Here is a 141,469-nt window from a genome sequence, read left to right as displayed (position 1 = left end):
CTTCGAGAAATTGGGACTTGTGCAGTTTCTAATTCTGCACCAGGAGGCGCATGTACAGAACTCGGCACATGGTGGCTGCAGATTGTCAGGTGTGCATACACACTCACTGTGCACACAGCACTGCATACTGTGAATAGCGATGCACTTTCCATGTGTCTTATGATAGAGATTGGAACGTGCTTCCTCGTCTTTTGCCTGAGGGTTTAGTACACGACTTTTACCCATGGGATCCTAGTAATGCATAACATTTTGCCCACCTATTCATCTGTCTTTGGAGTGAGGCCCATTAATCCTCCCTGTTCTGTGTATCTGGTACTTAAAGATATGTCAAATGAAGTTTGCTAATGCTCCAGTCTTGTGCACCTAGATTCACCTACTGGTAACTTATGTAAGCTTTCCCAGCCGTATCAATGGAGAATTCCAGCCTTCATTCATATTGTCTCTCCATTGAAGGCAGAGGGTCATAAAAAGGTAGCAGCAGATTTAATTTACTGGCACTCATAAATGTTTCCTCTGAGCCTGATTTTGTTTCTTTGTTTTTAGCCACTTAAGAGGCTGTGTTCAGAGGTAACTATAAGCTATGGTTTATCATTTGAGCAACATGCTTAGGAGAATCTCAGGCTCATGTGCTTCCTCCTCAAGGAGGAGATTGGAAGCTGTTGCTTCTCCTTTTGGATAACTGCAGTTTGGCCTTCGTTGGTTTGAACTATGGTTTAGTGAAACATGCCAACTTCACATCTTGGTTGATGCTTAACCATAGTTTAGGGTTTGGGCGTAAACACTAAACTGAGATTAATCAAAGGTAGCAGCCTGAGGCTTCCCTGGGCTTGTTCCTGTATCAAATAGCAGTAAACTTGAGGTTATTATTAGGTCCAAATGCTCACAGTCCCTGAGATCTTTTATTATCCAGTGCAGTTCATATCTCTGTATTACCTGTTCTTCCTCCAATGCATATATATTGATGCAAGTGTGGTTACTAATTCGTAGGAAGTGCATTGTTCTGTGAAAATAATGCATAACTGTATTTATACCTACCTGTTAATGCATCCTTCCCTGTAGTACTCTCCGGCTATTTTGGACTACAGGTCCCATCAGGCTCAGTGGTCAGGTATTTTGGGAGTTCTAGTCTGAAACATCTGGAGAGTACTAGGTTAATCCAGTATTTTAGATTATAGATTTAAGGCAAACAAATATATTTAAAATGGAGGATCCTGGCTAAACCAAACCTTAACGTGCCTTTTAAACAGGAAGATAAATTAAATCCCGTTCTATCTGAAACAGGAATTTTATAAACGAGAGGCATGGGAAGGCTGGTTACATAAGAAATAGCAGGGGTAGGGAAATTGCAGGGACTGAAATAGAATGTTTCTGTAGCTAAAGCTTTAGAGAAAAGAATGGCAGGATCTTAAGAGCTGCTGTCCACATTGCTTTTCTGTAAGTCACTCCTGTATCTGCATATGTGCACATGTACAAACATGTTATCCTGTGAAACTTGCGTCAGGATACACCTGTAAAATGGTGTCCATTAGTAATGTTTTTACTCATTCATTTAAGAGCTCTGCAAATGTATTCAGATACAGGTGTGATACGCGAGAATTGTCCCCTGCTTGAAATATGTAACCTGAGAAGCTACCCTAACATAAGAATGGGCGGGGGGCACATCTGAAAACAATATGTTGTTGTTGAAAGGAAAGGAAGGAAATAGCAACCATTTGTAGAAGGAAATAGCACACACCAGGTGAATTCTCGACTGTGCCACCGTCAACAGCTCCAAAGGCTCTAACCAAAGTGAATAGGCATGCATCACACCTCACACTGCCTATGGCTTGTTACTGATAGTAGTGGGTGGACTTTTATGCCGGAGGTGTCCTGTCCACATGGCAGAGAGCAGAATTTTGTTTCTTGTGTTTGAAGCACAATACTATGGGATGCCTCTTCTTTCCCTTGGAAGCTGGGAGCTGAGCAGCCGTCGCCACTGTCACATGGGTTGCAGTGGCAGAATAGAATAGGGCAGCGAGGAATGCTTGAGCACTTAATATAAAAAGGCACTTTGTTAGCAGGAACTTTCAGATTCTGTAGCCCTGTGTTTCCCAAGCCACAGACAGTTGCTCTTCTTTCTGGGTCTCTGCATGAGAAAGAGAAAGTGCCAAGTCGTGTTGAGTTTATTGAGTTTCAGTGTTGAGCCCCATTGACTTCCATGCTACAAGGGAAAGGAGTTATTTCAAATTATTGGTTTCCTTGAAATACATTCTAACAACCTTTAGGAAACATCTCTTCCTACTTTTTATGTAAACTTTTTCTTTCTTTCTTTCTTTCTTTCTTTTCTTTTCTTTTTACTTAGAGTAGCTGTGAGTCAATTTGAGACATGGGCAAATTATTGGCTCACAAAAAGGAGGGTAATTTTGAAGCCAGTGTCAACCCCTATGAATAACAAGGCAACATCTTTGGTAGCTTGAGCACAATGTTGAATCCTGCCCAGGGTATTTGAAATTAGCTGGTTACTCTTAAGAAAAGAATGGCATTAGATTGCATGGGTAGAAGCAGGATACCATGGATTAACAAAATATGTGTTTTTAAAAACAATCAGGTGAATATGACCATTTCTGTATGGATTTAATTATAAGCATATTTCATTATTATTTGAGTCAATTGAATTGCAGTAAATATCAACAAACATTTAAAGGTGTGCTGGTAACACTGCTAATTGAAATAGCAATGATTTCTAAAATAGTTGCGATGTACAAAAAATGTCGGTATCTAAATCAGGAGGGAGACACCCATGATTTTGGGTGATGTAGTCCAATAATATTTGTACGGTTGCTCTCCTCACTATCTAAAGCAGGAGTGAGCAACATTCATGTCATGTCTTGATTCACACTTATAAATGGTGACCAAATGTTAAAAGAAGAAGAAATCAATTGAATTGTCTCCCTTTTCCTGTCCTGCAAGTTGCTACTTGCCCCTCTGATGAATGCTCCCAATTCATCCAGCTTTTTGCTGATATTATTTATGAAGCTGTTAATTAGTTTATAGTTAGCTCAGCAGCCTTTTCACTAACACAATTCCCCACCCTACTCTATAACACGTTGGGTGTTTTTTTTGGGGGGGGGACACCTTAATTCCAAATGATCCACGTTACTATTCCACACAATAATCCACACAGTCAGTGAATTTCTCTGTGTCTTAGAATAATAAAGCTTTTTTTACTCTAGAGGCATTGCAGTTATAGATTGTTAGTATTATTAAACTTTATTTGATCTTGGTATGTTTGTGAATTATCCAGTTAAATGGGTTGTTGGCTAATCCAGCCCAAATAGCTAAATAATTTGGTCCGCTAGCAGCCAACGATTAACTGAATAGCCAATAAAAGCAGAGGGTCAGCAAATGGAATGGGTGTATCTAATTAACTTAACCTCACATGCTATAATAATTCATTGGTTGGTCAGATTGCCAGTCCAGAACTTCTCATAAAAGTGATTTCATTTGCTTTGGAAGAAATAAGCCGCTCTAAAATTGTGCCCTGTTAAAACAACCCAGTTCTAGTATGAGGAGAAGCTGTTCTGAAATGTACTTTTGTAGTGTTTCAGGGATCCAAGTCCACCCCCTGCCTCTAACCTTTACTTAACATTCAGCCATATTACCTACAAACTGCAAACTTTTTGCTCCCAAGTTTGAGTGAGGGAAATACAACCAAGCATTAATTTATAGCTGGTAATCTAAACCTGACAATTGCTTGTTTATTTCTGGAGATGGTTTGCTATTTTTAATTTTACTTCATTGTGTGTTAAACATGTTTTGTTTTTTGTTTTTTTAAACTGCAATGGAGCCAACACCTTTGTTGATTACATGTATTGTATTGTTTTGTACTGTATGTTTTAAATTATTTGCTATCATGTCAGTGTGCTTAATTTCTGAATAATACATGTTATATTATTAGTTCCACTCAAATGAGTTAGATTATGTTGATAATATATCTGGGTATGGATCTCTTACACTGCAGTCCTAACCTCCTCTACTCAGAGGCAGATCCCTTGAGTTCAAAGGCACTTGTTCCCAGGTAAGCCTAAGTGGTCCATAACACATTGCTGAGGGCGACTGACCCCTACTGTACAAAAGCCAACACTCAATAAACAGTTCAATATAAAATGGGTATCTTCACAACAGTCTTTATTGAAACCATTTAAAGTGCAACGTGCTTCTTAAACAGTGAGCATGAAGTTTAGCACTTTGAAGTCCTGTTGACTTTAATGAGTGAGATTATAGTGCCTGCTTAGCTTTCCCAATGAAGTCAGTGCGATTTCAACGTGCATACCATCACGGAGAGGGTGCCATTTTGACTTATCCTCAGGCTACAAAATGTCCTGGGCTGCCTCTGCTAATTGCTGGACTCATTTTTGCTTTCCCTCCTGTGGCCATCCCCCCCCCCCCGTGTGGAACGAATAAATGCATTGTCAACAATCTAGAAATTCAGCAGATTGCGATACAAATACACTGGCCTCACCCATCAGCCAGAGAAGAAGCAGATGCAGAGAACTTGCTTTTCACTCCCTTCTACCAGAAAAAAACCAAAACTTGGTCCCACAACTGCCAGTTGCTTGGGGTTTGAAGAGCAGGACGCTGGCTCCATCCAATAGCTAATGGAGGCTGCTCACAGCAAGAACATCCATTGTCGAGAGAACCAGAAGCTATTGCTTCCCCCCCTCCTTTTTCACTGTTAAGAAGACAGGTAGCTTATACCTGAAGGAGCGTTTCCACCCCCATTGTTCAGCCCAGACACTTAGGTCCTCCTTCAATGGCCTTCTGGTGGTTCCCTCACTGCGAGAAGTGAAGCTACAGGGAACCAGGCTGAGGGCCTTCTTGGTAGTGGTGCCCGCCTTGTGGAACGCCCTCCCATCAGATGTCACAGAAATAAACAACTACCGTATTTTTTGCTCCATAAGACGCACTTTTTTTCCTCCTGAAAAGTAAGGGGAAATGCCTGTGCGTCTTATGGAGCGAATGGCGGTCCCTGGAGCTGAATGGCCCGGGGGCCAAAAGAGGATCGTGCTTTTTATTTTACAAAGAGAAAAGGGGGTGTTGAAAGGACCCCGCTCAGCAGCTGATCAGCAAGAGATCGGGAGAGAGATAAGAGTCCCGGCTCCCTTTCAGCCCCGCCCTCCTTTGTTGAATGTGCTGCAGAGGGAGGTTGTTTGTTTCCCCAGGACATGTGACTGGCTGATTAGATTATCTGTCTGGAAACTGTAGAAATGGCTCCCTTTCCTTAAGATTTTTCAGAAATGTGAGTTAAACCTCATAAAAATGGGGCTTTTCCTCTTTGCTTTTCCCCCTTTGCAAAAGGAGCTTTGCTTTTCCCCCTTTGCAAAAAAAAACTGCAAAACCTTTAGCTGATCCTCGAAAAAAACCCCAACCAGGGCTTTTCCCTTTGCAAAAAAAGCTGCAAAACTTTTAGCTGATCCTAAAAAAAAAGCCTTTTGCCTTTGCAAAAACAGCTGCAAAACTTTTAGCTGATCCTCAAAAAAAAAAAACCAACCAGGGCTTTTCCCTTTGCAAAAAAAGCTGCAAAACTTTTAGCTGATCCTTAAAAAAGCCTTTTGCCTTTGCAAAAACAGCTGCAAAACTTTTAGCTGATCCTCAAAAAAAAAAAAAAAAACCCACAAAAAAGGGCTTTTAGGGGAGGAAAACCAGAAAAATATTTTTTCCCCCCCTTGTTTCCTCCTCTAAAAATGAGGTGCGCCCTATGGTCCGGTGCGTTCTATGGAGCGAAAAATACGGTATCTGACTTTTCGAAGACATCTGAAGGCAGCCCTGTTTGGGGAAGCTTTGAATGTTTGAGGTTTGATCGTGTTTTTAATATTCTGATGGGAGCCGCCCAGAGTGGCTGGGGAAACCCAACCAGATGGGCAGGGTATAAATAATAAATTATTATTAATATACTGAGGAAGACCATCAGTCCTTCATGTCTACATTGAATTAAAGCAGGTCTCCAGGGTTTCCTACAGAGTTCTCTCCCAGCTCCACCTGGAGATGCCAGGGAATGAACATGAGATCTTCTATGTGCAAAGCAGATGCTCTTTATGTATTTATCTGCCTTCCTACATGGTGTCTGTAAGGCAAATGTTAACTTTTTTCATTGCTGCACTTTATCAGTCTTTATTAATAACAAGCACTGGGGTTTCCTTTTCCTTTTCCAGGCATCTGGTTGATCCACCACTTGACCATGGAAGAGGTGGACTTATAGGCTTCTTAATGTCAGGTTTCATTTTGGGAATGCTTGGCAAGAGACCTGGTGAACGGCAGAGAAGAGGGGCAGCTGACACTGAAATGGTTGTTTTTGCAGTTTGTTCACAGGCAACCCAAGTTGGTACTCGGTACAGTTAAAAATTCCTACCACCTGATGAGTGTTGATTGAGCTTACTGTGAAAGGAAGTCCTGGTTTTGTTCTGGTTCCTAATAAAAATCCCATTACGGTTGGCATTAAACGAATCCATTGTTTGCAGCAGCTGAGGTTTTTCAGAGGCTTAAAGGATTTGCCAAATGCCCAGTTTTGCACTGATTGGGCTGGGAGGGAGGGAAGCACCTCTTCCTACAAAGACACAGTGCCACAGATGTGAGTTCTTGTCATGGATTATTCCACTGGCATCTAACCTGTCTCTCCCAAGCCTATTCACGGGGGAAGGTTTTCCATGGAAGTACAACAGACAGATGCTGTGCATTCAAACTATGTGGGCAAAACCCATTGCAAGAAACAAGGACCATGGCTCAAGGAACCTCTCCAATGCAAGCTTGAACACATGGGCAGAGCTCCATGTTGTTGCTCTCCATCCCCTGTGCTCCTGTAACTGAGAGGTGACTATCCTGGTACCCTCCCAGATCTGGCAGCTGGCATCCCACAACATCTGGAGAGGACCAGGTTAAGCCATCCTTTTGCTCTAACTACTTGTACAAAATTAACCCTTGGACAAAATTAAGGCACAAAGCAGAGCGGTGTGTGCAGCCAGAAAATAAAGAAACGGGGGGGGGGGGGGCTTGTTCTCCATAACATGGAGAAGAGACGTCGTGCCACTGTCAAGAAAAAACCAGACTTGTCCTGCAGAATGGCATGGATTGATTGTCTCTGCGCAACCTCTTGAGTGTAAGTGGACCAGAGAAACCCTGAACCACACTTTCACTGAAATCTTCTGCGGCAACCTTGCTTCAGAGACCTCCCAAAATGCTGATTTTGGAGGGGGGGATCTGTTGAGAGGCATAGTAGCAAGTGGAACTGATTCGAAACATATATGCTTGTGGACATATAGAAGCTTATGTAATTTGAAGAAGTTGTTTGCATCCCAAAAAGTTATGTTAAAAGAAGGGGGGGAAACACTGTTTGTTTTGCTGAATAGAATACGGTCAATTTTGCATGAATCATGTTGCTAAAAAAGAAAAAAGTTTCATGCAGAAGAACCAAATCTCAAAGCCAAATTAGTCACCTCATGAAGATGAATGCAACATTCCCTGAGTCAGAGAAAGCCACTTCCAGTGGGGCACATGGGGCAGGAGAAGTGGGGGGGGGCACCAATCACTTTCCCCACCTACCATTGTCACATTTCAAATTGCCTGCCAAACAGCTGCCCTGAATTCATGCTTTCCCAGAAAAATGGAGGTTATATTCTATTTATACACCACATTTTCTATAAGTAAACCTGGGCTCAAAGTGGTTCACGCAGAAATGGGTGTCTAAAGACAGTAATACAGTAACAATATGTAATAAAACATCGCGACAATACTAAAATAGTAGTAACAATCAACATTTAACCGATCATTTAGGATGCACGAACATTTAAGTGAGCATCGGGGGCGTAGGAAGGTAAATTAGTACCCGGGGGCAAAAAATTTTTTGTCACCCCCCCATTGATTCCCCCCCTTGCAAAAATGGTTATACATTATTTCATATTTTCTTACAAAGGAATAATAACAAGTAATAATTATAAAAAAAACTTTTATTTATACCCCGCCCTCCCCGGCCGAAGTCGGGTTCAGGGTGGCTAACATCAGATACATAACATTGGTATAAAATCTAACAATAATTAAATTACCTCCTAAAAACATCTCAAAATCAAATTAAAGTCTAATTAGATGGCTTTCCACAGGGTTAGGGTTGGGAACAGTAAGTGCTCCACTGAACTGAAATTTCAGCCTTCACGACATAAGAAAACAGGCATGTAAACAGCTTTTTTGGTGGAGGCTCAGGATATTAACCGATATACATGAAATTTCATATATAGCTATATAATCCCTAGTATAGTAAGATAAGACCTTCGGAGCAGGCATTTTAAAAACAAGTTTTTTTATGAACCGCACTAGTAGGGCAGTAATTGTTCCCTGATAATTTGTCACCCCCTCCATTATGGAACATGGGGCGGTCTGCCCCCTACGCCCCCCTTGCTACGCCCCTGGTGAGCATACAGCTTACCAACAGGTCAGGTTAAAATAGCCACCAAACCCTTATGAAGGCTCCTAGAACTGGAAGGCGGCACAAGGCAAATGGGGAAAAGCATTTAAGGAAGGAGAAGTTGTTGGAAAGCATCATAGTACAAGGTCCAAAATTTTACACAGGGGTATGGCAAAAAGAAGTGGATCACACAGCAGTCTTTTCACGGCTCGGTGACAGAAATAATGAGGCAACGTTGCCTATATTAATAATAATAATAATAATAATATTTATTATTTGTACCCCGCCCATCTGGCTGGATTTCCCCATATTGCTGTTTTTATGCATATTTCGAGTTTTACATCAAAACGTTTTTTATATGGCACTTACCAGATCTGTCTTCAGATTAGGTCCAAGCACATATCTCTGTAATTTCCCAGCTACAGACACGTTTGGCATAGCTACAGGTAGGTGGATTTCGTGTGCATGCACACTTCTTCAGATACACTGAAACAGAAGTCACCAGACCCTTATATATAGTGAGGGAGTGGGGAGGGGAGGGGTATGACTCAGAAGGGTGGTGGGAATGGGGGATTGACTGATAGGTGTGGAAAACCTGTTGACTCCTGTTAACGACTGCAATTGGTCTTACAGGAAAAAGCAAGGGGTGAGTTGGCCAAAAATAGCTTTGTCATGTATAATGAGATAAGAATCCAATGTCTCTATTCAGGCCAAGTCTCTCCATGGCTTTAAGTTTGGTAATAAGTTGTAATTCAGCAACTTCTCTTTCCAGTCTATTTCTGAAATTCTTTTGTAATAAGACAGCTACTTTGAGATCTTGTATAGAATGTCCTAGGAGATTGAAGTGTTCTCCTACTGGTTTCTCTGTCTTGTGATTCCTGATGTATCTGAAGAAGTGTGCATACACACGAAAGCTCATACCAAGAACAAACTTAGTTGGTCTCTAAGGTGCTACTGGAAGGAATTTTTTTTAATTTATTTTTTTGACGTTTGGCATAATTTGTGTGATCTGGTGATTACAGATTCTGCTGCAGCTGCTATGGGATCCAAGGACAAAGGACAACCTGGCAGGGGCGTAGCAAGGGGGGCAGGGGGCGGGCTGCCCCGGGTTCCATAATGGAGGGGGTGACAAATTATCAAGGACAATTTTTTTGAAAAAAAAAGTTGATTTTTTTTTTTTTGGAAAATGCCTGCTCCGAAGGTCTTATCTTACTATACTAGGGATTATAATGCTATATATGAAATTTCATGCATATCGGTTAATATCTTGACCCTCCTCCACCAAAATAGCTGTTCACTTGCCTGTTTTCCTATGTCATGAAGGCTGAAATTTCAGTTCAGAGAACACTTACTGTTCCCAACCCTAACCCTGTGGAAAGCCATCTAATTAGACTTTAATTTGATTTTGAGAGGTAATTAATTATTGTTTGATTTTATACCAATGTTATGTATCTGATGTTAGCCACCCTGAGCCCGACTTCGGCCGGGGAGGGTGGGATATAGAAAAAAAGTTTTTTTTAATTATTATTACTTGTTATTATTCCTTTGCAAGAAAAAATGAAATAACGTAAAACCATTTTTGCGGGGGGGGGGTCAATGGGGGGGTTGACAAGAAATTTTCCATACCGGGTACCACCTGACCTTCCTATGCCTCGGGGGGGGGGGGGGTGACAAAATTTTTTTTGCCCCCGGTTACCAATTTACCTTGCTATGCCCCTGCAACCTGGGAACTGGTCTTGTAAAGATGGGAATTGGGCAAAGTTTTCCATCAGTCCTGATACTTGGTGAAAATATGTTTCCCTGTACCAGATCATTATTTGCATACACAGAACCTTCAATGCTTTGCTCCCTGCAACTCTTGAACGAGGCCAGAGTCTTGGTAGATTAGATGTTCATAAAACATAATTGTCTGGGTATTGGGCTGAACTTATTTCCATTAACTTTCTCTTCCACTGAGAGTAGGGTGAGATCTTGCACAGGTAATATTATGCACCCCCTTTGCCTCTGAATTCCCATTGTGGAATATTTGGAATAGGACGACCTCTTATTGTTAGCATGCCTTAAAAAAATAATAATAAAGAGTCAGCACAGTAGAATTTCCAAGTGTTTCTGTGATACAGCCTTCAACAACCTGGTACCCTCCAGATGTTTTTGACTACGACTAAAGAGTTATAGCACAACACATCTGGAAGGCCTCAGGCAGGCAATGGCTGGTGTACTACAATGCATAATCATTTTGCGATGTGCTTTTCAACATGTTGTGAATAGGTCCTTTAAAAAAAAAAAGTAAATGCCACCAAGTTTTTGATACTTAAAGTCTTCGTAGAGGTCAGTGGAAGACCACGTGTTTGGCATGCATAATATCTCAAGTTCGGTTCCAAAATCATAGAGTTGGAAGAGACCACAAGGGCCATCCAGTCCAACCCCCTGCCAAGCAGGAAACACCATCAAAGCATTCCTGACAGATGGCTGTCAAGCCTCTGCTTAAAGACCTCCAAAGAAGGAGACTCCACCACACTCCTTGGTAGCAAATTCCACTGCCGAACAGCTCTCACTGTCTGGAAGTTCTTCCTAATGTTTAGGTGGAATCTTCTTTCTTGTAGTTTGAATCCATTGCCCCGTGTCCGCTTCTCTGGAGCAGCAGAAAACAACCTTTTACCCTCCAGTTCCAAGCACTGGTAGCAAGAGAAGCCCTGTCAGCCAGTGAAGGAGGGAGCGTTGGGTTAAACCTACCTGTGGCTCAAGGCAGCATCAACAATAAGGAATAAGCAGATATCAGCCATGACCTTTCATCATGCACAACAAGCCACACATAACAAGAAACGGCACCCAGCAAATTCACAATATGGATATGAACGCATATTCACTGCCCATCCAGAACTGCAGTCACTGTGTCCTCATAAGCCTTTGGGGTTCCAGAGTTGAGTGATATGTTTTGCTAAGAGGCAGAAAAAGAAGTGTATCGGCAACATGGGGGTGTTAATTGTACCGTTAGGCAGGCACTTGCATCTTTCTAATTAAAGCCACCAGGTGTGTTGGGGGAAGAGGGAAGATGCGCAAAAATCCACTTGAATTGCGCAACCAGAGCTCGCCGGTGCGCTATTGAATCCGACCCACGGTATCACAACCAGCTGGAAGCACCTCAAGCGAACGGAATGGGAATTGTTTCTCTGCGAGATAATGGTCCCGAGGTGTGGGGAACGCATTTACAGGTTACTTCTTCCCCAAAAGCGTTCCTGTAGGGAAAACAGATCTGTGCCAAAAGGTTTGTGTGGGAATCATTCGCGAATCTCCTTTTACACCTGCATGCGCCGCCACCTTCTCCTCATGTTTTCTCTGCAGAATAATGCCCCCATGCAGAAAAGAGAGAATGTCGATTTATGTGTCGTTACCCTTGCTCCACGTTACCCCCCCCACACACACACCAAAATGATTTTATTCTTTTTCTGCCTGACCCAAACAAAATAACCTCACGTCTTGCAAAGTGTTGCTCTCCCTTCAGCCCATACCTTTCTCTCCCTCTCTCTCTCCCCTTCCTTCCTTTCTGTATTTTATCTTATTTTTTTTATTATGATTTAGTGGGCTTGCTGATTAGAAAAGAACCAAGCCCCCCCCCCTTTACAATCCCTTCCTCCCCCAACAGCACGATTGTCACTGCCAATTAGTACATTGTTAGGGCGCATAATGGTGCTGTAGCTGGGGGAACGGGGCGCTTTTGTGCGTCTCCAGTCGGCCGTGGGGGCAGTCAAGATTCATTTAGGGCCTTACACAACATGGACAAAAAAAAGAGAGGAAAAGTAAAGAAGGTGGGGGGGGCGGAAAGAGGCATCTGAAGAAAATGTGGGGGGGGAGGAAAGAATGAGGGGAGGGGGGGACAACTAATATGGGAAAAGACGTGGGGGAGAAGTCTGCTATTCAAGGGGTAGGCCAGCCCCATGAAAGGCCCAAGAGGTAGCATCTCATTGAAGGCTCCCCATTGGAACACAAAAGGGAACTAGAGCTTAATAGTAATTAGTGGACTAACTGTGCAAAGAACATTGTGCCTCTTTAGCAGATTGTTCCAACTTTTCCTCCTCTCTCTTTGCTCTGCGAGAAAAAGGACGGCCTGCGGAGAGGAGAGTGAAAAGAAGCGAAACGGGGGGGGGGGCTTGGAGGCAGCCAGTGGCACTCCATTCCCCGGGGCCCATTTGGCCGCGACCTATTCAGACCTGCTTTTTTGACAGGTAAATTGGATTTTATTCCCCTCCGAAATCTCAGGGCCAATTACGCAAGTGGAGTTTTTGGCACGGTTGTGACGTCCGAGGGTCCGGTTTTGGGGAGCCAATGTTTTTGTTGTTTTGGGAATCTTTAAAAGGCACCCCCATCTCTCCCCCCACAATTATTATTATTATTAATAATAATAATAATATAGTCAATGTGTCAGCACGTTTTGCAAGGCTACACTGGCAACTCGGTGTTCAGCCAAAATTTCTGGACACTTTTAGGCCCCCCTTGATTTATGGGGGGGGCACGAGCGCAGCTCTCACCCGCTGAAGTCGGTGGGGCTCCGCACAGTGCTCTGCTTCAGCTTGCCCTAAAATGCTTCTTTCTCTGTGTCCATCCTCGGAGAGCGAGGCTCTGGAGTGAGATCTGAAATGATGGAAGCCACTGCCAAGGAGCGGCAAAGGAGCAGCACTCCTAGGAAGTGGCCCCCGCAGCCGCTGCCAGCCTTGATCTTGGATTAATGTTGAACTTGCCTCTCTCTGCCAGTGGCCAGTGCAGAGCTCCCTTCGGGTGCAAGAGAAAGTCATCCAGTCACCTTTTCATTTAGGAGACAGGTGGCAGCAGGTGGGCACTTGCTCCACCTGAAGCAAAGCGTTCGCCTTGGCCTCATGGTAGGGCCAGCCCTGCCCCCTTGGGGTAGCCATGTGCCTCCTCCCATTCTTGATAAGCCCAAGATAAGATTATCATTGCAAGCGTGTCTTTGCAGAACAAGCAGCCTTTCCAAGTGATGGCACTTTGGAGGTTGGATTGTTTGGGGCAGAGAGATTTCGTTGTTTCTTCCCCATCAGCCCGCCTTGTCAAAATTAAAGTTCAAGGCCAGTAGGAACTTTATATAATAATCGTCATTTAATGAAAATACAAACGGGCATTAGTCTTGATCATCCAGGAAAGCATAAAGCATGTTTTTACTCAGAGGAGGCCCATTTACATGAATGGACGTAGCTTAGCCATGTTCATTCATGTCAATGGAACTACTCTTAGTTAAACGTAGTTGGCTACTGCTATTAGTTTTTTAATGCTGCCCACGTCCCTGAGTGGTAGGAAGTTCTAGGGCAGCCTGTGCCCCTTGCAAAGAAAGTTTACTGGGGACATGGAGGCTGTTTTCTAATATTTTTATTTACAATAATGTAAATTGAATAGATGGAGTACCCTTACTGTGAGAAGTGAAGTTAACAGGGAACCAGGCAGAGGGCCTTCTCAGCAGTGGCTCCCTCCTTACAGAGATAAACAACTACACAACTTTTAGAAGACATCTGAAGGCAGCCCTGTACTGGGAAGGTTTTCATGTTTGGCATTTTATAATGTTTTTATATGTGCTGGAAGCCACTCATACTGGCTCGGGAGACCCAGCCAGGTGGGCAGGGTATAAATAATAACATTATTATTAATTAGGCAAACACACAGGGTTAGGGTTTCGGCCACATCAGCTCCTCTGTAAGCAAACAACAGACAGGCAGCCAATGCCCAAAATTCAGGACTCCTGTCTTCTTTACTGACTACCTTCCAGGCCAGATCCGATCTCCTTCACCCTTGCAAGGCCAAGTTAGACAGATGGGCAGAGCCTCACACTTGTCAGTCACCTGACATCCCAATAGTGTCAGGTGGCCTGCTTTTGCACAGGCAACCAGCTGATCACCGGGGCCTGCAAAATGTCACCCGCGGCACTTTGCAAGTCCCAGCAATTAGCTGACGGTCAAAGCACCTTGCACAGGGCTTGGCAGGCGATGAGGTCTGCAGGTCTCCTTTGGTCCAGTTGTGCTTTTGCACCGACATCCTATATGACCTCAGATATAGGGCTTGGTGGGTGTGGGCAAGTCAAAATGGCCTCGCAAGCCAACTAGGAAGGCATGGAGGACCTAACTAGGCAAGCCACTAGCCACCAAAAGGCATCGGTGCTAGTCTCCAGTCCAGTGCCTATGAAGAGAGTGCCTTAAGCAGCAAAAAAAGACTGCTTATGATTTGATGGTTACAACACAGTACATATGATTAAATAATACTCCCCGCTTCCTGGATCACTGCCTTGTCGTGGCGAAGGGGCTTGAATTACTCAGGGAAGCTATGGACAGGTCAAGATGGACAGGTCATAATATCAACAACCTCAGATATGCTGATGATACAACCTTGATGGCAGAAAGTGAGGAGGAATTAAAGAACCTTTTAATGAGGGTGAAAGAGGAGAGTGCAAAATATGGTCTGAAGCTCAACATCAAAAAAACTAAGATCATGGCCACTGGTCCCATCACCTCCTGGCAAATAGAAGGGGAAGAAATGGAGGCAGTGAGAGATTTCACTTTCTTGGGTTCCATGATCACTGCAGATGGTGACAGCAGTCACGAAATTAGAAGACGCCTGCTTCTTGGGAGAAAAGCAATGACAAACCTAGACAGTATCTTAAAAAGCAAAGACATCACCTTGCCGACAAAGGTCCGTATAGTTAAAGCTATGGTTTTCCCAGTAGTAATGTATGGAAGTGAGAGCTGGACCATAAAGAAGGCTGATCGCCGAAGAATTGAGGCTTTTGAATTATGGTGCTGGAGGAGACTCTTGAGAGTCCCATGGACGGCAAGTAGATCAAACCTATCCATTCTGAAGGAAATCAGGCCTGAGTGCTCACTGGAAGGACAGATCCTGAAGCTGAGGCTCCAGTACTTTGGCCACCTCATGAGAAGAGAACACTCCCTGGAAAAGACCCTGATGTTGGGAAAGATGGAGGGCACAAGGAGAAGGGGACGACAGAGGATGAGATGGCTGGACAGTGTTCTCGAAGCGACTAGCATGAGTTTGGCCAAACTGCGGGAGGCAGTGGAGGATAGGCATGCCTGGCGTGCTCTGGTCCATGGGGTCACGAAGAGTCGGACACGACTGAACGACTGAACAACAACAACAAATCATACTCCGAGGAGGCCCATTGAAGACAGCTAACTTAAAGCTATCTATTCCAACAGGTCTACTTGGAGTATCTCTTAGTTGGATGCAGCCTAATAGATTTCAGCCGTCTAGCCACAGTCCTAAAAGCCATCTGTGCTAACAGAACTCTTGAATATCAGCTTATTTTAAGTAAATAATGCATGTCCCCTTTTTAAGAAAATGTTTTTAAGTACACAATAGCTTCCAACACAAAGGGCCCTAATTGGTTTGAAGGACCCATTTATATTCTGTTGAATAAATGAGAGGGAAGGGAGAAAGTTATTTCACATGCGCTTGCATAATTCACAGACTCATAGTCCACAATAGATAGATATTTACACAACAAATACTAAATGACTTTCCTTGACCTAAAATCATTCATCATGGCTGTTTCTCAAACGGGACGTCACTTTACTGTTTTAGAAAAGCGGTGCTTAACCAAACACGCCTGTGCTCACATGTACAGCCCTGACATTTTGCAATATGTCACACCTGACAGTCCAAAAGTATATAAGGCAAGTTTCAGACTGCAAAGACTGAAGGTCGAAAACAAAGAACTTGCTTACCGTCTACAAAACACCACCGTAGTTTGGGAGTAAATCGGCGACTGCAGTTCAGGTGGAGAACCTCTTCCAGTCGGAGGGCCACATTTCTTTTTGGGAAGTTTTCCAGGAGCCACGTGCCTTGGGGGGGGGGGAGCGCCAGAGGGAAAAGTGGGGTGAGGCAACAAACGTGAACTTTGGACACTACGCTAGTTTGCGCACACATTCACACACCCCTCTCGACCCTCCATCCCGGAGAGTGAGAAGCACTATCAGAGTTCAGGAACACTTTCCTCCAAGAAAAGATGCTCAAGGAACCTCCAAGTGTCCCTATTTTCCTGGGACGTTCCTGATTTAGAGAAGCCGTCCCGGTTTCTGATTTGATCCCAGAATATCCCGCTTTTCCTTAGGGCGTCCCTATTTTCATTGGATAAATGTTGGAGGATATGGAGTTATCCGACCCCCGAGCCATCTGAAGGCAATCCTGTATAGGGAAGTTTTTTAAAAAAAATTATAATGTTTTTATATATGTTGGAAGCTGCTAGGGCAAGCCAGTAAGATATGTGGGGTATAAATAGTAAAATTATCATTATGGGATGGGACGTCCCTATTTTCATCGGGGAAATTTTGGAGGGTATGAAAGCAGGGGTGGTGAGGGTAATGAATCATAGAAGCTAGAAGGGACCCCCCAGGGTCATCTAGTCCAAACCCCTGCATTGCAGGAATCTCAATGCTCATTTTGGGGACAACCAGCAACAAGGTCTGGGTAAACTCTGTTATCTTCTTCAGTTGGGTTGCTCCATGGTGGATGTCCACTATTTAAAAAAAACTAAAAACTAAAAAAAAGCAACTACCACATCTCAGATTTTGTTTAAAATTGCTGCACTGAATTATCTCATATTACACGAAGAGCTATTTTTTCTGGTTTTTCTAGCAACATATTCGTGTTCAGTTTCATCATATGGAAATGTGAATAGTCCTGGAAATGCAGATATAAACTCAGTTCAATTGCTAGTGGAACAGGTTTACTGGAGGAAGGATTTTTGTTTCTTTGATGAATTGCTGAATAAATGTAAAGTAGTGTGTGCTTGCTTTAGATATAGCAACAGTTCGGGGGCATTAATTAGGCTCTGCACTTACCGTACTTTCTGGTCCCTGCAAAGGCTGCTGCTGTGGGACGGGTAGGTGGGTTACATCAGTTTAGGATAAAGTACAAAGGAAGATTATTAGGTCTGATTCACACATGCAGACAGCTGGGTGGGTATCTCTTCCTGGCGCAACCTGACGGGTGGTTCAAATTTAGGGTGGCAGCTTTCCAGGGAAAAGGGAAATGCATCACCTGGAAAAAAAATGGACAAAATTTGCAATTGAAGAAGAAGAGGAGTTTGGATTTGATATCCCGCTTTATCACTACCCTAAGGAGTCTCAAAGCGGCTAACATTCTCCTTTCCCTTCCTCCCCCACAACAAACACTCTGTGAGGTGAGTGGGGCTGAGAGACTTCAGAGAAGTGTGACTAGCCCAAGGTCACCCAGCAGCTGCACGTGGAGGAGCGGGGACGCGAACCCGGTTCACCAGATTACGAGTCTACCGCTCTTAACCACTACACCACACTGGCTCATTTAAATATATAGATGCCAACTTAGAAATAATTGTTGTTATTCAATACCATACACCTGTGCACAGGTGACCTGCCTGCTGTGGATGAGTCCTTGCATTCCCTTCTTGGGGGTCTTCATATAAGACAGACTTAGACCAGGCAGCCCTTCCAACAGAGGACTCCCTCAAATGGAGGACCATCCACTGTCTGTCCTCTGATGGCGTGCCAAAGAGATGACGATCCTGAAATAAAGCAAGAGACCTTATTCACATCTCAAGCTGTTCATGTGAAGAACAGCTACCACACACTTCCAGCAACGTCCATCCTTTTTATTAGTATTTTAAGGACAGCTCTTTCTTAAAGCTTAGCACAGTGACTAAGTATGTCGAACTTGTACTCCCTGTTTCTCCTTTCAGCTTTTCGTTTTACCTATCTGGCTTTCGTTTGGCATCTTCTTCTTTTTTTACGTCGCCTCGAGACATTTTTCTGAATAACGTGACAAACAAATGCAATTAATAATTGAAACCATACGAATAAAATTCTACAGAGGCATCATTGAAACTGTTCTCTGTAATTCTATAACAGCTTGGTACGGTACAGCCTCCAAGAGAGACAAGAAAAGGCTCCAATGAGCTGTAAGAATTGCAGAAAGGGTAACTGGTGCTAGCTTGCCTTCAATAGAGACAATTTATGCTACCCAAGTTAGGAAGAGAGCAGAGAGAATTGTAGCAGATCCTTTACATCCCGGTCATCATCTGCTTGATTTACTTCCATCTTGACGTCACTACATGACTTCATATACAAAATCGGCCAGGCACAAGAATAGTTTTTTCCCTTGTGCCATTAAATTGTTAAATTCGTAGTTGTATAGCTGAAGGGGAGGTAAATTATGGGCGGGGTTTCTTTGCTTCTTTGTATTGTGAGAGGAACAGTGTCTGTATGTTTACATTGCAATGTAGCCGAAACAAATTCCAAGTATGTTGGAAAATGTACTTGGCCAATAATAAATTATTCCTATCCTTATTCCTATTCCTATCCTAAAAACCAGATTTTTAGAGGCTGATTTTTTTTTATTTTTTTATTTTTTGCTGTTCCCATGAACTTACCAGGTGGCCTTAAGAAAGTCACAGTCTCTAAGCCTCGGTTCTTTGTCTCCAGCAGGGGAGCGATGACACCGATCTTTGTTACACAGGCATTGTAAGGATTACAGAAACAATATTTGTGTAGTGCTTGTACGTGCAGGGAGCAGTATACAAGTGCTTTGTTTTATTGTTTATGGTGGCAGGAGAACACCGATGGAAACACAGAGGACGCTCAGAGGGACATGCAGCTGAAGTTGTGCTCCAAAGAGCACTACCAGACAGCTATTTGAGGGTGTGGGTGCTGCTAATGGAACAATTCTAGCCTGAACTCCCTTGATGTTCCAGTGTAAGAATCTGCATCATCACAATTCCTTATAATTTCAGATTTGGGTAATCTGGTGCCTATCAATTTGGAAGTGAAAACAGTCGCATCACAAAATAAGGTTGTTGTTTCTGCGTACTAGGGGCTCCCTAGGTAAACCTTACTAACTTTGTAAAGAAAAATACATTTTTTGTGGGGGGGCGGACCTCAAATAAATGGTCCCAGAAGGGCCTGTGCTTAATGAATTCAAGGACCTATGGAATGTTGAGGGCGTCTTTCTCCCCCCCCCCCCCCAAGGAAAATGGAATCAGGGAATTGGCTTGCTTGAGGCTCAGACAGCTTATAGTAACCTAACAGAGGTGGGGATTAGGGGTGGGCAGGCAGATGTCTTTAAAAAGCCCCTCCTTGAAGCACACATGGATGTTTCAAGTGACAGCAAAGGAAGGGAAAAGGGCTTGATTCTAGGCACAGTGAGAGTCAATGCTGCTGATTAACTGGGTCAAAAAAATTGTTGCTGTTGTTCAGTCGTTCAGTCGTGTCCGACTCTTCGTGACCCCATGGGCCAGAGCACGCCAGGAACCCCTATCCACCACTGCCTCCCAGAGTTTGGCCAAACTCATGCTAGTCGCTTCGAGGACACTGTCCAACCATCTCATCCTCTGTCGTCCCCTTCTCCTTGTGCCCTCCATCTTTCCCAACACCAGGGTCTTTTCCAGGGAGTCTTCTCTTCTCATGAGGTGGCCAAAGTACTGGAGCCTCAACTTCAGGATCTGTCCTTCTAGTGAGCACTCAGGGCTGATTTCTTTGAGAATGGATACGTTTGATCTTCTTGCAGTCCATGGGACTCTCAAGAGTCTCCTCCAGCACCATAATTCAAAAGCATCAATTCTTCGGCAATCAGCCTTCTTTATGGTCCAGCTCTCACTTCCATACATTACTACTGGGAAAACCATAGCTTTAACTACCGTATACGGACCTTTGTCAGCAAGGTGATGCTTTTTAAGCTTTTTAAGATGCTGTCTAGGTTTTTCATTGCTTTTCTCCCAAGAAGCAGGCGTCTTTTAATTTCATGACTGCTGTCACCATCTGCAGTGATCATGGAGCCCAAGAAAGTCAAATCTCTCACTGTCTCCATTTCTTCCCCTTCTATTTCCCAGGAGGTGATGGTCAAAAAATATATGAGAATAAAAATCTGGTATACACACATACACACACCCCAACCATGCTACTATGTTTGGCTATGAAATACAAATCAGGCAGCCAAAAACGCAAGGAAATTAAGCAAAGGGAACTGCAATCCTCTCCTCATAATGAAGAGCAGTTTATAAATTTAATAAATAATAATTTAATAGATAAAAGAAGCAAAAGCCACTCATCTGTTTTGTGTATTAAATGTGAACATGCAAGAGAAACTGACTTCAATAAAGCTTCAAATGGAATTTGTCAATTTATAAAATGTTTGCAATTGCTTGGCCCATTAGAAAAACACACACCAAATAATCAAATCGATCATCCGATTGTTGATGCTTTCATAAAGCCTGGTGCTGCGCTTTGAAGGCCATACAATCAGCTGATTGTCTGGACTTCAAAATGCCCTGCACATCTCTTTTTTTAAAAAAAATAAAATTGTTTTCAGTTATATATATTTCAATAGTTTTACAATCATTCTAACATTTCAAAACTTCTTCCTTCCTTCTCTTTCTGCGTTTCCTTAAATTTGTTTTTTACATTTCCTGCATAGTCTAAATTAACCTTTTTTTCTAAATTCATCTACTTTAAATAGATGTTCTTATGAAACTGCAGGTTATTACAATAATCCTGCCAATGTCCTTATCTGTTTACCATTTGTCTGTAGATATTCAATATAAACCATTTCCATTCTTTTAGCCCTGCATATCTCTATGCAAGCCCAGGATCTAGCAGGGGCCACTGATCAGCTGGCCGGTAGTGCCTGCAAGCCTTTTGGTCCAGCAGCTGGGCATGGCTTGGCTAAAGTGACCTCATGAGGCCCACAGGTCAGAGATGCCCCACTCTGGCTACAGCAAAGGAAAACCAGAGCCAAGAGAGCCAGCTCTCCCTCACTGCTTTCATAGAAGACCACCAGCTTCTATGAGTGACAGACAAATCCTCTAAAAATGGCATTAGTCAAGGTGGGTATTTGAGGTACCAAATCCATCTCTCCAAGTGTCCAGCAGGAAAACTCTCCAGTAGGATTGGTTTGGTGCTGAATTGTCATCGTGGTTTCTTGGAATGCCAATTTCGTTAGCCACCTTGAGCTAGCTGCCAACACAAAGGCAAGGATCTAAGTCAGGGGTCCCCAAACTAAGGCCCGGGGGCCGGATGCAGCCCAATCGCCTTCTAAATGTGGCCTGCGGACGGTCCGGGAATCAGCGTGTTTTTACATGAGTAGAATGTGTGCTTTTATTTAAAATGCATCTCTAGGTTATTTGTGGGGCGCAGGAATTCGTTCATATTTTTTCCTTCAAAATATAGTCCGGCCTACCACATGGTCTGTGGGACGGTGGACCGGACCACAGCTGAAAAATGTTGCTGACCCCTGGCTTACTTGAATACTCAATTGTTGCCAGGGAATGGCATGCGAGTGGGCACCTCATGTGGGTGGCCACAGCCCTGTTATTTCTTTATCCTTTGCTTCTCCTTTCGAATTAAATCAGGGGTCAGCAAACTTTTTCAGCAAGGAGCTGGTCCACTGTCCCTCAGACCTTGTGGGGGCCCGGACTATATTTTGAAAAAAATATATGAATGAATTCCTATGCCCCACAAATAACCCAGAGATGCATTTTAAATAAAAGCACACATTCTACTCATGTAAAAACACCAGAAAGGCCCCACAAATAACCCAGAGATGCATTTTAAATAAAAGCACACATTCTACTCATGTAAAAACACCACAAAGGCCCCACAAATAACCCAGAGATGCATTTTAAATAAAAGGACACATTCTACTCATGTAAAAACATGCTGATTGCTGGACCGTCTGGGGCTGGATTTAGAAGGTGATTGGGCCGCATCCAGCCTATGGGCCTTAGGTTGCCTACCCCTGAAGTAAGCAGTTCCCATCATACATGAAATATGCAAAATAACTAAGCAAGTATTAGAAGTCACCCCAGAACTGGCCCTACTAAACATCTTCCAAGACAATAATGCCCACTCACAACACAAAGAGCTCATAACCCACCTACACTCAGCAGCCAGAAACATCCTAGCCAGACACTGGAGAGACCGATCAGGAGTAAGCCAATGACACCAAATAGTATGGGAAACAGCCCTACTAGAAAAATTAACCAATAAACTGAAACTGACACGGGGACAAATAGAAGAAGACGCCTTCACCCCGGTTTGGTTCCCCTTTATCACACATACACACAGCCCAACAAGAAGACGACAAGAACCTGCCAACAGCATTCGATTCAATGTGGCCAACCTGATCCAAAAACACACAAACACCCCACTCACACACGAAAACAAATTTCACTACAGCCAACCAAAGACAACCAACCACACCCTAGGCCACCCCCCAACCTCTCTCACCATCAAGGAAATACAATAGTAAAGAGAACCCACACAATCGATGCTGACACAAAACCCCACACATACACTAAGAAGAATTGAAGCATTGCCACTGGACCCCACCCCACTCACCATTCCCCCTTCCCTCTCGTTCCCCTTTTTCTTCCTAACCCAACATTGTTTGTAACACTAAGAAATCACACACACATACACACATAATAAAAAAGGTGAAGTGCCTTCTGAGGAACAGCATTTGCCACCCAGACTCTATGTTAAGAAAATCTGTTTAAGATTATAGAATAATAGAATTGTACGAGTTGGAAGGGACCCTGAAGCGCATCTAGTCTAACCCCCTGCAATGCAGGAATCTCAACTAAGCAATAACACTCTCTACATCTGATAAAACTAAGTTCCTGTTAAGAAGTACTATACACACCAAATACACAAACAAACAAACAGATTGTGGGTTTCACCTGGGATAAGCCCTTGCTCATTTAAGGCCTGCCCAACAATGGCTGTGTCCTTGCCTTAGGGTGTGTGTGTGTAAAATATTAACTGTGGCAGGAGTTAAGAAATGTCACCACACACACTTTCCCCTCACCCTCTTCTTTATTCCTTTGTCTTTCCTGAAGTGTGGCTTGGTTTTCTAAAATCTAAGGCAGCGGTGCACAGAAGGTAGAACTGGATCAACTGGGAGATTTGCTGTAGATCCGTGAGGATTTCTGACTCCTGGCTGTTTAACAATCGTAGCGACAATAATCTCCCTTTGACCCTCCCCTGATGAAGAATAGTAGCGTCCATGGATATAGAAGTGTTCTGCTTTATGAATGAATTATCATTTGCCAAGATTTCAAAGGGAGACTTCAGGGTGTATCAGGTGAATTAAAACTAGTACTGGTGTTTGATTCTATTCATTTGGTCTAAATAGAGACAACAGTTTCTTGTCCCACTTAGCATGCTAAGATGATTGTGTTATCACCAGTTACTGCTATTGTTAACAGGCAGGGGTCACCTGTGGGTGCCTGCAAAGGCTTTCACAGGTGCCCCAGATATTGAGCTTTAATTTTTTAATTTTTTTTTTTAAAGGAAGTCTCAAACCCTCCTAGGAAGAGAATTGTGGGGCAAAATGTGCAGGTACCTTCTCTGTGAAATTCAAGTGTGTGTGAGGTGACCATTTTTCCTAGGACTGTTGTCATTAGACAACATAATTGTGTATTCCTGTGTCTGTGTGTGTTTGTAATCAATATTGTGTTATCTCCACAATCAGGACCAGCAGGGCATACCTGATTTCTCATGGTAAGCATGGGGGCAGTTGTCTCTCTAATTTTATGTTATGCCCCATCCCCATGGCAGCTATTTTTTGACTGGTGCCTCCAACCCTGTCTCAAAATTTGAAATGTGACCCCTGGCGCTTATTGTGCATACATATAACTCTATTTGAACTGTGCTTTCTGCATGTCATTGCCATTTCAGTCACAACTCTTTCATCATACATTAAAGCACTGTTGTACCACTTGAACAGTCATGGCTTCCCCAGAGCATTCTGGGAAATGGGACTTGTTCCGAGGGCTGAGAGTTGTTTTGATACCCCTCCTAGAGTGGTTTAACAATAAATCCTCCTTCCAAGGGGACTTTGGGAATTGTAGCTCTGCGAGAGGAATAGGGGTCTCCTACCAACTCTCAGCAGGGACGCGGGTGGCGCTGTGGGTTAAACCACAGAGCCTAGGGCGTGCTGATCAGAAGGTTGGCTGTTCGAATCCCCACAATGGGGTGAGCTCCTGTTGCTCAGTCCCTGCTCCTACCAACCTAGCAGTTCGAAAGCATACCAGTGCTAGTAGATAAATAGGTACTGCTCAAGCAGGAAGGTAAACGGTGTTTCCATGCGCTGCTCTGGTTCGCCAGAAGCGGCTTAGTCATGCTGGCCACACGACCCGGAAGCTGTACGCCGGCTCCTTCGGCCAGTAACGCGAGATGAACGCCGCAACCCCAGAGTCGGACACGACTGGACCTAATGGTCAGGAGTCCCTTTACCAACTCTCAGCAACCTTAGCAAACTACAGCTCCCAGGATTCCTTGAGAGGAAACCATGACAATTACGAGCAGTAGAAATTCACATGCACAAAGGTCTCTGAATACCAAGTGGGGATGTAGCTGTCACCTTGGTGGTTTTTGCAAGGGCCTGGCGACAGGGTGCTGAAATAGTCATTTTGTGCAAATCCTCGCAGGGCTCCCCTTAAGTTCTTAGTTCAGGACACCAATTCTAGCTCATTTCTTCCTACCTGGATGTTGTACCATGGCTCCAAATACTGAGAGTTTGCTGTCTGCACCTCCATTGACTGACCAGCTTTCTTCTCCCTGTAACATTGATCACTAGTTGGGGTTGTTTTTCTTTTTTTTAATGGCTGGGCTCTTGTGTCTTTTAACACCTGAGTCAAAAAGCAGAAATTTAACAGGAGGAGCCTTCTTTACACACACCTTCCAGTGCCAGAGAAAGCTGCAGGTGCTGTTTTGTTTTGCCCTTCTTGTAAGCTCTTAAAGGAACAGAATACTTGTTTTCATCTGTTTTATTATTTTGGGGGTGGGTGTTGGAGAGGTGGGGAGTTACAAGGTTTTGGTGACCGGTAGGTAGCCGTGTTGGTCTGCCGTAGTCAAAACAAAATAAAATAAAAAAATCCTTCCAGTAGTACCTTAGAGACCAACTAAGTTTGTTCTTGGTACGAGCTTTCGTGTGCCTGCACACTTCTTCAGGTTTTGGTGGGTTTATCTCAGAAATAGCCAACATTGCTCCAGCCAGATGTTGTTGGACTACAACTCCCATCATCCTGAGCACTGGCCCTGCTAGCTGAGCCTGATGGGAGTCGGAGCCTGCCTGACAGCATCTGCAGGGCACCCTTGCCATTAACAGAAGTAAAATGAAATGTTATCTGTTCTGAGCTGGAGGAACAATGTGGGCTGTTAAACAAACGCATGTTGCTGCATGAAAGACAAATAAGTAGAGGAACACTCCTTCCTATTGGCAACTGGATTGGAGTAGCCCGGCTTGTGTGAGCAAACGAAAAACGGAACAATTTCTATCTAGGGCAAGTGGCAACTCAACTGTTGGATAGCGGAAGTGGTGAGCAAGAGTGAAAGAGTTAAGTTTCTCGGAGCAGACTGGGAAGGACAAAGGCACATGTTGAAAGGTTAATAGGTTATACAGTACCTTAACCTTTCCACTTCACTAACTCGATGTGTTCCTTCTCTCCCATTCAGGCTGCTTTAAGCCAGCCTCCCAGCATAATAGACAGCATGTTTATAAAAATCAGACTGATGCAGCATCAAGCCTTTCTCAAGCTGTTTACACTGGAGGTGAATTAGGAATGGCACTTTGTTTTGCTCTGTTTCGTGTGTGTTTTTTAATGTTTTTTTAAAAAACACATGTTAGTAACGCGGTTCTGTACAGATTATGGCAAGCAGGTCTGTCTTGGCAATTGTGCTTTTGCATCAGGGTGTGCCGTGTGTGGGGTTTTGTTAGGGACTTTTTTAAAAAATCTGTTTCGCAAACCGAGGAAGCCGGAGGATTCAGTGCTGAGCTGCTTTGCAGAAGGTGCAAATTAACAGGGGTGGCCAAATCCTGAGAGACTGCAATCTACTCACAGAGTTAAAAAACTGGCAGTGATCTACCCCCTTTTTTGGGGTTCAGGTCAAAGTTATTGAGCTTCTTTTAGGAAGGAGAAAGGCCCATTTTGGAGGGTTTGGGTCAAAGTTGTTGAGTTTTTTTTCAGAGAGGAGGTAAAATGTTGACCTTTTTTTAGGGGAGCCACAGTTGTTCAGCTTCTTTGGGGGCACCCAATGATCTACCGGTGATCTACCGCAGACGTCCAGTGATCTACTGGTAGATCACGATCTACCAGTTGGACATGCCTGCATTAGAAGGTGAACCAAAGAGCTCCATCTGTCCTAGAAGGAAGGCACGCAGAGTGGTTCTGAGCTTCTTTTTCTTTCTTCTTCTTCGGCGATCACTCTTAGCCGAGTAAGATCGTCTTCCATAAACACGGTCTTAACAGAGAGTCTGTAAGTGACTGTGGAGGCCAATTCTGGATCCACACGCCCTTCCACAGTGAGGACATTGGTTTCCGGGCGGGAGTTGATCATGGTGTGGATTTGCCAAGCGTGCCTTCCTCTTGGCACGTTTCTCCTTTTCGTCCTGAGTTCGAGCGTCTTCAAAGCCCATGACACCTTTGGTAAGGGCTGTTCTCCAATTGGAGCGCTCGCAGGCCAGTGTTTCCCAGTTATCAGTGCTCATACTACATTTTTTAACGGTTTGTCTTGGGAGCATCTTTAAATCTCTTTTGTTGTCCGCCGGTATTTCGCTTTCCATTCTTAAGTTGGGAATAGAGTAGTTGTTTTGGAAGATGATAATCCGGCATCTGCACAACATGACCAGTCCAACAAAGTTTATGTTGAAGAATGATCTTTGCTTCTCCCAGTACACTGGCATTAGTTCGCCTGTCTTCCCAAGTGATGTATAATTTTTTTTGGAGATTTGTGGTTCTGAGACCCTTGACAAGTGGCCTTCTGCAAGTCCACCTCAGTTATCCTTCTGTAAAATGGGAGTTGCTGCATGGATTAAGATAAGGAAACGTCATCCTTACCGACCCCAAGTGTTGGAGCAACCTACAAATCAAAGTCAATAAACAAGCCAGGCAGAGAGCAGGATCTGTCTGGGCATGATGCAGATAACTTGCTGGCAGTGATTCTTAAACTGAGCCTGTGTGATGAGAGAATTCCTAGAGTGCCGTGAGAAATACATTAATTAAATAGTTAAAGTCGACTTGTGGGCTCAAGGTAGCCACCCACAGACAAGGCCGCAGGATTAATTGCATGGGTCTTGCCACCTGTGAATCAGGTAGGGATAATTCTGTCGCGTCTGTGTTCAGTCATCCCTGGTATGTATGAGTTGCAAATCGGCACTTCACCTTCTCTTGAACAAGAGGCGTATCTCCCAGAGCAAGAATTACATGGAAACATGAGCAACACGGCATTACTCAGAGTAGACCCACTGCTTGTCATGTTCATAGAGCAGACCCACTCAAATTGCAGTAAAACATAGTGGGATGGTACTCAATAGGATGTCGGTCTTCAGTGAGCACGTCCCCCTTCCTCTTGCATATGCTAAAAGCAAAAAAATAGCCTAACGGGAACATTAATGGATAAAAATAAGCACATATTATCTCTAGCCTAATAGCTATTAACTTGGGCAAATGAAGAGAGCATCAGTAGTGGTAGTCATGGCAGCAAAAGGTAAAAGTAAAGGACCCCTGACAGTTGAGTCCAGTTGTGAACGACTCTGGGGTTGCGGCGCTCATCTCGCTTTACTGGCCGAGGGAGCCAACGTTTGTCCACAGACATTTTCTGGGTCATGTGGCCAGGATGACTAAGCTGCTTCTGGCGAAACCAGAGCAGCGCACGGAAACGCCGTTTACCTTCCCACTGGACCTTCTACTTGCACTTTGACTTGCTTTCGAACTGTTAGGTTCAAAGGAGCTGGGACCGAGCAAAGGGAGATCACCCCGTCGCGGGGATTCGAACCGTCAACCTTACGATCAGCAAGCCCAAGAGGCTCAGTGGTTTAGACCACAGTGCCACCCGCGTCCCAGTCTTGGCAGTAATAAGATCGAAATTCAGTTCAGATATGACCCAAACTTGGCCACAGGGTTAGCATCAGATCACTGTGGCCCTGGAGGAGCTCACATCTGATGTCTGATGTTTCTCTGGGGGCCCCTTACATTCCCCCCCCCCTCAGCCCCACAATCCCACAGTGCATTGTGCTGTGGCTCTATGGGAAATTCAATGTGTGACTAAAGCCAGCTGCCACCAAAACCAGGCTAGGTCACTAACAGAGGAGGGGGGGGGGTCCAGAGGACTGCCCGCCCCCCACAAAAGAGCCCTGGAACCTATTAGATCCAGATCCAGAGAGTTCTCTCCCATGGTCGGAACCTCAGAAACAAGTTCTGAATCAAAATCTGGACCTACGTGTGTACGGCGAGCACAGGAAGACGTCAGATGAAATGTAACGCCCCACAAAGCATGCGGGCTACAATCAGAGTATTATGGTAGCCGGAACCTTTGTCAATTAAATCTTGATTCCTCGCCTGAATATCCTCCCCTCCCCTGTTAGGAACTTGTTGCGTTCCTGTGCAATCTCACCTGTGTTTATTCAGAAGCAGACCCCACACAGTGTCTGATCTGGCCTCCATGTTGGATTGTGGCACAGCTCTAATGAAGAGGGGCTGGGATGTTCTCCATCCTTACAGGTATTTAGTATTTCTCTTCTCTTGTTAATGAGGTGAGAAATATGAAGAAGAAGAAAACGAGCAAAGCTATATAATGTATAGCACTAGATAACTGCCAAGCAGTATCCATCCACTTCCTCCTGTGTCTCCTATGTTGCTCCCTATGAGTAAGAGGATGGCAAACTAAGACCCACCCCCTCCATTCATAGCCTCTTGTTTGCAGAGGAAATCACTCTCCTCTCCAGAAAGGAGGAGGAGGAGGACCAGGGAAGATCAGTGTGTGGGGCGAACCAGAAGCCCTAGATTGTTTCTGTACATCTCAATGGACTCCACAGGTGATTCCATTTCCAAACAGCCCTTTAATTAGCAGCACTTAGCACCTACCCAAGGGGTGCTAAGTGCTGCAAGCTGAAGAGGATTATTAGCACCTCTTCATGGGGCTTGATTTCTCCGGACAATGCCAGGACAGCCCCCCCCCCACAGTTGCTAGGGGGAGCCACATGAGGAAAATTGCCCTAGATCTGCGTTGCTGGCAATTGCCCCAGTTCGCCACCTAGAGAATATGAAGTTTCAATACTTCATCCTCCAATTATCCTAGCAGGTTTCTCCTACCACTTCCAAAATACAGGCTGAGGCCAGGTGTGTGCAAAGCCTTGCAGACATTGCATGCTCTGAACTAACCAAAGGGCTAAAAAAAGGCTCCGTCAGTCTCAAAAAGTGGCACATATTTGAAAGACGCTGCTTCTTCCACCCCCACAAAATCACAACGACGGGAAAACCCCTCTATTTCTCCATCTTCCGTTTCTTATTAAATTCTACAGCTGCTATTAGTCGCTTCCTACAAACACAAAGGTCTCAGAGTGGCTCACAGAAACTGATAAGAGTATAAAGCAGAAAGAGAAGAAGTCATTAGAATATGTAATAGTTCATGCATTGATGTTACCTCAATAACTCTTGCCTTGTTTTTCGAAATCAATGGGCAGTAGCTTCCCCAGACCGGGAGGCACTGTGGAAAGGCTGTTGCTCAGTGCTAATGCTCCTGCTATCCAGGGGTGGCCTCTCTAGGTAGGGACTGGGAGGGACTTCTGCCTGAAATCACTAAGCGCCACTGCCAGTCAGTGTAGACATTGCTGAGTGAGATGGATCAATTTGTCTGACTCAGTATAAGGAGCTTCCTGTGTTCCTTCCTGTAACAAATAAATAAATAAATGAAAACTTGCTCACTAAGGGCAAAATTAACTTATGGAATTTGGTGGGTGGATTGAGCATTATTTATCTGTTAATCCACTTCCTCCATTCAGGATAGAGTGGAACAGTTCACACCTGCTTGTATTTGAATTTGGGTAAGAGGAGGAACTTCAGTCTTGTCTGTTTCTGCAGGTAAGGTAAAGGGACCCCTGAACATTAGGTCCAGTCGTGTCCGACTCTGGGGTTGTGGCGCTCATCTCACGTTACTGGCCAAGGGAGCCGGCGTACAGCTTCCGGGACATGTGGCCAGCATGACAAAGCCGCTTCTGGCGAACCAGAGCAGTGCACGGAAACGCCGTCAACCTTCCCGCCGGAGCGGTACCTGTTTATCTATTTGCACTTTGACTTGCTTTCGAACTGCTAGGTGGGCAGGAGCTAGGACTGAGCAATGGGAGCTCACCCCGTCATGGGGATTAGAACCGCCAACCTTCTGATCAGCAAGCCCTAGGCTCTGTGGTTTAACCCACAGCGCCACCCATGTCCCGTTTCTGCAGGTAGGCACCCCCTTTTCTGTTTGACCCTGCCTCATTTGTTGGTTCTATTGTGCAGACGAGGTCCCTGCAGGGCACACACACACAGAGATACCTGTGCGCACACATTTAGAAAGAAAACCCCCACCCAAGGAGAATGCAAAAGCTCAGTCAGGCAGCTGAAATTTTGCCTGTGTGGTTTTCTGTGTCTGTGCACACACAAAAAAGCAACTGTAAATTCACAGCATACACTTTTCAGATTGTTGCCCAATATATCTACTGTATCTGGTATAGTTTGCTTGTGCAGTTTTCTGGTTTTGTACACTTTGGTGCCTATGCTCTGCGTTCCTGCTGCCAGATTTCAAGTCAGCATCAAGGCAGTGTGCAGAGGCAGTTCTTGTCCTCCATTGGTGGGGGGATCATCATCATCATCATCATCATCATCTTAAATCCCTCTGCAAAGTGCTATGGGTGCCAGTTAACATCAAATACATAAATAGCAGCAATAACACAATTTGAAGGGAAAACAGCCAGAGCTTTGTGGCATGTTGGAAGACCAGCAAAAATTCTATGGCGGCAGTTCCCAAACTCCCCACCCTGACGGAGCACTTGAAAATTACTAATGGTCAATTGAATTACTAAAACCAATACTAAATTTACTAAAATCATCACCTGATAATTTTTTCCTGCCTTTCCTGGCATAATGCATTGTGCAGTTGGTTGTTCATCACATTGTTGTCGCTCCTTTTATTGCATTGCATTTTATAGTATTACGTCTATTTTGCAATTCGTTGGAAGTCCTCTGCTCTGGACCTGGAGGCTTCATTTAGCCACGTTGGCAAAGTGGGGGAGTTACTTCTCCTTCCTAATTCTCCCTTAAAGCCGGTGTATGTCCTTCACATCTCTGGCAGCAGCCAGCGCCCAAAGTTAGTGGCACTTTAAAGAGTAACCCCATTTACTATGGGGTGAAGTCTCCGCGTGGTTGGCATTCAACGAAGCTCCATGCTGAGTAGACCCATGGAAGTCCATGGACCAATAACTTTGTCATGGTCATTAATACTGACGGCTCTAGCCTACTCTGGGGCAAACTTCGTGGTGACTACTGCCCTCCGTGGTGTTGTTTTTGCAATAAAAACACCCCGGCCTCAAATAAAGCATCTTGCGAACTGGAATTCGCCAAGGGTGCTGGGAATTGCAGTTCAGTGCAGGGTCAAGAGGAGAGGGTCCCTTTGCGCCTAGACGTGCGTCTTTTGGCGTCTCGGCTCAGCCGCCCTCCCTCTCCCCGCTCCGTCTCCCTCCCCGGCCCGGACTGGCCCCGACGCGGCTTCTTTCTGGCGCGAGGAGGGGGCGGCTCTGGGGCCAGTACGTCGGCCGGCCTCCGGCGCGGGTGGGCGGGCCCCGTCGGGGCGGGTGGGCGGTCTTGGCGCGCAGGCACTAGAGCGCAGGTGGCTCCGGCTGGGCGCTTCATTCGCCGCCGGTGGCGCGTTTGGCGGGCTGCGCGCGTCCAGACATCCGCGACGAGCGGGGAGACCCGAGCTTGGGCCGGCGTGGCGCTTGGTGCCGGAGCCTCCGCCCGCAGCGTCCCCCGTCTGGAGACCCTGCCGGAAGGAGCCTCGAGCCGGCTGTCGGACGCGGCCGAAACAGCGAGGGCGGCATGGCAGGCGGCGGCGGCGGCGGCTCCTCGGCGACTCCACGCGGCCAGCCCAGCGCCCTCGCCGAGCCCCGCAGGCGAACGTTGCCCGTCGGAGAGTGACCGCCACCGGGCCGGGCCAGGACGCGCGTCCCGCTTGCATGGCTCGCGTGCGCTCCGCGCGGAGGGACTTTGGCACCGCGGCGCCCGTGGCCTCGCCAAAGAAACTTTTCTCCCTCGCGATCCCGTCAGGGGAACTGTGAAGCGGAGCCAGCGCCTCTGCCTGCCCGGGCGCGGAGTTTCCGAGCAGGGCGAGCGAGCGAGCATGAGCCGGGAGAGAGCCGCCGCCCCCGGGCCGCCTTGCTATGGAGTTTCGCCTCTTCGGTTGGTTGCGTCCCTCCGGTTTTTACCCCCCCTTAAGGCGCCCGGCCGCCCGGGGAACAGAAGCGCCCAGGTGCGTTTGCGCCTTTAGCCAGCGCTGAAGGACTTTGGGGGTGACTGGCTTTGCGGGGCTCGGACCGGACTGCGAGGGGCGCGCCTCGTATCATGTGCGCCTTGGGCGACGCTGCTGCTGCTGCTGCTACGTGGACCCACCGGCTCTCCTTCCCGGGACTCGATCCGAAGACCTAAACCCACCCGGGAGGCAGCGCCGCCTTCCCCCTTTGCGGCGCCGGTGCCATGGCTGGCCTCCGCGACGCGTGGCTGAGCCTCTTGCTGCTCTTGCTGAAGGCTCCCGCTCCGTCGGCGGCCGCCTCCAAGGCCATCGTGTGCCAGGAGATCACGGTGCCCATGTGCAAGGGCATCGGCTACAACCTGACCTACATGCCCAACCAGTTCAACCACGACACGCAGGACGAGGCCGGGCTGGAGGTGCACCAGTTCTGGCCCCTGGTGGAGATCCAGTGCTCTCCGGACCTCAAATTCTTCCTGTGCAGCATGTACACGCCCATCTGCCTGCTGGACTACGCTAAGCCTCTGCCTCCGTGCCGCTCGGTTTGCGAGAGAGCCAAGGCGGGCTGCTCTCCCCTGATGAGGCAGTACGGCTTCGCTTGGCCCGAGAGGATGAACTGCGACAAGCTGCCCGTCCTGGGGGACGCAGAGATGCTGTGCATGGATTACAACCGCACTGAGGCTGCCACCACCTTGCCACCGTTCCTCACCAAGCCTACCCGCCCCTCCAAAGGTGCCCACAGGAACCTGACCCCGCTAAGCGGGGCCGGCTGCAAGCGGGTGTGTGAGTGCCGGGAGCCCCTGGTCTTCATCTCCGAAGAGTCCCACCCGCTCTACAACAAGATTGAGACAGGCCACGTCCGCAACTGCGCCGTCCCTTGCTTCCAGCCCTACTTCACCCAGGACGAGAAGACCTTTGCTACCTTTTGGATAGGCCTGTGGTCTGTCCTCTGCTTTATCTCCACCTTCACCACAGTGGCTACCTTCCTGATCGACATGGAGAGATTCAAGTACCCCGAGCGTCCCATCATCTTCTTGTCCGCCTGCTATCTCTTCGTCTCCATCGGCTACATCATCCGGCTGGTGGTGGGCCACGCCAGCGTGGCTTGCAATAAAGATTACAACCACATACACTACGAGACCACGGGCCCTGCCCTCTGCACGGTGGTCTTCCTCCTGATCTACTTCTTTGGCATGGCCAGCTCCATCTGGTGGGTCATCTTGTCCCTCACCTGGTTCTTGGCCGCTGGGATGAAATGGGGCAACGAAGCCATCGCTAGCTACTCCCAGTATTTCCACATGGCCGCGTGGCTTGTCCCCAGCGTCAAGTCCATCGCAGTGCTGGCCCTGAGCTCGGTGGATGGCGACCCGGTCGCCGGCATCTGCTATGTGGGCAACCAGAACCTAGACAAGCTGCGGGGTTTCGTCCTGGCTCCGCTGGTGGTGTACCTTTTCACGGGGACCATGTTTCTGCTGGCCGGTTTTGTGTCCCTCTTCAGGATCCGGAGTGTGATTAAGCAAGGGGGCACCAAAACAGACAAGCTGGAGAAGCTGATGATCCGGATCGGCATCTTCACCGTGCTCTACACAGTCCCGGCCACCATAGTGGTGGCCTGCTACATTTATGAGCAGCACTACCGGGAGAGGTGGGAGACGGCGCAGAACTGCTCTTGCCCTGGGGAGAAGCCCAAGGTCAAGCCCGACTATGCTGTCTTCATGCTGAAGTACTTCATGTGCCTGGTGGTGGGAATCACCTCGGGGGTCTGGATTTGGTCGGGGAAGACCCTCGAGTCTTGGAGGCGCTTCACAAGCAGGTGCTGCCGGAGCGGGAAGCCTGGGAGCACAGGCATGTACAGCGAAGGGAGCGCAGCTCTGACGGCCAGGAGTGGGTTGCCCAACCCTGCTCCTTACCACAAACAAGTCCCACTGTCCCACGTCTGAAAAAAAGGGAGGGGGAAGCAACAAAAAAAACCCAAAGCACCTTACTTGGTCGTAGTTGGGAGCAGGTAAGCACGGGGTGACTTGAGCTCCCAACTGCAAAAAGGTTTTGAAATAACCCCTGGAGCTTTTTTTTTTTTAAAAAAAAAAAAAAACCTGTCATTTGGTCTGTCTGTTGTGAAACACTTTGCTCCGTCTCCTGATGGAGACACAAAAGAGGGGCGTGTTCATGGGGGGGGGGAGAATGGACACATTGCTTTGCCCATATTGCAAGATTGCAGGGTTTACGAAGAGCGCGCTACAGCCTTTGGGAATGCATTTTGTCCTTCCTGGGGAAGTGTGGAAGGAGCAGCAAGCTAAGATCTAACTCTTTTACTTTACGTGGGGCATGTGTGAATTAAGTTTCCGGGTATAATGAAAAACCAGTCTTGGAGGATGCAGTTCTGAAGGGCGGGGGCTGCTTTAGCCCTTCTCTTCCTGCTGTTTCTCCGCTCAGTATGAGTCCCTGCCCCCCCCATCCCAATCAATTTCCTCACACCATTGGGAAAGCAGTTGAGGATGAGCAAATGGCAGGAAAAGGAACATCCACGGTTCCTTGGCTTCTGCATTCCTATTCAGGATAGTGAAATCCTATACATGTTTACTTGGAAGCAAGTCCCATTGAGGTGGGGTGTGTGTGTGTGTGTGTGTGTGTGTGTGTGTTTAAGAGAACAAGAACAGCGCTGCTGAATCAGGTGCCCCTGCAAGCAGAACCCAAGTGCGCCCAGCCACATGCGATTCCCAGCAACTAGTTTTCAGAGACATCCTTTGAGGGCAGCTTACTCTCTGTCCAAGTGTCTCCTGTATTCTGTGTCTCCCACACAATCTAGTTTGGTCCTTAGGATACTTACTATTTAATTGGTGAAATGGTAATTTTAGAGTCCTTTCCACTAGGTTGGGGTGGGCAGCTGCAGTCAGGCAAATGTTAATTTTCCTGGTAGCGGAACTTTCTCAACAAAACGTGGTACTGAAGTTTTCAGATATAAAGGGGCATCAATTTGGAGGGAGGCTCTACTTTCAGAATGGGTGAGTTGTGGAGCCGAGATTGAGCAGAGAGTCTGGTTTCAGGTTTTATTTTTGGATGGCAAAAGTCCACCATCATCAGTTTTTGCGCATGCCTTTGCCAAACTGAATGCCAGGCGGCCTCATCAAGCCATTGCTGGGAGTATTAGTTTCTCTTCGGCATTCAAAATAAAAGTAGGAAGGGCTGCATGTATTCAGATGCAGACCAGAAGTCCTTGTTAAACGCTGAAATGGTACACACCATCTTCATAAACATGATTTCACCTCCCTTTTGCAAACGGGGACTCTGCATTTCTTACTGCGTTTTCACTTTAAGTGCATGGGGGCTGAAAGCCTGTGCATGTTTACTCAAGAACTAAGTCCCATTGAACTCAATGGGGCTTACTCCCAGGAAAGTAGAGCGTTTCAGCCCCATAGTCATTTTCAAAGGTGTTAGTCTCTCTGCCTCTCCTATTCCAGTTCCACCTGCCCTGGTGGGGTGATAGATAACAGCAACAAGTTTTTCTTTAGATTAATTTCACCACAAATTCTTTGACTCGAGGGACTGAGAAATCAGTCGACACAACCTATGAAGAATTACTCAAGAAGTAAATCTAGAAAGAATTGATTTATGGTTTGGCACACTAGCAGTCTGATCCTCTGCAAGTTTGTTCAGCAGCATGTCTTCCTGAGTGTAAGGGGACTTACCTGAAAAGGTACTGGGCATGTTTTGATACCCTTCTCTCTCTCTCTCTCTCTCTCCCTCCCCCCCCCCCATCTACTGAAACAATGGTTCTTGGATAACAGGTTTTCAACATATGGCTGCCCTGAGTAAGGAAGGGTATGTATTTGTTGTTGTTGTTCAGTCGTGTCCGACTCTTCGTGACCCCATGGACCAGAGCACGCCAGGCACACCTATCCTTCACTGCCTCTCGCAGTTTGGCCAAACTCATGTTAGTAGCTTCGAGAACACTGTCCAACCATCTCATCCTCTGTTGTCCCCTTCTCCTTGTGCCCTCCATCTTTCCCAACATCAGGGTCTTTTCTAGGGAGTCTTCCCTTCTCATGAGGTGGCCAAAGTATTGGAGCCTCAGCTTCAGGATCTGCCCTTCCAGTGAGCACTCAGGGCTGATTTCTTTAAGAATGGATAGGTTTGATCTTCTTGCAGTCCATGGGACTCTCAAGAGTCTCCTCCAGCACCATAATTCAAAAGCATCCATTCTTTGGCGACCAGTCTTCTTTATGGTCCAGCTCTCACTTCCATACATCACTACTGGGAAAACCATAGCTTGAACTATACGGACTTTTGTCGGCAAGGTGATGTCTCTACTTTTTAAGATGCTGTCTAGGTTTGTCATTGCTTTCCTCCCAAGAAGCAGGCGTCTTCTAATTTCGTGACTGCTGTCACCATCTGCAGTGATCATGGATTTGTAAGGAATTGTTAATGCTGATCCCCCTCAGCCCCCCTTTAGAAAGTAGAGCTCTACCCCTAGCGCAATCCCCTTAGGATTGAATGCGTTTTGTGTCCGTCCCCCCAAAACAACAACAGCCGCAACTGTAGAGAACTACAATCAATATCCCTCCCTCTCTTTGCAGAAGGGGCCACCTCCATTTCTAGCCTTTGAAGCCGTGGCAAAAGCCACCTTCTAAGGAAAGCTGTTCAGCTTTTAAACCTTAAAAGCAGATACTTCTGTATTAACCTGAAACAATATTAGATATGGCAGTGTTTGTTTCGAGGGACCCAGTCCTCTTTCAGTGAAAAGTGTTAGCACTTCAGTTCTATATGGGAAAAAACTTCATTCTGGTAATAAGGTATTTTGGGGGGGGGGGGGAGCTATTGCATTTTGATCTGCTTTACAAAGAGGTTGGCGAGTTTCTCCCGAACTCAGATTTACCCGACTGCTCAGTTTGTAAAAGGGCAGCTTCAGCAGAATCCAAAACTCTTTGGCCTCCATACAAGGGTCGCATTCATACCACACATTTAAAGCAGACAGATTTCCCCAACCACCCTGGGAACTGTAGTTTACACCCCAGAGAGCCACCATTTTCAGCACCCTTAGCAAACTACTGTTCCCCGGGTTCATTGGAGGCAGCCATGTGCTTTTAAAAGTGTGGTGTGGATATGACCACCTAGGTTTGTGGGGAAGCAAATCCACCGCCCACCCATTTAGCTAGGACTTTGGCACTGATCCTGCCCATGCTACCATCCCCAACCCAGAAAAAAAGGCCTTTTTCTAAGCGCTGGTTTCCATGTGCACAACCATTACTGGATAGCTGCAGGATTATGTGTGACCTGGGCCTGTGAGGGATATCCATGACAGCTTAAATGCTACTAGTAAAGTTTTCCACATCACTTCCCAAACCACCCCCCACCCCGGTTTTGGCTTTCCAATTTCAATTTAAAGAACTTAAGCGGGGCTGGCCCACACCTCTCAAAAAAAAACAGCATTGTTCTGTCCAGTTGCCAATGCATTTCTTTTACTAAGGTAGGCATGTGGGCCTTATCCATTGGCCGCCATCAGTCACTTTGAAAAAAAAAGCAACTCTTTCCGGGATCACTTTCCAACCTGTTTCTTCAAGCGCACCTGCCCAGCAGTGGCTGCTTTTAGTGGAGTATTTCTCCAGCGCCTTCCCTTAGGAGGGTTTCTTCTCATCTCACTTACTGGATAGGGAATAGTGTGAACAGGACTCTTTTACATTAGCCCAGCGGCACAGGAAACAGCTTTGCTGGTGGAGTTCTCTCCTCCCCGCCTGCTGCTGTGATAATGTGGGGAGGAGGGTTGGCAAGTTTCCTTCTCCCTCGGATGCTCAGCTCTCACATCTGCTGCTGCTGCTGGGGGTTAGCCGGAGGGAGTGTGCAACCTGGGAAAGGACACATGCAGTTCCTGGACCGGATGGCTGTGTCAATCGGTGGTGTCAAATGTTAAGCATACACATGGATGGAGCAGGCAGAGGCGAGAGAGGAGGGAAGGGCTGGTGGAAACTTTGCCAAAGAGGCTTTGGCCCTGGGCAGGAACTAGCAACGCTCCCCTTTTCCTCTGGAGCCCACAGAAGGCAGAGGGAAAGCGAAGGGGCAGAACTTTTTGAAGGAATTTGGCTATACTTCTACAGGTGGTCGGTTTTTAAATATTTGACAAGAGTAGCTCCAGCTTGCAGCCACCAGCCATTGAGTTAAAAGCGTTGCTGTTGTTCTTTTAAAAATTAACACTACCCAAAATATTACAGGCTTCACTTAACTTGGCTTCTTTTAACTTGTCAGAGAACTGACAAGGACCTGGCATCTTAAAATAGCCAGGATGCAGGTTGACGTAGACCGTAACTTCCTCTGGGGATTGGGGGGGGGGGGAGAGGAGGGGCTTTTTCCCCCTTGACAAGTTTAGTAACTCTTTTTTTAAAAGGGTTTGCGTCCTATCCTTCCCCGAAGTCCATGCTGTTGTTGTTCAGTCGTTCAGTCGTGTCCGACTCTTCGTGGCCCCATGGACCAGAGCACGCCAGGCAGCCCTATCCTCCACTGCCTCCCGCAGTTTGGTCAGACTCATTTTGGTAGCTTCGAGAACACTGTCCAACCATCTCATCCTCTGTCGTCCCCTTCTCCTTGTGCCCTCCATCTTTCCCAACATCCGGGTCTTTTCCAGGGAGTCTTCTCTTCTCATGAGGTGGCCAAAGCATTGGAGCTTCAACTTCAGGATCTGTCCTTCCAGTGAGCACTCAGGGCTGATTTCTTTAAGGGTGGATATGTTTGATCTTTTTGCAGTCCGTGGGACTCTCAAGAGTCTCCTCGAAGTCCATGACTTGGAGCAAATAGCATTTTGCCCTCAAAGCAACCCTGTGAGGGAGTTTGAGTGACTTGCCCACAGTCTCTGGGTGAGCCTCATTGTGGCGGATGCAGTGAGAAGAGAGCTGCTATCAGGACCTAACCACTGCCCCTCTGGCCATTTCTGCGGCATATACACCTTCTCCTTCCTTCCTTGCATCAGGTTGTGCTGTCTGTCAGTCTTATTTAGCACAGAGTTGGCTGGGTGGCATGGAGTTAAGTGGGAGACCCTACCTTGAAGGCAGTGGTCGAATGACCTTCTTGCAGAATCTATGGACCTGCCACTCCTAGTGTACTGCAGGAGGAAAAGGCTAGAGGGATGCTTGGCCTGAACTTCCGATACCGAATTGGAAGCTGCCAATCGGCCACAATGGCGATGCAGAGGTGCCACTCTACTGCTGTACCTCTGTGCTTGGCACTGGTCATTTTGGACGGCAGCCTTAACTCAATTTAATGCCCATGTCCATCCTTGGTATGTTTTTGTACTCTGCATTCTTCCTTTCCAAAGGACTTCGGTTGAAAATGCCTCACTCCTTCAAAACAACCATGTTCATATTCATTATTACTGAGCAATTTTTCTCCCGTCCCTTGCCCAGCTGCTTTAGGGAGCTTAAATGCTCTAACAGAGCAGCAGACCACTTGAAATGACTTGTTCACCTTGACAGGTGGCCTAAAACTTGACAGCATTAAACATTTTAGCTCACAATCTAACATGGCATTAGGGCACACTTAAATCCATTGAAATTAATGGCCTTAAGTGCAAACTGTGTTGGGATTACTCTCTTCAATTTGTAGACTAATAAATATTTTGAGTTACAGGTAGGTAGCCGTGTTGGTCTGCCATAGTCAAAACAAAATTAAAAATTAAAAAATTCCTTCCAGTAGCACCTTAGAGACCAACTAAGTTTGTTCTTGGTATGAGCTTTGGTGTGCATGCACACTTCTTCAGAAATGCACACAAAAGCTCATACCAAGAACAAACTTGGTCTCTAAGGTGCTACTGGAACCAATTTTTTTTATTTTATTTTGTTTTGAATAAATATTTTGGTTAACCTGAGTTGCGTCACCCCCCAAAAGGAGAAGTATATCATGTAATATTTCATGCTAATGGCACAATGGAAAATAAGTTCTTTGAAATATTAGCTTAAACGGCTGTTTGCTCTGCTACCTTCATCAGAGACACTGAGCCAACTGAGCAATGCATATGAGCAAATTTATTGCTTGTTTCGTCTCCCCTGCCCCAAACTGGTTTCACTACCTAGCCAAGCTACAACTGAAGTAGAAAATGCTGAATTTCATTTACATTTGTCATATGCTAACAAGATTCAGGATTTCTCCTTCCCACGATAATCTGTGCATTTTAGGTTTCAATTTTAGCATTGTCCCCAGGATTTGATCCTCACTGCAAAAATGAAAAGGGCATCCTACCAGATTTTGCTGTGCATGTTTCCATTCATTACCTGCACGATTTCCTGGACCACTGTACAGATATACCAAGTAGATCGGCAGTGGCTACGTAAACTGTCTCGCAGGAAGAAAGAGACCAGCTGTATATTTTTTACCTTCCTCACCAAACCATGCAAACATACAAGATAATTCTCTGTAGCAGATGCACGATTTTATATGTATGGGGGATAGCTTTGAAAATCCTGATCTCACCTATTGTGTCTACTATTCTCATTTCCACCCAATGCTGTACCTAATGGAATGGCGATACAGGGAAAATAAATCTGCTCACTGCAACTTTGCTAGAAGGTACAGGCACCTTCTGGTTGAAGTTTGAAACAGCTCACCTTGCACAATTTGAGAAACACCCAGCCAAAACACGGCCTTGACAATCAGCCTGTTTGTCATTGCAGGCAGGCAGCTAAAGGAGGTTTATCAAAAGCCCTGGTAGGCTGCAATCGATAGCTGGGGAAGGGGGCTGGCTGGAACATGGGCTGTTGAGAGGCCCAATTTTAACTTAAGTGGTTTCTGAAGTCACCCAACCTTACTGGTTTAATATGACGTTTGTAGTCTAATACAATTACAGCAATAATTTGATGAATCAAAAAGTTGTGCTTGCGGTAGTTTAGGAGCATGACTGCTTATGGTAAGGAAACGAGATTGAAAACTAAGAAGCAAGACGATATAATGTATTGCATAACACCTTTTGGAATGCAGAAAACATCCGTGTACAAGTTGTCGTTCATTTTGACACTTGCAGCGTTCTTTTTCATTGAGACATTTTGTACACCGGCATGTTCCAAGACAGAATTGCACCGTGTAGTTATAGCATGTAAATATTTGTATTAAAAGAATTAAGTTTGTATATATTCCGAATCTCTAGTGAACTTTTGATACGGGTTGGAAGCGGGTTGTAAATTCTCACTGACAAGAGAGGCAGCTTTGGATACAGATAAACAGGATGGAAGTCTGGGGCATTAAATGGCTGTTCTTGATACTGGATTCATGCTTGGGTCATGCTGCTTTTTTTCAGTTGTGCCTTGTGGAGAGATGAAGCTTTTACATACAACTTGCAATATGATTATGAAAATACCATGCCAAATGACGTTTAAAAAAAAATGAAAGGAAAATACATTGTTGATTCTGTAAAAAGCTTTAAGAGGAAATAAACCAACTTCAAACTGCCACCTTAATAAATGCCTAAACATGATTATTGCAAGCATGGTTAGGGAATAATTCTATATGAAAAGTGAACAGGCTGTGTGTGTGTGTGTGTGTGTGTGTGTGTCTGTGTGTCTGTAGTACGCAACCTTACCTTTTACAGGCCACTAGATGTTGTACTCTGATATACAGGGCTGTTTTAAAGAAAATGCAAATGATGAGCGAAGTTTTTTAAAAGCTCTGTACCAAACTTCCAGCTTTTGCATAGAAATTACACAGGGACAGATCGCGTAATAGAATCCCAATCCACAGCAACTCGATAAGAAGTGGCTTTCGAAAAGTTCTCCATCGTGTTCATTCCAGGGCCAACATTTTAAGGATCTTTTTAAAGTATAACAAACTGCAGCATACGTTTTATGCAAACAAAAAAAGAAACCCAAGAAAACAGAGCTGCAAGAAAACAAAGACAAACCATAGCTTTATTTCCCAGTTTGTGATTATGGTGAACTGAAAAAACAAAACAAAAATTATAGGAATGTATTCTCTGTCTGGGTAAAGAAGCATTATAGAAAACCATCAAGGAAGTTCTGCTAAGCAGTAACAGGCTTTTGGCTTGGAAGTGGGGGGAAAGCCTAGAACCTTTTCCACAGGACATGGATGGAGTTCCTTCCTCAGTGCAACATTTCTAGGAGGTTAATGCTTGCAGTGCCAAACAGTTAACCTAAAAGAGTTTTAAGCCAAACACAGCTTAATTAACAAATGACCACTTTATAAATAGACTTGACACTTTTTAAAAAAGCTCATCCCCACCCCCACTAGCTAAAACTGATCCAAGAAACCCCCCAGTTTACAGGATTTTCTCAAGACTTCAGCAGCAGTTTTGAGTCTGAAACTGCTATATATACATGAGCAGAGGAAAAGCTACTGAGACACTGGAGAGACTGAATACTAGAGCCCAAAGCAGCTGAGTGATGGACTGCCACTGAGCCCACAGTCCTTTAATTTGTCATCACACAATGACTGGTTTATGCAACCAACTAGGCTTGCATATTGAATTCACGTACTGTAGCAGGCAGTCTTTACTGAACAGCGGCACAACTAAAAATGGCTTGTGCCAGACAAACCACTCCAAATGCAGTGTGAAAATTAACAAGGCACTCCCAAGTTCTTTTCAGAGACAACCACGATTATATTTCCGAAACATGAAGTGTGACTAACCTCTTATTCTAGGTGGATGCAAGGCAGTCTCTGCTGCTGCGTACAAATACTGCTACTGTCACCATATATATGTATTCAAAATGGTTGCAAATTATATCATTGTATTCAGGCTTGTAAAGATGATTAATGTCGGTCTTACCACCTCCAAATTGCAGATGGGAAGTTGAGGCTTAAAGGTTTTGAGTTGCCCGGAGCCACTTAGTAAATTCACGGCGTGATTCGACCAGGAACTTGTGGAATCATGGTTCAGTAACTTCCAGGACTGTCATTTTCTTTAAGAATAAAAAGTATTCTCTCTGAAATTCTAAAGGAGCAACTCCCCAAATTGTTTTGTATCCTGCTTTTTAGAAGGTTGTGTCTCAAGTGAGCATCCTTTACGTCTTTACCAAGGGGACAGTGGCAGCAGGGAGTTTGAAATTGCACGAGAATTCAAATTTCCAAAGGCAAGCGTTTTCCCCAACCAGTTGTATCCTGGGGTGTGGTGTTCCATTTCAAGGAACCAAAGGCCACTAGCGAAAGGACAAAAGCAGAAAAACCTAATATGCCAACCATGTGCACCGCTTGCTCACATCCCAGAAAGGGAGAAACTAGAACTGTTGCCCATGTCCTTACCATTTATGCAGCTCCCAAAAGTACTGCAACCAGCTCAGAAGACTATTAGAGTAGGAAGGCAATGCCTTGAGATGGCCACATCGCAGCTACCAACATCCACTTCCCATCCAAGGATTAATGCCCATCTCCCCCCTCGCCTATGACACAGTGTCTTTAATATGTCGCCACAGCGTACGTCTTTCATTCATCCACACTGCCCTCAAGTCCAGTGAAGAGGCACAGAAACATTTGTTTCATTTGCAGTGACCCCTTGTTCTGCATTATCAGACGTCTTTTAACACACACAGGGGAAGACTGTCCCTTCTCGCCATAACACAGGTCAAGGGAAGAGAAGAAACCCAGCACGAGGCAGGATAAAAAGCACAGATATTCAAAACAAAGGTAGCTTTGCTGTCACTCAGATTTTGGGCATGTATTTTCAGGATTGTGCCAATAGGCTGTGGCGGCTAAAGCGTCTTACATTGTATGTTTGGGGGAAACCAAGGCTCAAACCAAGAGAGCCAGTGTGGTGTCGTGGTTAAGAGTGGTAGACTCGTAATCTGGTGAACCGGGTTCGCGTCTCCGCTCCTCCACATGCAGCTGCTGGGTGACCTTGGGCCAGTCACACTTCTCTGAAGTCTCTCAGCCCCACTCACCTCACAGAGTGTTTGTTGTGGGGGAGGAAGGGAAAGGAGAATGTGAGCCGCTTTGAGACTCCTTCGGGTAGTGAAAAGCGGGATATCAAATCCAAACTCTTCTTCAAACGTCAGATCCATTACAAAGCTGACTAGGTAAGGCTCAAGGAGCACTGATTAGTTATTACCCACGAACCTAGTTTATCACCCAGGGCTGCTGTGAGACACGAATGGTGCTGTAAGGAAAGGTCTCTCCACTACAACACAGAACCTAAGGCAAACTGGAAGTTTTCTTCCTTTGAAGGAAATCCCTCTTTCGGTCATAAATCTTTGGAAGAGCTCAGGAAGAGATTTAAAATACAAGGAAGGAAGGGGTTAGTACGCTCAATTATGATAATGGCTCAGCACTTGCGCACACAGAGATAACTGTGTGTGAGAGAGATCCAGACATGCCTTACAGTTTTTTAGAAGGAAGATTGCTGCTGTTATTGCTGCAGCATTGCCCACCTAGAGCTAGGCAAACACAGCACACTCCTCTCCCCTAAGCGTGTTTCAAGCGGCAAAAGCTTGAAGCTATCCCCGTATCTATGTTAGGAAGCGGAGAAGAATCTGGAGCTGGGCTTTTCTTTCCTAGGAAGAAAAAGTAAAACAAAAGGCAGTTATGTACTTACCCAGGAACCTGGCTCCCTACCAGAAGCAACCTAGTGAATGCTGCGAGCATCTCATTTTTTAGTCGCCATAGATGGCGGTCCATCCAGCTTGCTCATTATGCCTTTATGCACATATAAACAGAGACCTGCTCCATTCACCAGTTTAAGCCCATACTGAATTCTGCTGTTTGTTCGCTCCAGAAAACAAGCAGAGCTTTCAGAAGCTAACATTACATGAAGATTCTAGGAACGGGGGCACCAAGCTCTCAAGTTCGGCAAATGCCCAGAAACGCCTGATATGAACTGAAGTCAATGCTTTTGATTTTTTTTGGAGTGGGGGGGGGCAGGATTAGTGATTAACATCTAAAACACATCTATGTTCTAGTGTACCATATTCCATTATCTTGGTGGCAAAACTATCTTCTCACCAGCGTCGTTGCTGCCCCCCCTACCCCCATTTCAGACACAGGAAGCAATGAATCAGAAGGATGCAGGGCAAGTGAAAAAGGTCAAGAATGAGATGCTTGGGGCCCCCAAGTTCAAGATCTGTACTCAAGCCCTGCATCTTGCCAGATGACCTTGAATCAGTCCCACACAGAACATAACAATACCCATGTTAAATGGCTCCTAGCTCCCTTGAGAAATGTAATTCAAACACACGTATGCCCAAGTGCCTTAAGGTCATAGAAATGCAGACCCATTAACCATAAAACAGATTCCTGTTGTTGCTCAAGTGTCTGGTGGAGGCTCAGTCCAGCAAATTACAAATATCAAGAAGAGATTTACCATTTTCCCTATAGTTTGTCTACACGCAGGGGTGGCCAACTCCCAAGAGACTCCGATCTACTCACAGAGTTAATGACTGGCAGTGATCTACCCCCTTTTTTTGGGGGGGGGTGTTCAGGTCAAAGTTGTTGGTTTTTTTTAGGAAGGAAAGCCCTGTCTTTGGGGGGTGAATGGCGAAAATGTTGAGCTTTATTTTAGGGGAGCCAAACTTGTTGAGCTGCTTTGGGGGGAGCCAATGATCTACCGGTGATCTATCACAGACATCCAGTGATCTACTGGTAGATCACGATCTACCTGTTGGACGTGCCTGGTCTACAGCACCCAGGTGAGCACCACTCACAATTAGATCCAAGCTTTTGCCACTTTTGGTCACTAGAAGCAACCACACCAGCACAAGGAGCAAGTGTTTCATCACTTAAGAACAAAGCCTTTTTAGCAAGTACTTGTCCACCATTACCGGAACACTCCCCTTTCTCCTTTCCCTTGCTTGACACCTACCTGCTTGCTCAGAAACAAGCAGCAGCCCTTAACATTTATTCCACTGCTCAAGTACAGGTCCTTTACCTGGCAAACCTATTTGAAGAGGTTTCAATATGTAATTGCCTTGGAGACAAAAACAAACAGTTATACACAAGAGGCAATATGGCGGCAGCAATCAAGTGAGCTGAACACTGACGAGTCCCGGAACTTCCTATTAAGCACCTATGAATGAATGGGCAAACATATCTTCACGTGGCAAAGTGAGCATACGAGAAACACTATTGCGCTGAAACTAGCACGTACACTGCTGGTCCACCATTTGCTGTCAAGAGCTCTTGTCACATAGTAACTGAATCAGCAACTCAAATGGAATTTCACTGCAGCACTTTTGAGAACACAGATGAATTTGGCAGGGTGTGAGATGTTCCGTTGACTGTACTGTTTCTACTTTCTGAATATACCTTTTCATTGTAAACTGTGCAACATCTCACCCTCCTCTCCAAACAGTGGCAACCGTCCATTTGGTAAGTGAAAATGCACACTGTGTGCAGGGTGCTGTTGCAAAATGTTATGATAGATGCTAATGGGAGTCTACCCTTTTCCTTCGAGCCCTACATTCTCACTGAGCTTGTCCCTACTCACCCCCACCCGTTGAACAAGCACTTTTTGAATAAAGTGCAATTCAAGTCCGGCGCCTCTCTGGATGCCCACTGGACATGAATACCTGGTGTGCTCCCAATGGAAAGAACATTTTGCAGTTATATTACTTGAAGCTGCACTATGATCAGCTTGAAGAGTTCGTGGAAAGCTTGAATGTGTTCTGGTGGACGGAAAATAGTTTAATAATTTACTTTGTAGTTTTTTACTTAAAGGCTAGCTGGACAACATTATAGACATCTTGGAATGGCATTTCCAGCTTGCTTCACATTCCAGGAATGAATTTGGGAAGTTACTCCCAAGTAAGTACACACACAGTGGCAAAACTAGTAGACTCTCCATTGAGAATATGCTTTTGACAAAAAGATTTTTCCCTCTTATCTTCCTCGTGCCTAGTAGCAAGGTGGGAGACAACATTAAAAAAATCACAATGCTCAGAGGCCTTTCACCAAATCCCCCTTACTTTCAGAGGAGAGGAGAGCGGTAGCTGCTATTGCATCCTTTCAGTGGTGCTGCCCCCATGTATGGCATGCTCTCTGAAGGACACCTCTGAGGTTGAGAAGTGCTTTTGATGCCAGAAAATATAGCTTTATTTGTCCGGACCATGAATGGGGAACTTATGGCCCTCTAGATATAGCTAGGGACGCAGGTGGCGCTGTGGGTTAAACCACAGAGCCTAGGGCTTGCCGATCAGAAGGTCGGCGGTTCAAATCCCTGTGATGGGGTTAGCTCCCGTTGCTCAGTCCCTGCTCCTGCCAACCTAGCAGTTTGAAAGCACATCAAGTGCAAATAGTTAAATAGGTACTGCTCCGGCAGGAAGGTAAACGACGTTTCCGTGCATTGCTCTGGTTTGCCAGAAGCGGCTTAGTCATGCTGGCCACATGACCCGGAAGCTGTCTGCAGACAAACGCCTGCTCCCTCGGCCAGTAAAGCGAGATGAGCGCCGCAACCCCAGAGTCGTCTGCGACTGGACCTAATGGTCAGGGGTCCCTTTACCTTTAGATATAGCTGGATTATAACTCCCATTATTGCTGCTAACTGGGAATGCTGGCTGGAGCTGAAGCCCATCATCATTTTGAAGAGCCAAATTCCCCATCCTGATCCAGCCTTCTAGATCTTGTGAATGTTTATATCCAGCTGTTTTTATTGCTTTTCGCAGAGGCTGTTGTGTGTCGTTGATTTGGTACTACTGATTTCATTGATTAGCGTAAACTGCTCTGGATTGAGTCTTCTGGACTGAAAAATCAGGCAGAAAACTTTTGTAGTAATATTAAGACATTGGATACAATCAAGCAGGCACCAGTAAAGACAATTTCAGCGCACCTTGGTTCAGGGCTCCTCTACATTTCCTCCCAAGGAACATTTTTATCCAAGAAACTTGGGACCGAGACGTACAAAGCACAGTAACTCCACCTGATCTTAATTAAAATAGAGTTTATTATTAGCTTCTCTTTTAATACAAACATGAGAAAGGAAAGCCACCTGAAGATGTAGCATTTGTTTCAAAATTGAATTGTGATTAATACCTGAAATCACAGACTCTGTAAGAATGCCTGCCTAGAGCTGGTAGGTTAAAATACAGCAAGAGACTTTGGCTCCATCTGCACTTTGCATTTAAAGCCGTTTCCTACCACTTTAAACAGTCATGGCATCCCCCGAAGAATGATGAGAATGGTAGTTTCTTAAGGCGCTGAAAGTTGTTAGAAGACCCTTATTCCTTTCATGGAGCTAAAATTCCCAGAGGTCCCTGGAAAGAGGGATTGACTGCTGAACCACCCTGAGAATTGCAGCTCTGTAGGGAGAAAAGGGGTCTACTAATGAATCTCAGCACCCTTAACAAACCACACTTCCCAGAATTCTTTGGGGGGAAATTATGAGAGTTTATAAAGTGGTATGATACTGCTTTAAATGCAGATGGGGCCTAACAGTCCAAGTGCCACTGAAAATTCAAGAAGCGAGTTGGGCTTGATATTAAGTAATAGCAAAAGGTACCAGATTGCAACAGGGACTGCTTTCAATGTATAAACTGTTTAGATCATTTGACTTGGAGTGGTGAAGGTTTGAAATCCAGGTTGCTTCCTATTTTCAGGAGCAGAAAACTTGATTCACCCCAAATTCCCATTCTGGACAAGCAAACTTAATTTACACAAAAAGCCAATGTTTAGAAGTTCACTTCCAGAGCAAGGAACATTATATACTAGGTTTTAAAAGGGGAAAAAATGTGTTTTCAAAAGAGTAATAATAATATGAACTGAAGCTCATCATACCTCCCTCATCAACACGTCCAGCACCTTCAAAATAGTTCTCCATTGTGAATTTAAAGCTTTTTGGCAGCACGGGACAAAAGCAAACCTTGCTCCGTATCCGTTGTTTGTAGTGGAAGAGTTTAGCAGAGCAGCCTTATTGTCTGTTCATCGCCAAGTCAGTACATTTGTTCAGGCTAAGCTTTCAATGCAGCTCTATTCAGCGCTTCAGGCAAAAGAAAGTGTATTATGCAGACTTGTCTCTCTCCCAGGGCTCAACTAGAAGTATAAGAACGTGAGAAGCACCATAGTTGACAAGAAATGGACCCTGACCAACTGGCTTTCAAATCAGTGAACACGGAATACCATTTCTCTGCTCATGTCCCCAAAGGTTTCCAGTCCCTTGACCATCTCAAGTGTCGGGTTTTGTGTTTACACAGTTAGCACAGCTTTGCCGCTCAGCAGCTCCTTGGTCTTTTGACTGAACTCCAGTGTAGGAATCAAGAGTCTTGCTAGTAAATGTGTGGTGAGGGGAGGGGGGGAAGAACCCTTCACCGGTCAATGCCGCAGCATTAGTCCCAGACTGGGTTTTATACTGTGTTAACATTTAACACTGCACTGAAAGGCAACTGCAGTCTGGTCCTGGATGACTGAGAGGGGGGAAGAACGTCGCGACTACTGTCGTGTTAATGTTCAAATTCTAAAATGTAAAACTAGTCATTATTAAAAACTCACATAGTTCACAGCTATAGGCCTACACAGTAAGCAAACATCTGTGTGGGGGTTTTTTTTGGGGGGGGGGTTGAGGGACAGTGAGGAGAAAAGGGGGGAAGACTCAAAAAGTTTTTGAACCTCTTGATTTTTAATGGAGTGTGCCCATTTGAAAGAGGTTCCATCTCCCCCCCTCCACCTGGAATCATGCTCCTCTGGCTCTGGGCTTCCTTGGCTTGCTGTGCTCACCCCGTCCGCTGGCTGGAAGACGCCATCGCTGTTGACTTGTGAGCTTGGAGTGGAGGCGGTATCCCCGGCCGATAGGAATGCTGGCGCCACAAGATCGCAGCTTTCCATCTTGCTCAAGAGAGGATGGCGTTAGTACGGCGGATCCCAACTAAGTTATCAGCACTGAATGATCGTCTCATAGCAGCTTTTGACAAATCTTTGTATTTGTCCTCACACAGCCTGGAGATAGCCTAGAAAACATGTTCAAGCCAGAAATATGAGCTCAGTAGGATGAGAACCAGGAAGCTCAGGCACCCCATCTCAGCATCTGTTTAATTGTATTACCTCTCACTTTACTGATTCAGAAGTAGCAGACAAAAAAAAAAATCAACCACAAACCTAGGCTCATATTGATCTGAATGCTTCTTCTGCAGGTTCCAGGCCAATTTACTAACTAGGTTTCTAAATTCTCAAACGGAAACATTCTTCAAGCAGGGCACAGAAACGGCGTTTACCTTCCCGCTGGAGTGGTACCTATTTATCTACTTGCACTCTGAAGTGCTTTCGAACTGCTAGGTTGGCAGGACAGGTATCATTAGTGACACCTTAAAGACTATATAGTAATATAAAATTATGAACAGAATGTGTCTGTCAGCACACACAGAGTCATAATTGTCTTAATCAACACTGTCTGGTTTCTTGACCTTTCCATTCTTTCTTGCTCTTCTCCTAAGAAAGGATTACCTTTAAAAGGAGGATTCCTGCAACTAAGAGGTTAAACCCTCCAATGAAACAAAACCAAAAAAGCTTAGCAAGCCCCACTAATGTGATTAAGAAGGGACAGAAGCTGTTGTTACGCAAACCAAGTACCCAGCACACCAAGTCTCGGACCTTACCTCCAGTTTCTGCGCTCGCTCTTTACTAAGGGGCTCCAGCAGAAAGTTCAGGTTGTTGTCATCTGCTAAGGAGCGAAGGTCAAAGTAGTATTTGGCGTAAACACTGGCAGGAACATTGATATTGAACTGCAGTAGCTCCAAGAAATGTCTTTCCATTTCATTCCTAGGGTAAAAGGAAAGGGGTTGAGAGAAACAAGACAAAATAAGCATCTTAATATTATTCAGTGTCGCAAGCAACACACACATACACACCCCGAAAATGAATGTTGATTGCACCTGAAGCATTTTTTTTTAATGGGACAAAGTGAATGTGCTCATGTTAGATGCAATTTGAATTCTGGAACCTCCAGCTTGGGGGAGAAAAGGTTATGTTCTGTCATGCACTCACTTTGCTGACTTAGAAGCGCTGTCCTTTAGAGTTCCATTAGCACAGCTGTACACAATTCATACTCCATTCTCATTCTTACAAGACCCTGCACTATAGTTATCAGATGAAAAGAAGGATGTGTGCTGTTGATTAGCTCTGAAGAACTTGCAGACATTTTCACCAGGTTGATAACAGGAAGGGGGTTTGTTGAAGTAGAGGCGGACCAACAAAAGAAGTAGGCATATCACCACGGCAACAAATGGATCTCTGAAGAGCTGCTGCTGCTATTATCTGGGAGTAAAAAGCCTCTTGAGGCAACATGGATTCATCTCCAGCAATAAATAAATAAGCAAGCAAGCAGCATTAGGTAGGCGAAAGAGTTCTTTGCCCCGAGACTCCCGGGAGGATATATATCAGCGCAAGACAGGAGGAGGGATTCTTTATAAAGGCAGCCTTCCAGGCTATTTAACTGAAATCTTTCCTATGGATTCAGGCGTGGGGCAGCACCTCTTCAGAATGGTTAGAAGAGTACCTGCGAAAAACCAGAACCTGCAACGCGTCTCAAAAGTAACACTTGCTTCATATCCCAAACAGAATCTTACTATGAGTTGATACATAGCAACATCTCCACCAGTCCAAACATCAAAAGACATGGTTCCACTTTTGGTTGAATACAGATTTACAATGTGCGGTACATTGCATTTATTTGATTGTGCCTATTTTTTTTTTTTGCCAAACTGCAGGAGGCAGCGGAGGATAGGGGTGCCTGGCATGCTCTGGTCCATGGGGTCACGAAGAGTCGGACACGACTGAACGGCAACAATTTTTTTTTGCCACTTCAAAAGCAGTGGAATTGTGTGCATTTTCCACTATTATGTATTTACGTTTAAAATACAGTAGAGCGTTAAGACCCTATTAGCACACTAAACTCATTTGCTCATCTCCTAATGAAATATAAAATAATCCCCTAGCCCAAATTAGCATAGTCACAAGGATGGGAAGAAATGTCTTCAAACCCGAACGCATGAAATGCCCAACGTTAACAAGGGCTGCTTTGCATGTGACCGACAAAACGTTTTAAAAAGCTGTGCCCAAAGTGTTTGCTGTCGCATAAGAAACCAGGACGAAGCACGGGGCTTTCTAGTACTTCTGAGCATGCGGAGTACAATGAAATATGCTAGTACTCCCCACAGAGGTCCAAGAGATGATGGGAAGCACAAGGCACAGCAGTGAGAGCAAAGGTGTAGGTAGAAAGGAGAAGAGAGGCCAAACCTCAGGCCCATAGGCACATCCTAGTGACAACAGTTGCTGCCTTATGTCACTGCCGCCAGCCCATATTTATCACCCTATTTAAACCAGTTTCAAGCAAATCTGGTTAAAACAACAACAAAAAACCCACCCTACCTCCATTAACTCTGAGCTAATCAAAAGCTGCCTATCGATCCCAGACAACAGAGCTTTCCCCTTAAAAACGGGAGCTGCATAACTCACAATTGCATGTCAAATTTTCAATTTCTTGTTAACTCTTCCTCGCTCACAAAGATTTGCAGGGTGGGGGGGAGATGAGGAGGAGTATCGTTCTTTTTTTATATTGGCATTTTAGTTGAAGAGACAGAAAACAAAGAGGAATGTATCATCTAGATGGCAAGTCTCAACGAGAATAGGAGCTTTGTGTGCTCTGCTTCGAGCAGGATGGACAGGAGGACCATTAAGCCCCCTGCCAGAATTAATTTCCTGCTCATATGGTCATAAAGCTTATAGAAATGTAAATCAGATAATGTTTGGATGATCAGCTGATCGGGGCTTCATTTGCCCCTTTTGTACAGAGCTTGCTAATACATTTTAATTGTGTAAAAATTACAATACTTTGCTGGATTAACAAGTCTATTAATAAGGGTTTAGAAGCTAGGAAAGGCAAAAAGGCCCCATGTGTTTGTGTTGCTTTATTTACTATCACATGTAGCCCAAGAATGAACAGCATGTCCCCTCTTTTATGCACACTGTAATCTACAGGATTAGCAGCTGCATGGCTAGAGGTTTTTCCCACTCTTATTAAGACACTCCATTAAAGCAGCTATTTATATGGCAAAGGGTTTTAACAAACAACATTTTCCTTTTTCCTCATTTCAGATTTCTTGTTACAGAATCAGAAGTGCAGCGCAAGGAAAATTCTGATGCATTATTCTGTTGGCCAGCTTTATACATCTTTCCCCCCTCTCCAAACTAAGAGGCATATCTTTTAAGAAACCCAATTAACTCCCTCATCTGCCTATAACACTTCTCTTTTTCATTAAGCATCTTATCACAGCTTCAAAGTCATGCTTCTCAATGCACCCTCTGGAAAAAGGTCAACTTGCTGCGGCTGGACAGCTCCTTCCTACATTCTTCTCTCAAGATTCAGAAAGTTAACATTCACAAGCACAAGGGGAAAGATTTTTAAAAAGCAAAAATACATTTCGCTTTGGGGGTCACCTCTGAATATTTTGCGTTCTATTTTTACAAGTTTGAGAATTAATTTCAGACACAACACAATAACGCTAAACCATAGCTAAGTGAATATGGTGCTGTAGTCACAAAGGATGCAGAAGTTTCTACTTCCATTTTAGATCAACCAAAGTTTGAACCAGGATTGTTTTAAGAAGCCATAGTTAAGGCTGACCGCAATTTGCCCAGGTTTGGACAACACAACAAGCTGTGCTTAATCTATAATGGAAGCAAAATTCAGCTGCTGCACTGGAGGAGGAGATGGGTGACAGTCTTGAACACGAGGCTCTGTAAGACCCTAAGAGGAGCTTCTTGATCAAGCCAACAGCCCATCCAGTCTAACATTCTGTTCTCACAGATGCCTGTGGGAAACCTGCAAGCAGGATCTGAGCACATCAGCAGCACTCTCTTACAGGAATTTTCCTAATCCTCTTCTACAGCCATCCAGGCTGGTGGGCCATCACTGCCTCACTGTGGAAGTGAGTTTCACAGTTCAACTATGTGCTGCGTGAAGGACTTTTAAAATTTTTGTTCTGTATCTTCCAACATCCAGCGTCCTTGGATGTCCACAAGTTCTGGTGTTATGGGGGGACAGGGGAACTTTCTCCATGCCACGCATAATTTTATAAAGTTCTACCATGTCACCTATTACCAGGCCTTTCTCTAAACTAAAAAAAAACAAAAACTTATGCACTGCAACCTCTCTTCACAGGGGAGTTGCTCCATTCCCTTGATCATTTTGGAGGCCTTCATTTCAACCTTTTCCAACTATGCAATATCCTTTTTGAGATGAGGTGACAAGAACTGTACAAAGTATTCTAAATGCAGTCGCACCATAGATTTCTATACTGGCATTATGATATCCACAGCTTTATTTTCGATTCCTTTCCTAATGATCCCTAGCAGGGAATTTGCCTTTTTCATGGCTGCTGCAACATCTTCATTGAGCTATCTATTGTGAAGGTCTCATTCCTGGTCCGTCATGGCCAGTTCTGTTTAACAAGCAAGGGTCAAAGAAGCTATTGGAGGCAAGAAGGCTTCCTCCAAAAAACTGAGGTCTTGTCCAAATGAAGGAAACAAAATGGAACACTAACCCCCGCTCCCCCAAATGCAAGCAGACAGGAGTTTTAAAAAATAATTTGAGGAACACATGGCTGAAAACATTAAGACCAACAACAATAAATTCTTTAAATGTATCAATAGCAGGAAATGGTCCAGGGAGATGGTTGGACCCTTGGATGCCAAAGGAGGTCCAGACCATCAGCATCCAACCTAGCAACTTAAATTTAGCTTCCAGGATGTCATTTGCCCATGCCATTGGTGCCAACATGCACCATGAACACCGAATCCTCCCCAGCACTATGTACTAATGGCTCATCATTTGTGTCTCCCTCCCTCCCTCTCACACACCCTGCAAAAAGTGTTACAAGAACAAGCACCATATTACTGCTCAAACTGCTGGTTGCAACTTACAGGGTCTGATAAAAAATTGTGCTCACGAACTACTGTTACACAAAGAAAACCACAAGAAGTCACATGCACACCATTCAAAATCTGATTTGAATTAGTTGAAGGCATATTACGTACTAAATATATCATGGAGTAAAGGTGTGTTTTCAAACTATCTGGGTTAAGACACAGATGAGCAAATTCAACTAAATCTTGCAACTTACATGTCTTCAACTGTTATATCCTTCAGTATTTGGCAGTAATCCACATTCCACACGGCCTGATCATCCCACACCTTAGAAGCTAGCAGAATAGCACCTAGAACTATTCTCTTCCAGTTACTTGGGCAAATGTCAATCTCTGCATAGGTTAAGAGTCTTTCCAAGTAAACCTGCAGATGAAGAAAACCGTTCTTAAGATTGTAATGACCCAAGAGTCCTCTTTGGGTGTTCTTTGCTCCCATATTGAGCAACATGGAAATGAGAAGAGGGGCTGCTTAGATTAGCCCTTTGCCCTCAACATTGTGCATGTCTCCTCTGATGTCCATGCACACAGCATTGCCATCTGTAGCAAAGAGGTTTCACAACTATGCTTGAATGTGAGAAGTCTTCCCCAGAATCTATAACAGTTCAGGGTTATATGTGTGAGGTTCCCCGCTTGCTACTGATGTTTGCACTGAGAACAAAGCAGTCAAAGCAGAAACACACAAAACCCAGGGCAGGGCTACTTGGCGTGATCTTGATCCTTGCTTCCATGTTGTTCAACACGGGAGCAAAGGACACCAGAATAGGGCTGATAAGGCATGCACAGTAAATGTTTCAAGTGAAGAAAAATCTACCATGTAGTCAAACACTTGAAGGAGTAGTTTTAGTCTGATTTCCTGCAACTTCTTCAATCTACATAGCTAGAAATGTTTTTGTTTTCAAGCAGACCAAACATAATGCACTCACTATGAAGGGTGGGCCTTGTAAAGTGAAGATGAATAAAAAAGTATTGCGCGTTTTAAGAATTCGTATTTTTCATAACCAAGGCTAATCAAAACTACTCAACATCACTGCAAACTTCATTACCGATCAGCTCCTCATTCGTGTGTGTTTGAGAGTTCGCACTCACTGTACATTCAAAATACACATCTACATATACGTTTTATTCACCAATTTAAAATGAACTCCATCAGCTAAAATACAATAGAATCAAGCAGCCACACAGCACTGCCATATTTTCAGCTTCAAGATCATGTACGGAAGGGGGGGAAAGGTAACTCCCAACTGAGTGAAAACTTTTGCTCCTTTCTGTGGTGAAACAGTGCCAACTAGTGGCAGAAGTACTTTCTAACGTTTAAGAGACGTATTTTCTAAGGGTTGCTTTCTTACACCAGTGTTTTTCAACCACTGTTCCGCGGCACACTAGTGTGCCGCAAGATGTTGCCTGGTGTGCCGTGGGGAAAATTGAAAAATTCAAGAGAATTACTTTATATAGTCAATATAGGCACAGAGTTAAATTTTTTAACATTTTCTAATGGTGGTGTGCCTCATGATTTTTTTCATAAAACAAGTGTGCCTTTGCCCAAAAAAGGTTGAAAAACACTGTCTTACACGACAGAATGCTTTCAGAAGAATTCCTAGGGTCTTACACACACATAGTGCTGTCAGGAATTGTTTCAGTACAGAAAAGCACTGGAAGCAGAATATTCGATTTCTGACAGTTCTAGTTTATTGAAAGATTCCTGACGGTCGTGTGGAATTTTTCACCTGCAGGCCTTCATGGGAACCATTCCAAAAACACAGCAGAGGAGGCAAATCTTACACTGAAATAGGGCCTCAATTCCGAGTCATGACAGACTAACTGACTACAGGACAGCTACTTACCTGCACAAGTATTCCAAATTCAGAAGATGTAGCCCAATGCATTTACCCTCTATTTCTGCAGCACAAGAGAACTGAAGGGATTGGGGGAATCAAGTAGCCTCACATGTGGTTGGACTCCAGTTCCCACTGGCATGCCCAATGGACAGGGGTGAAGGGAGTCAAAGTTCAACAACACCTGGAAGGCAACAGGCCCCCCACCTCTGAAAAGAATTTGTCTAACAGTTACCAAACAGGCAGCTTAGGTGCAAGCTTATTGACACTGCTGCAATTGACCCAGTGCATTTCTTGTATCAAGTTCTGACTGCTGCAAGGTAAAAATGACAAGTAGTCATTACGTGGGACATACTTAATCCCATCTCTGATTCCTGCATTGCAAGGGGTTGGGTTCGACGACCCTTAACTCTACAGTCCTATGACTTTTATAAACCTCACTCACAAAAATTGATTTTAAAAAAATTAAAATGCAAGATGGTGGTAACTGAGCAAGGCTTACCAGTGTCACTATTGCACATTCGGCCGTCAGCTGCGCTGCACTAAACAGGGTACGTACAAAGCGATAGATGTGCTTGTGATCAGGGTCATGTTTAAAGTAGTCATCTGGAACCTCTTCACGCTGAAACAGGACACAGTACAGAAGTAATTTAAAAGTTACGTTGAACACAGTGGGACTTATTTCTGTGTAAACATGCACAGGATCATGCTGTTAGTACTGTGAAAATATCCTGCATGACTATGCCAGTGGGTTATATACAAAGGCTGGAATCCAAATGGCTGAGTGCTCATAGGAGTTCCTTAAAGGCCTCTTCCTACTGGAGCCCCCTGTCGTTGTTGTTCAGTCGTTCAGTCGTGCCCGACTCTTCGTGACCCCATGGACCAGAGCACGCCAGGCACGCCTATCCTTCACTGCCTCTCGCAGTTTGGCCAAACTCATGTTAGTCGCTTTAAGAACACTGTCCAACCATCTCATCCTCTGTCATCCCCTTCTCCTTGTGCCCTCCATCTTTCCCAACATCAGGGTCTTTTCCAGGGAGTCTTCCCTTCTCATGAGGTGGCCAAAGTACTGGAGCCTCAACTTCAGGATCTGTCCTTCTAGTGAGCACTCAGGGCTGATTTCTTTAAGAATGGATAGGTTTGATCTTCTTGCAGTCCATGGGAGCCCCCTAGCTTCTCTCAAAAATAGGGGACACAATCTAGAACTATATTCTATGGGACTCAAGAAGCTACCACTAGAAGGGAGAAACTGACTCATGAGCATGGGTAAATATTTTTCAAAAAGACCCCTCTTTGGATTCCAGCTCAAAGCTACAGAAGTCCAGCACTGCTTTTCCAACAAAGCAAAACCTGTATCAGCCAGAATGTAGAATGGGACGAAGGGATGACACTCTGCAGCATCACTTTTTAAAGTACAAGAAGCCAAATGGCAATCTAGTTTTGTATAGACTGACATGTTTTTTTGCACAGAAGCTAAGAGACAAGAAACCTCTCTTACTTTTCCTGCAAATCTGGCCTTCCTTATAAGCAAGCTGAAATAGATAGGCATCTGTTTCCTAGGTATCAGGAATAAACCCCAAATATTCATATGGGATGCAATCAAGTCAAACTAAGGTAACAATCAAATTTACCGTGAGTGGATGTGATTTCTCATCAAAAATATCCAGTGATCTATCTGAATCCCTGCAACATAGGAGAATGTATGTTACTGGTGTTAGTAAAGCTTTTCTCAAGTTACAGTAAGCATTTGCATTCCTTTAAGAAGCATTTTAATACATCATAGGATGAGGAGGACTACCCACGTAATTGGTAATGTCAATAACCTGTTCTTTATCTCCTTTGCCCATTCTCTCTCCCCCATGTTGTGCACTTCTAAATGCTAACACAAAAAATGCTATAAAACTATATAATAAACTTTTAACAGCAGCATTACAGTATGCTTTGCAGTTGTTGGAAATCTAAGAAATTGTCCTGGGGACCACAACATAGCCATTTCACAGAACAAAACTGGCAATCCCATCATACAAAACAAGGAAAACATCTACGCCCCCCAAAAAACCCCCACACCCCTCAAATCAATAACTTTTGCAGACCTGTTTTCAATGCCAAGATACTCAGCATGAGCCAAATTTGAAGTTTTTAGCAAGCACTTGCAGTAAGGTGAGACAAGAGGTCTGGGCAAGTGAGTAATAGTAAGCATATGGTCAGAAGGGTGTGCAGTGGCGGAGCAAGGCTCCGCGGCGGCAAAGGAAACGCCCCAGGGGCGTTTCCGGGAGTGCCGCCGCCGCTTCTGCAGCCCCCTTTTAAGCCGAAGAGCCCCGTTTAAGCTCTGTGGCTCAAAAGGAAGCTGTGGAAGCGGCAGTCCGACGACGGAGTGCGCCTGCGCGAAATGTTACAACCTGGGGTGCTAAAGTCACCATATGGAGCAACGACACATCCCTCCTGCAAACACATTTTGAGCCCATAGCCATAAATTGCAATATGCATATATTGCAAGGCATGCAAAACCTCAAAGAAGCCCATGCAAAACTTGTGTTATGACTGTTACTGTGGCTCCTGTCTTTAAAGAGACTCCCTTCATCCCCAGAGAGCTATATTTAACATTAATCTCCTGCAGTGAAGTAGCTCCTCATCAGCCATAGAAAGTGGGGAGACAAGGAGAACGCATTTGCAACCCAGCCCTACCTATGAAGTTATTATGGACAGAAAGTGGCATAAAAATTGAGCTACTGAATGCAAAACTCGCATCTGTTGCACTGTGATTTTTGCATCCAAGACCTTAATTTGGTAACTTTGTGTGTGTATTTGTTGCTCTCTCTCAATTCCCCAGGACTCTTTACAGCCACCAGCAATTTCTTAGGTATGAAAAATGTAGCTAACACCTGCCCATTTAAAGTCTTGCTATTTCATATTCATGCAACAAATGTTTGATTCTTAGCAGCACTGCCTCTCCAACATGAGAGCCCCAATTAATAAAACACACAAGCTACAGCTACTTCAGTAACCAATGGCCAAGCTGTAGTCAACATCACTGCAATGACTTGCAAAACAAGAGTTTTAAGTGGTGCTCACCTGTTCTTTATGTGATAGTATATTGCTAATGTAACACTGTGAGGAGAGAGAAAAGTCATTTCACTGTTAGTGGTTCTGCAAGTTTAATTTTGATACAAGATTGCTGTTAGATATAAAAACAGATTTTATGACACATTAGAAACTTTCGCTTCTTCTTCTTTCCCATTTTCAACTGAACTCATTTAAAGAACCTGAAAGATATATGTGTTGAAATTCAACGTGCTCTAATACAAGGTTGCCTGAACTAAGACTAAAAAATCTTTATAATGCCAGGAACTGGATCGTATAATGGAGCATCTGGATTAAACCTGTAATCTATTTAGTAAGAAAATGACCAACGAAATTATCTTGTGTAGATGACTTGGCCAAGAGACCCCAAGTGGTACACAAATATCACTAGAGGGGGGGACACTATTGAATAACACTGAATATTAAGGGGAATACAGGGTATCACCACACTGATGATGTAGGCTAAAAACACCTGGCCATTTATCTTTTTTTGCCGTGAGACAAGATAAGTGGGTTAGTGACTGTGCCTCCTCCTTTTCCAAGCAACTGGACGCTGCTCTCTCTAGGCAGACCTGTGAGCACATCTTGATGCTGCCACTGCAGAGATTCATATGTTGTCTTCGCTGCATTCAGCTGGTGGGAGGTAGGGGAAGGTTCATTTAGACAAAAGAGGAAAAGAGGCTGATGCTCTGACAGCTACAGAGGTGGAGGAAACTGTGTCGGGGTGGTGGTGGCTCCACTTCTAAGAGGCCACACCTATAAATGGGCTAAATCCATTTGCATGGAATCATCCCTTAAGCAGCTTGCCCTGTATTTTAAGCAGCTCACCCTACAATGCTGGTGAGTTTCAACAGTATACAGTTCTCTTTAATAAACCTCTTTTCCATTTACACTGTGCCCCCCCCCTTCTACCTTTCAGCTGTAGTATAATTTCATTATACTACATGGATAAAAATAAGTCAATGAGCCAAACTTGGAAATATAGGAAATAAATTCTTAAAAATTTTCAAGGGGAAAAGGAGGGGTACTTCCAACACTCTTCCCCTCGCTGCTGCTATTCTGGCAACCCTGAGTCAACTGATCCGATCTGAAATGATGCATGGTGTCGTACTTAAAATCTCCACTACTTCTCAGCTTCAGCTGCGAATCCAACTTCCTCCTGCAGGCCTCATCAGCTCTCTATGGCCTAAACACACTTATCTGAAGTTACTGTGTGATTTACACGAGCCAATCTATGGCAAATCAGGGCTTTGTGTTCCTAATTACTAATTACTGTATTGTCTCAAGCACTTCAATATTTTATCAGCTAAGCATTTTAAAGTTACAAGCCAATTTTATACCTAATTCTCTGAGAGGGCAAAAATAGAAACTGGAGTATGAGAGCTCTGGAGTCTAGATAAGAGAAACAAGACAGATGAAGATACAAAAAAAGTTTAACTATTAGGTTATTTTTCCCTGAATTTTGGAATCAAGTAGTTAAGGAATAATTTGATGCCACTAGATGGCAGGCCAACCCAAGAGGCTACAATTTACTCTGTGTTTTATACAGAATGTTACCAGAGCAAAGGTTTCGTAAAACTGCTGCATTTTACTGGTGTACTTTGGGGGCAAAGAAAACTTTCCTGCTCAACTTATAAAAATCAGAATCAATCACTTTCACTAGAACTCGTTCGACAGAATACTGACTCCTCTGATGTCTCCATCATCAGTATACCTTCTCCCCAAACACTCAATGGTACTTACCATTTTATTGTGCTCCTAAGATTAGGCTGGCTTACTGTGCTGTCATCAATAAATATTGTTGAACATGAACTATACTTTTTTGTAAGCTGACCTGGGGAAACCTGTAAGAAGGAGGGGAAAGCAACAGTGTTCTTAAAAATGGTTTCCAATACAACAATTTATGGGTTTACAGTAAGCACCCACATCCAATCCTACATATTTAAGAATTATGCATTAAAATGCTATTAAAGAAAGCAAAGATACATTAGAGAAAAATACTTAAATGGCATAGAAAAGAATGTCTCTCTCACACAAACACCACCCACCCATCGCAAGTCCTTATCCAGGTCTGGACTCCCTTGTGGCTACTATTGTAAAGAGCAGGAGAAAATACACAATAAATGACATGTTTAAAGTTGAGGAGAAGAACATGTGCTAGCAGTGTGTCATAGAGAAGCTAAACAACTCTGCTGAAGCTCAAGGAAGGTATTCTGGGTTACTTAAGACTACAGATGTTCCCCCATTTAAAGCCAATGATTAATTGTGTTTAGTTTTGGGGAAAAGAGCGTAGGGCTGCCATACACCCAGATTTTCCTGGATACATCCAGGCATTTTAGGGGCGCCAGGGCAATTTTTTGCGGAATCAGGGAAAAAACAACAACTAAAGCTCAACAACTCTGTCTGCATTTTCACTTTTGGGAATATGGCAACCCTACGTGAGTGAGTATGAGCACATTACATTACACAACTATGTGCCTTCAATATTATACTTAGACAGTTATAAGCTATGAGCATCAAAAGGCTCCTCATCCCACCAAACAATTCTAGGATTGTGTGTGAAAGTTGGTAGCAGGTATCTTAAGGCAGGGGTGAGCTTTGTTTTGCAGAACATTTTGTTATTAATGTACCAGAATCCCTGTGGGTTGTTTAAACAAACAAATAAATCACATCCTCAGGATCTTAACATTTAACATATAACTACCATATATACTTGAGTATAAGCCTAGTTTTTCAGCACACTTTTTGTGCTTTAAAAGCTTCCCTCGGCTTATACTCAAGTCAACCATTCCTTAAGAAGTGTACAAGAACGGTGGTTCTTTACTCTCCCCAGGCAGCTTGTTCCATTCCTGAACTGCTCACATAAATGCAAACTTTAGACCCCAGAAGGCAGAAAGCCTATAAGTTAAGGAAGTATTAAAACCCCACAGGTGCTCACTTTCCCTGGCTCCTGCTTAAACAGGACAGGATCCCAGCCTTCTCTGTATAACACAAGGGAACATTGCGCTGTGAGTTAAACCACAGAGCCCTAGGGCTTGCTGATCAGAAGAATGGCGGTTCGAAACCCTGCGACGGGGTGAGCTCCACAGCAGCAAAGGAGGAAGAGGAAGGAGCAGCCCAAAGGACTGCTTTGGGCTGCTCGTTCCTCCTCTACCACAGTGGCAAAGGTGAACCGGCTTATACTTGAGTCAATAAGCTTTCCCACATTTTTGTAGGGAAATTAGGTGCCTCGGCTTATATTTGGGTCGACATACTCGAGTATATACGGTAATCTGTTTTAAGTAATTCAGATAATTCCACTGTTCCTGAAGATGCAATGTTCAGACTTAGGCCCACCCAGTCCTGTACAGTCATACCTCATGTTACGTACGCTGCGGGATGCGTACATTTGGGATATGCACCGCGGTGACCCAGAAATAACAGAACGGGTTACTTCTGGGTTCGCCGCATTGCGCATGCGCAGAAGCACTGAATTGTGTCACGCACATGCGCAGCACTTCATGATATGGACGTCACAGGTTACGAACGGGACTCCGGAACAGATCCTGTTCGTAACCAGAGGTACCACTGTACTCTGCAGGAATTCCAGCAACTGGCAGTTAACAGGCTGTTGAACGGGAATTAAACATGGACTACCTTCTGCCGAACCGGAGCTTAAGAGTTTACTCCCATTCTACTTTGGCTGCAAAGTGTTTCTGAAACAGAAGGGAAACGGGAGCACAGAGCACTTGTTCTATCAAGTGTTGGCAGGCAAAAAGATATGGAAGTGACATGCTGAACAGATTAATCACCACTAATCCCATTAGTCACAGGTGACCCTCTTCTGCAGCTCCCACTGAAGTACACATTAATGCTCCTTCTCCATCACAGCATTAGCCATGTGGGAGACAAATTTCATGCTCACTTATTAAGTATGCTTTTGCACTTGAAACAATTATATCATGAGAGTGCTTAGGCTGAGATATTGTGCAGTCAACAACACCAGCTGGGACTGTGTTCTACTGTGCTACGGAAAAAGGAAACTTAAGAATCATAGAATTGCAGAGTTGGAAATGCCCCCAAGGGTCATCTAGTCCAACCCCCTGCAATGCAGGAACTTAAAAATGCAGTGAATGGTTTAAACATTTGAAGTAAGCTGTTGGAATAGTAAGAGTGAAACTCTTAAGCTCATTTTCATGCTGCCATTTTCTGCATATAACTAGCTGGGTTTTTGCTTACCCCTGTCTTCATTTACTAGATGTACTTACATGGTTGATGTGGTTGCTTTTCCTCTTCTCTCTCACTGAAAAGGGAGTGAACACTTTTATTAATGAATGCTTCAATTTCAAAATACATTCTGTATTTTAGAATGCAATCTGTTTAATTGCTAGGAGGATACATTCAAACCCAACAGTTTATCACTTGCACGGTGTGTCAACTTAACTTTATGCTGCTTTTTGGGAAACCTAACATTTACTCCCAATACAAGAAAGGTTTACACAGTTAGTGCCACTCAAAGCAAAAGAACCTTCTGCTCTGCAAAAACTAGGGAGTTACTGCAGCAGTTCATCCTATGGGGGGAAATGCATTCAAGACTCCTGGTATTTCATCACTAGAGAGCACTGCTTTAAGCATCTACTTGCTAAGTTTGAGCTAATCCAACTGCACTGAAATTTTATACCACAAACATGTGATTACAAAAATAAATGCTGTTACGAGTTGGTGTTATCTAAAGCTACTGAGCTTCAAGCTACAAGGCACACACTCTGCCAGGATAAACCTAAGTAGATTTTTTTTCAAGCATTGGTCATAGGACAACCATCTCCTACTGCCAAATTCCTAAATAAGAAATGCAATCATTCCTATTCGTTCTAATGAGTGGTGAGTGTTTCAAAAGAATGGATGAATTAAAAACATATTTTTAAATGCCTTAGAAAATGGCTATGAAGAGCACCAAAAAATGTTGATGTAAAGTCAATATTTTGACGGAAGTGGAAGGAGACAGAGGCATTTCTCAATCAAAATCTATCCACTCTGTCATGTCCTCCCCTCCTTTCTATTAAGAGAGCAAAAGATAGCTTACCATCTGTTTGGGATTTGCTCAAGAAAATTGTGCTTGCTCTAGGATGGTCAGATGGATTTGACTCCAATGCTAAATCTGAAATAAAGAAACAGAAGGGATGCTATTCCTAGGTTTGAATTTATTTTGGGAAACATATCTACATTCCAAGAAAAGTGAACTTACTCCTAGACATCCTACCTATCCCATACTTCCCAACAGTTACATAATTAGTATCTATATAGTACATTTTTATACATTCAAACATTAGAAGAACTGTATCTCAGAATAATAATAATAATAATAATAATAATAATAATAATAATAATAATAATAAAAAGCTTCATACAGTAGTTCATAATAATCAACAGGGTGCTACCACACTAATGTTGAGCATACTGAACTGGTATTTACCCCATTCAGTTGGATTTAAAGTCCGAGTCATCAGCCTGCTCTGAAGAGATTGGGGTGGGGAACTCTGGCCATTGGGCCAATCTGTGTCCGCCATTTCTCTAAACTACCTGCTGCGACGAACCCCCACCTCTCAATTACTAAAATTGTGTCCACAAGGGTACAGGGGTGAAACCAATCCCCCTCCACTTGGTTCGCCTCAAAACAAACCCCTCTTACTTCAAGGGCTTAATAGTAAGTAATGAGAGTCTTTTTCCAGCTTTCGTGGCCTGGTATCCTCACTACTCTGGGTTACTTAAATGGACAACCTCTTGCCTACAGTAAAGGGCCTCCCTCAGCTCGGATCCCCACTGTCTCGATTTGCCTCACCACTCTGGCAACTTCGTGGCACTCTAGGTTTTCACCATCTAACCCTTTTCTGTGCGACTCTAGGACACAAACTATCACCTCCCTTTCCTCAGGTAAATTTTGCCCTTTCTTGAGTCCACACCTCTGTGAGACTTGATACCCTGCTGGACCAGTAATGACAATTCCTCCTTGGCACCAAAAAGAACTGAACTTTATTTTCTTGAGAACATAGTTGTTTTAAAGATTCATGCATTCACAATCTTAGTTGCGGTAATACAGAAACATCTTTTGCTCTATAGTTTCATGTTAAACTAAACATAACCTAAACCACCACTATCCTGGCCCCACACCCTTCTTCTTCCCTGTCTCCACACCCCCCCTCCCTCTTCTCAACTGTCAAAACGCCTGTTCCCTCCTTTTAAAGGGGGGGGGGGAACTGTCCCGCCCCCAAAGGATGAGCTGTCAGTTAAGATGACGGTGGATTAACTCCTTCTGAGCCGGGAGGTAATAACTCCTCCACCCTAGGGCCAATCAGTCACACCTGCCCATCAGCTGATGTCACTGGTGACATCAACTAATGGACAGAATGTTCTTGGAAAGTCTGCTCCCTGCCAATTGTTTCAACCTTTGAAGAGCAACACATTTTGGGGAGGGGGTATAAAAAACAACAACCCAGCATGCAGTTTTCATTGCTGTGTGATGGAGCAGTCCCTGCTAGAACCAATGTCTGCTTTGGATACAGGCTCTGACAGAAACTGCTCTGTCACACAATGATGAAGAAGCAGGCACTTGCTTTGCAGCACTCTTTGAAAGAGCTCCCCCCACTTTAAAAAGCACCAGAGCAAACTTTAAAGGGGGTGGCAAGAGACTGCTGGAAAGCATGTACTGACTTAAAGCAAACACTCTTTGCAGTGGTCTCCCCCACACCTTTGAAGACTGCTGTAGCAAACTTTAAAAGGGATGGGAAGAGACTACTGCAAAGATCATTGTAAAATCCTTTGCAAGTGTTAAAAACTGGCAGTGATCTACCCCCTTTTTGGGGGTTCAGGTCTAAGTTGCTGAGCTTTTTTAAGGAAGGAGGAAGGCCCATTTTTGGTGGGTTCGGGTCAGAGTTTTTTCAGGGAGGAGGTAAAATGTTGTGGGTTTTTTAGGGGAGCCACAGTTGTTCAGCATCTTTGGGGGGAGCCCAATGATCTACCAGTGATCTACCGCAGACGTCCAGTGATCTACCGTTAGATCACGATCTACCTGTTGGACATGCCTGTGCAGGAGCAGCCCTCATTACATATATAACACATCTTGCCCAGTGTTAGAAATTAGCCAGGTGGATTTGTGACTGGTGCAGGTCCAAAAGCCACCATGTGGAGATCTCTGAATGCCAGGCTGGCGACTAGTTAAAGCAAATTGTCACTTAGAGAACGATCTGAAATATCTTCCTTGAAGCTTGAATTTGTTAATAAATCCCATTGCCAAAAAAAAGAGCACCAAAACATTCTGTTGTGGCAACTTCAACCTAGGTTTAAAGTGCCATTTGGCAATTGGATTATGTATCTGAGTTTCTAACACCGATATTGCCATACTAGATCGGCTATTTCAAGTACATAGTGTGGACAAGCTAAAACTAAATGGCTTCCTAAAGCATCCAGCTGTTCATCAGTAGTTTAGTTTTCCTCTCTGAGTAAACAAAGAAAGTAGCTTTAATTATGCCAAACTTTTAAAAATCTACAGGCAGTCCCCAAGAATTTCAAGAAGTTGGTTAAGAACACTTTCCAAGTATGAATGGGAAACATACATTAAAACACATTATTTTACACTTAGATCATTGAAGTTGGATTTACTTCTAAGAGACATGAGTCACCAGAAAGCTTGTAAATACTGAAACTGTTAAGAAACTCATATGAAGGATACTGAGTTGGGGGGAACCCAACTACAAGGCATTTTCGATGCTGTGAGGTCATCTCAGGTCAGGATTATTTTTTAAGTCTTAACTTTAAAAAATAATGAACACACTATTGTAGCTTTTTAATAAATATAAGTACCTTTCCTACACTACCTAGCTGCAGCCCAATTCACTAGAGGCAAAAACATACCACAAATGTGTAGCAGCTGTTTTATGTGTTATATAGTGTGTGCCAGAGTGACTCTCGCACTTGGGTCTTGATTTTTGGCACGCTTGCAAAGATAGTTGTCCACAAAATGACCTATGCTATATAGACACTGGATTCACTTATACTTCAGCAGTAATTTTACAGACGGACTTAAATACCAAGGAACCACATGTGCTGCAGATTAACAGAATACACTGCTGTTTACCAGAGGGGAATCTTCAGCAGCATGGCCCAAGTCTCTGCCAAGGAGGAACAGCTGCTCCAAGGGATTTAAATTGTAGACATACTGGTATGCCTTTGGACAGCTGACAGTGAAAGTTTGTGCTGCAATGAGACAATTTCCTCTCTAAGGCACTGCAGTTTCTCTCTTTGACATACTAATATGGATATAATCATAAATCATAGATTGGAAGGGACCCCGAGGGTCATCTAGGCCAACCCCTTGCAATGCAGGAATCACCCCTGCAATAATAATAATAATAGTAATTATTATTACATCAATGCAGGATATCCTTGCATAATTCTGAGCTGAAGTTGGATAGCAAATGCATGAATGACATTGTTACATTTCTGCCTTAGCATTGTAGAATTGGAACATTCCCTACACACCCTGTCATGTTTCCACACACGCAGCATGTGTGTTTGCCTATTTGCATATAGTGTTCGAACACAAACTGTGTGTCTGCCTTGGCCGCTAATCATTGACCTGCTAATGTAACACGTGAACAAGCCAGCGATCTGAAAATGACTGGGCGTATGCCACAACAGCAGCTAGAATTTTGTTAGCTAAAAACTGGAAGACAGAAGAAATACCAACGATTGAAGAATGGCAGATGAAAATGATGGACTATATGGAGCTCGCTGAGATGACTGGGAAACTTCGTGACCGGAGGGACGACGCGGTGGAAGAAGAGTGGAAGAAATTTAAATTATACTTAAAAAACTATTGTATGGTTGAAAATTAGATATAATTTGGAAGAAAAGCTAGACTGTAGATTTAGAGTTTGGTTATGAGTGTAGGAATTGTGAAGATATGAGTTAGATAAGATTAATGATTCTTTATAGTAAAGTAAGATATTTTAAGATGGTAAGAAATTACTGAAGATGATTCACAAGGAACGCAGGATGTGGAGATAGGAGGAAGTCAGGATACAATGTAAAGGATAGATGTTAGGGATAGTATAGGTTTTTTTGTTTTTATTGTAGTTCTGTTTTTGTTTTTTTATGGTTGTATTGTTTTGTATTGGTTTGTTTGTATTGATCGTTGTTTTTATAAAATTTAATAAATATATTTTAAAAAAGAAAAGAAAATGACTGGGCGTGATTGGAAACACTTAAGTGCTAAACCTATGTCCTGCATCTTGTGTAAGTTGGGCCTCAGTGAATGGTAGAGATAGGGGAGGCATTGAAATATGCAACTGCACCACCTGAAGTGGTATGTTTCAGGAAAAGCTCCATCTCTTTATTCTTCTGTCTCTGAACTGACCCCAAATGGTAAGTCCTTGAACATCAGGTTCCTGAACGTCTCATAACAAGCAAAGTCCTATTACAATAGGGAACTAAAGTATTGCTTTCACCATCCTGACGAACATTCTCATGCAGCACATAAGCAAGCTATTACATCATATAATCATATGCTTTGGATTGACTTAGATTTCCTCCCTGGCCATTCAGCAGGACACTGACGGATGACTCCATTGTTCATACAAAGTAAGGGCAAAAGCACTTATAAGTACCAGTAAAGGTGAAATACTTTCAGACAGTTTGCTCATCTACATAGTCCTTCAGGGAACAGATGAAATGGCACTGCTGCCCTACACCTGAATTAAAGAGAGGTCATGTGTAGAAACAGTCATTAAAATATTGCAAGCTCTACATCAAACCTCCCATCAGAATGGGGGTGAGGGTTAGGAAATTGATCAGGAACAGTTAAGTCACCAAAAGAGAGGAAACAATTATTGGTTTTAGTCAAGCTTTCCATTCACTCATTTGGTTAGTATACAATTACATCCAAGTAATTTTGATTTGCAATGAAGGAGAGCACTACCTAGAAGCAAAATCCAAAACCTCTACTGTACTGATACAGCCTGCATACCTCATGCACTTCACTATTTACAGGAAGTTGATTTTTTAAAAGTACTGTACAGAGAAAATCAGATTTGCACATGAAAATACACAGAATTATTATTATGAAACTTAAAGGAAGATCAGTTTGTAACACATGTAAGCTCAGAAGGTGGACTGCACATATGTAGAAGTTAATTTCCATTTCACTCCATGCAGATGTGCAAGGACACTAACAACGTAATGATATTGACTCAGAAGTCCTACTGAATTTAATGGGGTTTCTTCCAGGTAAGTGGGTCCTCATTAACCATGAGCTGCAGCTAAAGTTTGTTGCACAGCCACCTATCTGGCTTTCATGACTGAATCAGGTATTGCCTGTACTTCATAGCTTAGCATACCATGTGAACCAGCTCAGATTATAAAGGTTCTACATAACAAAGACTAATATTTCAAAGTTGGTCGGTTTTTAACGACTTTCCTGAATTACTTTTCTTAGTTCCAATGCAGCATCTGCTGTCATAAGCTGCTGCCAACTCTTATGACATTTTACAATAAAAAGCTTCTAAAAGGCTTGTCATAGGGTGATAAACCCGTTTATTTCACTGCATTTCTGTTTTAAGATGGATTTGTAATTTTTAATAATGTTGTTTCACTTCTGAAGATAGCTTGATTTGAAATAAAATCTGTAATGCAATAAAGCATGTTAAATTCTACGGTTCTTAAAGCCCAATTATGATGCACACTCACAAACACTTACAGAAACAGTGTGAAAATAAATATTGTCTGGAAAAAATCTGACACCTTATAAATACGATACAATGGAACACGTTTATTGTTGAAGAAATGATTGACATTTGTAACTATCAACTAAAATGAAAGACATCCACTTTCTATCTAATGTGCAAGAACACTGGTCCAGTTTCTTCTGGAAAATTCTGAAGACCTAGGCCACAATCTAATGCATTTAATTCTGTACTGAATTGTGGCTCTTGTCTTCAGGTGAGTGATGCTGCCATGTGAACACAGCCAGACAAAAATCCAGTAGCTTCGCAATCACTTCCCTTGTTTTTAAAAGAGATACAATTGTGGAGTGTACAAAGAATACATGATGCATGACCAAAGGTTTTGGATCATGCTTCTAGGTAGTATAAAGGCTTTATTTAATTGAAGAAGTGTTTTAACTGCCATAGCAACCAAGTAGTGGGTATGGCTGTTCAGGAAGTATGTTTTAGACAATGGGGAAATTGATTTAAATTAATCTTTACTTAAGCAAGTTAAAACCACAGATTTAAATCAAGCTACTAGATGAGTTCAAGCCCATTTTATAATCCTCTCCTAAGCACCCTAACTTTCTGGAAACTGGGGTAGTAGTTACACAACAAAAGCCATTTACTTTCGATCTCACTGAAGAAGCATCCAAAATGTTTGGTTCATAGAGTCGCAAGTATTCATGATTTGCCATAAAACAACACATGGCCTATTATGACATTTATAATGCTTAACCCAAACATGCATGCCTTTCCCCACTGTTTTCTAACCAAAATTTAAGACAAACCAGAGCACGCCAGGCACGCCTATCCTTCACTGCCTCTTGGCCAAACTACGAGAGGCAGTGAAGGATAGGCGTGCCTGGCGTGCTCTGGTCCATGGGGTCATGAAGAGTCGGACACGACTGAACGACTGAACAACAACAATGATTTTTATCCACCCTCTGGGTTACAGACACTTAAGGTTACAAACTCTGCTAACCAAGAAACAGTAACTCGGGTTAAGAACTTTGCTTCAGGATGAGAACAGAAATTGTGCAGCAGTGGCACGGCAGCAGCAGGAGGCCCCATTAGCTAAAGTGGTACCTCAGGTTAAGAACAGTTTCAGGCTAAGAACAGACCTCCCGAACAAATTAAGTTCTTAACCCGAGGTACCACTGTAATAGCTCCCAAATTCTAAAGACATTATAGAACTTCAGCCACATATTTCCTAGCCCTAAGGAAGAAAGCAAAACCGAATGGAAAAAAAGGTCCATGGAATAAAAAACCCAGCTGCACTTTCCAAAAACATTTAGATGGCTACAACTGTCTGACATATTTTTCAGAATTGGTTGTAGACTTTAAAAGCCGTCTTAAATGACTCGGATAGAACTCAAAAGACCAGCTGCTTTTCCTATTAGGTATTATAGACTCACTTTTACGGAATATGCAAAACTAGCTGCCCTTTGCTTTGGGCTAGCTTGAGCCCCATGACTTACAGGAAGACAGCAAAGTGAAATGGCAACCCGACCAAGATTAAATGCTTATACAGGCATACTGTACATAAGAGATATTGGGGGTTCGGTAGCAGACCACCATAATAAAGCAAGTACAGTGGTGCCCCGCTAGACGAATGCCTCGCAAGACGAAAAACTCACTAGACAAAGGCATTCGTCTAGCGGAAGGCTGCCCCGCAAGACGAATTTGTCTATGGGGCTGCCTTGCAAGATGAAAAATTGTTGTCTTTTTTTTTTTCGTCTAGCGAAAGCGCGGCTGTCATTGCCGCTTCGCTAGACGAAAAACCCACTAGACGAAAATTTTCGCAGAACGAATTATTTTCGTCTAGCGGGGCACCACTGTATTGCATTAAAGTCATACAATTTTTTGTTTGTTTCCCAGTACATATAAAAGTTATGTTTACACTATACTGTAGTAGTCTATTAAGCCAGGCCACCTTGGCTGCATGGGTGGGAGGGCAAAAACCCGGCTCCAGCCCAAGCCGATTCCACTCTCATAGCCAGAAGAGGGGTAGTGGTGGTAGGGGGCTTCCTTTCCCTGCCTGCAGCTGCACCTGTGTCCTCATAAGGTAACAATATCTACAACGCGCAATAAAGGGAGCTATGCCTGTATATTGTAAGTTTAGTTGGCCATCATTGGTGTTAGCTTGCCTTCAATCGAGACAATTTACGCTACCCAAGTTAGGAAGAGAGCAGAGAGAATGGTAGCAGATCCTTTACATCCCGGTCATCATCTGCTTGATTTACTTCCATCTGGACGTTGCTACAGGACTTCATATACAAAATCGGCCAGGCACAATAATAGTTTTTTTCCCTTGTGCCATTAAATTGTTAAATTCGTAGTTGTATAGCTGAAGGGGAGGTAAATTATGGGTGGGGTTTCTTTGCTTCTTTGTATTGTGAGAGGAACAGTGTCTGTATGTTTACATTGCAATGTAGCCGAAACAAATTCCAAGTATGTTGGAAAATGTACTTGGCCAATAATAAATTATTCCTATTCCTATTCCTATTCCTACTCTCATGAACAAGGAAAGTGTCTTGTATTCCATGCCATTTCCGATTTGTCTGTCTTTCCTTAGGTCTCTTACAGTTGGATTTTATGCATATTTCATCAGCAAGTCTCACTGGCTTCAGTAGGATTTACTTTAATGTGTGTAGGATTGTAGGAAGATCAGCTTCTTTAAATAATAGCCTCTGCCCAAATATTAATTAAAAACAAGCAACAAGTCAAAGACAAATAAGCACAGTAAAAGAAGTGATAAACCACCAGGAGAAAGCCGTAAAACTAGCATTAAAACACATTAAAAGATCTAATGAATTTTGTATAAAAATATAAACCCTGGCATCAAAAGGATGACTTGGGCACTTATGCAGGCAAGTCTCTCTGAGGTGGGCCAGAGGCATACCTAGGGTTGCACCTGCCGTCACCAGGGGGCAGGGGAATCACTTTACAATAGCCACATTAGAAATACAGTAACATTTTGCACAACCCAATTGCTACATGTTATACATCCCAAGTACTTGAAGTGTCCGGACTGAGGAGGATGGAAAGAATTGCACGCCTTTGTACCACAGTGTATTCCCACACAGTGTCGCCAAACACACATACATCATACGTTCCCTAGTTTTGATAGGTGATTTTGTGCCCCTCGAGGCCTGCACCCCCAGCAGGGGCCGGTGGTAAACCTCTGAGGAGGGCATTCCATAACCAGGGCACCAGTACCAAAAATATTCTCTCTCCATCTGACACACCCCGTGAAGTAGCGGAACTCAGAGAAGGATAGCAGTCAGTGCCGGTGGGAAAACACCACACTAATATGATCAGATTGCTGGGTCCCCGATACCCTTGCTGCCTTGTTTAGGATCAAGTTGTTTCCAGATGTTTGATATGGTTTCCAGATCTTTTTCAGAGGCAGCCTTGTGTATAATACAGTGTTCGAAACTCCCATTTTTCTAGGCGCAATTTGCGACAGAGAATTTCATTGGCGCGAACAGATCTGAGCTCTGGGCACAGTACTGTACCTAGGATTTCAATTTAAAACTGCAGAGTGGAAGGAAAGAGGAACTTCTCCTGCCTCCCCACTTCCAGCTACTCTCTGAAGACTAGAGAAGAGACCCTCTTCAGAATATTATGTGGGTGGGCAGGGGAAGGACTAGACCATGTGAAAAATGAATGTAATATTTTAGCTGCAGTCCATTCATTTTCAGCTCTGTTTTCTTGTTTTAAAAAGCGCACCTAGACATTCTGTTGTTGCGCCCATAGCCTAGGTTTAAGGTAACATTTAGCTCCTAGCTTTCGTATCTCAGTTTCTAACACTGGTATATCACATTACTCCAAACAGTAGGTTATAAGAAAGAACATAGGTAACTGTAGTAAGGTGATATCTGTCCTTAGAGGGATACAGTTGATATTATCAACCAAAGGTGATAAAGGGCACTTCATGCCATTGAGGCTATTTGCATTGACAGTGATAACACCAGACCTATGATCTACTGTGAATCTGATCCTTACAGTGGATGCAACGCCATCCAGAACAAGTTAAATTCCTCAACCAGTCAGGTGAACCACCACCTAACAGAACCATAATCTTATCTGGATTGGGGCATTACTGTACCTAGTCACTGATGACTAAAAGGAGAGATAGAGCTGGATGTCATCTGTGTCTACTGATGACACCAGTGTTAAATTTGTGGATGACTTCTGTAAGCAATTTCATGTAGATATTAAACAATATGGGAGATAATGTAAGAGCCCTGTGGTACTCCATAACATACTTGCCAAGGAGCAGAGCAATAACCCCCTCAATGCCACCAGGGCCTCAACCATCCAAGCAGGAGTGGAGCCCCTGCAATCCAATTCTTCAGACTCAAAATAGTCTAACCAGAAGGATGCCAATGTTGAAAGCTGCCTAGAGGTCCAAAGGAATCAACACAGTTATATGCCTCTTGCTCCTTACTGCTACCACATATTTCATCCCACAGGACAACCCTTCCAAAACTGGGCCTAAAGCCCACATGTAATTTTGTATTGAATTGTGCCTCGGGAAAGGTTGAATCAACCGAACACATTCTCCTGACCTGCCCATTTTATGTTGCTCTTAGACAGAAACTGATAGCTCCACTCTTAGGCCACCTTAGCCTGGTAGATGGAGAATGTCAGGTTTCGTTTTTGCTGAATAATTTTACTGGCACCACAACTTTTGAGGTGGCCAAATTTCTTTTTTTTGCCCTTAAACAGCGTAAGGTCAAAATCGATGGTATCGATATGGGTTTTTATGTATAATTTACTTTTACTGTATGTTTTAGTGTAAACCCCTCTGAGTTGTCTCAGGTTTTTAAAATTTGTATGGATGATTGTGTTCTGACTGACGGTCGAATAAATTGTTATTGAATTGTATTTTCGAGCTGGAACTGATAGTATTGCAGATCCTTTCCTCTGAGAGGTGCCTTGTGAGAAAGGCCTGGTGTTTGCTCACGTCTGCTGTTGCAAGAGCAAGCTGCAGCATGTTTCACTCCTAGACTTGCCACAGCTACTCCAGAAGAAAAAGCTGCTCAGCACTAAGCATTAACCCTTCTGAATACTTTGAAGGTAACTGTGAAGTGTTAGGTTTGCTTCCCCTTTCTTCACCCTAATACTGTTTTGCAGTACACTTTTTTTGTTGTACACTTGCAAATTTTAACAAGGAGTGTTTCCCCTTTTCTAACAATATTGTAATTTAATTTTATCTACCGTATATCGCGGCGTATAAGGCGACTCGGCGTATAAGACGACCCCCCAACTTTTAATGTGAAAAAACAGAGTTTGGGGTATACTCACCCAGCCCGGGATCCATGGCTGCTGAGGCGGCGGCAGCGGCGGGGAGAGCGTCCCCCGCGCCACACAGGAGATTTCCGCGCTTGCCGCCCAAGCGCACAGCGGCCCCCATGGCTGCTGAGGCGGCGGCAGCGACGCCTGGGGCAGCGGGGAGAAGCTCCCCGTCGCCGCAAAGGAGGCCTCCGCGCTTCCTGCTGAAGCGCAGGACGGCCTCCCCGGCTGCTGAGGCGTCGGTAGCGACGCCTGGGGCAGCGGGGAGAAGCTCCCCGTCACCCCAAAGGAGGCCTCCGCGCTTGCCGCCCAAGCGCACAGCGGCCCCCATGGCTGCTGAGGCGGCGGCAGCGACGCCTGGGGCAGCGGGGAGAAGCTCCCCGTCGCCCCAAAGGAGGCCTCCGCGCTTCCTGCTGAAGCGCAGGACGGCCTCCGCAGCTGCTGAGGCGTCGGTAGCGACGCCTGGGGCAGCGGGGAGAAGCTCCCCGTCGCCCCAAAGGAGGCCTCCGCGCTTCCTGCTGAAGCGCAGGACGGCCTCCACGGCTGCTGAGGCGTCGGTAGCGACGCCTGGGGCAGCGGGGAGAAGCTCCCCGTCGCCGCAAAGGAGGCCTCCGCGCTTCCTGCTGAAGCGCAGGACGGCCTCCACGGCTGCTGAGGCGTCGGTAGCGACGCCTGGGGCAGCGGGGAGAAGCTCCCCGTCGCCCCAAAGGAGGCCTCCGCGCTTCCTGCTGAAGCGCAGGACGGCCTCCACGGCTGCTGAGGCGTCGGTAGCGACGCCTGGGGCAGCGGGGAGAAGCTCCCCGTCGCCGCAAAGGAGGCCTCCGCGCTTCCTGCTGAAGCGCAGGACGGCCTCCACGGCTGCTGAGGCGTCGGCAGCGACGCCTGGGGCAGCGGGGAGAAGCTCCCCGTCGCCCCAAAGGAGGCCTCCGCGCTTGCCGCCCACGCCCAGCCCGGGCTCCATGGTGGCTGAAGCGCCGGGGAGAGGCTCCATGCAGCCAGTGGCGGGGCGGAACTCCGGGTCATGATGTTGCCGGCGTACAAGACGACCCCCGACTTCAGAGAAGATTTTTCGGGCTTAAAAAGTCGTCTTATACGCCGCGATATACGGTACTCCCACTGTTTTTATTGCTCCTTTTTATTGCTCCTGCTTTTCTCTGCTGCTATTATTACCGCATTTAGAAGTTTCTCAGCCTGTAATTTTTACTATCCAGGCATTTATGGAATTTTATGTTGCTAACTGTATATTATGTTTTTAATGTTATTATTTAGAGTGAAAATAAATTGACCTAAGTGTTGTTCATTGCCACAAGCACCTTGCAAAACATTATCTATAAAATTTACTGAAGCTCCCACTGCCCTTTTTCTTAAACAGAACGAAGAAAATTGTTGTTTGTGCCATTAAGACAGTCTAAAAACTCATACAGCAAGGCAACTACACAGATGGCTACCCATCATCTGAAGAATTTGGCCACACTTATTATTTGCTTACTATATTTCCAACCAGTCAATCAAGAAGATTAACCAATAAGATTGTTCACAAATAATGAGAGAGATTTGAAGAGCATAACTTCAACCTTTTTTTTTTGGTGGATGCATTTCTGTCTTCTCAATGAATGATGTCTTACTTCCACATTAATTTCAGTAGACAAGTACATCTACTGTGTCCTGTTCACGCTGCTAGTTCAAGGGGGGAATAAAATACTGCTTTTTATCTTCAGCAAGCCCCCATGGATACTTCCTGTTGTTGAGAAGCCTGGAAGATACACCATGGTTCCTTGCTGCCTACTTCTTGTCTGGTTGCTTGCAAGAAAAATAGCATTAAGCATTCTGGCACTATTCATCCAATGCTGCCAGCTTATTTTATTGCAGATGTGGAGGTATACTATAGTATTTCAAATTGAACATTAGAAAAAAATACCGTCAAACTGCACCACACACATGAGAAGAGGTTGGTTACATTACTGATGTGTATAATCAGAAAGCAGCTATAACTGAGTAAGACTGGTAAATATTTTCCCGTGTCAAAGTACTCTTTGATAGGTACAACTAATTTTAGTATTATTCCTTTGGTTCAGGAAGCAAACATAACTTAGTTTTTTTCCAGGAAACCTGCATGGAACAAGAGCTGGGTGGGAGTGGGTTGCTGATATCTGACTTTACTGCTGTAACTTAACTTCCTGTTGGTCTGGATATAGCTTGCCATTGTCCAGCTATATTATGTCATTTTTAAGTTAGCCTCCAGAATTCCATTGTTCCACCACCCTTTTCCTTCCTTCCAATAAACACATAGAAAATCCAGTGGTTAAGACACTCAACCTTGTCTTGACACTTGCACTCTGAACACAACTTTTGTATCACAATTCATAACTATATATTGGTTATTAGAAGCAGCATGTCTCGGTTTTAAAAAGGTATCAAGTGTCCCCATCAAGAAGTCAGTTCTGGGATTGGTATGCATTATACAAATTTAAGATGGAATGTATTTGCTTACATTGCATATTTTGCTTCCAAACATCATTACAGGAAGATGCCATCACAACTGCACTTCCAATCCTTAATACAAAGGCAGTTTCTTGTTAAAGTAAACAAGTCACGTTCAAAGGAATTGCCAGGGAAGTAGGGGAGAAAGGTTAGATTTCCCCAAGAGTTGCCCAGATCCTCTAGTTGAGATGTGAATCCCTTATTTCATACTGGAGTACAAGCTATTTCAATCTAGTCCAAAAATGCTTTGCCAGATTAGTAAAATATACACAAATGTTGATAAAGTCTACCCCCCAATATTATATGCCAAGAAGTGGAAGTGTATATATAACTCCACAAAATGGCCAGATCACTCTGGAAAAGTGTTGTGCTTGTTCCCATTATTAATGGAGAGCTGTTGCTCATCTGGGGCCAATTTATACTATATGGCTGTATACTGTATAAAAATTATCCAACTGCTCTCAATGCACCACTTACTAGAAGACCATGAGAGAAGTGAACACTAACTTTGAGGCTGGATTGCAGCTCTCTCTATAAGATAGCTTTTGGGAGAAAGAAGAACAGATGACCGTAAGCTGGACGTTTGAAAGACAAGCAGCAACACTATGCAGCTTGTGTGCAATGAGAGCTGCTGCCATTTAGCTTTTGTAAACAGCCCCAGTATTGGAAAAGGTACTGTTTCAACCTATCAGACGCAGCAAATAATCTCCATGAAGAAGACGAAAAACAATGACTGATACTAAGAAAGATAGCAAGAAAAGTTTTCACAACACAGCTATCTACTACCAGTTCTGGAATTATAGGGGAGAAGGCCAGGGATCCTACATACACCCACAATGGTTTTAATGAAGTAAACAAACATCATATATTTTTAAAATAAATAAATGGGGGTGGCACTCCTGTAACTGGGAACTGCTACCAGAAGGAAACACAACAGGAACAAGGACTTCAAGACCAACCCACCAGGTCATTTCTTCTTTTGCAGGCACTTTTATTATCAATCTTTTCCATTGTTCCGATTCAGCAACTACTGCCTATCTTCTAAGGCAGGGGTGGCCAACTCCCAAGTGACTGCGATCTACTCACAGAGTTAAAAACTGGCAGTGATCTACCCCCTTTTGGGGGGTTCAGGTCAAAGCTGTTGAAGTTATTTTTAGGAACAAAAGCCCTGTTTTTTGGGTTTCAGGTGAAAGAGTTGTTGAGCTCTTTTTTAGGGAGGAGGAAAGCCCTGTTGAGCTTTTTTTAGGCGAGCCAAAGTTGTTGAGCTTCTATGGGGGGAGCCAGTGATCTACCAGTGATCTACCACAGACGCCCAGTGATCTACCAGTAGATCACAATCTACCTGTTGTACGTGCCTGTTCTAAGGGCAACAGAAGGGTTATCCACACTCATTTCCCCCCAAGTAGCAACGAATACTTTCCCATTAAATTCAGCAGTGAAGTACTCCACTTCTGAGCTGTTCTGCATTCCTACTTCTCACTTAGAATTAAGCTACTCCTTCTCAGCTTTGCATTTAGACTCCAAGTCTACAATTAGGCACAAACAGTGTGCTCCTATCTGCACACCTTTAACCTGGATTCATCCTTCGGTGGCACTTAAGTGGAACAGAATGTTGGTAACTGACTTTCATATATCAGTTTTACCCATTAGCAGTGCACTGTCATCATTTTGATAGGTGCTTGATGGCGCATCATGGTCCTAGTTCATACTGATGATTATTAAAAGCAAAATGAAGACCTAGAGTTGCTGTCTCAATCTGGACAAGAGCATATGAGATGACTGGATTACAAGCCTGATGAGAAGTTAGTAGCCATTTTGGTTAATGTACGAATTGGAAAATAATAAACATAAATAATTTCTCTTTAATCTTCCTCAGCTCTAAGGTTCAAAGTACAGGCGGAAACTTTCACATCCTCCTTCAGTGATACACTACAAGCTAAAGGAGTGTTCATTACTCTTCTGACACACTGTTTCCAGACAGAGATTTCTCTGAATGCCAAACAGACCCATAAATCACAGACAGACAGCATCAGTTTCTGTGCTGATCACTGCCATTCCAGAAGGCGGGCCAGGGACTAGCAAGAGCAGCCAGTCCAGGAGGCAGCAGCATAGTCCAAAACTGGTATAATGCACCATATTTTGTGTTTGCGCTTTGAGGGTAAGAGAAAGAAATCCACTGGGAGTATAGAATGTTAAAAGGGAATGGGGAGGCTGAAAAGGCATAGGATGATAATTGGGTGGCAGGGGGAAATTTGGTCAGTTGACAGGAAAGGAGAGAGATTAGCCAGTTAGGAATAGGTTTGGGAGATGACTAGTTCTAATTACATTCACCCCAGATTTCAGTTTACTGTGAATTTGCTTTCATTGTTACTCAAATAAACATTGTGCAGTTAACCCTTTGTAACCAGTGTCAGAAACTCAGATGTATAAACTAGGCGCCAAATGGCTCCTTAATCCAAGGTTACAGTTGCCAAAACAAACTGTCTAGTTGCCATTTTGGAGCAAGATGGATCTAAAGCCTTATTTTTCAAAGGATGGACAGGCTGTGATTCTCAGTTAAACATCTCACTAGTTCAAATGACAACCTTGAGCTACCAGTAGGTTAAGAACTTTGAGAACTTAAAGAAGAAAAGTCACTTGATCCAGAGACAATCCACATATATATTGGTCTATTCCTACCTCTTTTTCTTAATAGTGACACAGACCATTCACAATGTAGGAATATTCTTCACAGCTGTGAGCAGGGCAGCGGGGTGGGGTAATTGGAGACAAGCTACAACAATTAACTACAACGTTGTTCACTGCTGCTACTCAGGCTGCACAGAAGAAGCATTTTGGTTCGTGATATTCATTCTGATTGTGCAGATAAAATATTAACGGTTAGTATTCTATAGGATGTGATTTTAATGTGTGAAAACAGTCCAGATCCAATGATCCCCTGGCATTTCAGGCGCCATGGCATCTTCACTTGGTTGCAAGAACTATGCTATCACAGGCATGTGACACCTTTGTGCCCCCTTCCTTGCGCGATGTGTTCATCTGGCTACTAACCTGAAGGCTGGTGATTAGATTGACCCTGAGGTCCCTTCCAACTTAAAATTTTGCCAGCCATCCTTTCTCAAACTCGGGTCCCCAGATGTGTTTGGGACTACAACTCCCACCACCTTAGCTACCAGGACCAGCGGTCAAGGCTGATGGGAGCTGTAGTCCCAAACACATCTGGGGACCGGAGTTTGAGAAAGGCACCCAGCGGGGATGTCGGGGATGTGAAAATAACAGCCCAGCTGATCAAAGCTGCACCTACTTCCGAGTAACGGTCATTTTGAAGGCTTCAGGGATAACACGGGAGAAGCCACGGAAAGAAAAGAGGCTTCACTCCGGAGGGGGCGGCACTTCCACGCCCCCCCAAACTTCCTCAGACCCCCCGGGGGTCCTCGTTCCCCCCCCCCCGCCACTCTCCCTCACTCACCATCCGGGAACTCGCGGTCGCTGATGTGCTGCAGGTGGGGGCCGCCCCCGCCGGGATCCGAGTCCCCCGACTCTGCCTCAGTGACCTCCCGGTAGGCGCCCGTCCTCCGCTCGAGCCCCACGGCCGCCGCACCGCTCCCGCCGCCACCGCCACCGCCCCCTCCGGCGGACGCCGCCCTCAGCGCCGACCCGCGGACCCGGCCGAGCTTGGGGCTGGCGCCGGGAGAGACGCAGCAGGTGACGGTGTTCCCCATGGCGGAGCGGGAGGGGAGCAGCAGCAGGAGAAGCCGCCGCCGCCGCCGCCGCCTGGGCTGGGCCCGAGCCCGGCTATAGAAGGCCTCGGCGACGGCAGCAGCAGCAGCAGCAGCGTCGCCTCATTGTCACGCCGGCGCCGCCGCCGCCGCCGCCGCTCTCGCCGCCTCGCCGCCCTGCGCCTGCGCCCGGCCCCGCTCGCCAACAAGCCGCTCCCGCCGCCGCCGCCCCCTCAGCAGCCGCAGCCGGAAGACCCGGGCAGAAGCCGCTTTCCCAACGGTCCCCGCGGCGGCGGAGGGAGCGGCGGCGGCGGCGCCCTGGCCAGCCAATCGCCGGCCGCTCCCTCCACCCCCACGTGACAAACCCCCACCAACACCTCGCCCCTCCCGCACGCCAGCGACGTATCATCTGAAGGCTAATGGGGGGGGGGGGGGGATGACGAGGAGGGACCGGGGGCGCCGCCCGAAGCCACGCGATGGGGGCGGGGTCGAGAAGCGGATATGCGCGGGCGCACATATATATATGCACACGCATATGCACATATATGTACACACACCTTGATGCATATGCACACACACATATAAATATATATATGTACGCACACACACACACACATATATATATATATATATATACACACACACACACACACACACGTGAAAATCAAAAAATTAGAATATTGTGGAAAAGTCCATTTATGTAAGCAATTGTTTTCATTAGCTACTAGAGTTTAATCTATGAGATAGGCATGCCCAACCTGCGGCCCTCCAGATGTTTTGGCCTACAACTCCTATGATCCCTAGCTAACATGACCAGTGGTAAGGGATGATGGGAATTGTAGTCCAAAACATCTGTTATAATTGTGATGATTAGGGCGTACAGCTGATGAAAACTGCAAAGTTGCAATTGTTAATTTGGGGTTCTCATCAGCTTTACGCCATAATCATCACAATTATAACAAATAGAGGCTTGACATATCTCACTTTGCATGTCATGAGTCTATCTCGTACATTAGTTTCACCTTTTAAGTTGAATTACTGAAAGAAGGCTGATCGCCGAAGAATTGATGCTTTTGAATTATGGTGCTGGAGGAGACTCTTGAGAGTCCAATGGACTGCAAAAAGATCAAACTTATCCATCCTTAAAGAAATCAGCCCTGAGTGCTCATTGGAAGGACAGATTCAAAAGTTGAGGCTCCAATACTTTGGCCACCTCATGAGAAGAGAAGACTCCCTGGGAAAGACCCTGATGTTGGGAAAGATGGAGGGTACAAGGAGAAGGGGACGACAGAGGATGAGATGGTTGGACAGTGTTCTCGAAGCGACTGGCATGAGTCTGGCCAAACTGGGAGGCAGTGAAGGATAGCCGTGCCTAGCATGCTCTGGTCCATGGGGTCACGAAGAGTCGGACACGACTGAACAACAACAACAACAACTGAAAGAAATGAACCTTTCCACAATATTCTAATTTTTTGAGTTTCACCTGTATGTTGCGTGTGCATATATATATATATATATACATATACACATAAAAAACCATATATATACACACACACACACACACACACACAAATACACGACTCCAACCACCTACCTACGGTTCTTCCCGTGCTCAGGGAGGCAGCTCCGTGTGCTCAGAACCCTCTTTCAGTTTCGTATCAAAGGGGAAAGCTAGTCTAAACTATTTAGAGTCAGAATTCAGGTGAGGGTTACACTGCTCTACACGTTTCTATCTCTGTGATCTTCTCCGGGGTTTTTTTAAATAAAAGAAACCCGCCTCTATTTGCATAGCCCCGCCCCGATGCCCAAGCCCCGCCCTCCCAGCTCTGATATTACTTCACTTGCAGCTTTGACTTCAGTCCCCGCCCGTCGGCGGAGGAGGCGGGTGGGCCTCGTGATCGTAGCCCGTGTTGTCCGTCTCAGGACTATTTGCTCTTTAATACTCGCCTGTGGAATGCGAAATTTCCCAGGCGATGATCGCAGGTCCTTCATAAGCATCAGCACCAACTAGAACTCCAGAAATGGAGGAGGGGAGGAATCCCATTGAGCTTTGAGAAAGTGAGCCCCTGATGGGCATGAATCATACTGTAGAGTTGGAAGGGACCCCAAGGGTCATCTAGTCCAACCCCCTACAACGCAGGAATCTCAGCTGCAGCATCCATGACAGGTTGCCATCCAACCTCCACTTCGAAACCCAAGGAAGGCGATTGTCCACCACCTGTCCACTGTCTAACGGTTCTTACCATCATAGATGTCTAGTCAGAATCTCCTTTCTGGTAACTTGAGGCCATTGGTTCGAGTGCTACCCTTCTCCGGAGCAGGAGAAAAGGGGAAGAAAAAAAAACACCCAGACTTGCACCATCCTCCATGAGGCAGCCCTTAGAATATTTGAAGATCTAAGTTGTGTGGAGGGAGGAACTGCAGCTTTGAGGAGAAAGGTGGAGAATATTTCGTGCAGAGAGAGAGTACTTGAGGCAAAGCACAAAATAATCTCTCTCTCTCTCTCCCCCCCCCCCCAGGGAAGGAAGAGGCGCATAATATAAAAAATAATAATAAGAAAAATAATAATAAAAATAATAATAATTTATCTGTACCCCGTCCATCTGGCTGGGTCTCCCCAGCCACCCTGGGCGGCTTCCAACAAATATTAAAATATCACAGATTAAAAACTTCCCTAAACAGGGCTGCCTTCAGGTATTTTCTGAATGTCAGGTAGTTGTTCATCTCCTTGACCTCTGATGGGAGGGCGTTCCACAGGGCGGGCGCCACTACATTGAAGATCTACATTGGGAACAAGGGTGGGAGGAGACCAGCAACACCCCCAATTCCCCAAGAGGCATTTGTAGAGGAAACATTGGGAGGGGGGTGTCACGTGTGTGGATCTGACCTCCAAGAACATTCAAGTAATGCTGTAATTAAGAGGCAGGAATCCTTGTGTGCCTTGTCTGACACGCCCTAGACACCCTTTCCCCATGTTGGACCTGAGTGCAACTGCAGGAGCATGCCACACACACACACACCCGGCCTGGCATCCTATGCTACTTGTGCACAGAGAAAACAAAATAAAAAATAAAAAAATCCAGTAACACCTTAGAGACCAAGTTTGTCAAAAAGTCACGTGATCCAAAGAGAGCCAATGCAGTTCTTTAAGCCCCCCCACCCGTTTATTATAATTGCAAAACTGACTATTAAAAAGAAAAGAAAAAATCAGTGCGCGATTGTTCCAGCTGCAAAGAGGCAACCAGTAAGTATAGTAAATAATCATAATTGGCGCCTTTGCTTTTTTTAAAAAAAAAAGGAGAGAAGACATTGTAACCGGTAGTTAAAGCTCTGTGTGTAACTCTTCCGGTTTTTTCTGTACGCCAATAGTCCATGCAGAATCATAGAATCAACGAATTGTAGAGCAGGAAGGGACAGAATTATGGCTTAATTGAAAAAAAGAAATGAAATAAATCGTAACCCGGAAGTTAAAGCTGAGTGTGTAGCTCTACACGTTTTTCCTTCTGTGCCTGCAGTCCGGGCCGTGCTGGCTGCTGTGCGCATGCCCGGTGTTCCCGCGCCGCCGAAAGTTGGTTCCCGGGACGAGTGGAAGGTCTCCGTAGACCCCGCGTCACGTGAGCAAAGGAGGGTCAGGCGGTGGGGAGGAGTGTTGGGTATCCTAGCAACAATGAGGGAGGGAGGCAGGCCAGGTACCCCTGTCCTGAAGGTTAACCAATACTATATTATTATTAATAATAGTTATAATTAATAATAAGCCAAGGGTAGGACGGGGAGGTCGAGCATAGAAAATGAACGTCTGCGCGAAAACGAGTTAGACGTTTTTGTCCTTCAATTCCAAATAATATAATTTTTATTCAGAACAACAGACGTGCTGTTAGCAAAGCAGAGACACAGTATGTCTAATGGCAAAGTTAAATCACCAAGCCAAAAAAAGATGCACGAGCTACAGAGGATCCATTATTTTTATTTTTATTAAACATGCCCGTTTCCTTGGCAGGGCAGCTTACAGGCAAAAATAAGAACAGCTAAAAACGTGTGGGTGAGCAGAAGCAATCAAGAAACAATGAAACATGGATAGAATTAAAACTCTCTCTCTCTCTCTCATATGTAAGATCTATTAAAACCGTGCAAATAATTGCAATGCAAACAGCACAGCACCAGCCCTTTCATTAAATAGGCTAAGGTTTCTCCGGGTGACAGTTAATAAGAGAAATACACAAATAGCCTTTTTCATTGGATCGCACACAACACACAGCTCAGTTGGTTAGAGCGTGGTGCTGATAATGCCAAGGTTGCAGCTTCGATCCCTGCATTGCAGGGGGTTTGGACTAGATCGGGGGTCAGCAAACCTTTTCAGCAGTGGGCCGGTTCACTGTCCCTCAGACCTTGTGGGAGGCCGGACTATATTTTGGAAAAAAAATATGAACGAATTCCTATGCCCCACAAATAACCCAGAGATGCATTTTAAATAAAAGGACACATTCTACTCATGTAAAAACACGCTGATTCCCGGACCGTCCGCGGGCCGGATTTAGAAGACGATTGGGCCGCATCCAGCCCTTGGGCCTTTGTTTGGGGACTTCTGGACTAGATGATCCTAAGGGTTCCTTCAAATTCTACAATTCTATATCTGTCTATAAGGGACGTGGGTGGCGCTGTGGGTTAAACCACAGAGCCTAGGCCTTGCTGATCAGAAGGTCGGCGGTTCGAATCCCCGCGACAGGGTGAGCTCCCGTTGCTTGGTCTCAGCTCCTGCCAACCTAGCAGTTCGAAAGCACGTCAAAGTGCAAGTAGATAAAAGGGTACTGCTCCGGCAGGAAGGTAAACAGTGTTTCCGTGCGCTGCTCTGGTTCGCCATAAGCGGCTTTGTCATGCTGGCCACATAACCTGGAGTGTGTGCTGAGGACATACCGCTCTCCCTTTCTTTCTTATCTTCTCATCCCTGTGAGGTGATGGAAACTCTAAACCAGTGCCCAGTGTCAGTTCAGGAATGGTTGGTGGCAAATAATCGCTTGAAGCTGATGTCCTTTTGGTCGGGAATTCTGCCAACCAGTAGTTAGATATACAGCCCTGTTCTGGATGGAGTTGCAGGATCAGGTATGTAGCTTAGGGTAGTGATCCTGGATATCCAGTGGCAGTGCTGGACAAGAGTCATTTTTACAAGTTAGGTTGCTAGCTGTAACCTTTCTTAAGGAAATTGGACCTGAGCGTCATCACTCAAGCAATCTTCCAGGTTGTATAACTTATTTCCGTGAAGGTCTGCCTTTAATCAAGGCTCATTCAATTGCAATTAGTCCACAATTCAACTGGCTGCAACACCAGAATATATAACTCTGATCTTAATGCCATCTCTACCAGTTTCCTTTTTTAAAAAGGCTGAATATCAAAATGTTGACCCAACTTTCTCCCATATGAAACTGATCAAGCCCTGAGCTCAGCCTCAGAGTCTTTTCTATGTCCCATCATTAATAGAAATTCAAAGCGTGGTTTCAGGGCCCTTTTTAGTGGTGGCACCAAAGCTTTGACATGACTTCTCTGGTGAGTTCCATCAGGCTCCATCTCTCCATGTGTTGTTCAGGCAGGCTTTCAAAATTCACTCATTCAAGCAGGCTTCCAATACTTAATGATCGGCTGTTTGGGGACAGGAATACTGTATCCATGTATGCCCAGTTTTGTAAATAATAATCCCTCAATTATTCAAAGGCATGAAATACGTTATATTTTTCTTTGATTTAATTTGGTTTTTACATGCACGGGAAAATGAAGATAAAATGAGAATGGTCCCGAATGCTAGCTAAGCATCAGGCAAGTGTAAGGAGATTGCCTATAGAGAAGAATTCTTGGCATCTTCCGGAAGCACTGGTAGTCGTGCTTTCCACAACTGAAGTAAAACCAAGAGATAAATTCCCAGTGTGAATATTTTACGTTTCAGTTACCAACATTTGGCATGAGTGTAAAACCAGAAGAAGTGAATTGTGGAGTCGGGCGAAACTTGAGTCAACCTTTGCTAATGGAATTTGAAGAAGTACGAAGAGCTTTTTGTACAAACCTCTTCCCTAATGCTATACTTCCATTTGGTTTGACAGACAAAAAGATGGCCTTGGTTCCTTACGATGACACAGCTGCTTGGGGGATGCAGAAGTTACACAAGTCTTCCTCTACATACTGTTTTGCCAACCACACCATCGAGATCCAGCAAAACTGGAAGCAGCTGGGAGTTGCAGCTGTTGTGTGGGATGCGGTCCGTATAATTTTGCACTTATTCCTTTTCTGACACATTGCTGTTTAACGGTGAACCTTTGCTGTTTAAAGGTGGGCATTAATAGTCACTTGTCCAGCCCCCCACCCCACCCCAATTCTTAAATCAGTAGTTCTTCAATTCTTTTGTAGCCTAATCCTGTGTGTGCTTACTAACAATGGATTTAGTAGGGTTTACCTCCAAATTATTGTATAGGTTTTCCTGTTATAGTAGTGATGGTCTAATCTACTTGTCCTAATAATCTTATCTGTAGTTGTGGTGTTGCTTAAACTATTATTTGGGTAGCAGAGAAACTGATAAAACCTGATATGGATGTTCTCTGCACACTGAACTGTTGATCTTCAAAGCCACACGTTTCAAAAGAGACCATGGAGGATGAAAGTCATACTGTAAATGTTTAAAGAAACACCTTACACATTTATCATGCACTGTATACTGTGTTCTTAATTACAGGTAGGTAGCCGTGTTGGTCTGCCATAGTCAAAACAAAATAAAATAAAAAATTCCTCCCAGTAGCACCTAAGAGACCAACTAAGTTTGTTCTTGGTATGAGCTTTCGTGTGCATGCACACTTCTTCAGATACATGCATGCACACGAAAGCTCATACCAAGAACAAACTTAGTTGGTCTCTTAGGTGCTACTGGAAGGATTTTTTTATTTTATTTTGTGTTCTTAATGTTTTGGCATAGTTTCAGATGACAGTATACTTCTCTGTAGTCATAGACCCTCTTATCTGAGAGTAAGTCATGTTGAACTCAACAGAACCTGTTTCTAAATAGACATGTATAGGATGCCACTGCCGTCTGTTTGGGTGCTGATGGCACAGCCTTTCTACAGAATGAGCCATTGGTGAGGCCACATTAAAAAATAAAAATAAAACCCTGATATTTCTCAGCTTTCTGTTGAGTGCTGGAAAAATGCTCTTGTTGTAAGCTGTCCTCATTTTATTGTACACAAAAGAAAGGACTTCTGTTTCAGTGTATCTGAAGAAGTGTGCATGCACACGAAAGCTCATACCAGGAACAAACTCAGTTGGTCTCTAAGGTGCTACTAGAAAGAATTTTCGATATTATTTCTTTCATCATCTCTTAACAAGGTGTGATCTGAAATCTCACTGGATTCAAAAAATCAGTTTAAACTTGGCAGCTAACTTCCTCTTTCCTACCTGAAGAAGATAAATTTACGAGTAGCCAAACAAATAGATCATTAGTACAGCCCTCTGGTACCAAGGAGACTGAATTATTCTCTTTAGTGTATATTTGTCAAAAAGTACAGTTTGAAATAGCTCACAATCCGCTGAGCAGAGTAACTTCACTAGAAATTAATAACTTGCAATTAAATCCTCATTTTAGGCAGGGACATCCAGACTTCCAGTTTTAACCTCCCCAGTCCCCCTGAGTATTTAGGTCCAAAGAATAATAATAATCTGGTCTGCCTGCACTTCACAGCGGTTTGTTGCCCTCAACATTTCTGCAAGCTTGTCACGTGACCCATATGAGCAACGCTGTGATTTGGTATTAACCAAAATAAGCATTCTTTTTAATTAGATTTTTCCCCCTTTCGGGTTACCAGGCTGTGGTCTTGTGTACTTTCTTGGAGATGGGAGGCATTGATCTACAAGGACGCTTGGTGATTGAGTTAGGAGCCGGAACAGGCTTGCTGGGAATTGTAGCTGCATTGCTTGGTAAGTTTCTTTTTGCAGAAACTGGGCCTGATGTGGCCTTTAATTAAGTTCATCTGACAGTGATTCTGAGTTACATTGTTTTCCTTGGGTGCTGTTCACTGCAGAGCACAAATCCCTTTTTATTGTGTCTTTTTGGGGTGTGTGTGTGTGTGTGTTGGGGGATCCTGTACCAGACATGTTTATTTTGCAGCCATCCCAAGATTTAGCCTTTTCAGACTGCAATCCTATATACACATATCTGGGTGCAAGTCCCATCCAACTCATCTCCAGTTGATAGACCATTTATGACTCTAAACCAAGATAACCATTCAGCTCTAGAATAGCAACCACTTGAATTACTGCTGCATGGCATTTGTGGGGCTGCCTTGAAAATGACCTAGAAACTTCAGCTGACCCAAAATGGGGCTGCAAGGTTATAAGCAGGAACTTGCTGATAATGGATTAGCATAGCAATGCAGTGATAGAAAGATGAAAGCATAGCATTCTTTTCATAGCTGTCAAGTTTCGGATTTGAAAGTAAGGGATCAGCATTCTCACCTATCCCGGGGACAGTCACATGTCAGTGGTGGGCAGAGCCAGAAGCAAAAGTGGGCGGAGCAGCAATGTAAACTCCAAGCGGGCTCGGAGGGCAGCCATGTGCTCCGCGCGATGGAGCCCCATCGTCTTCTTGTCTGATCCCATCAAAACAGGACAGGAAGTAGCAGCTGCTCAAAGGCAGCCAGGCTCCGCCCACCAGCTAACCCTATTGGCCGGCTGAGGGGCTCGGCACCAACGGATAGGGGCTGATGCAGCGGGAGGAATACACCCCCTGTTAGCACAGGAAACGGCTCCCAATCGCTTTGAGGGCTGAGGCTTTTCTCTCCAAGTAGGCGAGGTCTTCCCACCCAGTCCCTGGCCAGCAGGGGAGGAGCTGCTTCCATTAAAAATGGGAAATTTAAGGGAAATAAAAAATAAGGGAGAGCAGCGGGAAACTGCTTGAAATAAGGGAGAATCCCGGGGAAAACGGGATACTTGACAGCACTGATTCTTTTATTGAGCATTAGAACACTCTCTTGGTCTGGATAGCTTGGCTGAATGACATGACTGGTCCGTACTGACCATTCATAATAATAATTCCGAACACGAGTTTACATAGGAATTAACCCAAAAAATGGTTTTGTTGTTTGGGGGAATAAACCTGCGTTTTGAAACTTGTGCTGGACACCGGCAATTTGTCTTCACACATTTGATTTCTCCTTCTCCTTCTCCTTCTCCTTCTCCTTCTCCTTCTCCTTCTCCTTCTCCTTCTCCTTCTCCTTCTCCTTCTCCTTCTCCTTCTCCTCCTCCTCCTCCTCCTCCTCCTCCTTCTCCTCCTTCTCCTCCTCCTCCTCCTTTTTGGCACGTTAGGTGCTCAAGTGACAATCACAGACAGGAAGGCAGCCTTGGCTCTACTGGAGTCAAACGTCCAAGCTAATTTACCTGCTGACGTCCGGCCGAGGACAGCAGTAAAGGAACTGACTTGGGGCCGAGACTTGGAGAGCTTCTCTTCAGGAGGATATGACTTTATCTTGGGAGCAGACATCGTTTACCTGGAAGAAACGTTTGCCGATCTTCTTGAAACACTGGACCATCTCTGCTCTGAACAGACGGTGATCCTGCTATCATGTCGCCTCCGTTATGAGCGAGACCACAAGTTCCTGAAGATGTTGAATGAGCGGTTTTCAGTATACGAGGTGCACTATGACCCTAGTAATGATGTGCATATATTCAGAGCACAGAGGAAAGCCCAGAAAGCAGACCTGTGATTAGTTTGTGAACTCTTGTATAGTCATTCCCGCCACCCGCCACTTGCAATCATACATGGACAAAGCAACTTAATTTAGACTTTTCATCCAGCCATTCCTCCTGTTTTTTTTTCTCATCCCGATCATGGTAACTCAGGTAATCCAACCAAATTATAAATGGACCAATGAATGCAAGGGCCAAGCCTGCCATTGAGGAAACGTAGGACCTGCTGGCTTCAAGTAAATGGAAAAATCCAATTAGATTAATAATAGTGACTGTTCACCTCTGTTTCCCGCTGGTGTTACGCTATGCTGCTCAGAACTACATCTCAAGGCACTTCCCCCAATGGAACAGCAAATCTAAATTATGCAGTGCATTTGGTGGGGGGGGGATGTGATATCCACAAGAAAATATTTGGCTGTATTATGTAAAAACAAACCAGTTTTACTGTTTGTGTACTTGGAGAGAATGAATCAGTTAGCAATTTTCTATCATTGTTCTAACTGGAACAATGACCAATCATGCAATAGAGAAATAATATACCAAAACATAAAGGGAGTTATTCATTTGCATTCCTAATAGAATGTTTAAATTCTTCTAGATATTTTGCATGAGACTAATTAGTCTAACATCATTCATTCATTATTATTTAGAGTTGCCCAGTTCCTTAGAAATTCATTCTGTAATATGTTCACAAATATGTTTCATTATTGTTTTTCTATAATCAAGTTTGTAATTTATAATTCATCGGTGCGCATTCAAGCTGTCCAGTAATTTTATTTATCAAGACTAAAGGTGATACAAATCTGCATCAATTCTTTTAGGTGGATCCCTATTGTTTTACCGAAAAGTAAAATAGTAATACATTAGTTAAGTAAATCACTAATCTACATTTAATAAAGTTTCCCCTCTGCTAATTCAAATCTGCCAGTGAATCAGAACCACCCCAAATCAGTTATCAGAATTCAAGTCCAAATATAGTAAAAACTATGATATCATAAATAAGCCAGAAGTCCAACTAATACTGGTCTTTTTCAAACAGAATTTAAAGATCTAGCATCAAGTACGTATACAGTAAGATCTTCTTTGAAGTTTTTTTAATGTCTAGAATGTCTATGGGTGTCTATATCCCCCCCCCCCAAAAAAAAATATATGTTCCCAGTAAACTTATCTGTGTCCACAATTAGATTCACACACATATACCGGTATATAACATGTAAGTTTGTCTTATATTAAATTAAAGTTTGTCTCGAAATTTGGAATTAGTTAAGGTCTAATTTAAAGTTGCGATGCTTTCTGTTGCAATTCAAAAATAGATCCTTCCCTCAAAAGCTTTCCATGAGATTAGATTTACTCCTGAAATTATCAAAAAAGATGAATCCATTTCTTACCCAAACATCATGTGATGAAGAGAGCGGAAAGTGAGAGTGCCGTCCATTGTCTATCATTGCAATTGGGAAGTGATCTGATCAATAAAGTGCACTATCTGCTTAGTGACTTGTAAAATTCTGGTGCAAAGTTCCAGTATTCTTACTCTCATGTGGAAGAGGTTCTTACAAGTAAGTTGTTACTGCCTGATATAGTAATACTTGACAGTTGTAAATCATTTCACAGAAGTAGAAAGTCAATAAAAATGTTGGATGTTTTGCAAAGAAATGTCCCATGTTTGATTAGTTTTTCAACAGAAGGACACAACCAGGCAGGTGTACTCGAGAGGTAATTTCACTGACTTCTGAATCTGACCTCCTCCACTTAAACATGCCTGCAGAGTGAGTTGCCAAGTTCCATCCCGATCAGCAGAGTGCAACCAGAAATCCAGAATTTTCATGTGAACACATGGCCCAATTGCGCTGTGGTCCCTTGGGAGTGTATCCCAAGTACTGTGAGCAAACTGAAAAGAGCTACATGTGCAGTGGGAGGAGAAGAGCAATTCTCTAATTGGGAGGTTCTGCAGCAGTCCTCATGCTTCCACGTGCAGCAGTAGAAGAGAACATTTGGACCAAACCCATCCAAGAGGCACAAAAGTGTCCCTAGCTAAACACAAAACACCTCCCGTCCTGCATGCAACAGGATGCTTTTGGACTCCCCAAACTTCCTAAAGAGTGGAAAGCACATCTTGTAATGTAACAAGGGTGAACAAATCTTTAAAGATCTCATTTTTAAGCTGCACCATTCTTTGGGTTCTATGGTTCAGGCACTAGGTAAAGGAAAAAGGATCCCTGACCGTTAAGTCCAGTTGCGGACGACTCTGGGGTTGCGGCACTCATCTTGCTTTACTGGCCAAGGGAGCCGGCCTTTGTCCGTGGACAGCTTCTGGGTCATGTGGCCAGCATGATTAAGCCGCTTCTGGCGAAACCAGAGCAGCGCACGGAAAAGCCTGCCGGAGCGATACCTATTTATCTACTTACACTTTGAAGTGCTTACGAACTGCTAGGTTGGCAGGAGCACGGACCAAACAACTGGAGCTCACCCTGTTGCAGGGATTCAAACTGCTGACCTTCTGATCAGCAAGCCCTAGGCCCAGTGGTTTAGACCACAGCGCCACCCGCACCCTATTCGGTTCAGGCACTACCTAACAGCAATAAAAGCAGCTGTTTAAAGGAACTGAGGTTTTTGAAAGAGCTCTTTGTGGGATTTAGAACTGAATCAGCTCACAAATTCAGTCTTCAGCTTTTCCAGCCTAAGTAAATCCATTCCATCGCAACCTGCATCCTGTGGAGCACTTTTGTGCTGTAGGATTCGACAATCCATCCTAGGGCACATGCTCAATTTGAGCTGGATCTAAGGTTGAGCAGAGCACATGCCGGAAAACCCTAATGACCTGCCCTGCCCCACCCTGGCAGAGACAAGAGGCATCTACCCCTGGAAGCTTGTGGTGTAGAATTAGAAGGGACCTCCAGGATCGAGTCCAGCCGCCTGCAACGCAGGAATATGCAGCCGTCCCTTTATGCAGGGGGGGAAATCTGCAACCTTGGCATCAGCAGGAAAGTGGCAGAAGTGATCTGTGCTATTATTCTGGTGCAAAATGTGGAGTTAGGAGGGGCTGTTGCTATGGTTTCTACAAATATCTTCAGCCCAGCCTCCCCATTTCCTAGTCAAGGAAGCAGCTTTTTTCCATTTCTTCCCTCCCGTTAAGAATGAAAGGTAACATCATTTTTGTGGGTGTGCCAGGGACATGAATGGGAATTAAGATGTGGCACTTTTGTGCCCATCTCTAGCATTCCCCATGTTCCCTTGGGCCCCTGGTACATCTAGACTAGGGGAGCTTTCCGCAGGTGTTCTGAAGTACACCTGGTGGCATAAACTCTCCTGCTAGCATACCTGTCTCTGCCAGCAAAGCAGCCCTTGGGCTGCATCCTAGCATCCCTCACCAGCTTGACAAAAAGTATACATATGATTGGGTGCTCAGAGCATTTCTGTTTTAATGTTTTGCTCTTAAGTGGTCAAGTGGCAAGTATTGCCAAAGTCAACGGCATCAAGATAAATGACCCTCCTTCTCTGAAGAAAAGAGACTTCAAAATGATTTTAAAAGCATGTTTATGTGTCTGCACATAAATGTGTAAAAAGGGTGTTATGACAGTTTATACCACAAACTTTACAGTAAGAAAAAGCACTTTTATGACAATTCACAAATTCACAAGGATCACTTTAATATACAAAGCAATTACTAGCATTCTGAAACACAAAGCAGTTAGTATGTACACAATGTTAATAAAAAGCAGTGTAACTCAGTACATTGGAGGGGGGGGTGGGGATAAACGCACAAAAGGATAATTACAAAATTAAAACAGGGATGTTTTTCTAGGAAATAGAGGATTCTCAAATGAAATTAACCCATCCCCAGTTCATATTTCTTTGCTCAGCAATTTAATTTCAAGAGAAAACTTTTCAAAGTTCAATACCCTGTTTTGTGCTGATTGTTTTGGGTGAAGAATCAGAAATGGGGGTGAATTTTAGTTTCTCTTAAATAAAAATAGCATAGCCATCCCCATTCCAGAAACTTGAAATTTTGCATTGCGATTTCTTCATGTGCAAAGTGCCTTCCAAGCGTAACGAAGGAGCTTTGGAGGCGGCGCTTCACTTGCACAACTTTCTCTCTGTGTGTTCTTGCAAGCAGAATGGTCATACATAAAGTAGCAGGGTTGTAAATGGAAGTGAAGGTCTAGTAGCATTTAGTTTCTTCTTATTTCAAAACAGAAAGAATTATATTACACAGACATGGAGTGGTATCTGGCTCAAGTGCAACTGGTAGAAAACATTTTTAAAAACAATCTCCCAATCATTTATCATGACCTTATTGAATACAATCAAATTTGTTTTAGGTCTCCTCTCCTCTTTCTCCCTGCCTCAGATTGTCTCATCAAATCAATATGTAGCCAAGGCTCAAGTGACTGACTGATACAGTAGTATCTTTGCTTAGAATGATACAGCCAATGGCTGTTTTTGAATCCGCACCAATCTCTTAACTTGATTCCATTATCAACAGGTCAATCAGGAGGAGAAATTCAAGTGAGGAGGAGAACCTCCAGATAATTAGAGAGGTTTGATGTGCCTTGGGTTCAATGTGAGGCTAAGAGGCCACATGTAAACAATACAGCATAGTTATTGTGGTAGGTGGTGGTGACTGGGTCATATTCAGAAAGCACTGCAAGTGAATGGGAACCATAGGCCTTTGGTGCTTAATTTTTGCAGCCATGTATCCATAAATTAATGAGCTAAATCCCAGCGTAGTTGTTCTCAGTTGTCTCATTACACGGGGTTAAGCTACAGATCCCCTTGACACCTAGCATATTGGAAATAAATGCTCCATTGGTGAAAACCAACGTGTGCACACAAACCCTGAGAAAGTGAGTAAAAGGGTACAGTAAGATGCAGTGAGATTCCTCGCAGGTATAAGCAAGGAAGGGATTCAAAATAACAATCCTGAACAAACCCTCATCATTTCTGACTCTGTAAACATGAACTTTAAAACGTACGACCGCTTACTTCAAGCTAGCAGGGACCTGCATTTGCAGTACCAAAAATACAATTGTGCTACTAAAAAAAAAACCCTCTGTCCGTTCACCTAGGACTATGGTTTACATACATTTTGAGGTTGTAATGTTTCAGGATGCAAATATATCAGAATGAAATATTTGGAATTGTGTTCCGATATGCTGCCTACTGATTTCTCATCTTGCAGTGAAGCCATGCGGTAATTCTTAAGCTGTAGTCAGCATGGAAGATGAACGTATCACAAGACAGTGCACTGCCAAAATTTCAGCACCATATATTTAACAGTTCCAAGCTGGCTGTGCTTCTCAATGTGCTCAGAACAGAGGTCGGTGTACTTTTTATCTAGAAAATTTAGAAGACTTGATAAAATCTATCCATAGGCATAAAGTATGCAACCATGGGTTTATAGTGTATAAAAATAAACCCATTTTAAGAGTCTTTAACTTTACATCAACTCATCTTAATTGCCAGCAGGAAATATTCAGAGAATTGTGCTTTCTGATAAATCTGGGTGTGTTAAGTAGCTTCACTCTTTAAGGAAAACAAATCCATGCATCTTACATTTTTTTTCATCAGGATTCGATCCTTGAAATGTTCAGTTCTATTCACAAGCTACAAAATGAATTTAGTATCACCAAAATTTAGTTTCCCCTTTTCTCGTATGATTGTTCCAGTAATTAAATACGATCCTCTGCCACATTTCTAATGCCATTAAAAGGACTGTAATCTTCCTAACTTCCGCTGGCCTGTAGATTTTTGGTCCTGCCCTGCAGATCCCCCCGCAAGAATTGCCTCTTTAATCAAAGTTTATCCTGAGAGTCAGTGGATTAGCTAAAAGTAATGGGATGTATACAAATAGTAGGACCACAATAAATATGCTAGATGCTCTTCAGATTAAGAGGCAAGCTGCATGATCAATACCCTCAAAGGCATCTCAACTGTGACTGTTCTGCCACTTCGCACTGCAGATGGCAATTGAAATGTTTGCCTCATCACAACGACATGCCCAAACTAAGATGTCAGTGGAAGGCTGTAGTATGCCCTTCTCCATAACACTAGTTTTTTATGGGCAGGATTTGAAAAAATACACGTGGGAGCACAAACATTCAATCTCCACCTGTTGCATGAAGTTGTACATTCTAGCATTCAACCGCACTCAAGGCTGCAGGTCATGTATTTGAGCTTATAACCAAAACTGATTTTGGTCATACTGCAAGTTCTCACCTTACTGGGAATTATTTAGCTTCAGATAATTGTTTCTGAAATAAGAGACGGTATAGAACCACCAAACTTGTTTAGATGGGTGTGTGCTTTCACACTCAAGCAATGCTGCTGACAACAGCTGGAGTAAGATACTAGAAAACACACAAAAGCAAGAAAACTGGAAAAATGTTTTTCTCACCAAAAAAAGGGGGGGAGGGTCATTAGTTCCCTTTGTATAAAGCAAATCTTTTCCTCTTTTTTTTGCCTTAATGTATAGCTGCCGAAAAGACAAAGCACAAAGTGAAGAATCTGGGGGAAGAGAGGAGCTTAAAACGGCCGACATAATTCCATAATTCACTTTCTAAAAAAAATATACAAATTGCAGTGAAATAAAATCACTAAATATGGGTAAGTGAACAACAATACAACATATCAATAAGTGCCAGAAGAATGTAGCTCAAACAAGAGGCTGAAGCGTGTGTTTAACACGCATGCACATTCTCTCTCTCTCACACACACACACACAGAGTAAAACTTTTTTTCTGACCTCAATATACTATAATACTCAGCATTCCTGACTTAAAAGCTCTCAGAGCTATAGATTATATACTGTGTATATATATTTTATATATGTACATATTTTATACATACGCTTTTTCCAAGAATATCTGTTAGAAGAGCACCCTGGGCAATATTTTAATTGCCTACATGGTACCTTTTTATTTTGTAAAAGGTAGAAACTGTACTTGAAACCAGACCTATGTATGATGACTACAATGGAGCTAGCCCTTTCTACATCTCTCCCCCCCCCCCCAAATTAAGCCTGGCAACCAACTTAGTATTTTAGCAAAATTTCTGTTGAGCGGCAAAGGGGCCAAATGCAAAACAACCAGGCAAGACAACCTTGCTGTTTGTTCAATAAATTAGCAATATACAAAATAAGGGTTTGCTTGTTTTTTCGCATTGTCTTCAGTTCCTTTTGGCTGTTAGAACTACAAAGGACATACCAGTAAAGTCTGAACTTGGGTTACCGAAAACATAAGAAATAGGAAATTGTTGTATTTCATAAGAAATGCCAGATATCTCGGTATTGGGTAAGTAAAAACTGACAGGTGTTATTTTATTGCTGGTGAAAGATTCCAGAATGAAAACCCTGAATTGACCTATAGACGAGCCACACTAGATTCTGCAAGCAGTTCATGTTGAGCCTCCTTTGACCGAACACACAACCCATTAGTCTGCTGATCTCTCTTGCTGAAATGCAACTCTCTCCGCTAATTGCAAGAGATGCCAAGAACATAGCGAGCAGATTGTTATGGTGGTTGCTTTCCTGATGAACAAATTTTAGATTATTACATAATGTTTAAACAGATTACCTGACACATCAGCTTTGAAAGATGCTTTCTCAAACCAAGATCAACACATACAATGGTTTTCAATGAGGTTAGCAGTTCGAGAAAATCAGCAGAGATCATGATTCTACCCCCAAAATTTTTTTTGGGGGGGGGGATTGAGGGGAACAAAACTCACAAGGCAGGTAAAAATTGTGGATTTGAGTTCTCCATAATCTACCATCCCATTTCTTTGTAGGAGCCTGCTTTTGTTTTGTTTAAAAAATATTATGATGTGAGAATTAAAGGGTTTCTAAAATGGCAGGACTTATTTTTGTTCAAAATGTCTGTGTTATTTTATCCAATAGCAGGAGGAAAAGTTTGCCTTGCAAATAAAAATAAGCTGCTTAAAATATGAGGCTCGATAATTTTTTATATTCTTTAATTCTAAATATTTTGTGACATGCCGTACAAACAAATTTTTTGTCTTCATCTGATAAAAGGGTAAATTATCAAGATTTGCACTTATTTTCATAAAAAAACAAATGCACTATTAAGTAAAATTACTAGCTACAGATTATTGCTACACGTGTTAGATTTAACTGATAAAACATTGCAATATGCCATGTTGGTTTTATCACCTTTAAGATCATCTGTTAAGTAATATTCTCTTTCTGGAGCAGGCTTATTTTATGTGCAGGCTTTTATAGATGAGGATCAAAATAACTGCTGGGATTAGAGATTCAAAATAACTTCATGTTCTTTTAAATAATTCCATTCTGCCTCCTGAGAACTGATTCCACCTCCAAGTAGCCAAAGAACATAGATTGAACAAAGGAATTTATAATGTTGAAACAGCTGATTTGCTGCCTTAAATCATATAATATTGATTAATCACATTACTGATTCCTGCAACATACTTTAGGGGAAGTTTTTTTTTTCCTTTTTACTCTTTAGGGTTTGAATGTCTGCAGATGAGAAACTTTTACTCAGATCCAGCTTGATCCCTAAATGACACAGAATCCTACTGAAATCAGATAGCTTAACTGGGATGCAGGTCTGGCTGATGATTTAGGTTCAACAAGTCAGCAAAGTTCAATTTCACACCATCTGTGCACACAATAGGTACGGTAGATTTTTTAAAAAAAAATTCTCTACCAGGTCATCTGCACGAAAAAGTGTTAACATTCACTCCTTTCTTCACTAAAGTATGCACTGCTAGTGGTTGCCTTGTATAACATCGCCTCTGGATAATGCAAAACAAAAACGGTGTTTTAATGAATTATTCTTTATGATAATCTCATGGACTTCTAAGCTAAAGCAGAACGTTACTAGGAGTCCATGTCCCCTTAGGATATCATGAGCCTTAGATGATTTCTTTACGGGCAATCGAAAGACTGAACACATGAAATCTCTTTATATATATATATATATAAAACCAGGAAATCAATGGAATAATCTTTTATCATATAGAAAACTATCTAAAAAAACAGATGGAGGTTAGAGGTGACCATCCCACCTTCTCTCCAAGCCTTCTCTATATGCTCATTTAATTCCTACTGGGTACATACCTACATACCTGAAGTATGTGTCTTTTGGCATCATTCTACCACGAAGCTGCAACTGTAAAGTTTGATAATGGACATTTGAAACCATGCAATAATTTGGCAACCATAGCTTCCTCAGAGCATACCTTGGGTACACATCCAGCCCACATAATACTTCAGGGTAGAGCCTCGGGATAACCACCTCTGAGGGTTTCAGATGAGCTCAGGGTTTAATTCTTGAAGGCATTATGAAATGACCCCCTCTCTGCGCGCGCACACAAAAAACAAAACCCAACTTCAGAAGTGAACGTTATTATTCCTCGAAGAAGATGGGAGATGAGGAAGTCTGTTCTCTTTCTTCTCAACCAGGATGCACTGTGGTGAAAATAATTCGGGGGGAAGGGAGAGGGAAGGTGGGGGAGAAGTGGAGGCAGGTGTTTCAACATTCACAGTTTAATGCAAAGCACAGACGAATAAAATTCTGCAGTTGCTTTCAGGCAGTTTTGCGCGTAGAAAAAAAAAAAGAGAGAGAAATGTTTAGAAAATAAAAAGTCCACTTTGTCTTTCTGGCAGTCACCAAAGCAGTCTTTCTCTGACATTAACAAACCAAAAATGGGGATCTAAAATTAATCCGATTTGTGGCAATAAAGGTCCTTAAGTGCTTTTAGCTCTTCAATCAATGTCTTGTTTTGGTTTTCAAGCACAGCTACTCTGTTTTCTAGACATTTGACATATTCCTTTTTCTTCCTGCGGCACTCGCGTGCTGCTTCCCTGTAGGCAAAACAGAATATTAAAGCTCAAGTCAATATGTTCACTGATTTTAAACTGATAAAACTGAGGCAGAACTAACTGAATAGTAAAATATTTTTTGTTTGTTTGGGAGTAGAATAAACACAATTCTTCTTTATGGACAGGTTGTGGTTGTGGCAAATCACTATTGCTTGCCTAACCTATCAGGAACCTTCTGAAGCAAAGGGAGGTAATTTCACATATGCTATTCAACCGTACGGATCAACTGTATGGTATATATTTTGCATTTGGAGTTATTTCCCCTTTTTGCATGGACTCTGTCTTAAATTCAAATGATTGGTACATTGCAAGGAATGTTTGCATTTGGTGTTGTTTTCCTTTCTGGACTGCTCTTTTAGCTAGGTAATTTTGGGATGTGGTGAGAGGAGGAAGGTACTACACACCACAACTTTTCTTGCCCTTCATGCTGAGGGATACAGACTGGTGTGTATTGAAGCTACATTTAGGAGCCACTTTTTTGCTTATTTTATTTTTTCAGGCACAGCCAAATTTCTGCCACACCCTCAGCTCCACCTGGTAACAAATCCTTCTGCCATAGCTGTCAACATTCCCTTTTTTGCGGGAAATTCCCTTATTCCAGCGCCGTTTCCCGTTGCAAAAAAAAGGGAAAGTTGACAGCTATGGCCGTTTCCCAATGCAAAAAAAAAAAAGGAAGGAAGGTTGACGGCTCTGCAGGATTGTGGGGAGCCAGGTAGAGTGTGTGTGTGGGGGGGGGGGATGTCTGCTGGTCCACCTCAGGCAAAAAGATGTCTTGGGCCAGTCCTCCAGAGCACACAAACCTGTTCTTCATTAGGCGGACTTCTCTCTTCCGTGCTGCTTCCTCTGCTGGCTGGGTGGGAAGTGCTGGGGAGGATGCCATCACGACACCAGGTGCAATGGTGCTTGTAGGTGCTGTGCGAATTTGGTAGGTCTGGACATCTCCTGAGGCAGCTAAGAGGGGGGGAAAGCATCAGGGAATGCAGGGGTATTAGGTCTGGCAGCATTGGAAGCCTACCGGGGTTGGGGGGACCTGTCATTTCAGACTAAGAACCTCTCCCCACATTACCTGAAGCTGCACGGTTGATGACACTTTTGTGTTGCTTCCGTGCTGTGCTGCAAATGTGTAAAGCTTCTGCCTATGTGGCTGGGCTAAATGTACATGTTTACGTAACATGTCCATGATGCGCCTGCCTCTTTCTCCCCATCTTACTTGCCTCTGTTGCTTTGCTCATCCCTGCCCCTTCTTACTTTTTGGTCCCGCTTCATATGGCCTCCTCGCACCCTAGCTCTCTCTTCTACTTCTCTTGCCCAGACCGTTCTCCAGTTCAACAGATCACCCCACTTCCAGGCTGCTGGCATTGCTTCTTCCACTGGCCCCCTGAATTCTCGATCAACCCTTGCACAGTCTCCACCATCCCTTTCTGCAGCCATTGCTACTGCTCCTCCTACCCAGAACCTTTGTCAAATTATAGGCTTCTGCTGTACACAGCGGTTTCCTCCTGTGTTTCTCCTTATTTTCCACATATTACACTTCAAAGCCATTGCTTTTTTTCCCCATCAGGCTTGACCAGACAAATAATTGTTTTTGTGTGTGTTAGTGAACAGTCATGTTCAATTAAACTTAAAATTAACCCTAGGGACTTTCAAGGAGCAAGAAGAGTAAACTCTAGTTTGGGCACCCCCGCCTTTCAAATTAGCTTTTGTATAGCTCTTTGCTCCAAAAGTATATAATGTCCCCACCTTTGATAGATCACTGTTGCCAAAGATTACTTGGCAGCACCAGAAATGAAACCTTGAAGGAAGGACACTTTAAAAAAACCAAAAACAAAACTATGCTATTGCCTAGCTATTAGCATTCAGAAATCTGGCACATTACCGACTACTTTATTGCCCACTGTTGCTAGAACAGCAGAGTGTATTGCAGCTTCCTTAGACACAGGTATTTGCTTAAAAGTATTGTGCTTCACAAATATTACATGTGCACAGTGATTCCCTATGGGAAAAAATAATTTCACACACGGCGCGTATTGAGTGCGAAACTTGAGCAACTTGCTTAAAACTGCTCTTACTTTACCTTGTACAACAACTTGGTTGCTGGGCACGAGAATCTGCTGTCCATCCGTGGTCTGTGCGTACTGTAAAATGGTGGTACCCGGCTGGGTTGCGGCGGCATTGGTCATGGTGAGCGTCTGCAGGCCTTGGACGCCATCAGTGCCATTATTAGCCAGCTGGATTGCACCTCCCTGGGTGATGGCAACTGAAAGCAGGCAGATGCGAGTCAGCATATTGGAATATTGACCTCCTCAGTGCCATACACACAACTGTCCCCAGCCCTTTAGTCAAACCAACAATTTGAAAATTAAGTCCGTTTCACAGACTCTTCTTTTTTTTATGACTGTGGCAACAGGGCAGTTCTCCACAGAAATTTCATCCATTACTGTTGTCGGTCTGGGGAGATACTGCCCTGAGACTGAAACCCCAGCAGCTGGGACTGCGATCACCACACAGGCCAATGTTAAAAAACCGTCATCAACTTGCCAGTTATGTTTGTATTCCTTGCAACCATGTTTGTTTGTTTTTTAAACAGCCTAATTTAGATAATAATTTCCTCCTGCAGAACGGAAACATCTACTTTATGGGCAAAATAAATATTTACAAATTACATTTCAAGAGTAACAATGAGAGACCCTCTAAATATTGATTTTGGTGATCATCAGGTATTTACTATGTGAGATTTTCAGTAATGTGAAAAAATGCGTAGATCAACAGAATATTAGTTACAAATAACGAATGACATAAAGCTCATCAAAGTTATCAATCTACTTCTGACACGCTTTGCCCATTGTAATGATTAATGATTTTTTGTTTTTTTTGTTTTGTTCCCCCCTCTTCTCTACCCTGCATGGTTATGCTTTTATCTACACCCTTTTTATCAGATCTCCCTTCCAGCATTCCTCCGTCTCTTTATCTCAGTTCCTTTTCTTTCTTCACATACAGTTTCTCTTCTGGTTTTTATTTCATGAGTCTATTCTCTTTCAGGAAGTCCCTCGGTCTGCTCTACCTCATCCAGACGGCAGCACAAATACCGTTTCACACACGGCCCCCTCATTCAGCGCTTCTAGCACAAGACTCCTCAGCTCCTCCACAATTACACCAGTCCATTCATGCAGACAATACCTGCATGCAGAGCATTGCCATATTGATGGTTGATATCAGCAACACCAGTCCCTAAAAGAAAATCAGGACCACACTGGGGGCCAGGGCAAAAAAAAAAACAGTTGCAAGCACCATGCTCTTCATCTGCCCCCCCCACACACTCCAGCCCTGAAAGTTTACTGAGTAAGGCCAATCCACATGGCAATGCTTCTCGCATGAAAACTGCAACTGGAACATGGAAGCATGCTTGCATGCAATAGCTACTGCAAAGCAATGACCACAGAACCAGTGTCAACAGGAGTTAAACTGGAGTGCAATCACCTTATCACTTGATAAACTACCACCTCAACTGTCAGCTCGTCCTTCGTAGTCATAATGGCACAAAGCTGGCACGGTGTCCCGCACTGAGGAAGTAGGACAAAGCTGTCCTATGTACGGGCAACCCCCCCCACCTGCCAATAACATTCCTTCAGCTAGGACAAGTGAAGGGTGTTTGGGCTGAAAAAAGACCTTCAGAATTGTATATAAACGTGCTCACTTCTTCATGAGCTGCTCAAGAAACCCCCTGTTCTACCGATCCATTGCATCAAGGAAGGAAGTGTTGCTTATTTTGCCAGACCAGGAAGCTGGCCTTTGGTGAAAGTAGGAACCTTTGCACCCAAAGGGCACTTTTTCAGGGGGAACTCACAGGAACTCAGTCCCTGCACCTCTCAGGTGGGTTCCAGCACCTCTCAGGTAGGCGCCATTGCCATTTTAAGAGAACGAGGAAGGTGCTAATGGCGAGTTCTCTTTTTCTAGACAAATAGCACTGTGTCCTGTCTGGATTACCTTTTGGCCTCTTCCCATGTATTTCCTGTTTCTCTCCTTCCAGCATTTCTGACACCACAGTTACAAAACTTGGGAGTGGGAAACGTGGGGCTTCACGTTTTGAGCACTTAGGAAAAATTCATAATATAAGTACTAAGCATTCTTGCCATCTTTTAAAAACCAAATCTCTGAAGTATTCTTCCTCTCCACTTATCAGACGAGAAACACAAGCAACATACTGTATTGCCCACTGCTTGTCTGGTAAATTGGAGTTGGCACCGTGACAGTCGTGATGGCAGGAGCTGTTGCTTCCTCTTCAGACTTCTCTTCTTCAATCCTTGGCACTCCTGGAGCATCTGAGGACAAGTCGTTCAAGATTTTTCTGAAAAAGGAAGAATATTGTAGAAATCTTACCAGGTTCTATTACCTTCCGCAGGGACAGAATGCCCAAGCTGTCACACTGGCAGGGCATGAACCCAAGGAAAGCCTGTCTGGATCAGACAGATGGCCCACCCATTCCCAGTATCCTGTTCCCGATGGTGGTTAGCTGGGAGCATGAAGCCTCATCTGTCATTTGCTCCTATAGCAACAGGTATTGAGATGTGAAATGCCTCTGAATATGGCTCTTACTTCCTCAGCAGGACTTGACCTATGGATACCCAAGCAGGATTTGAACACAACACTTCAAGATTAACATCTCTTAGCACAAACTGTATGCTGAAGCCAAAAAGGATTTCTGCCCCTATTGTACAGTTTGGGATAATCTGACTGATTTAGGTGCACTGGGCCATATGGAACCAAATAATTGTGCTAGCCTAACAAGACTTCATTTCCTCTCCTCAAACTGGGTCAGGAGAAGCCCCATGCCTAACATCTGGAACACATTATAGTTATACACTATGACTATAACTTGTACCGGAGTTTGTAGAACAACAAAGAAACTGGTTGAAAGCTAAATGACTTCTGTCTGACGTGTCACTAGACAGTAATTATAAGAAGCCGATTTGCTGCATGTGGGTAAGAAAAATTAAATTCCTACCTGTAAGAAGGTCGCCTGGAAAGAATTTCCCTGCGTTTCTGGGAGTCTGTGACACTGTCCACGGATTCCTGTGAATCTTCACTTTCTGCAATAGTGGAGATCTAGGTATAAGAGCACAGTAATGTTACCATTTAAAACATATTTAAGTAAAAACAGATGTAAAGGTGAGAATATAGTCAGCAAACCCACACCATGAGGTCCTCTTCTATACGTGAAAATCTGAAGACCCAAGTAGTGTAAGAAACTGTGGTCTCCTATCTACTCTGAACAAACATGCTCAGAGGAACATGGAACTTTATAAAACCTGGCCTCTGCAAAAATGGGGTGTTATTGATGCTCTTGGTAGCAGAAGGCAGATATGGGATCCATAGGTGGTGTTCGGCCAGCACTTGCTAACCAGGTTGACTGGTGAATATGAAAACACAATAAAGAAAAAAACGAGTAAAAGTCTGTTTCCCCAAAAAAGAAAATAATGTTTTTAAATTAAAAAACAAACAAGCAAAAACCAAACATGTGTAGATATTGGCAAGGCTATCAGGTGCCTTCACTTGTGGAACATAAATTGCTCAAAGATCTATAGGTACGTTGTCAACATTCAGTATAACCACGAAGGATTGTGAAACACTTCTTAATATTTCAGCATTCCTACTGCATTCTTGCCTTTCATCTTCTCCTCCTAAATTCCAAGCACTTTTGTTATCAGTTTCTTATCTTATCTTCACTGTGGTTAGAAATTCCTGTGTGTCATCTGAACTCTGGAGGGTTTTACATGACAAACAGAATAAACCTAGCTTTAGTGACTGGAAGTATAGGCGGAAGAAACTACAGAACTTGTAAAGCAACAAACAGGAATCATTATCAAGATGATCTAAAAAAAACCAGTACTGCTTACACAACTGTATAAACAGACTTATGAAGTCTATCTGGTGATTATTGATTCTGAATAAGAAATCTCTAAAACTGCAATCCTGGGTGGATGCACAATGGCTGAAAGCAGCAGGAGTACAAGGAGGAGGAAAACCCTGGTATCCCTTTGACAGTTTCCAACTTTGTTTTTTTAAAAAAATATTTCCATACCACTGGAAACAATAGGAGGAAAAATTTAGTTCTGCTTAGGAGTGTGACTAAGTTTCTCCCTCGTTTGAGGGTATGTCACATGACCAAGATGCCTCTGGATCAAAGCTGCTATCTCCTTTTTCGCCCAGCTGACTTCAGAACTCCAATGTTTGCTGGGCTAGGGCTCACAGAGGTAGAGCCCACCTAGCCTATGGCCTATGGGATGCCACCTTGGTGACCTCAGAGCTACATCCTACATCTATCTCACATTTTTAAGAACGTAAGAAGGGCCCTTCTGGATCAGACCAAAGTTCCAACTAGTTCAGCATTCTGTTTCCAAGAATTGCCAGCTATATGCTTGTAGCAAGAACACATCAGGGAAATCTAAACTGTTCCTATTGTCATGCTTAAGAGCAAATGATTTTGAGAGTGCTTTGGAACCTGCTTAGGGAAAGAACCATATTAAACACCCCTAATTAAGCAGCATAATGAACTGCTTACTGGTAAGTCTTTTATTCTACATCAGGGGTGGCAAACTCCCAAGAGACTGTGATCTACTCACAGAGTTAAAAACTGGCAGTGATCGACTCATTTTTGAGGGCCCGTTTTTTAGGAGTTTAGGTAAAGGTTGTTGAGCTTTTTTTTTAGGAAGGAAAGCCCTGTTTTTTGTGGTTCAGGTCAAAGTCATTGAGCTTTTTTAGGGGAGCCAAAGTTGTTTAGCTGCTTTGTGGGGAGTCAGTGATCTACCACAGACGTCCAGTGATCTACCGGTAGATCCCGATCTACCTGTTGGACGTGCCTGTTCTAAACCAAGGGTGGGCAGCTGCTTTCTGCTGTAGAGGATACACTAGCTGTTCTAAATTGGTCTTCCGATCACCTAAACACACATCCCTTTTCAGCAGAAACTAAATAAAATGCTATTCTTCTCATATGGTGGACTGCTTGAGAATGCAAACTTCAGAGTGCCTGTTTTCCAGCTTCCCCCTTCCCCTTGGAAGGTTTCAGATATGAAAAGGAGGAGTTATGAAGCCAGGCCCCGTAACTGAACCTCAGGGAAATCCTCCTCAGCTGATGCCTCCCAGGTCTGAAATGCTGACCGTCTTGGCTGTACAATACATGCTCCCTACTCCCTTCCATGAAGGATGTGGGTCTTGCCAAGTCAGAAGACATCCTCATAGAGATGGGTCTGCAGTTCCCATCTCTGTTAAACCTGCAGTGCTGTTGCTGCAGCCGCTCCACCAAGGCCTTGCGTCCTTCACTGGCTAGGCTTTAGGGTTTTTCATAGTCATTCGGATGGGCTCCTTGGAACTAAGCTGGAGTCTATCCTTAACACTCTTTTCCCTCATACATAGATTTTCAACATCTCCTTTACAAGGCTAACCAAACAGCTTCCAGGTATCCTTCAGCAAGCAGCCTTCTCTCGCTAGAATATCTATCTCAAGAAATACTGTTGTGGCTCAGGCCAGACCATGCCTATGTCCAGCAGAAATCTAATTTCTGTTGCTAGACCAGTGGAGATGGAAAAGAACAAAAACAAGAGTGCGGTGACTTTAAACAGAAGAGATGGAAACGGAGAGAGAGGCTTTTTAAACTTTTTAGTCCTGTCCTGAACATGGCAGTTTTAAAGTCATTTTTTTCATCTTGCATAGCATGAATTACCTATAATCTATGAAAAGGAAAAGGCAAATTGGTATTGTTTAGAATTTCTTTTCAGAAACTTAAAACGGTGCGTGCTGATAATAAAGCTCAGGACACAACAGTTTAGGCAATGTTTCTATTTTCCAGGAAATAGAACATGGTTATTTGAAAGGCATTTTCACATACCTGAACTGTCTGGACTTGTGGGGACTGAATAACTGAGGGCTGGGCAGCCTGGATAACACCGTGGACTTGAACTGTTTGCCCATTAGGCAGCTGTACTAAGGTCACGGTGGGAGCAGAAGATGTTGCATGAGCTGCTGGCATAGATACCTAGGAAAGAAAGAAGGAATCATTATGGTAAAACCACAGAACTAATGTCTGAAATCCTTCATTCCCCCCTTTCATGTACTAAGAGAGTTAACAAACCTTTTCAACATAAGAATCAGGATGTCACAAGGGTTGACAGGCATTTTTTAAAATAACAATCATATCATATTTTCTTTTATTCGAAGGTGCTAATGAAGAATAAATGACCACACTTTCACTTTTTTCACCTTAAGTATTTGTGACAAATAATGAACTTACAGATTTCATATTAATACTTTTTTATTTATTTTCCATACAACCCTTCTTCCGAGAATCACAGGGCAGTTTACAATATAAAAATACATAACAAATTAACAAACAAAGCAACACCTATCTGGCACCTAAAGATACGTAATGAAGGCGCCAGGTGAGCCTCCTTGGGGAGAGCATTCCACAAATGGGGAGCCCTCTGCAGAAAAGGCCCATTCTTGTGTTGCCTCCCTGCAGACCTCTTGCGGAGGAGGAATACAAAGAAGGGCCTCTGATGATGATTGCAGGGTCTGGGTCAATTCATATGGGGAGAGATGGTACTTGGAAGTACTGCGGTCCTGAACCACTGAAGGTTTTATAGGTCAAAACCAGCACTTGGGCCTGGAAACTAATTGGCAGCCACTGCGGTTGGGACAGGATCAGTGTTATGTGCTCAGTGAGCAACCTGGCTGCTGAATTCTGCACCAGCTGAAGTTTCTGAACCTTCTTCAGAGGCACTCCCATGTATAACGGGAATTTATGTACTAACAAATAGTGCACTAAATTATTTTTCAGTAAACCATGGTTTGTTTTGAGTGTCTGAACCCTGTCCAATGACTTAACTATGATTTATTTACTGACAACAAACCACTATCTGGACTTATTGTTGACTTATGAGCCTTGACTTGTTTTAACTATGGCTTGCTGTTAGGTGCAAACCCAGGAACCTTCCTTAACCATGGGTTTTTTTTTGGCCACCTATCTCTAATGCTTACTAAGCTACAAAAGCACAATGAAAGAACTGATAGCAAAGAAACCAAACATTCATGAAACAAACCACTGTTAACAAAGCATGGCGTAACCAGACCTCTGTGTAGTAACAAATTCATAACTCTATTAATATGTTGAATTTGTTTTTTAAAAAAACTGATTTAGTTGATACTGGTGGTTTTTAATAGGATCTTTTTTGTTCTCCAACCAAAACATACCTTAATTAAAGGCTGCTTAAGATCAAGCTTTTTGCTCAAGCATGCAGCTCCTTCTTGTCTCCCTTTGTGTCATGCAGCAATTAAATCCAGAAGCTGCCAATGAATAATCGTTTCCTATTCTATCCAAAATGAGAAACTTGCAGTTGCCAGCTTTGGTACAAGCTGTGTTTAGCTTGTTCTGTAGTGAATAAACACAATTTTCTCTTTTGGATAAAGCAGGAGACTTCCAGGTTTAACTGCTGTCTACCACGAAGGGAAGAGAGATAGGGATGCATGTAGAGGTTAAAAAAAATAATGATTCTCTGCTGTGGCACCTCAGTGTTTCTTAGCTGTAATTGTTGTAACAATTCATAACAACCTTTAAACATTTTAGATTCCATAAGACAGAAGTCTCCAAACTAAGGCCCGAGGGCCGGATACGGCCCGCGGGACTCAATTATCCAGCCCGCAGTGGCCCCTGCCGCCCCCCGCTCTTACCAGCACAGCGTGGCTGCCCACTTCTGGGTCAGCGGAAATAGCTTGTGTGCATGTGCAAGCGTCATTTCCGGCGCACTTCCGGGTCTGAGGAGGCCCGTGTGCACGCGCACAAGCTATTTCCGGCGCTCCGCCGACCCGAAAGTGCGCCAGAAATAGCATGTGCGCACGCGCATGGGCACACTCTCCCCCACCCTCCGCACGATTGGCGCTGGAGGAACTGGCCCAAGGCCTGGTAAGTTTGCCGACCCCTGCCGTAAGAGATGTTAAAGTTACTCTTATAAACATTTACTTAAGGATACAACAGATCAGTCGAGAACAACTTTGTACCTGCGCTAACGTTGCGATTTGTGGCTGGGCCTGTACTGTCATTTGTTGGTTTTCTGCGTCTGTAACAGCTGCATCTCCACTCTGTTGGTTCTCTGCGCCAGATTCCATGGTCATTTAGTTACCTACAACGGTAATGATTTGCATTAGTATTACAGGTCAGGTGATAGATAGATGGATGTTTATTCGGCATTTGCGCCCATCATACAATCATACAATACAAAACAAGCAGTCAATCAAAAATCAGACAGGTCAGGTGTACTTCTTGCCGTATCTCTGTATATTCCACTCTTAAGTTTCAATTACAGAAGTTGTATTGCACAATTCCCGATTATCTGCCATAAATCTTATGTTATGCTGTAAGTTCCCTCTCATTTACATAATGACATAATGACTGCTTTCGATTACAGTTCTTGTCTCAAATAATGCAAACTAATCGGGAAGTACAAACAATAGCACAGGGACTGCCAACCCAGCATCCACGGGGGGGAACATACACCTGCCAAGGCCTTTCACCCTCACTCTGTCCTTTGCCGCAGTGCAGATCAGATGCATTTCCTTTTTTTTTGGCAGGGGAGCCTTCTATTATAGCCCACAGATGGCTTTTCTCAAAGCTAATTGTGGTGCCGGGGGGGGGGGGGGGCTATTTCAGGGATGGTCACAGCTGGGGAAGGGTTAACTCTCACCTTTTCAGCTGCAACTCCTAGCCGCTGAAAACATCACACACAGACATTTAGGCTTGAAAGCAGTCTTCTCTTGGCCACACCAGAAGCCTTCTCACAAGCCTAACTGTAGTGTGGAAGAGGCACTTACAGAGAGACACAGTTGTGGAGTGAATGTGTGTTAGGTTGTAGGTGTGTTTGGTGAACCCAAGTTTATCAGGTTTCCAGATGAATTCACAGCAACCTCCCCCCCCCCCCAAAAAAGATGGGCAGCTCCTGCCGTAACACAACTCTGCACATGTTTACTCAGAAATACACCCAGCAACATTTACTCCCTAGTAAGTGTGTTTAAGCAGAACACTTAACGTGGCTGGTCAGAATAAAGATTGAAGTAATGTTAAGTACCAAAATACTTTACAGCATATATGGCAAAAATATATCTGGAAAGTTTTGAGTTACAGCTAATGGCAACTAAGACTTTATGGCCTGAGCTTTACAATCGAAACGACGATTCTCTATGACTGGTTGGCTATCCCTAACAAACACTTGCCTCCTTTCACAGCATCCACCTTAATACAATATCTGATGGACCCCAAAATTAAATGGAATGATCTATGAACCACAGGATTAGATATGAAGTGGTTTTGATGAACTTTTTAAAATATTTAGCAAACCTAAAGGTTTGTGATCTAGCTAGAATGTACATTAGTCCACCACAAACAACAGAATTTCACCATGCACACCAGCCATTGTAGGAAAGATGAGTGGGTCTTGTAACCAGATGTTAAGAGTGGTTCCCCCCTGAAATAAAAGTGAAACCAAACTTGGGAGGGAGAAATGGCGTCGGAAACATCTCTGTCAGTTGGCAAGAAGCATTTTCACTGAAAGTATGTTGACATTTGAGGTGATCAGCAACTAACCAAGGAAAACTAGTTGAAAAGTACATTAAAAAGTGCATATTGCTAACGGCGTCATAGTTTCTTTATACTACCTTATTATTTGATTGTAAGCTCCACCTATGTGAACAATGAAGCATATGTCCCTCAAATAAAAACAACTTTTATGAGGGAAAAGAGAGTGTCCCCCCCTCCCATGTATCTATCTCTTAGGCTAATGTATAGGTAGATCGCAAAGCATTCTTTATACAATTTGAATTTCACTTTGTGTGTTTGCATTAGCACTGCACCTGAAATGTAAAAGTGAAATGACTGCTGCACAAGCATTAATAGGCAAACTAAGGCATTTGATTTACTTTCCTGAATGATGTCTGCTCCTTCAACTTGCTCTCACACAGATGGCCACCTCCAGTCCACCTGGCTGTGAATGGGAACATGATCCACTGGGTTGAGGAAATCTTTGATTCTCTTGTTTAAATCTCAGAAACTCAACTTGCATATAAGAAATGTTTTCAGCCCTCATGGTTGCAAAGGATTATGAAAACACCACAAGGATGTATTCCTGCCTGTGCCCACCCTTCTCTTGGTGTAACCTGATCTTCCGTCCCTAGAACAGAAAAAGCTATTTAAGTCCCTGAGTACCCTTTCACCAAGCCTGCCTATGTACTCTGAATCCTTGTCTAGTTATCTTTTGCAAAGGCTGTCATTTCAGAAAACCTCCAAACCATGCTTCCCTGTCCTGCATACTGCCTCACTTTTAATGCAAACTAGGAAGTCCATGCAATGATAGCAGATTCATTAATCCCTCCAAACCAGAAATGGAAACCATAGTTGAATTAGTTTTCTAATTTAGATGCCATGGCAAACTATGATTTATGCTGAAGAGGAAATTGTAACAGTAATTTTGTTAATGGTTTTTTTAAAAACTTTTTAGTTTTGTAATTCTTATATTTTAAGAATGTTGGTCGAAAAGTGGGCTGTGAATTCATAAATTAAATTAAAATAAATTTTGATTTGCACTTGGATCAAGAGATTAAGGACGACAGATCACCACAGTCAAATACGTGGTTCTTACCTTTGTAACGCAAGAACTGAATTTCGAAACCACACATTCTTGGGTAAGGCAAGTTCTAAAAATGTTAATGAGAAAAGGAAACCCTGAAATATGTTTTAACACACTTTTTACTGCATGATGTGCATTAACAGTAGAACATTTTACTTCTGAAATTATTTGGAATATGTTTTTGCTAATTTCCCCCCAATTCTCTGATAAAGAGGGAGAAAAAAATGCAGGATTATTATTATTATTATTTTGCAGGGAAGTTGTTTGTTTATATCACTTCATTTCAGATTATTTCATACTTCTAGGTTGGCATTATACAAGAGGCCCAGGATTTGACCCTTCCAAATTTTTGAGGTGATGCAACTTTCCCAGCTCCACTTTTTGAGGTGTGGCAACCAGAACTGTATAGTTATGATATGGGCAGGTTTTTATTTTTGAATCTCTTTCCCAATGATAAATAGTTCAGCTACATCTGTGAAATTCTGCTCACTCACTTGGTCTCCCCTGCGTCAAGAGGATGGCTGCCCCTTTGGGGTTTTAAGATCCATGCGCTGAGAATGCCTCTGTGCCTCTGACAGTTGCATAGAAGAATTACACCAACGTGGTTTTTTCTGTTGTGATGGGCAAATGCATACTTTCCCATCCCACGCAGGGAAAAGGTACTGGAGCCCTAAAGGCTGCAAAATTTCCCTAGGCCTTGTGTTGTTTGCTTCACATGCATCTTCTACTTGCCCACCCTGACGACTATCGTTTTATCACCAACTTAGGCCCCTACTTTCTCGGGTATCTTACCTCTATCAGCCCTCACTTCGCCTTCCCTGTCTGCTCACCACTCTCCCCTCTCCCCTTCCTGCCAACAATATAAAACTCTCATTTTTGTAGGCCAGGGACATCCAGCTCCCAATAGATTGCGATCTACTCACAGTATAAAAAAAAAGCTGGCAGTGATCTACCCATTGCCGTTGGATGGATCAGAGTTGTTGAGCTTTTTTTTAGGAAGCAAATGAATGAATGGAACTGAATGAGCATTGCGACACACACAGAACATAATAAAAAGTCAATTATATAAAACACAGTTTAGGGTCCTGAATCTGCAGTCAAATAGTGGACCTTAATCTGATGGTCAACTTTTTTGTTAGGAACCAAAAGTTGCTGAGCCTTTTTTGGGAAAGGCAAATTTGTTCAGCTTTTCTTAGGAAGCCAGAGTAGTTGAGCTTTATTTAAGGAAGCAGTAGTTGTTGAGCTTTTATTTTTATTTTTATTTTAAATTTTTTTTGGGGGGGAGGAGATCCCTAAGGGACCAGACCAGAGATCTACCAGGAACACCCCACGATCTACCAGTAGGTTGTGATCCACCTGTTGGACATGCCTGCTGTAGGCCATGCTAGCTTTCCCCACAGATCTCACTTTCTCAGACCCTTGTTCTTTCCAATCCCTCTTTCCTTATCTCTTTTTCCATTACAGTTGTGCTCTGCCCTGCCCTTTTCCTCCAGCTACTGTGTCTCTGGATTCTCTGATCTTTAGTTTGTCTACTTCCTGGTTGCTATGTAAGCCATGCTATGTTTTTTTCTTAGTAAGAAAAGCTACTGTATTGTCAACACAGAAACAGCCATTCTATGGTTGACAACTTCCCAAAAACAGATAGGATGTTTCTGTGTCTCTAAACAAGGAACAGGTAGGTAGCCGTGTTGGGTCTGCCATAGTCAAAACAAAATAAAATAAAAAATTCCTTCCAGTAGCACCTTAGAGACCAACTAAGTTTGTTCTTGGTATGAGCTTCAGAAGTGTGCATGCACACGAAAGCTCATACCAAGAACAAACTTAGTTGGTCTCTAAGGTGCTACTGCAAGGAATTTTTATTTTGTTTTGTTTTCTCTAAACAAGGAGTGGGGCCCCTTCAGCCTGAAGGTTTAATTGAACCTGCCAGGTCTCCCCATTGGACTGTTTCAAGCAAGCCATGCCCACCTGGCCATATTTGACATCAGGGATGGGTCAAGTAGAAATGTGGCTCCCTGCTGAAAGCAGAGTTTGCACCTAATCGGCGGTGCTCACAAGTGCATAGTATTTTGCAAATGCCAATGACAGGCTGATTGCTGGAGCCTGGAAAACTTTCTGCCTTTGCAAGAACAGCCACCATGGCAGTGCTTGCAAATATGCACAGCTTTGCAAGCACCAACAATCAGCTGATCCTTGGTGCTTGCAAAGCGCTAAGCCTTTGCCCAGTTTGATTTAAAATCTCACCAGCAAAGAAAAATGGGTTAGATGACACAAATGTGATGTCAGGTGACTGCCAGGTGAGCAGCCCTCTGCTCACCTGTCAGATTTGGCCTGCAGGGAATGCGAAAGGTAAGAAGGCATTGGCGAAGCCTTCCTCCTGACATTCTAAAGCTCGGTGTTGTTCCCAAGGCTGCCCTTAAATATAATGCAGTGTTGTATCTTGGTTGATATAAAACAAGGTTCACTCCTTAGGTAGGATTTGAAACCAAGATTAAGAGCTGGTTCCAGAGCAGCCAAGTGAAGAACTGGGAGAATATGCACTTAAGAAGGGATCTGATGTATAGGTGGCCATGCTAGAACTGATGTGGCAAACGTTTTGGAAAAATAACTTCTATGCACAGACTATTCAGAGTCTGGTAAGAAATTAAAAACCAAATGTGCCTGGTAATTTGTATGTATTATTGTAATATACACATTATCAAATTAAAATAAAGGTTTTTGGTTTTTTAATGTGGCTTTCCAGATATTGCCAGACTATTCCTCCCATAAACCCTGACAATTGGTCATGCTGGCTTTGGTTGATGAGTTGGAAACCAGGGGGGCCACAGGTTCCCCGTTCCTGTGCTAAAGTATGACAAGAGTCACCACTTTCCTCTTTGACTACCCAGTGGAAGAGGATGAGGGAAGGATAAATAATTCCAGCCCCACTCTTCTTCTCCCATTCATCACCGAGGCAACTGCCCTAGACACATCTTTTCCCAACCTGGCCGTTCCCCCAAACGAAAACTAACCAACCAAAGCAAGCCAAGGAGGAAAAACTACCCCATCTCCAACCAGGAGTTGTGTTCAGGATTTGGGTGGGGAAAGAAACAATGTTCAGCTTTGCTTCACCCCCACTTGTCTCCTGTGGGGGGGAAGGCATTGGAAAAGCCACCCTACCCTCAGAACTTCAGGAGAAGCATTGCTCCCCCTCATCTTCTTGGCTGTAGCCAGTATCAGGGGCAATAAGCAGTGCTACAGGATGTCAATGGCAGAACTTTACCTGTCCCCTGTGGAATGAACAATAGCTATTATGTGGAAGATGGTAAGGGTACATTCAAGAACATCATTAGGATAGGGGGCTGGTAACCCCAGCTATTATTAAAGCTTGTTCCTATCTGCACACCTTGAACCTGGATTGATCCCTTGGTGGCACTTAAGTGGAACAGAATGTTGGGAACTGACTTCAATCCTAGCGTGGTTACTCACTGCCATCATTTTGATAGGTGCTTGATGGCGCACCATGGTCCTAGTTTATACTGATGATTATTAAAAGCAAAATGAAGACCTAGAATTGCTGTCTCAATCCGGCCAAGAGCACATGAGATGAGTGGATTACAAACCAGATGAGAAGTTAGTAGCCGTTCTGGTTAATGGACGAATTGGAAAGTAATAAACATAAATAATTTCTCTTTAATCTTCCCCACCTCCAAGGTTCAAAGTACAGGCGGAAACATTCACATCCTCCTTCAGTGATACACTACAAGCTAAAGGAGTGTTCATCACATTATTACTCTTCTGACATACTGTTTAATCTTGTTTCCAGCCAGAGATTTCTCTGAATGCCAAACAGACCCATAAATCACACACAGACAGCACCAGTTTCTGTGCTGATCACTGCCAGTCCAGGAGGCAGCAGCATAGTCCAAAACTGGTGTAATGAACCATATTTTGGGTCTGAGCTTTGAGGGTAAGGGAAGGAAATACATTGGGAGTACAGAATGTTAAAAGGGGAGGGAGAGACTGAAAAGGACATAGGATGATAATTGGGTGGCAGTGGGAACTTGGGTCAGTTGACAGGAAAGGAGAGAGGGAATTAGCCAGTTAGGAACAGGTTTGGGTTCTAATTACATTCACCCCAGATTTCAGTTTATTGTGAATTTGCTTTCATTATTACTCAAATAAACACCGTGCTGGTAACCCTTTGTGACCAGTAATATCCACAGTACGTGGTTAGCACAGTATGACTGTGATGCTGAAGTTGCTCACTTGTGTGCCTCTCTTTTCTTATGAACCACTTCCTGTTCAAATCTAACACCACTGAGGATGCAATCCTATGGACACTTGTTTGGACCTAAGACCCTATGAACTCAATGGGATTTATTCCTAAGTAAGCATGCATAGGATTGCTCTGGAAGCCAGCCAAGGGGAAGCTGCTATCTAGATGTCAAAGCTCTTAACAGTGTGTGATATACTGCTGTTTTGCTTGCAGACATTATTAGTGAGAAGACCCCAATCCCTCTTTGTGAAACATGCTTTTCTCCTGTTTTTATCAAGGTCACCCATGGTAGCATAAAGTCATTCTGTCAGTAATTTTACTATTGGAATTCAAATCCATAAATGTCCAGTAGTGCAGCCTTTATTCGTACCTGACTTCAGGACATGAGGCAAATGTATATTGTCAGTAGCCCCTTCTATGAAGAATACACTTCCAATTAAAGCAACAGGAAAAACCACGGAGAACAGGAAAAGTCTTTGCAGTGTTCCTTAATAAAAATTTGCAGCATTATTCCATAAGCCACTTAGGGCAACTTTGCACCAAATCCTGGGTGGAGTCACTGATTAATATTCCTCCGCTTTGGGATTTGAATGCAGCATTCATTGTGAAAAGGGAATGCACTTCCTCTGATGTCTGTCCAAGCATCACGGCAGTATTTGAAACTCCCAATGTTCTAGGTGTATTTTGCAACAGGGAATTTCATTAGCGTGAGCAGTTTCTGAGCTCTGGACGCAGTACTGCGCCTAACATTTCAGATTAAAACTGCAAATTAGGGTAATTTGCATTGGGGAAAATTCTGATGCCCCAGACAGTGATTTAATATAATTTGCTTTACTTGCATCTAGTTAACAAAGCTAAAAACTTTGAAACTGCCAATCTTGCTTAATAGTTGGTAACAGTTCTGTAATACTAGTCAAAACAAAATAAAAAAAAAATCTTTCCAGTAGCACCTTAGAGACCAACTAAGCTTGTTCTTGGTATGAGCTTTCGTGTGCACCTGAAGGTATCTGAAGAAGTGTGCATGCACACGAAAGCTCATGCCAAGAACAAACTTAGTTGGTCTCTAAGGTGCTACTGGAAAGAATTTTTTTTTATTTTGTTTTGACTATGGCAGACCAACACAGCTACCCACCTGTAACTGTAATACTAGGGGTGCCATACATGGAATTTCCGAAAGGCGGCACTTTGTGCTGGATCTTAATTTCCTTAAAAAAAAACAACTTTTGGGTGTCCTTTTGAAATATGGCAACCCTACGTAATACTGGCATAGTTTTCTAAGTGAAATTCATTGACAAATGTTAACTGTGTGCTACTAGTATCACTCTTTGCTGTATCAAATTTCCAAATTCAACAAGAGTAGTTAACATGGTCCATGTGCAAGGCCAATGAGATAAGCATTCCTTGAACACGACTGAAAAACCACACACACCCTTTTTCAAACTGGTCAGTTAGCAAAGGTGGTACACAGTGGAGAAATCAAATCAGAAGCTTGCATGCATGCTCTTAACAATCTTTAGCATCAGAGTGGAGTGACTTTGTTGTTACTAAAAGAATCTGCTGTATATGCAACTGTCTTCCTATTGCCAATGCAGGGTGTGGTGCAATTAAAAGGTATGCTTCAAAGGCCCAATTATTTATGTCACCATGTGCTTAACTCTCAAATTTAAATCAAAAGAATTTTAAAGTGATTTACACCTGGCTGTATTATTTGTTACAAGTTTTATGGTTCCATTAACAAATGTAAACTTGTGTAAATCTGTAATAAAGAGGTGTGTAGATACTTGTGCCTGCAATGCACCGAAGGTGAGTTAAGGATTGTTTGAATAGAACTTGGGACACTAGGAAAAGACTGGCAAAGCAACTTTGAGCCCCAGACATGGGTAAAATGCTGAGCCTGACTTAAAGGGGTCAAATGAAAAAAAAGGAGCTGAAAGCCTAATTAGTAGGACTGGGATGGGACACAAGCAGGAAAATCCCAGAAAACTCTGAAATATTCAGCAACAAAGCACGTGCATACTTAAAAACTATTTGAAAAACTATTTGCATCTACATTTTTTTTTGTTCCACATTCAAGCAAGACTTAGACATACTAATAATTTCAAAGACTATGAAAATCCATTTAATACAGGTTTGGTGCTCTTCCTCTGCAACCTAATATTTGCAAGACAGGATGCTGCTGTCAACAACAAAATTAAGTTGGGTGCAAAACGCTTACTTTGTCAGGGAAGTTTCCCCACCCCTCTATAGCATATTTAATATCCAACTGTTCCAGGAAACCCAAAGGACAAAACTATCCTTATGTATGCTAAAGAGAGGGTTAACTGTGTACACAAATGATACTTTTTGGCATTTGATCAATGCTAATTTCTAGCTCCCCTAAATTATACTGGAGGGAGGTTATTCGATTCTAGCCACTGCTTTCAGTTACTTAGGAATAAACTTGGTAGTTGCCTCCCTGTACATCGGATTAGAAGCAAGGAATGCGTAAGCCTTCTGCCTTTCAGTAAAACACAAGCCTACTCCTTAAAGAGTCCTTCCTACTTAGCTAAGGATCTACTATTGGCTACCCTTACAGGACCTCAGAATCTAGGCCTGGATGAGCATCAAATGTTTCTCCAGCCAAATTCAGTGCCTGATAGTGTGTCAGGGCTGTTGGGACGATTAGTACTCCAGCTTTCATGTTATTTAAAGTTTGCAACTGTAAAGGTGGTGAAAATATGAATTTAATGTATCCTACGTAAATATTAGAAACCAGGTAAAACTATGTTTCCATTATTTCTGAGGAAAAGTGTTTTCATTATGAAACAGATGTATTCCTCTTGGAATAAACAAGAGCAGTAGAATTATTGCAGGGTTAAACACCTAGTAGCTGTAGCTTGGCATCTATACCCATCTAAGTGATACTCCCCCAAACATAAATACTGTACATTATTAAAACATGCAAAATAGCAACGTGATCATATTTATTTCATGTTTGCAATACAACCATTGGTTCTGAAGAAGCGTGCATTCTCAGATATAGGCTACAACTTGAACAGGAGCTATGCTTCTTCCAAGATTTTGTTGGCATTCCTGCACACATGCTCGGATACCCAAATGTGGGCACTGGGCAATCCCAGTCATTGGAAAGAAGCAATTTTCATGCTCTTAAAGCAGGGATGCAGAATTTTAGGCCAAGGGGGCAGATGCAGGCCTCTCTATAATACCCTCAAGATTCTCTCCAGGCCATACCTGTCACCAGCTCAGTCTAGCTCTCCTTCAGTACTTTTGCCTGGCTGGAAGGTGCCATTAACTCTGAAAACATGGGTGTTGTTGTTTGTGTAGAAACCTCTTTTGAGTTTTGCCCATGGAAGACAGTCCATGAGGGCATGTGGCACTTGGGGTGAGAAAGGTTCCTCAACACTGTTCTTAAGAGGATGAAGAAACACCCCCAGAAACATGGCATTTGCTATGGAGCAACCATCATGATCGTGCAGCTCACTCAATGTTGCATTTGTGTGTACAAGAGATTATGCAGATGAAGCAAAATGATGTTGCATAAGTTGCTAAACCATTTACAGAAGTTCCCCGCTTGTTTTTATAGTGGTGATCACTATAGAATTTAATATAGCCAATAAAAAAAGAGCAACTTAAAACCCAGTTCTTCACCAGTTGCTGGCTAAAAGAAAATAGACTGAGAAAACCATATGAAGATGAATATGCAGGTATATTGGGGAAGTCATAACAGAAAGTTTGCCATGGGGCAAGTATCTTTCTTTCTTCAACATCACATGTGAAAACCTACCGATACTGAAACTGCAAGGTAAGTGGAAAATATGTGCTGTTTTTCAGGTATGCAGACAGCTAACTCATTCAGAATTCCAGCATTCATTTTATTGTAGTATGCCAGCTCAGTTGTCTGCAGGAACTTGAAAACCGGGGCACAAAATATACGGTACAAATTAAGATGCCCACATTCACTGTAATTTTAAGTGAAGGTTGAAGGAATAATTTAACTGTAGATACGTCAAAATATATAGTGAATGCCAGAAGGCCACTGATGAATAAACAGCAATACATAATGGCTCTTCCTTTTCTCCCAAATGAAGGTAAGTCTAACTGAAGTTATTTGGAAATGAGTGTGGCTACTTTCACTTTGACATGTATGGTCCTGGGTATGTTTTACAGAGAAACCAACTCTGAATCCAGTAAGACTTACTTCCAAGTGATCATAAGATTACAGGCTTAGACATGCAATTAGATAAGCATGATTACAGTATGGAGAATTGTAAGCCCTACTAAAAAGAACTGACAAAAGCAGTGGTTTTGACTGATGTTTCAGGAAACCCTAAAAATTCTTTGAATCTCGAAGCATTTCTCAACAAGTTCAGCAAAGCATATTTCCTGAAAGACATCTTAATCTGCTTTACTAATCTTCCTTTAGTGTTATACTGCAACAGAGCAGTGGTGCTCAAATTGTGGGACAGTTGGAAGGAATATTCACATTTTCAGGAACTAGTAAGATCCTGAAGCAGGTGAAACCTCCTTCCCACCACCATTCAAGATAAAGGTGAGCTGAATAGCCCTGATTTGTGGATTGGGTCTCTGCTCCCTCACTTCCTTCATCATTCCAACCTGATCTGAAAAAGCTACTGCGTTGTCCTTTTATGTAGTGTTATAAAGATCAGGGTTCAGTGCTGGATAAAGGCTCCCATCCAGATTTTTGCTCACAGCAGCAGGCTGCATATACATGATTGTATATACAAGATTATCTGCATGCCAAGCTATGGAACAGAGGGAGGGGTGGTCTTACAGGCAAAAATGCAGGGAGGGGCGCTTGAGAAAAAACACGAAATCTAGGGTGCATTCCATTTATGCAGGGCAACCATGAAGCTTAACAGGTGTGTTTGGAATCTCACAGGAACAGAAAATACACCCTCCAATGTCCCAGAATCTTCTGTAAGGCAGCAGACAGATCAATATGGAAACTGTTTCTGGAAGGCAGAAAACAACTAAACTATAGCACTTCTCTTCAGCAACCCACAAGGGGATCACACCAGTAGCGCAATACCACCTTTTTGTTCACCTTAGGTTAAGAGGGAAAAGATGGAACTATACTAGGATTGTACATCAAATATGGATTGATTCCAAACCGAAAAGGGTGCCTTGGAAGGATTCTGGATTTGTCAGATATGAAGTGGGATTTGTAGGAAGTGGCATAAGTCAAAAGAAGGGATCCCTGAAGTCCTTTAAGACACCTTGGAAATCCAGACTAGGAGATAAGGCAGTCAAAGGGTACGTAAATCAGGTTTTCCAGAAACAGGTTGAACAACTATTGCTGTGCATGACTAAAGTGCTACATTTAATAATTACTTCACCTTGATATTGCACAGAAAGCATGTAAGTGTTAACCGGCAACATAATATGTGACAAAATAAACGTAAGATGTGAAAAGAGCTCCGTTCATTTATAAGATGAGAAAACCCAGTGGTCCATTACAGTCCTGCTGCAACACTAGGGGAAATGCTGCAATATAACGTCGGTTCACGTTTTCTGCAGTAATTCCCCATAATTCCCCACCCACCTTATCCTTCCAAGGCTTTTCAGTGCTACTTTTCCTACAGTAAAAATAAACTTAAGACAACTCATGGCTTGCAAAAGGGGAAATCCAATGAAAAACTAGCACCATGAGAAACTGCACAAAGAAATGGTCATTCTGTGATGAGTTATGTATAAACTAGGTGATATGAAGGACTTCACATCACTACCACATACTGGCAAACAAAATTGTTTAAGATGCATGTTTAGGGGGTCAAATGCTTGTTAGACATAGCACATAATCCAGTTCTCCATGGATCTCATCAGGGAAGAATGGAAAACGAATTGGTTTGCATTGTGAATAATACTGTTACTAAATGCATCCTGGGTATATGGTACTTAGAATATGAGCCATCCCTACCAAAGGAACCAAAGCAAGCCAGGTTAGGTATAAATGATGCAAAACAATCCCCAAGACATGCATACTTTACAGATCTACTTCAGAGAACTACATGGTCTAAAGCTAAGGCTGTGTACACACCATACAGCTAAAGCACAGCCCCACCCCCCCAAAAAAACATCCTGGGAAGTGTAGCTCTGGTAAACTGCAGTTCCCAGGATTCTTTGGGGAGTGACTTAAATATATGATGGGTACACAGCCAGCTCCCCTTTCTTGGTGACACACAGACAAGTAGTTTCTTCCTACTGTTAGCGTGCCTAATTTCTTTTAAAACCTGGCACCGCATTTTTCCTGAGAAATTAGTACCTTAGTGCTAAGGGACTGACAAAAGCAGTGGAGGGAAAGAAGAAAATAAGGCTTGTGGTTTTTTTAAGAGTCAGTGACTGTACTTCTTTCATTTCATGGCTGCTTATATACTGTATTGTCGTCCCATCCCGTCCGTCCCCCGTCCCCCCCCGTAGACGTATGTATCCAGTTGTCAATTGAGGGTAACACTTCATGTGTTGCCTCCAATGGTGACTTAACTTTAGTGGAAATGCTTCTGTACACACAAACTGGGACACTTGGTTTTCTCTTCTTCCTCCCCCTGAGCAGTAGCTGTAGCTCAGTGGTACATGATCTACCTTCTATGCAGAAGATCCCAGCTGCAATCCCCTGTACTGGGAAACCCCCATCTGAAACCTTTGACAGCAACTGTAAGGAAGCATGGACAGAACAGAGCTAGATACACCAATGGTTTAACTCTGTATAAGGAAGCTTCCTATACTACTGTATCATATTCTTTGCTGTGCCAGAGGGACCCAAACTACCAGGGCTCATTGAAAATCATGTGCCCTGACTTGCATGGGCTTTCCACTAAGAGGTGAATCCATCATTGGCAACAGTCTATGGCATCTTTAATGCAAGTAGGTTCTAGCCCACAAATAGTATGTTGTAATAACTATTGGGTTTTTTAGACCCACAAAGATTCTAGGTTGCATTTAAATAATAATAATAGATCTTATTTTAAAAATAGTAATATATCTTATTGTTGATTATGCAAGTTAATATTATTTCCCCTCTAGGATACAAAATAGTTGCATTTGGATACAGACTAAAGAACCTAAATAAGTACATGCAAGAAAATTGAGGATTTCTATACTTAAAAAGGGAAGAACTAGAATAAACAAAACCAATCATGAGGTGGTCACTGAAATGCGGTCGCCTGGGTATGAAGTATGTTAGGGAGTGCAAACAGGAACAATGCTTGCAAACATCAGTGAGGCCTAGATTAAGACTTGCTACTCAACACATGTGATGAAATTCACTTTTCAGTATGGGAGAAGGAATGTTACATACAACTGTATGTAAGTGTGATGCAAGCCTCCCTACATTTTCATGAAGTTATATCAGCCTCATTTAAGGTATTTTCAGTATCAAGTTTATTTCCCTGAAAGCCAGCAACGATGGAGATTACTGCTGCAAAATTTAGCCATTCCAATTGGGTCTACTCTGCCACGCATCTTATCACCCAAATGTCTCAGAACTTCAAACCCCAGCTCAAAATCCACATTTTAAATGACCAACCCCTTGATCTTAGTTTGCCAAGTGCCCTACAACCAGATGCTGCAATAAAATGTACGTATTACTCTACTTATAGTCATTAATGCCGGAAGAGATTTATACACCTCTCTTCACAAGCATTGTCGCCATGCATTACAGTACTGAGCAAAGGAACTGCAAAACAGTGGAGCTGGGGAGCCAGGATTAAACCCGGTGTCCCCGAAGCCGATAGGAACTTTGTTTTCAGTGGGCCCAGGCTTTCATTGTATCATTCTAGGCACAGAGCTGAGAGGAAAACAAAGTGTTCAGGAATACAGTTTTGATCCAAAATACTTTTATTAAAAAGGAACTCGGAAGGCCTTGCAACCTCAAGAGCACTGCTCCAGCACAACTTTTAAAGCTATGCTTTCCGTAATAGAACAACAACGTTCTTTTTTTCCTTTTTCAAAGGGCGGTCCTGCCAAACCAGCTATCTAGCTGTGGAGAGCAACCCCGGGTTGGACCCGAAGGGCTGCGGGTTCAAACATCTGGTGCCAGCAGCGGCCGTGGGTGCCAGGGAACTGCCTTGCCTACGGAGGGGCGGGAAAGCAAAATGTGTCTCTTGCGGGACCCAGGAGATATTTAGCTGGAGGCTGAGAGAGGAGAGTAACCAGGAAGGGAGGGATCAGGACCACCGTCTGCTCTCCACAAAGGGAGGCTGGGTACAGAACGGAAATAAAACGCGTGTTATGTGTGTGTGTGTGTGTGTGCTTCGCACCCTTCGGGTCTACCTCGCCCGCCCCAGGGAAGAGGGGCAAAAGCGCCCCAAACACTGCGCCTGGGGAATTAGGGAGGCGGCGCGCGGCGGGAGCTTCCCTATTTTCCGTAGGGCTGTTAAATAAGCGCGCGCCGCGTGTCTCTCTCTCCCCCCCCCCCGCAGCCCCCCATCCCTCACGAATGCCTGTCGCAGGTGGGCGATCCGGTTTTAATTTTTTTTTGCGCGCCTTTGCCAAATAACGACTTCAAGGCATCGCACGGGGGGGGGGGACAAAACCCCACAACAACGGGGGGGGAGGGCTACCTACTAAAACGAAGTGTGTGTGTGTGTGGAGGGGAAGCTCTCCTGAGGCCAACAGCAGTAGAGGTGTGTGTGTGTGGGGGTGTCTTATGTTGCCCCCCCCACCACCACGAGGTGGAAGCGCAGCGGGAGTAGGAGCGGAGCCGTCTTTCCCGCCGCCGCCGCCGCCGCCAGCCTTGCCCGGCCGCCTCCATCCGCCATTATTCTTTGTTCGTGGCGGTTGCGGCCGGGTTCGGCGAGGCGGGAACAGCAGGTCGCGTAAGGTGGGGGGGGGGGCGCGCGCGATCTGTGGGGAGAGGGCGAGAGAAGGCCCGTTTCCATTTCGAATTATATAGGGCCGGAGAAGTGAGGGGAGAGAGAGAGGGGAAAAAAAATGAAAAAAAAGGGCGGCGAAGAAACGGACGCCCCTCCCGCGAAACGAGGCCAGGCCTCGCTTCTCTCTCCCGCCCGAGGGCTCCCCTCCGTCCCACCGACTCCCGCCCGCCAAACCACCCCGCCTCAGCGGCGGCAGCCCCGGCTACTGCTGCCCCCTCGGCCGACACCCCTCCCTATGTGTGTGTGTGCGCGCGTGGGGGGGGGGTTGGTTGTTTTTTTTCCTCCTCCTCCTCTTGGTTCTTTCCTCTCCTGCTCTCTCTCTCTCTTTTTTTTTTTCCTCTTCCCTTCCTGGCTTTCCTTTGCTTTTCTCCTCTTACCGGCTGCAGGCTGCTCCGTCACTGCTTTCGTTCGCGCCTAGGCTCTCGCCGCAGTTTTATTCTCTCCCCCACGTAACACACCGCGTCAAACTACACCTCCGCCGCGTCACTCACATAACACACACACACACGCGCGCGCTCTCTCTCCCAGGCTCTCCCAGCCCCGGCGACAGGCAGGCAGGCAGGCAGGCGGGCGGGCGGGCGGGCAGCGGCCGACTGAGGGAGAGAGAGAGAAAGAGGGAGGGAGGGAGAGGGAGAGGGAGGGGGAGACTCTGAGAGTGAGAGAGAGAGAGAGCAAGCGCCGCCGCCGCCGAGCATGCCTCGGCTCTCCTCGCTCCGTCTCCCCCCCCCGCTCGCCCCCTCCCGCTCTGAGGCGCACGGAAAGAGCCGAGCCGCCCCTCACGGAAACGCCCGAAGGGGAGGGCGCGGCGGGAAAAGGAAAAGCGAAGGGGGAGGGGGAGGGGGGGAGGAGAATCGCCTCACAAACGCGAGGCCTCGCGGAGATAATGGCGGGAAGCGGGTGCTTCAGGCCCCGAAAGTACAATAAATTCATTTTTAGGAGCTAAAATGTTTTTTTTTGGGGGGGGGGGGTGAAAATACTACGTGAAAGGAAGCTACTAGGGCTTTAGGCGCCCAACGGTCGCAAGGCCAAGCATCCGAATTGTATTATTATATAATACAATATATAATACAATATATGACCCGGAAAAACTGTCTGCGGACAAACACCGGCTTCCTCGGCCAGTAAAGCCAGATGAGCACCGCATCCCCAGTCATCTGCGACTGGACTTAACTGCATAGCTGTCAACTTTTCCCTTTTCTTGCAAGGAATACTATTCGGAATAAGGGAAAACCAATAAATGAAGCAAACAAATAGCCCCTATTTTTATTTATTAAATTTGATAAACGGGTACAATTCATTTTAGTGATAAAGGAAATGGGGAAGGGGGTGAATACAGGTGAAACTCGAAAAATTAGAATATAGTGGAAAAGTCCATTGATGTAAGCAATTGTTTTCATTAGCTACTGGAGTTAAATATATGAGATAGACTCATGACATGCAAAGCGAGATATGCCAAGCCTTTGTTTGTTATAATTGTGATGATTATGGCGTACAGCTGATGAAAACCCCAAAGTTGAGATAGTTAATTTGGGGTTCTCATCAGCTGTATGCCATAATCATCACAATTATAACAAATAAAGGCTTGACATATCTCGCTTTGCATGGAGTCTATCTCATATATTAGTTTCACCTTTTAAGTTGAATTACTGAAAGAAATGAACTTTTCCACCATATTCTAATTTTTCGAGTCTCACCTGTATACTACACGGCTAGAGCCAATAAAATTAATTAAATTCCATCATCCAGGATGGATGCAAGGAGCTTGTTCTAGCCAGTTAAGAAAAAAAAGGTCTGCCACCAGGAGCATCAGAACAAGGATTTTTTTTTTCAATAGGCGTAGCACATCATAAAAACATCATTCTTAAACATCCTTCATACACCAAGAGAGGTTGCAGGTCATGGGTTGGTAAACGTGTATGGCTCCTTACAACTTTCTGCTCCCTTGCAATTGTGGTCTCAAATGCCACATTTCTATCGCCTGGCAACTAGGCCTTGGGCAGGATGTCGACATGCCTTCCTTTCTCTCACTTCCCTCACTTCTATCTTCCCGGGAGTTTCGAGTATATGTTTAGATTTTTACTCTGATGTTAACGGGAACAACATCCTTAAAGACCATTTCAGGGTTGGATAGGGTGTCTTGGATATGGTCCAGGGGTTATAAAATATAAGCACACAGGAACCACACGTAAAAACTATTCAGTGGTGCATGCTACCAGTATCTTTCTAAACGCTAAATGCCACCAGTATTTGAAACGTAATTAATTCAAAGCATACACCTTGGGTCTCTCATTCTGACATCATCTAGAAGTGAAACGTCTGTGCTCATACTCAATTCTAAAGAGTTTTCAAGGATTTTGAGGCGGGGCAGGGATATGTCTCGCCGGCTAGTGGTCATTTGGCCAGTAGCAACCACCAAGGAAGCAAAAAGGTTCCTTGGATCTCCATAAATGGAGGGCAGGCAGACTATTAGGTATCAGAAGCAAGCTTTATTAACTGACATACTGGTAATATTCCATAAGGAAAGCAGAATGGCATTCTCACACTCCCTGCAAAGTCTAACTTAAAGTATAATTCCAGTTACAGGTGGGTAGCCGTGTTGGTCTGCCATAGTCGAAACAAAATAGGAAACAAAATAGGAAATTCTTTCCAGTAGCACCTTAGAGACCAACTGAGTTTGTTCTTGGTATGAGCTTTCGTGTGCATGCACACTTCTTCAGATACCAGGGCATTAAAGTATAATGCCAATCACTGTGAATCTAACTTAAAATATAAAGCCAATGGATATACAAAAGGATATTCAAAGAGATATAGTTACAAAGAAAATATATACAGGTGGAGCCACCCTCGGCGGGCAAGTGGTTGCCAGGAGACTTAAGGCTGGTCATGTAGTGCCCATTTACCCTAATGTGCCATCCTTCTCTGTGCCTGAATCAAGGCGTTCCCCTCATTTGTTGGATGCAAGTGAATTGATAATACGCTATTGCTGCTGGAGATGCACAAAGGAGAAGACGTAGCTCAAAATGGCCATGCTCAAAAGCCTAAATTACTTTTATTAATGCAAAGGAAAGCAATTGTTAGGGAATTTATTCTCTATTATTGGGGGTTAATTTTAAAACTCTAAATTCCCTTTTAAAAAAACAATTTTTATTTAATTTAAGTGCTACTTGTTAACAGAGAATAAATTTAAAAGGCAACCCTGCATAAAATATTATCACCAGATGGCAGTGTATACCAAGATGTGGCACACTGGACTTTTATATCGTCTACAGGAAATTGTGCAGTTTGTAAAATAATTATTTTGATTAATTATAGCAATACGCCACTGTGGTACAACATTGATACAATGAGAATCAGCAATGCCATCAAAACTTGTAAGCTTTATATTTTAAAAGTTTTCACTGAGGGAGTAATGTGAAAGAATAAAAGAAAAAACACACCCAAAATTGAAATTGTGATATGATAGAGTATATGGGCATACAAGTAATACAATTATTCCATTAAATGCAACATTATTAACAAGACATTATACTTTTATAAATGGATTCCAAATATTATTATATTTATCCATACACAATCTGTGTCTAAAAGCAATCTGTTTCTATGTTACAAAAGTTGTCAAAACTTGAAATCAAAAAGTTCATATGTCAAATCTATTAGGGTTATAAATGCCTGAATCTATTAAGTTCTTAAATGCCTGAATGTATACTGATATAAATTTCTGTCTAATGAACTTTAATATTTTTGTAATTCAAACCAAGCTTTATTACAATTTAATTTCTTGTTTCAGTGCATGCTATGTTCTGACTAAGCATCCAGATGCCACCATTTTTGTGCATGATCATGCTGCTAATTGTGGGTTGATTTTAGTTTCCCTTTGCCAAACCGAAGCTTGATCTTGAGCATTCCAATGGCACCAGTACCCCTAGCTAACAAGGTGAATGGGAATCCAGAACAGCTATGACCGCCAAGTCTGAATTTCCCACAACCAATGTGGATTAAAATTATTTCACCCAGAGAGTTTCATTTCCTATTCTTTTGCAATATAGACTGTAGGGTTTCCCTGACACATGGATCTCTTCTACAGTATAGTGACCTGTGCATTTTCCAATGTGGATAGTACACCCATTCTGCTTGCAAAACTGGGTTTCATCCACTTTTTTCCATAGTTCAGAAAGCCAACAGCAGCTTCTCCATGGAAGCTTTTATTGGCCCATGCTCCTGTGTCTTTCAAAACAATCTGTTCTGCAGACAACCAGCAAATGAAAAATCACTATGTGCTGATATCTGCAGATCAAAATGCGGTTATACAGACCAGATCAGACCAGACGACCAGTGTCTTTTTTTCATATTTATAAGATGACTACTTATGCTCTGCAAAAAAAGGGAAAAGGAAACAAGCAGGACAAAATAAGGTAAAGATTTGCATGAAATTTGCATGTGCTAATTCATACATATACCTGCAAATGTACAAATAATACCTCTAATTTAAATAGAACTGTATTGCATTTCACTGCAGTGGGGGAAACTCTGACTAGGTAATCCGTGTGCTTGCTCAGTCTGCTATCCAGATTCATACAACTGATGGGCAACTTCCCTTCTAATAGAATGTTTACCTTTGAATCAGACTTTGACACAACAGCCGTTTAAATAGAAGATACCTTGAAACAGAGGACTGTCCTCTGCAATGTAGGACACATGAATCAGCACATGGCTGAGCTGTGATAGCCACCATTTCCCGAACTGTAGGCAAATCCAGAATACTGCTAAACATACTTGGCAGAAGGATCTTGTTTGCACTGCACCAATTTTAGGATGGAGAACAGAATGTCATAGCCAGTTATGAAGGTGACACTTTAGAAATTTACAAAGGCAGCTGCATGGACCACACCAATGTGAATGCTGGGAGAGTAAAGGTAAAGGTACGCCTGACCGTTAGGTCCAGTAGCGGATGACTTTGGGGTTGCGGTGCTCATCTTGCGCTATAGCAGGGGTCAGCAAACTTTTTCAGTAGGGGGCCGGTCCACGGTTCCTCAGACCTTGTGGGGGGCCAGACTATATTTTTTTTGGGGGGGGGGACTGAACAAATTCCTATGCCCCACAAATAACCCAGAGATGAATTTTAAATAAAAGCACACATTATACTCGTGTAAAAACACGCTGATTCCCGGACTGTCCGCGGGCCTGATTTAGAAAGTGATTGGGCCAGATCCGGCCCCCGGGCCTTAGTTTGCCTACCCATGCTCTATAGGCCGAGGGAGCTGGTGTTTGTCTGCATACAGTTTTTCCGAGTCATGTGGCCAGCATGACTAAGCCGCTTCTGGCGAAACCAGAGCAGCGCACGGAAACGCCATTTACCTTCCCGCCAGAGCGGTACCTATTTATCTACTTACACTTTGGCGTGCTTTTGAACTGCTAGGTGGGCAGGAGCTAGGACCGAACAACGGGAGTTCACTCCATTGGAGGGATTCGAACCGCCGACCTTCTGATCGGCAAGCCCTAGGCTCTAGTTCTGCTGGGAGAGTAGTCATATGTAATTTGGAAAAGTGTGGACTACAGATTACAGGGCAGCAGAAGGATCCCCATTAAAACATTAAAAAATCAAGTGATCTTGAATATGTTCCTAGACCAACCTTCCCCAACCATGTGGCTTTCACATGTTAATTGACAATCACTCCCATCAGCTCCAGCCAGCATAGCCAATGGTCAGGGATGATGCAAGTTGTAATCCAACAACATCTAGAGGGCACCAGATTGGAAAATGCTGTCCTAAAACAATGAAACAGAACAGGACTTTTCCAGTGGTAGCCCCCTGCTATTGAATTTCCTTTTTTATTTTAAAGAATTTATTGGCATTTCCACATTAACCAACAAATAAGAACATACAGACTACAAAAAAATACAAATACATATATAAAAACACTACAAATACAAATATCAAAAACAAAAACAAAAAACTTGTACATACCTAACACCACACGAACACTGGAACACCAATTGACTATTGTTTAAATCTTTTTTCAAATCTTACTTGGGGACTTCCTCCATTCTCTCATCTGTGTTCAGTTCGAATTTACTTTAGTAACTTTGTAACTATTTTAACATTCATTCACCATAATCCTTCAACAAATCAAATAACATCTTAACTTATCTATATCCACTTATTGCTAACCATAAAATTTTGCATAAAAAATTAACACACAATCTTAACTTCATCTATACTATTTTAACCTAACATTGTATAGCTAAAGCCTATTATATTCACTGATTTCACTTCAAATGTCCAGTTTTTCACGTTGTTTTAAGTATTCTTTAAATTTCTTCCACTCTTCTTGCACCTTCTCCTCCCTCTGATCTCGGAGTTTCGCGGTCAGTTCTGCGAGTTCCATAAAGTCCATTAACTTCATCTGCAAAAAATGATTGCAAAAAATTGGAAAGGTGAAGAGCTCCCGACAGTAGAAGATGAATTTTCTCCTCTGGAAAGTCCCTCTCTTTTCTTTCCAGTTACATCATCCAGCCAGAAATCTTTTGTTCTTGCTTGTCTGTTGTTTTCAGATGGCTTTTTAGTGTTTTCAGATGGGGCTCATCAACCTAGGAAGGTAGTCCATCTAGGAGAAGGTAAACTTTGATCGTAAACCTCCGCTGCTTTGCGGGATATCTTCAGGAGAAGGAAAGGCTAAGGACTCAGAGTAAACCCTACACAAATCTGGAGTGGAGTTCCTAAAACAGCTGGATGGGGCCTTGTACGCTTCCTTCCGGCAACTCCTGCAGTCAAGCTGGTGCCCAACGTATTGCTCTGCTTTCCTTTGGACCACATCAGCAAGGCCGAGAGGTCTACCTTGTCATCTGGGCAGCCCAGGACCTCCACACACACTGCCCAGGCTTGTGCACCATGGAAGATTACTTCGGTGCTGCTAACACAGCGGTTAGACTTCACCCCCCGGAGGCGCACTCCATTGTTTATCAAGACAGACGGATGCCAGCAGCAACAACAGAATGGATTCATTTCTTCTTCTTTTTACCTTTACGATTTTGGTTACTTCGAGCACCTTTTTAAAAAGTGGGTTAGATACAAACTTCAACATCACTAGCGGATGCGTGCATGAAATCATAGGCCCATTCCGTGTTCAGATTCAACAGTTTGTCAGTGGCGAACTCAGGAGCATTTGTCTTGGAGCGAGGAAGTTGAGTTTTTAGCACGACAGGCTTCTCTGTGAAAAACCAGAGTGCTGGAACCGCTAACACTTCAAGGTGAGAGAAGGGGGGAAAGAAAGCACACCCTCCCACACAGTTAGCAACACTCACGCAAAATTAGTTTCTGGTGTGGACTTCTCAAGCATTTTATTGCCCGGGGAGCTGTAAATACACAATGAACTTGAAACAGAGTAGCCCAAAAATAGAAATCGTACTTCAGCATCCTCCCCCTTTTAAGTTAATGAACTGCGGCACAGGTCTGCCCCATAATAGTGCTCGGAACATTTATTGTCGCTGGGTGTAATAAATCCTCTTGCCCAAATACAAGCAGGCAAATTGCATGCTCGATTAGTCAGAGGAAATTGGTCGCTTTGCTTAACCCCTGCAGTTTGAAATATGGACCCTGCTGGAGAGGGGAGCAGCTAGAACCAAACAGGAAAAGTCGTTTATGGGGAGGGGGAGAGAAAGATCACCCCAAATTGGCAACATCACTCAGGAGAAAGGTACAGCGCAACAGTGCTCTGTACTTTTATAAGTAGCTGGGGCAGGTGCAGTTCCTTGGGTACCTATTTATCACAATGTAAGTAGACTATCACCTTGCCGACAAAGGTCCGTATAGTTAAAGCTATGGTTTTCCCAGTAGTAATGTATGGAAGTGAGAGTTGGACCATAAAGAAGGCTGATCGCCGAAGAATTGATGCTTTTGAATTATGGTGCTGGAGGAGACTCTTGAGAGTCCCATGGACTGCAAGAAGATCAAACTTATCCATTCTTAAATAAATCAGCCCTGAGTGCTCACTAGAAGGACAGATCCTGAAGTTGAGGCTCCAGTACTTTGGCCACCTCATGAGAAGAGAAGACTCCCTAGAAAAGACCCTGCTGTTGTGAAAGATGGAGGGCACAAAGAGAAGGGGACGACAGAGGATGAGATGGTTGGACAGTGTTCTCGAAGCTACTAACATGAGTTTGGCCAAACTGCGAGAGGCAGTGAAGGATAGGTGTGCCTGGCATGCTCTGGTACATGGGGTCACGAAGAGTCGGACTCGACTGAACAACTGAACAACAACAACAACAACAAGTAGACTATATGTGCATGTTCGTATCGGATGCGCTCCGTCATTTGCTGTTGCCATTCCTGTGCCCTCCAAGTAGTCTGATTTAGTGAAGGGTTTTTGGAGCCCCATACATTTCACAGAACATGTGACCATTCCTACAGCTGACTAAACTCGCCGATTCTTTCTGTATACTGGGGCTGTGTACTCATTATTGGCTTCGAATGCAGCAAGGTCATGTACACCCCTCCCCCATGTGCTGCATTTGCACAGCTTTGTACACATCAGTCCAGTCAAATGTGTTTCCAAATCACCTGCTGCCTGGCAGAGTGGAATCATGGATGCCTTCCATTTTGGGGAGGTGGGGGGGATCCATCCACATGCAGTATTTCTCATGAAACAACAGGACAGATGTGCATTGTGGCTAACATCAGGTGCACACAGCTTCACAGACCAGTAGTGGAAGCACACTGGGTTTATCTAGTTCGGAATATATAAACTTTCCTGAGTATCTTGCTTTAATTACTCATATCTCGCATTCCAGCCTAACATACACAAATTGGTACATCCTGCAATCTGAGGGGTACTTTGCAATCTACAAAAAAATCCCACACTGAAGGCATCGCAGTCACTGTCAGGGCCAGCCTACCCATGAGGCAAGGTGAGCTGACTTCCTCAGGTGGCAGAATCCACAGGGGCAGCAAATCCTGATGTAGATCTTTATTCCCTCCTTGTTCCTGATGTAGATCTTTATTCTCTTCTGATGTAGATCTTTACTCACCCTTCTTCCCTGGCGGGGAGGAGGGAATGTCATTTCGTGGTTTGTCTCAGGTGCCAAAATGTTTTGGGCCGGCCCCTGGTCACTATATAGAAATTGATAAAAACCCACACATAGATAACTGAGTCCGATTATGTTATAATTTGTTTATTTCTTTATTATTTCCCTTCTCCGTGTCCACAAGAAATATATGTGTTGGGATGCTTTGGTGATTTCCCATGCAGCAGAACACCAACCAGAAAGTAGCTGATATGATGCTAAAGGCATCCATTTTTAATTCCTGTCAGTTTGATAAATGAGACGGGATAAAAAGGAAAGGCAATGGGATTAATCCTCTTTTCACTACTGCAGGAAAGAAAGAAAGAAAGAAAGAAAGAAAGAAAGAGGAAGGAAGGAAGGAAGGAAGGAAGGAAGGAAGGGAAAGTTAATTTTATTTCACTAATGGCTTACCACAAGTCATGTATTTATTAGCTGCGTTTATACCTCACACTTACTCGGAGGAGCTCAGGAAGGCAAGTGTGAATTTGTTCTATTTTTATCTTTGCAACAACCAAGTGCATGAAGTATTGGGGGGAGAGTAAGGCAGCCCTTTATGAAATCCACAACCCCAGGACCAGACTCTCACCCACCCATTTAGTCAAGTCATGTGGGATATATGTATTAAACAAACCAAAAACAAGTTGATTTGATGTGCCACCTCTGCACACCTGCAAACTGATAGGAACATGTGTAATCAGAGATCAAATTGGTCTGTTTTTAGGAGGAGCATATTTCCTATTTATTGTACAACTGAATCGTCTCACAAAAAAGTGTGTGTGTGGAAATGGGGGGGGCGGTGCTTGCTACCTTTTGCTGTTCACTTTTGTGCAAAAGGAAGCTGGCAAACTGCAAAGATTCAGAAGAAAGGTACTAAAATGTTTAAAAAGATCATTTAATTCACCAGCTGCGGGGATCTTGCGACAGGACAGAACCTTCTGGAAAATTGCAAAGGAGACCATCATGGAAGTGATGAATATCAATTTGTCTTCAGGTCCCTTAATACCTTTATGAAATTATTTAGAAACGGTTTTTTCTACACCATTGCAAATTCTGTTGGTTGGGTAAGTGCTAGGAGCCATCTGTCTGTAAGCAACGTAAATCTCACATATTGTTTGACTGTGCATTTCTTTCTGATGAATACTAGAGGGCAGACTATGCATGTTGCATAAAGTGGTGTCTAAGGAAATTGTGCCAGATATTACGGTACTCAGCTGAGGCATTGCAGAGACCCTTTAACTGCCTGCATTTCCTTTCTTTTTCAAATATATTGCCAGCGTTCTGTTAGTAATTTGCAGCGAATATTTTACTTGTCTGTTGTCACATCACCTGCTTAACTTTCTCTGTGTCTGTTCTGCAGGTGCAAATTTGTAAAAGAATAAATAGAAGGCCACCCAACAACGTAAAATTTGGTGTATGGATCCAGAATGAATCTTTAAAGCTCAGGTCTGAGTAAATATAGCAGCCAATCTACTAGAGATGACTGAGGGATTCAGTATTTGTGAATTCTGATAGGAATTGACTTGATCAACTCGAAATAATGTGTGGGTTTTAATTTCTAGCATACTCCTCCTAATCAATGCCTTCTTAGAGTAAGCTGTATTGAATTCAGTGAGGCTTACTCCCAGGTAATGGTGGTTAGGACTGCAACCTTAGGTACCCGCTGGCTTTTGCGCTTCCGGAATGTTCTGGTGCAGTTTTTCTTGGCTGAACATGCATATCAAAATATGTTTCGAAATGCATATTCTGAGAGGAAAATACATTTTATAACGCATAATTTTTAAAAATATATCTATAGAAATATGTATTTTAAAAACTTCAGGTACTAAAGGAGAGAATACATACAGAATATTTTAACACACTGGTATCAATTTATTGTGCAAAAATAGAAAAGTCATGGAAGCATACACAAGGATTTGGACTGTGTGGTGATGTACAAGAACTGTTTTCCCAAAGTTCACATGGCACCATATTCTCCAGTCCAGAACAAGTTCCCTGGCTCAGCTTCACCTATCTTACAGGATTGTTTTTTTGGGGGAAAGGAGAACCGTGTTTTCTGCCCCGAGCTCTTTGAAAGAAAGGATGAATAAAAACATTACAAATATTTTCTAAAGGGAGCCACCAAATTTTACAGTATAGCTGTCAATTTTCCCTTTTTTGCGGGAAATTCCCCTATCAGTACTATAGGACTGATAGGGGAATTTCCCGCAAAAAAAGGAAAGGTTGACAGCTATGTTTTACAGCAACAAGCAAACTCAGCGAAAGGAAAATGGATCCCAAACCATGTCACTGTAAATGTAGAGATACAGGTATTTTGGATCACTTTCATTACTGAGCAGTGAGCATTGTCCATCTGTCTTCCATGTGTTTTCACTGAAAAGCTCCAACTGGTGTATTTCAAGAGTCCATGTCCTCCAGGTAATAATTATACAGTTTACATCGCCAAGAATTACTCATGGATCCTGGTAGTCAAATGCCAAAGTCTTCACACACCCCTTTGGCGAATCAGTCTCTATGTGACATCAGAGCAGTTAAGCCAATGCCAGTTAGAGAGACTGCAAATGGTCTCTGATATTGGAGCAGATCAACACTAGGAGTTGATCTGCTCAACAGTCTAGGAGGTGATTATGCTAGTAAAGGTAAAGGTAAAGGGACCCCTGACCATCAGGTCCAGTCGTGTCCGACTCTGGGGTTGCGGCGCTCATCTCGCTTTATAGGCCAAGGGAGCCGGCGTTTGTCCGCAGACAGCTTCCAGGTCATGTGGCCAGCATGACAAAGCCGCTTCTGGCGAACCAGAGCAGCGCACGGAAACGCCGTTTACCTTCCCGCTGGAGCGGTCCCTATTTATCTACTTGCACTTTGATGTGCTAGTACAGTACTCTATTTTTCCCCATTGTATTTTTGCCACCCCTATGGGGGACAGGGACCCAGGTGGCGCTGTGGGTTAAACCACAGAGTCTAGGGCTTGCTGATCAGAAGGTTGGCGGTTCGAATCCCTGCCACGGGGTGAGCTCCCGTTGCTCGGTCCCAGCTCCTGCCCACCTAGCAGTTTGAAAGCACGTCAAAGTGCAAGTAGATAAATAGGGACCGCTCCGGCGGGAAGGTAAACGGTGTTTCCGTGCGCTGCTCTGGTTCACCAGAAGCGGCTTTGTCATGCTGGCCACATGACCTGGAAGCTGTCTGCGGACAAACGCCAGCTCCCTCGGCCTATAGAGCGAGATGAGCGCCGCAACCCCAGAGTCGGACACGACTGGACCTGATGGTCAGGGGTCCCTTTACCTTTACCTATGGGGGACATTCCTTTGGAGCAATGAAAAGATCTTTGTAAGTCCCTAGTTCTACAACTAAGGTAAGGGAAAGGGTTTAGTGGTCTTTGGATCATAGCCTTGGACAACTGCTCTAGATTTGACTACAGAAGTACTGTGGTGAACATAATCAGGAGAACAAAAGATGTTGACTACAATTGCAAAGTCTCTTAACATGCATTAATTTATTTGTTTCAAAAAGAGACGTTTTACCAGTAATGATTCAGAGGCAAATACATTGTCAAGGATGATCTCATGGCAGCAACAGAAACTCAAACAGCATTTTAATGCGACTTAATGCATTCCAGCTTCTTGGAAAACACAGCACATAGGAGCAGCTGCCCGAGGAAGCTTTTTTAGAATATAAATTGGAGGTTGGAATGTGGGTTTAATTAAATCATTCCTGAGGTCATCACAAGCAAAGGCAAACTTCAGCACCTTATTTTTCACTGCCTGCATTGCACTAAAGGACATCTTGCTTAAACTATTTATATTGGGGGTTGTATCTAGATTGAAGAGAGGCTGTCACAAAACTTGACTGGTTTAACTGAAATAACTGTTCACGTACAAATGCATTAGAAATACGGTGTTCTACCTCAGAGGTGATTGCATTCCAGCATTTGAAGGAGAAATCACATTATGTTATCGTCAGATGCCTGCTCTGAGCAGTATATTTACTGCCAATGATTAAACCAGATTACGCTTTCATGTAAATTAGAATCCAAAAAGCAAGGGGAAATTTTCATACACCTGGGCTGACTCAGCCTGACCTACACCTGAATCACTGTTGGACTCACATGATCAACACTTTCCAAAAAAACCAGTTTGGATTTCAACACCTTCCTGCCTTTTGAACGGGATAACTTGCCTCATATAACAAACATGCATGCATGAAGTGGTTAATATCATAGAGTAAGCTGTCCTGCTAGGCTTCTCCCTTCTTTTTGCCCCCAAGCCCCTTTCTATGTGTCTCACTCCACAGTGTTATAAATGTTATG

General features: G+C 43.7%; 4 protein-coding genes and 1 long non-coding RNA gene across 9 annotated transcripts; 2 read left to right on the top strand and 3 right to left on the bottom strand.

The window, feature by feature from the left end:
- Positions 1-12,971: 12,971 nt before the first annotated feature.
- On the bottom strand, positions 12,972-17,495 carry LOC117061377. The gene is made up of 3 exons (XR_004428083.1): positions 17,284-17,495; positions 16,168-16,284; positions 12,972-13,198 (listed from the first exon to the last, which is right to left on the bottom strand). It is a non-coding gene; the product is annotated as an uncharacterized LOC117061377 (long non-coding RNA).
- Positions 17,496-32,884: 15,389 nt separating this feature from the next.
- On the top strand, positions 32,885-34,828 carry FZD5 (frizzled class receptor 5). The gene has a single exon (XM_033170261.1). The coding sequence runs from the start codon at positions 32,979-32,981 to the stop codon at positions 34,689-34,691; it is 1,713 nt and encodes a 570-aa protein (XP_033026152.1). The 5' UTR covers positions 32,885-32,978; the 3' UTR covers positions 34,692-34,828.
- Positions 34,829-50,203: 15,375 nt separating this feature from the next.
- Positions 50,204-82,743, bottom strand: CCNYL1 (cyclin Y like 1). The gene is made up of 10 exons (XM_033170251.1): positions 82,476-82,743; positions 65,548-65,622; positions 64,733-64,767; positions 62,229-62,329; positions 60,477-60,512; positions 59,036-59,087; positions 57,907-58,026; positions 55,770-55,936; positions 51,246-51,408; positions 50,204-50,600 (listed from the first exon to the last, which is right to left on the bottom strand). The coding sequence occupies exons 1-10, from the start codon at positions 82,726-82,728 to the stop codon at positions 50,484-50,486; spliced, it is 1,119 nt and encodes a 372-aa protein (XP_033026142.1). The 5' UTR covers positions 82,729-82,743; the 3' UTR covers positions 50,204-50,483.
- A 3,478-nt stretch (positions 82,744-86,221) lies between these two features.
- On the top strand, positions 86,222-92,507 carry METTL21A (methyltransferase like 21A). 2 transcript variants are annotated; one of them, XM_033170228.1, is made up of 4 exons: positions 86,222-86,339; positions 88,812-88,966; positions 90,558-90,669; positions 92,056-92,507. In XM_033170228.1, the coding sequence occupies exons 1-4, from the start codon at positions 86,267-86,269 to the stop codon at positions 92,451-92,453; spliced, it is 738 nt and encodes a 245-aa protein (XP_033026119.1). In that variant the 5' UTR covers positions 86,222-86,266; the 3' UTR covers positions 92,454-92,507. The 2 variants fall into 2 exon arrangements, with proteins under 2 accessions (XP_033026119.1, XP_033026130.1); XM_033170239.1 differs by lacking the exon at positions 86,222-86,339 and adding an exon at positions 87,800-87,822.
- Positions 92,508-101,946: 9,439 nt separating this feature from the next.
- Positions 101,947-128,640, bottom strand: CREB1 (cAMP responsive element binding protein 1). Of its 4 annotated transcripts, none has more exons than XM_033170214.1 (10): positions 128,487-128,638; positions 114,976-115,030; positions 114,257-114,321; positions 112,346-112,467; positions 110,181-110,327; positions 107,301-107,401; positions 106,501-106,643; positions 104,373-104,555; positions 103,099-103,249; positions 101,947-102,280 (listed from the first exon to the last, which is right to left on the bottom strand). In XM_033170214.1, the coding sequence occupies exons 4-10, from the start codon at positions 112,457-112,459 to the stop codon at positions 102,136-102,138; spliced, it is 984 nt and encodes a 327-aa protein (XP_033026105.1). In that variant the 5' UTR covers positions 112,460-112,467; positions 114,257-114,321; positions 114,976-115,030; positions 128,487-128,638; the 3' UTR covers positions 101,947-102,135. The 4 variants fall into 4 exon arrangements, with proteins under 4 accessions (XP_033026105.1, XP_033026091.1, XP_033026097.1 ...); XM_033170200.1 differs by having other exon boundaries at positions 114,261-114,321; XM_033170206.1 differs by lacking the exon at positions 114,257-114,321.
- Between the last annotated feature and the right edge of the window lie 12,829 nt (positions 128,641-141,469).

Source organism: Lacerta agilis, chromosome 1, assembly GCF_009819535.1.
Source record: "Lacerta agilis isolate rLacAgi1 chromosome 1, rLacAgi1.pri, whole genome shotgun sequence".
NCBI classification, from domain to species: domain Eukaryota; kingdom Metazoa; phylum Chordata; class Lepidosauria; order Squamata; family Lacertidae; genus Lacerta; species Lacerta agilis.
The sequence above is the reverse complement of the archived record's forward strand: the minus strand, read 5'-3'. Positions and strand labels throughout refer to the sequence as shown.

Bases quoted from the DNA above. Each gene is read 5' to 3' on its own strand.
- FZD5 (XM_033170261.1), top strand. From the start codon at position 32,979: ATGGCTGGCCTCCGCGACGCGTGGCTGAGCCTCTTGCTGCTCTTGCTG.
- CCNYL1 (XM_033170251.1), bottom strand. From the start codon at position 82,728: ATGGGGAACACCGTCACCTGCTGCGTCTCTCCCGGCGCCAGCCCCAAG. The intron at 65,623-82,475 runs GTGAGTGAGGGA...TCTTTATTTCAG, and splicing joins CGACCGCGAGTTCCCGGATG to ATTTAGCATTGGAGTCAAAT. The intron at 55,937-57,906 runs GTAAGCCTTGCT...CTTCATCTGCAG, and splicing joins AATGTGCAATAGTGACACTG to GTTTACTTGGAAAGACTCTT.
- METTL21A (XM_033170228.1), top strand. From the start codon at position 86,267: ATGCCCGGTGTTCCCGCGCCGCCGAAAGTTGGTTCCCGGGACGAGTGG. The intron at 88,967-90,557 runs GTCCGTATAATT...TCGGGTTACCAG, and splicing joins CAGCTGTTGTGTGGGATGCG to GCTGTGGTCTTGTGTACTTT. The intron at 90,670-92,055 runs GTAAGTTTCTTT...TTGGCACGTTAG, and splicing joins AATTGTAGCTGCATTGCTTG to GTGCTCAAGTGACAATCACA.
- CREB1 (XM_033170190.1), bottom strand. From the start codon at position 112,459: ATGACCATGGAATCTGGCGCAGAGAACCAACAGAGTGGAGATGCAGCT. The intron at 106,644-107,300 runs GTAGGAATTTAA...TTCCTTTTTCAG, and splicing joins TCCAGGCGACCTTCTTACAG to AAAAATCTTGAACGACTTGT. The intron at 103,250-104,372 runs GTAAAGTAAGAG...CCCCCCTCTTAG, and splicing joins CAACCAAGTTGTTGTACAAG to CTGCCTCAGGAGATGTCCAG.